The sequence below is a fragment of the Apodemus sylvaticus genome, chromosome X (assembly GCF_947179515.1).
Source record: "Apodemus sylvaticus chromosome X, mApoSyl1.1, whole genome shotgun sequence".
NCBI classification, from domain to species: domain Eukaryota; kingdom Metazoa; phylum Chordata; class Mammalia; order Rodentia; family Muridae; genus Apodemus; species Apodemus sylvaticus.
Genome location: NC_067495.1, coordinates 91,424,274 through 91,568,452, shown reverse-complemented (window position 1 = coordinate 91,568,452; position 144,179 = coordinate 91,424,274). Strand labels below are relative to the sequence as shown.

Here is a 144,179-nt window from a genome sequence, read left to right as displayed (position 1 = left end):
GAGTAAAATCCTGAGTTCTTATTTTTACGCACATGGTCTTCTGTTCTAATGTCTCTGCTCTTCCTGTTGCTTCATTCTCTATAGGTCTCCTCGCTGTTCCTCAGCACATATCCCTGAACCCCTGCATTAAGGGCTGGAATTTCTGCCTAGTGTGCTCGCTCAGCTATCCATGGGTCCTTCTTTCACTGCCTTTGGAGCGCTATAAACTGCCTCCTTCTCAATGAGAGCTCTGCAGTATCTCTTCCCACTAGCCACAGGTGTTCCATTTTCATGTCACATCGCCTTTGGAGCTCTGTAAAACTGTCACCCTCTCAGTGAGACCTCTGCAATGTCTCTTTCCTTTAAGTCTAGTTCCCCCCCCCCCCCAGGCATGCCTTCCCTGCTTTAATATTTTCCATAGCACTTGTCACAATTTCTCTTATACCTGGATACTTATTTGATTATGATCTGTTACCGCCACTAGAATATGAGCTTTCCAAATCTAAGGATATTTTTTCCTCCAGCATGGCTCCAATGCCCAGAAAAGTACCTGGCTCACAATTAATACTGTTGCACAAATATGCTTATTTAATTTAATTTTCAAAATCTAAAGAGCTAGAAATCCCCTCCTTTCTGGTGGGAAAGGTGAGGTTCAAAAGATAACACCAGTTTTTCAAATCTGCACAGCTCTTAGGCTGAGGCACAGTTGCTCTGAGCCTGGTATTCTCTGACTGAGGAGCTGCTCTTTTAAGCACCACATCACACAGCCTTTTCCTTATTACTTCTTGGATGCCAAGACATACTGGGCTCCCAACGGACCCCTAGCAGACCACAGTAGATTTTCTTGGAAAATGGCTGCAGTTCTGCTTCATGCAGTCTGGTTTAGATTCACATACTGGAGAGAAAGTGCTGTGACCCAGGCCCAAAGTCCCGGTGGGCATCCTGGAGCTGCTTAAGCCTTTCAGCGACTGACACCTATGGAAAGAACAGTGGGTTACTTCTAGCCACTTCCTGTTGAATCTTCAGTTGTCTTCAAGAATCTTTACGTGCTCTCCCATAAGGTAGCCTTTCTCCTATTCCAATATCATCTGTGGTTACCTAATTCCCACCCTCCGCCAGCACTAAGGATTGGAGAAAAGCATTCTTAGTTCCAAGCCATAGTAATTCTTCTCTGCAGTCTAATCAGTGTGTTTAAATCTAGACAAAGCCCTCTCATTCTAGTTCAGCCATTACTTGCAGCTTAGAAGTTGAGAAGCTTATTCTCTGACCATTCTTTCCCTGTGTAGCTTTCAGTTCCAAACCATTGATATTCATTGGGCCTGCATATATTCCCCTTCCTCCCTGCCCCACAAGCTTGGCCATACCAAGATGCCTCCCCGAAGCTCATTTCAGCATGCTCCTCTACCTGGAGCTGTTTCCACTGGATGTTGATCTGTTCCAGAGCCCTTGAATTCTCCATTGACAAGTGTACATCAGAGATGGCAAGCTGGTGGGCCAGATCATTCACTAACTTCACTCCATCTTTCACAGGAGAGAATTCTTCTTTGAATAACTAGAAAACCAGAACCCAAGTGCCACAGCAGACAGAGTAGGGAAGAGGACATGTTACTCAGTCACCTGAACTTTCCCCTTTCCATGTAACAGGGTTAGTTTCAACAACACTTAACTACTTGGCCATTTGTGCAATAAACAAAGACATGAGTGGTCACTGGTCTTATCCCTTGTATTCATTTCAGAAAAGCATAGAAAAAGCAGTAGGACAGAGAAGACTATAGACAAACCAGCCCCCAGTCCAACCCAGAACTAAAAGATGCTCAGCTGAGTCCCAGACCAGTAATTAAGTCTCAGAAAGAACACTGTGAAAGGACACCAGGTCTCAGTCAGGGAAGGAACCCTACATACCTTGATGGCTTGGATATGCTCTGGGAGCGAATCAATAAAGAGATCCCCTATGGGCTCCCACGTGGCTCGAACTCCCTCTGCTTGGGTCAAAGTACTGCTCAGTTCCTCCATTGCCCCTTGGATCTCCAACAGATGTTCCAGAGTGTGCTCAATGTGGCGATGCTGATCCACACATCGGGCTGTCAGCTTCTCCCACAGTTCACTAGCCACTGTTGCCTGTTTCCATACAAAGCGACTAAGGTTTTGAATCCGCTGTCTGGGGGAGGTATCTGTGAGGGCAACCAGGAAGACAGGTCAAGCTGACTCAGCAGAGGCAACTCAGAGAAAGATCAAGGCATACTCATCCCCTTATCAAATGCTTGCTTATAAATGTGGATTTGGGGATACACTTGTGTGCTTGTTTGTATACAATAGATTCATACTTACATATGTATTTCCATAGTTGTGCTTCTTTTGCACACTCAGGGATTTAAAATTCAATTTATTTGTGTATTTATACACACACACACACACACACACACACACACACACACTCTTTCTTTCTGTGTATGTGTGTATCTGTCTGTCTGTCTGTCTGTCTCTCTCTGTTTGTGTGTGTGTGTGTGTGTGTGTGTGTGTGTGTATTCCACAGTGTTTGTGTGGAAGTCAAAAGACAGTGTGCTGGAGTTCGTCTTCTCTTTCTACAAAGCGACTCCCAGGGATTTAATTCATGTCAGAGTCTGAGGCACACACCTTTCCCAGCTGAGTCTGAGTCACATTCAGAGATTTTCTTTAAAAAAAACTATGTATTTTAAGATTATTATAGATTAGCTTTTCAATATAAATAATGATATCAATATTTCCTCTCCCTTTCCTAAAATGGTAATGTCTTGTAAACTGATAGTGTCTTATCCCAAGCAGGATTTTCGCATTGGCCTAATCTGTCAATTTTTTTCAGAGTTCCCTAGTTTTCCCTAAGAAAGGAAGCCCCAGCTCAGAAGTCTGGTAGAGTATCCCCAGCTTTTCCACTGCTCCTCATTTTTAGGTTTCCTCTTTGTCCCTCAGACAACCTGTTAAGAGAGCATTCCGAGGCTCTAGACCTGAGCTTCATGGAATCGCCCTGTTCTGTCTGGAGCGTGCCTGAGTCAGGGTTCACTGAGCAGCAATTTAGTCAGGGCCCACTGGCCCACTGAGAGAGCAGAAATAAACAGAGACCGTGAATGGAATCTACAAAGAACTCTGCCAATGAGGGCTTCTTTCTAGTCTATTTACTTCATGTGTCAGGGCTGAGGATTCTTTCCAGAAGGGGTTGCTAGACCACCACTCAGACTTAACTGCCATGGATGCCACGCTGGCAGTTTATTGGAATCGAAACAGAAAGTGGCCCTCCCTATGAAGTCAGGCCCAGACAGATGTCACCAGGAACAAAGGTGACAAACCATCAATTTTCTTCTCAAAAGTCACTACCGAACTTCTTAGCTTTTAAGATCTATCTATCTATCTATCTATCTATCTATCTATCTATCTATCTATCTATCTATCTATCTATTAGTTGTTGGCTGTCACCAGTATTGCCAATGTCTCTTCATGTTGGAATAATTATTTTCTAATGTTTTCGATTTACGCTACTTTTATTCATTAGTATCTTTACAAATAAACACGAAAACAAAGGTGCAGATCACATGAGTAGTAAGTATAGCCCTGGGTTGTCACTCAGGTCACAAACAACATTCTAAAAGGACAGCTGCTTTCATTTCCTGAGGTACTTCAATTCACTTGTATCCTTCTCTCTATCTCTGTTCCCCTGTGTCTCTGTCTCGCTTTCTCTCTCCCCTCTCTCTCTTTCTTTTCCTCCCTCCCTCCCTCCCTCCCTCCCTCCCTCCCTTCCTACCTTCCTTCCTTCCTCCCTTTCTCTCTCTCTCTCTCTCTCTCTCTCTCTCTCTCTCTCTCTCTCTCTCTCTCTTTCTTTCATAATACCTCATGACAAGGCCACATATGACACTCGGAAGAGTCACATATAGCTTCGGGCCACATGCTGGTGAGCCCTGCTTCAGGTTCTGTCCTTTTTCTTACAACTAACAGTGACGCTTGCCCCTGTCTGACTTTATTCGGAGTTATAGCTGAGACATGGAGACTTTGAAAGTCACAATGGTGTTTGTTCAGTAGTACCTACAGCTCAAAAGGAAGTGGAGGAGGACAGGAAGGTCACCTACCTTTGCTCTCAGAATGAGACTCCTCTAATTCCTCAAATGGGTGCTGGGACAGGAAAGCCTGAGCGGATTCCAGCACAGAGTAGATATAGGGACCCTTAGACTTGACTTCTTCCATGAAGGCCTGTGAAAGAGAGCAGCCAAGTTAGCTTTTCAATCACTTCAATTTTATTTCACAATCAATAATCTTTCTTCTCATGGTAGTTGGGTTCTGAGGCCTTATTAGATATCTCAGGCTTACCCAGACCCCTCCCTCACAAAATCAGCCTTCCCTATAGGCAGAGAATAACTCTAATGCTGGAAAGTCTATTTAGTGTGCAATGAGTCCAGCTATGCCACAGAGTAAAAGAAATGTGAAGTAGACTTAGTGTGAGACCAGCTTGGGTTTTACAGGTAACTCAAGGCTAGCCTGAGCTATATAGGAAGTCTGAGTCAAACCAGGTCTATGCAGTAAAAACTTGTCTCTGAAACAAACAAACAAACAAACAAACAAACAAAAACAGTAGAAACCTAACCTAGATATAGCAGTCGTTTTCTGATTATACAGATGATGCCATGGAAATATTTCAAAGTTCAGAAAACTGTAAAACACAATATTAAAGAGAATTCCAGTTTTCTCACCCAGAGTTAAAACACTGTTCATGTCTTGTGGGATTTCCCTCCTGTGGCATCACTGTATGTATGTACACATCTGTCTACGGTTTTATGTAACTGAAATCCAGAGTTTTATTTTGCATTTTCAACATTATATTATTTCCATTTGTCCATGCTCTCCTCACAAATCAAGGCAGTTCTAAATTGGAGGACAAGCCTACACTCTGTGAAGTGCAAGCCCCAGACTAGGACTGCATACCATCACCTATTGCTTTAGGTGTCTGAGCAGAACTGAGGGCCTGTCTGTCAGAGTCTTCTGAAACAGTATTTCCTGCCGAGATGCTCCACACCACACTTCCGGGAGTCTAACATACCGCATGTGTCTCCTTCTCCTGCTGTACCAGGGCCACATCCCCTTGCAAGGGTAGCTGAGCTGACAATTCCTCATCCTTTTGGCTGAGCCAGTCAATAATCTCTTGGAGTGGGAGCTGAAGTTTTCCACTGTGGTCCGAGAAGGCCTCTAGGCGAGCGCTGCATGTAACAGTAAGACCAGTGATTCAAGTAGCAAAATCTATTTTCCCTTACATTCTATGCTTATATGATGCTTTGATTCAAAGGAACTGCTCTAGCTGAAGTGCTGGGAGGTCCAGGAGGCCTTCCTTCCTGTATCTCCTGATGAATGTTGCCGAGGTCCCACTGCATGGAGTACAGTATTACAAACAGAGGTTGGGAGCTATCCTGTATTAAAATGGTTTAAACATCACTTTGTGGATCTTAGTCACTTCAGCTGCATGCCCAGCATCAGGCCATGAAGGGTAAGAAACTGAACAAGTGAATTAGGGGTGAGAGTCATCTGGCTCCCTTCTTGCCCAGGCAGAATCCAAATCACATCCATTTGCTCAGCCACACAGGATGCCCTGTGCACTAGAGAATGCAGTGGGTGGAAAGGGCAGGGTAAATGGTTGAATATGACCATGAACATTTACAAGGATGTACACACATCTCAGCAGCCCAAAGGGATTCAATCAATGACAGAAACATCAGCCACAGTTTGGGAATAGAGAAGAAATCATTAGTATTCTATAATCATATGTCTACTTGTTCCCAATTCCCAAATAAAATATGAGCTAAGGTGTAATAGTAGGAAGTTGGAGGCTGGTCAAACATGGCTTGGTACAGCTACTAAGTCCATTCTTCTTAGTCAGCACTAACAACTACCTTTCTCTATTGCTTCCCTATACCTGCTGGGGGAACCCTTTTTCAAAATCACTGTGTCAACTAATTCTTACAACAATCTTATGGGGTGTGCATGACTATTGTTCAAGGATGCTCATAACCACAGACTTAAGGGACTGACATGTCTATGATTTGAAATCTGGGTTATCTGACTCTACAACCTGCTTTGTCTATGCTTTTCTTTGCTGCCTCACCTCATCATCCCCTCACCCCCCACCCCCACAGAAGCCATGGGTTTCGGCTTTGATGGTAGGAAATGGAGATCTTAAAAGAATGAGGTACACACAGAAATGCAGAAAGAAAATGATATGTAGAAATTCTCTTACTAAGTTGTACCTACCCAAGCTGATGAGCCACGGATGGGAGGGGTGGATATAAAAAACATGCGAGTGGGCTGGAGATACAGCTCAGTTGGTTGGGTACTTGCCTAGCATGCATGAAGTTTGGTTCCTATGACCAAAGAAATTGCTTTATGCCTGTAATCTGACTACGTGGGAGATAGAAACTAGAGGAGCAGAAGTTCTAGGCCCTTGGCTACATGGTGACTTAGCAGACCCTCTAAATAAATAAATAAATAAATAAATAAATAAATAAATAAATAAATAGTACAAAATACAGCAGAGGGATGAGATTATACAGATAACCCCTCCCCAAAGGCTGGGCAGTTTGTGAGGGAGAGGAGGGGACAATCACTTCATTTTTATCTACATATCAATACATTTAGGTTTAGAACACATTTTCACGTGTTATATGAATGTACAATGCAATACTGTGAAGTAGGGAGGGTGGGTATTACTTATTCCTCCACTTAATTCTTTTTCTTAAAAAAAAATAATCAAAACAACAAAGCCAGGCATAGTGGTGCTTGCCTATAAGCCTAGCACTGAAAAGGCAAAGGAAGATGATTCCAAGGTTCAAGGCCAGCCTGTACTCTACAGAGAATGTCAAGCCAGACTGCACTGAAATCTCAGAATAACACAAAACCGAGTGGAAGCTAAAATTTTGAGAACTCGAGCAACTTATTCAAGATGACATACCTACTTAAAACAGGTTAACAGAGAAACACCCTGACTTCTAATCCAGATTTCTTCTTCTTGTGTCACAGAAAGATGGGAAGAGGTAGAGGATGGAGCTGGAGGGAGGGAATGCACAAAGGGCAACAACAAAAGGAGCCCAATACTGTCCCTGCCAGTTCCTAAAGCAACTGTTTCTAGGGGTTAGTACTTACCGGAGGTTGTGAGACTTCTTTTTTATTTCATTCCAACACAGATTCATCGCTGATGGTTCCAGGGGGCCAATGGCTCCAACAGACCCGTTCAAGAGCTTTGGACTTAGGCAGGGATCCCCTGCACCATCCCAAGGTGGTGTAGGGATGGTGACCGCAGCTCTAACCTGGACAGAAACACAAATACTTTGTGGTTCCTGGAGTTTCCCATACCCTGTTCTATGCTGAGCTAAGCGCGGGACATGAGTGAAAGCCTGGTCCCAGGGTCCTGAAATCCCATCCTGTTTTGTGCAGGTGTATATTCAAGGGAGTGAGGTGCAGAAGGACTCTACAGCTCACGCACGGATGTGTCTTCTCTTGGGACAGGACTCAGACGTAGGACTGCAGAGTACTGTTATTGTTATTTACGTCCTGTTTGCCAGGATGACCGTGCAAATGGGCTCCTGCATCGAAAATCCAGCTGAGGGGCTGCCCCACAAAGATTCAGAGAAGAAGCAGATAAGCCCAAGGAAGTGAGCAGTTCTCTGTACCCTACTTTCCAAATGTATCTAGGCCTTTGGGGTCACCCCTCCCCCAGTTTTATTCCACACTTCAAACCTCAGTCAAGAAGTCCTGAAATCTTCCCTAAGGGCACTCACCGGTCATGAAGGTGAACATGGACCGAGAAAGAGCTAAAGGAACATTCTGGATTTTGCACTAAAAATACCCTGACAAATGTCAGCAGTCAAGGGGTCCAGTCTTGAAGTTTGCCCAAGTGTAACTTGGGTTCTTAGCCTCATTTTCTACTCTCTAGGTCTTGGCTACTGGTAAGACCCAGTATGAGTACTACTGGGTCTAGGGTCTAGTTGATCAAATCACCCATCATGAGCACAGTGCTGGGAATACCAGCCAGGGGGCAGTAGAGGGTGGAAGGAGGAGAACTGAAGGAAGAAATCTCTTTCTGAGCTGGTCCACCCTACCCAAGGTGACTTCCATGCCTGCCCACAGGTCTACCTGCTGCTTGTCTACCTAGCAGGCCCCTCTAGCGGCGGGGAATCCTCAGTTCTCCTCATCTTCTTACAAGAGTCTCCAGGCAATCAGGACACCAACCATCCCTGTAAAACTGCAGCTCACGATCACAAGGTAAGAGAGGGGTCTGCCAAGTTCCGGGGGACAAGCTGAGAATTCAGCCCCTCCTTGCAGCCTGTGCTCTGACCATACCTGTGCTGCCAGAGGAGTCCATGGCGGGATCAGGGCGGTCCATGGTTTTCCCTCTGCAGGAATCTGGACCTCGCGTCTGGTGAGTGCGGATCGGCAGAATCTTGAGGAGCTCTGAGCAAGCCCGCTCTGGCAGACAGGCAGAGCTGAGCCAGGCCAGGAGGCAGGGGCTGCTACCGTGTTTGTTTACTGACCCCCCAGGAATCTGGAGGGGGCGGCCATGTCGAAGCCTACCCAGTGAATCAGAGCTTTGTTGCTGGGAATTCCAGCTAGCTCCCAGGCTGGCAAGGCCGGGCAGGAGTGGGTCTGGGCATTCTATGGTGCTGAGGAGGGGTGTGGAGAGGGCAGAGCCTGTTGACTAACTTTCCCTTTCTATGGAAGACACAAAGTACTCACCGCCTCCAGACTCAGCCCAGCTCCGAAGTAGACAAAAAGATAAGACGACTTCAGCAAATAAAATTTTGAAGGCAATTTTTACAAAGCCTGATGGGAAGCTTGGGAAATAGGTCTTACTCTCAACTAAGTGTGCCTCCTCAGAGGCAGGGAGGAAGGTGTGTGGCACACCGGGGAACAGGGTGATGGAATGCTGCATAGGAAAGCTGGAGCAGCAGAATCCCTCTGCTGTTTGCTTTGGAGGCCACTGTGAAAACAAGGGAGTGCTTCTTCCCCCTGCCTTCGAGAGCTAGAGAGCAAGGGCCATGACCTGTTGACCTCTCTACCCTAAGGACAGAGTGCCCTGCTCCGGGGGGGGGGGGGCATGCTTTATATGCTCCTCTATAGTGAGGATGAGAGGACAACCAATAGCGGCTCCAAGCAAAGAGCCAGGGATGGAGACACTCCTGTCACCTTGTGTTATACTGGCTGTGATGGAGGGAAACCCTTTCCACTAAGCCACTGAGCCTCTCCTGGAAACGGACCACAGCATTCTCTCTTCAGTAGACTTGACTGAAAAAAGGTTAGCATTCCTCAGCTCAGCCCCCACCCATGAGCACTTTTGGAAAACAGCATGTTTATACCAAAAAGGATTCTGTTGCTATCCTTATTTATCTCCCACAGTCTTCAGGGCTTTCCACAGTTCCACATTGTTTCCATGCTGAGGTCCGCCTACAGGAATAGCTGCAACAGCTGCCTGAACCTTTCTAGAGGGCCAAGTGGAGCCAACTGGAGGATGGTAGGAGATGCCGAGCCAAGAGTGGGGAGCAGATCCTAGCTACAGGCATTATTTGTGTTAGGAATATTGGGCTAAAGCCAGTGTCACAAAGTCCTTTGGACCGGGGAATGCCCCAGAGCTGGAAACAACACTTTGTGACCCAGCCATGGCCAGGCTGTCCTGGCTGTGCTCTGGGGGAAGAACACACGATGAGCTGGGCGCCATGGGTGTTACCCTTTCATCTTCTCCAGCACTCTTTCTTCTTCCTAACCCCCCTCCAGCTCCAGCACTCTCCTCTAGAGCCCCATTCTCCCGCATTTCCTCTCCAATATTTTCTAGGCAAATCATGAAGAGTAATTGTTTTCCTTCCCATCAGTTGCATTCTCTTTCTAAGATGTTTGCTGCTCATGCCCTATCCACAGAACTCTCTACCTGTACTTCAGATCCTTGAGACAGTAATCCTACAGGAAGACAACCTACAGGAAAACAGAAGAGAGGGACTGTGCCATGTACCATGTCATACACAACAGCACACTGAGGGCCCTGTGCATTCTGCACATCCAGGGAAGAGTTGTTGGGTTAGGGAGGCGGTGGGCAGAGGAAGTCTTTCAGATAGATTCAGGATTCTCAATCCTGACACTGAGAGCCACACTCCAAGAAAGAGGCAGAGTACCTGGAGATTCTAAATTGATCGTGCATTTGAGAATATATTAGAGGCTGCAACTTCTCTCAGGCTAAATGCAATAAAAAAAAAAAAAGGAAAAGAAAAGAAAAGACAGAAAAGGCTAAGAAAGACCTGACCTCAACCAGCCTTTTCTGACTCTTGACTTTTCCTTATTTAGCTTCCCCCAAATGATTCCCATAGCACTTGTATTTCCTGTCTACTGCTTGTGTGCTTCCATTCTTCCTATCTATTCACCTGCTGTCTGTGCCCCTAGAAATGACTCAGCTCTGCAGTTCATCTGTGACTCTCTAGGACACACAACACTTCTCTATGCCAACACACTCTCTAGACCCAAAAGCATTGCAGGAAAACCTAAAGAATGCCTATGTCCTCCTCTAGACCTCTTTTTTTTTTTGGTCAGGAAAGGCAGTTTCTTTCTCTCTCTAGATTACTACCTCTTACTCATCGCGCGTGTGCGCGCACGCGCACATGAGCACATACACACACACACACACACACACACACACACTGCTGTACTGGCTGGTTTTGTGTGTCACTTCAACACAGCTGGAGTTATCACAGGGAAAGGAGCCTCCCTTGAGGAAACGCCTCCAGGAGATCCAGCTGTAAGGCATTTTCTCAGTTAGTGCGTGGAGGGCCCCTTGTGGGTGGTTCCACCTTTGGGCTGGTGCTCTTGGGTTCTATAAGAGAGCAGGCTGAGCAAGCCAGGGGAAGCAAGCCAGTAAGGAACATCCCTCCATGGCCTCTGCATCAGTTCCTGCTTCCTGACCTGCTTGAGTTCCAGTCCTGACTTCCTTTAGTGATGAACTGCAACATGGAAGTGTAAGCTGAATAAATCCTTTCCTCCCCAACTTGCTTCTTGGTCATGATGTGTGTGCAGAAATAGAAACCCTGAGTAAAACACACACACATACATACTCCACTACCACTACCACCACCACGTCACCCTACTCCTAAAGAAGATGAAAGAGGCAGATACGATCCAGGAGCTCCAAGAAAGACTAGGAACTGGAGAGGAAGGAGAGAGAAAGAGAAAGAGAAAGAGAAAGAGAGAGAGGGAGAGGGAGAGGGAGAGGGAGAGGGAGAGGGAGAGGGAGAGGGAGAGGGAGAGGGAGAGGGAGAGGGAGAGGGAGAGGGAGAGGGAGAGGGAGAGGGAGAGGGAGAGGGAGAGGGAGAGGGAGAGGGAGAGGGAGAGGGAGAGGGAGAGGGAGAGGGAGAGGGAGAGGGAGAACAGGGCTAGGCCATGCCTTAAAGAATCATATTCTTTTGTGACCTCCTGGGACCTATAACCCTCAGAATGTTAACATTGGATTGACCCCCATTAGACATAATGAGCCCTTGGGTTGCCCAATCCTACATCTTTTTTTATTATATGTCTCTCATATACTCAGTATCTACCTCATGGATAATAAGGGATGTGCTGCTGGAGGCTCCATACTATCCAAGAGTTTTCATATACACACCAGTTTCCTTGCACCTTAGGAAGTCTTTTTACACAGCCCTGCCCCCCTTTTTTTTAAACTAATGGACACTTACCTGAGGCTGTGGACAGGTGTTTCGGAGGCTGCTGCTGTGATGAAACCGGTCAGCAGCATGCCACTCATGACATCGTGGGAAGGTGTAAGGGCATCCCTGCATGACCAAAGGTTGCATCAGAACCAAGGCTCATGGAGGGTGAGGATTGGCAGTAGACCAACTGTAGAGCATCAAACACCTGGAAGAGTAATAAGCAGAGATTTTGAGTTAAGACTAGAGAAAGCCATTGGAGTCAGCACCTCCTAACAGCTGCATGAATCAGCTAGCCATGAAATAATTAGCTGTAGCTAACTGACCAATAGGTCAGTTATTGTATATTGTGTACCCTAAATGATTGATTATTAGCCAAGGAAGTATTTGTTGTTATGTATTATGCTTTGTGCTAAAGACACACATAGGACTGGACAGGCAGCCAGGTAAACTAACAATTATAATAAATTACTCTCATGCCAAATACTATAATTAAGGCCAGCCTAGGTTCTGAGGGCACAACGTATGTCTAAAACCAACCAGATTTAGAAAGATTTCATTTGAGGGACTCTGGAGATAGATCAGTCAATTAAGGGCTTGTGACATAAGCACAAGAGGACTTTGATTTGATCCCCACAACACATAATTTTTAGAAAGGTTTGCATGATAACATGTGCTTTTAATCCCAACACCGGGGAAGGGGAGACAGGTAGATTCCTGGGGCACCTCAGCTAGCCAGCCTAGCATACTTGGGGAGTGCCACACTAATGAGAAACTGTCTCAGTTAAAAAAAGGGAGGCTCCTCAGGGTGAACTCTGGCTTCCATTGAAATGCATGCACACACACACACACACACACACACACACACACCTGCATGCATGCACACACATACACATACCTGCACACACATATACACACACCTGCACACACACACACCTGCACACACATACACAGCCCTGCACACACACATTTAGCCACCTGCACACACATACACACCTGCATATACATATATACACCCACCTGCACACACACACACACACACACACACACATACACACACACACACACCTGCACACACACATATACACCTACCGGCACACATACATACACACCTGCATACACAGACACATACACCCACCTGCACACACACACACACACACACACACACACCCCTTCTCACACACACACACACACACACACACACACACACACCTTCTCTCACACACCTGCACACACACATATACACCTACCGGCACACATACATACACACCTGCATACACAGACACATACACCCACCCGCGCGCGCGCGCGCGCGCGCGCGCACACACACACCTTCTCACACACACACACCTGCACAGACACATATACACCTACCGGCACACATACATACACACCTGCATACACAGACACATACACCCACCTGCACACACACACACACACACACACACACACACACACTATAAAGAGACTGCTGTTAGGATGAGGCAGAATAGTTCTCTATTTAGAAACGGACAGAAAGGAAGAAGGGCATGAATTGTTGACCCATCTATTTAAGGCTGATGCCACAAAAAGGCAAAGCGTATTCAGGCAGTGGTGAGTTCAGTATAGTTTAGGAGACACAGAGAGGGAAAAGGCATAGTGCCTGCTCCAAGGAGTTCACACATAGAGAAAACAAACGGGGAGAATAAAGACTGTAAATCGTTACATGCATTAATAATAAAAAGAGTGATGGATGGAGTGAAGAAAGAGACGAGGACGAGGTGAAATCTACCCAGTCACGTCAAGAAAATTTCCCTAGAGGAAATGTACGTTAGATGACTCATGAAAGAAGTAGGATTGCATTATGTAGAAAAGATAAAAAAGAATGTTCCAAGCTGCAAATAAAAAAAATGTGTAACATGAGCAAAAAACAAGATAGGCGCTATGCTGGGCCATGTCCTGAATGACAAACAAAACATTCTAGCTTTTATCTTGTAGACAATAGGGAGGCACTGAAGATTTTAAGCAGGAAAGTGACTTGGCCAGATTTTCCTCTGCTTGCCTGGTATGGTGATTCTCCCAGGGGAAGAGCAGGCTGAGAAGGTAGTGGGTATAATAAATAGGTAGCCAGGGTGCATGCGCAGATAGCAAGCTTTGAGGTAACATGTTTGGGACTCAGCAGACAATTGGATGTGAAAGGTAAGGGAGGTGAAGGAGTCAAAATTTCTAATTTGGGAGCTAGATAGGTAACATTGCCAACAGCAAGAGCAGGAATACAGGGGAAAGAGGACATTTAGTGTTGTGAGGGTGAGGACAAAGTTACACAATCAGCTATACTGGAGACATTTAGCTATACGTATCAGGAATGTTGAGATTTGAAAAGGAGATGGATGAACAAAAAATCAGATGCACAAACCAAATGGTGACTTAATAACTGTACACAAGGAGATAATACTTGGAAATAATAAAGGTAATCTGTTTCAATGTGTGGCCAAAATAGTCTGTCTTCCAAAAAGGAAGAAGCAATAGCCTTTGATTCCTGGTGAGGTGATAAAATGGCGACCATTTTTAGACTCTATTCCACTAGTTCCCAACATTTTATATATAAAGGTCCCTTCCTAAGATTTAAAATGTCTCACTTCACCCACTCACACCCACTATAGTAGCTGTACTTTTAGAACTACCAGAATGAGAAAACCACTTAAAACATTTAGACATCTGTAGACTTCATGCATCAAGGACCCTTCTGTCTTCGTCAAGGGTCCATGGCCCCAATATGGAGGACTATTACAGAGTCTGAGGTTTATAGCGTGAAGGATACTTTGTCATAGTTTAAAATCCCTGTCAATTACACAACCACACAGCTTTCGATCCACAAAGAGAGTCCCGAACGGATAGCTGAAAAAAATTATTCCCTCAATCAGATACCAACAGGAAAAGATCACTCAGACGAGATATAACATATTAAAATGGATGTGATGGTACAGCCTTTAATTCCAGAACTCAGGAGGTAGAGGCAGGTAGATCTCTGAAGAGTTCAAAGATAGCCAGTCTAAAACGCTTTTAGTTTTGTTTTTTTTGGGGGGGGCTTTGGAGATATTGTTATTGAATGGCTTTCTTTTGAGGGCTCAGTTCCCTAGGTCAATGCAGAGAGGGTAAAACAAAGGATTTGGGATGGGAATTCCCTTTATCAGCAAAGCACATAGCAGAAGCTTGTTCAGTTTAGAGTACCACTAGTTGGCGCCTTTCTCTCCTTAGGTAAATTTCAAGGATTAAGGAGTCAAGATGATCAGTGATTGACTTCAAAGAGGCTACAAATAAACACATGACTCTAACCAGAGACCTAAGCATGAAGGAAGTAACATGGAAGAAAATTTCAGCAGGGAAATTGGGATTTGGAAAACAGGGAAATGTAAAATAGAAACGATAGAAATGGGGTCAATGAGACAGTTTAGAAGGTTAAGGTGCTTGCCAGCAAGTCTGACAGCCTGAGTTTGAAATACTCCGTAGGTTGAAATATCAACCCTCAATAAATTGCTCCCCCACAACAAATAAACAAACAAACAAATAAATAAATGTAATAATGAAATGTTGGAAATGAAAAATCAATAAATCAAAACTTTACAAATAGTTAAAAACATCACCAACAGACTCGACATAGCAGAAGAAAGAATATCAGCAATGGAAGACAAGGTTAATAAAACACTACAGTTAGTTACAAACAAACCAATAAGAAAAAAAGTGCACAGTGCTCTGGAGGCAGAGGCAGAGAGATTTCTGTGAGTTCAAAGCCAGCCTGGTCTACATAGTAAGTTCCAGGGCATGTAAAGAGATCTTATCCCAAAAACACTAAGAAAAAAAGAAAAAAAAATGAGCATAATCGTAAGTTCCAAGAATTCTGGGTCAGAACACCAAAGCATAGGATAGGAGTTGAGACAAAAAACAGAGCACACCGAGAATCTATTTAATAAGATAACCACACAACAATCCCCAATCTAGAGAGATAAATGCAAATTCCAGAGACATTTGGAACTGAAAACAGCATGACAAAGTATGATCCTCCGTGGCATACTGAAGTCAAGAAGTTAAAAATACAAACCAAAGAAACAATTTTAAAAGCTTTTAGGAACACTAACACTTAGTACAAAAGCAAACATATCAGAAATCATCCTGTCTCTTATCAGCAACCCTAAAACTAACCAATGGAGGGAAAGAAGATACTTTAAGGTCTGAATGTAAGTAACTGATGGAGACCTAATCAAAACAAGATTTCTAATAACTGCAGAGAGTGCTGTGGTTGAGGTTATTGGTTCTGGCATCCGGAGTGAAATCTACACTCTTTAATTACCAACAATATGGCCTGGAATATCTTTACCTCTTGGAGCATCAGTACTCTCCTCTGTAAAATGGGTATAAGAATGATACTAACCTTGTGGAATTGTTCTCATTATTAAAGTCAATCATGAATATACACATAAATATACTGCCAGGAGGGCAGTAGGGCATGGCTGAGTACTAGCTATAACCATCTTCGTATACTATCTCACTGAATTGATAGACCATAATTCATTTTAATTAAGAGTTGGTCATACATTTACTGTTCTTTTGCTTTAGAAGTCAAATTGCAGTGAACAGCCGTATGCATAATTATGATCCTCAATATATTTTCTGAAATGGGAAAAACAAAAGCCCCCCAAAATCCTTGGTGCTTCACATGAATATTTAAAGCATCCTAGAAAAAAAGTTACGTTGCTGTATACCACCACAAGCAATGCATGTGTGTGCCAGCTTCCTAGTGTACTTGCCAACAGTATGTATCCCTATTTTTTGTCAACTTTGTGATTACTTTTCCTTTCCTTTATGATTTGCAGTGTGGACTCTCCACACCCATTTAGTATCACTTGCTTTTCTTCTTGTGTGAACTATCTTGAGAGTGGCTTCCTAAAAAATGTAGTGTGCTGACCCTTGCCTGCAATCCCAGCATTGCAGAGGCAAAGGAAGAGACATTGTCACCAGTTCAAGGCCAATTCTTTCTACACAGCAAGTGCCCAGCCAAATAGGGAGGGCTATAGTGCAAAATCCTGGCTCCAATAAAAGATAACAACAAAACAGAATTCTTTGAAAAACATAATGCGTTCCTTCTCATTTTTCTGCTAACCTGCCACCACAAAAAATTAAAATAAACTGAGGAAAAAAATTCATACCTCTTGAGTCATGATGGTGCACCTCTTTAATTTCACTGGTCTGGGGACAAAGGCAGGTGGATATCAGTGAGTTCAAGGCCAATCATGGTCTACAAAGCAAGTTCCGGGACAGCCAGGGCTTTATAAGAAAGAGACCCTCTCTTAACTTCCTTCACCAAAAAATGAATTCAGAGCTTCCAATCATAACACGGACAAAAAAAGAATTAACCTCTTCCTGTCCCAGCATCAGGATCCTCTGTTTTCAGCCTTTTGTTCTATGACCTTATTTACTGGACCATGGACAACTAACCATTGACTACACCACTGAAGAAAATGACCCCTCCCCTAAGCAACCATTAACAGGCAATAACTCCTCAAGGGGGGGTGGAGCCTCCCCAGCTCCTCTTCCATTCCTTATTGAATGTAGAAGAGCTCCATCTTGTGCAGGCTGTGTGTAGGTAACCACAGGCTTTATGCTCATGAACACAATGGCTTAAGACTGATTTTGCTATTGTGTCAAATGTAAGTGTTTAAGATTGGCAGGCATCAAAACACTATTATCCCCACTTTGTACAGCGTGAGCTTGAAGCCTGCTAAACTGTCTTTCAAGCTCTTTTACACATAAGCCAGGCACTGTGGTCAGCACTTAGGAGGAGGAAAGAGGAGGATGGGGATTTCAAAGTCATTCTTGAATACATAGCAGTTTGATGCCAGACTGAGAGGAGTGAGACTCTGCCTCCAACAAAGAAATAAACAAAAGGAAGCAAGGGAGCAAGCAAGCAAACAGAAAAGAAAAAAGATTTTTAGCATAATCTGGCAAGGCTGTCCCAGAAAGAACTATAATTTCTTTTTCAGATGAACATGATGAGATATAACTGAACCTGTCCACGTCCCTTGATTTTTGCTTTGTTCTGTGGTATGTGTGTGTGTGTGTGTGTGTGTGTGTGTGTGTGTGAGAGAGAGAGAGAGAGAGAGAGAGAGAGAGAGAGAGAGAGAGAATTATACAGTAAGATGACTCAGCATATACAGACAATGGTGCTCAAGCCTGACAATTTTTGAGTTCCATCCTTGGACTCCCACTGTAGAACTGAGAGAACCACTCCTTCAAATTGCTTTCTGACTTCCACACATACCCACACATACACCATGCATGTACAGGCATGTGTAATTAATTAACTAATGTAAACAAGTTAAACAAGTTAAATACACCTGGTATGGGTTCATGCAAGTGCAAGTGTGTGTGTGTGTGTGTGTGTATGTGTGTGTGTGTGTGTGTGTAAAACTTGAGATTGAGTTTCATGCATGTTAAGCTACTGCTCTATCACTGAGTCACATCCCTAGACATTTTCCTTTTGGAGACAGAGTTAATACTGTTTATCAGACTGGCCTTGAAACTGAGATCTTTCTGCTTCAGCCTCCTAAGTAGCTGAAATCATAGACATGTACCACTGCACATAGTTAAAATATATTTTTATAAAGTAAAAAACAAGAAATAAGCCAACATGTTTACTCTTTATTTGCTCTCCAAAATGAAAATATGCCATTCCATGTGCAATAAAACATCTTTTGGACCTATATGTTACCATTGGAGAAGGAAATGAATGGCTATTGCAGAGAAATTCTGCAATTCTGCACTCCTTTGGGATTTTTTTCCCTTAAACAAAATCAGTATGCTTATAAAAAAAGTATATTGGACATATATGTAAAATATATTAAATTATTATAAGTACATCCCAATATAATCACAGACATGGTTGAAAAATAAAATTGTAATCCATACCATAAAAATATCATGTCACCAACAGGAAATATCAATTTATAGATTTTATTTATTTATTTATTTGTGTAAGAGTGTCTGCCTGCATATATGTATGTGCACCACGTGTGTGCCTAACAACACCCATGGAGGTCAAAAGAGGGCATCAGATCCCCTGGAACTGGAGTGACAGACTTATATGAGCTCCATGTGGGTGCTGGGAACTGAACCCAGGTGCTCTGAAAGACCAGTAAGTGCTTTTAACTGATGAGCCACCTCTCCAGCTTAGAAATATAGGCTTTAAGCCTATATTTAAGTTCCTTTACACTTTTTGAATTTTAACAATGCAAATGTATTACAGAGCAGTGACTTTCTCCACACTTACCTCCAAGATGCCACGGGAGCCTGTAAAGGTTGGTGTGAACTGTCAACTTGGCAGAAGCTAGAATCACCTGGCAGGTGGTGAGGAATTATCTAGATTAAGAGTAGGCCCTGAGAATGTAAGTGATTGCCTTCATTGTGTCAATCCATGTTAAATAAAAAAAAAAAACAAAAGACTCCTTTTAACCAGGGGAGAGTCCATTCCCTGTGTGGAGAACCTTGCAATGAGTAAAGTGAACAAAGGGAGCTGAGCATGTGCTCACCCTTCTGTTTGCTGACTACTGATGTGATGTGACAAGCACCTTCAAGCCCCTGTAGCCTTGACTTACCTGCTGCCTTAGGGTCTCTATTGCTGTGATAAAGCACCATGCCCAGAAGCAGTATGGGAAGGAACGGGCTCATTTAGCTTACATATCTGCTGAGGGAAGCCACAGCTGGAGCCCAGGCAGAGGCCATGGATGGGGGCTGTTTTCTGCCTTGCTCCCTATGGCTTGCTCCACCTACTTTCTTATAGAACCCGGGACCACCACCCCAGGGGTGGCACCACCTACCATGAGTTGGGCCTTCTGACATCAAATTACTAATTGAGGAAATGCCCTACAGACCTTCTATAGGAAGGCAATTTGATGAAGGAAATTTCTCACTTAAGATTCTTTCTTTCCACATACATCTAGGTTTGTGTCCAGTTGACAAAAATACCTGAACTGTGAGCTAAAACAAACCATTTCTCTTTCAGTTACTTTCCCCCAAGTGTTAGAAGATTCATTTTTTCATTATGTGTATGTGTCTGTCTGTATGTAGGCATGTGCCAGTGCTTGTGGGGGCCAAAGGCATTGGATTCCATGGAGCTGGAGTTACAGGTAGTTGTGAGCTACTTGGTGTGGATGCTGGGAATTGAACTAGGACCTTTAGAAGAGGTGAAAGTGTTCTTAACCACTGAGCCATCTCTCTGGCCTCTACCCAACTTATTTTATCACACCAACAGAAAAAGAACTAAGACACGGTCTTCAATTGTTTTGTGGAAAGAATGATGCGGTAACTTTTCTAGACCCAAATGAACAACAGTAGTTAAACTCTTCTAACCAGGCATGGTAATGCATACCTGTAAAACACAGGAGTCTGCAACAGGAGGATTATGGGTCTAAGGGCATCCTAGGTGACACAGAGAGACAAAACTACCAAATTCATATCCAGATGTATATGCATATGTATAAGCATATACATATAATCATTCTAAAGAGTTATCTAAATGTTAATATATAATATAAAATCTCACAACAGTCCTATAAAAGAGTTGTTATTGTCTTCAACATGCAATGAAAAATAAATCACAGTGAGAAAGTAGCTTGTTTGGTCATACTGAAAACCACGTGGCAAAGAGCTGAAGCCATTCTGTCCCAGAATGCAAGTTCATCATCATTGCATGATGTTGGTTCTGTAAATGCTAGAATCCAAACTGTGAGGCACCATTGTCACTGGTCCCCTAGCAAGCAGAGTAGGGAGCTTGTTGGGAAGATGAGGGGCATTAGAGGAAGAAGGTGGGGAACAAAAGAGAATACATATGTGGCAGTGTGTGTGTGTGTGTGTGTGTGTGTGTGTCTGTCTGTGTGTGTGTTTGAGGTTCAAGCACATTATATATATATATGAAAATGCCATGAATCAAACACAGACACACATGTAATAATAATAAAGAAAATGAGGCTATCTACTTGAGAGGGGGAGTACGGTGGGTTGCAGGGAGAGTAGCTAGGAGCGGCTAGAGAGGAAGGAAAGGGAAGAGGGAAAATGATATAATTCTATTTCAATTAAAAACATTATTTAGGCTGGGGGTGACCCTGCATGACTTTAATCCCAGACCTCAAGAGGCAGAGGCAGGCTCTGTGAGTTTGAGGCCAGCCTGGTCTATAGAGTTCCAGGACAGCCAGGGCTACACAGAGAAATTCCATCTTAAAAAAAAAAAACTAAAAACAAAACCATTATGTGAAATACTTTTAAATTTTATTTAGCTCATAGTCTTAGACACTATGCAGTGAAACAGGCTGCATCACGACCCTGCTCCAGGCTGCATCACATCATGGTGGGGCCCTTGCTTCTCTCTGTGTGTTTATACCTTCCTCACCCTCCTCGTCCTTCCCTCCTCCTAATAAGGCCAGTGGGCTTCAGTCATCACGGCTCCACCCTATTGATCTAAACTAATCACTTTCCGAAGGGGTGGCATTGCTTTTTAATGTTTTATTAGCGTATACTTCTTTTACATAGTGTGTAAATGCGTACGAACAGATATATAAATGCAACCTGCTGAGTCTGCTTTTGTTGTTAATGTGACTATGGTTTCAGAGCTGACCACTCTGTGCTGGACAACCAATAAAGGCGCTCATCCTGGGAGATGCTAATTTTCCTTGCCCTGGAAGCCATTATTTGCCAGTAGTACTTTGTCTAAGGGTGGTATCTACATTTATTTGTGAGTGTAAGGATGATTTTTGAATGTAGTAAGGAATTATGCTGGTCTAGAAAAAATGGCAGTGGGGGATTCTTTTTCTAAGGTCCATGACTTCACCGGCCCCAGGAAGCTGGCTAGTTTTCTAGTATATGACATGATTTCCTTCCCATTGAGTACGCTTTGTCACAGAAGCATCTCTTCACAGCATCATAGGAAACCACAATTGGCAGACAAATAAACACATACACACACACACACACACACACACACACACACACAAGCAAAGGCAGAATGCAGTGATTCTGTCTAAAGCAGTACCAGGTTGACAAACCCAGAAAAGCACTTAAATGCCCTTTGCAGGACATCTGAGAAATAAATTTCTGTACTGACAAGCTTCTCAGTTTGAGTTCAGAGCTTCCTCAGCATCTGGAGCTCAGTCAATACTTTAAAATGAACAAATAAACTCTTGCCACCTAACACAGCAGTTAGAAACTGACACCACAGAGAGAGTTATAGAAATGGACAAGGATGTCCACTGCAGTGTAGCTCAAAAGCAAAAATGTGCAATTGACTTAGATGTCCATCACCAGGGGACTGGTCAGGGGACTGGGCCAGAGAGGAGGCACAGCATGATGGTTGAGGGCGTAGGCCCAGAGCCACAGCATTTGCCTCTGCATCCGGCTCTGCCACTCTCTAGCAAAGATCTGCACAAGCTCTCTAACCTTACTGTACTTCAGCTGCTGTATCTATAAAATGGGGCTCACAAAAAAACTTAGCGTGTGTGCCTCTTCTTTCACTGCGACACTGTCAGTTGGGAGAGGGAATGTGGTCACGCAGTCGCACCTTGGACTGAGGAGAGGAAGATGTCCGTAGTCATGGAAAACCGCCTCATTCATTGTCTTGTTGCCAGCAGCTAATTCATGCTTTCTGCTGTTTTGCAAGCACTCAAAGGTTATTTATTGAGGCCACTCATACGTGATTGTTATGTAGTTGTTAAAAGGATGTAGCTTTATGCACACTGACTTATCAGACGCTGTCTTGATTTGCTTTCTGCTGCCATAGTAAACACCAGAACCAAAAGAACCTACAGGTCAGGGCAGGGACTCAAAGGAACCTGGAGGCAGGAACTGAAGCAGAAGCCATGGAGAAATGCTGCTTTTTGGCTTGTTCTTCTTAGCTTCCTAATCTTGCCCTCTTACACAGAACCCTCTACCCAGGAGTGCACTGCCCACAGTGGGCTGGGCCCTCTGTGCCCAAAACGCCCCCATGGCCGTGTTTAAGACGAATTTTGCCAAGGTGCTTTTCCCAGCAAAGGTTTCCTCCTCCAAGGTAACTCTAGTTTGCATCAAGCTAACAAAAAGCTAACCACTGCAGATGCCAAACACATGTATTTTAGTTAAAGAAAGCAGCTGTTAAAATAGTATGCTTGATAAAAGTCAAATTTTGTAAGTGCCTTTGCAGATCTATGTGTGAATACGTGCAGAAAGAAAGCCTAGAGAAATACATTCCAAACTGTTTATTGACACTTCTGAGGAGCTGCATATATAGAATTCTCTCTTCCTTTTTTGTTTGTTTTTTTGTTAGCACTGTTTTGTGTTTTTGACAAACCATTTATTGTTCTCCAGAGGTGGGGAAATACCATTGAGTTTTAAGGTAGACATGTGTAAGAAAGAACCAGACAACAGGAAGTCTTCCTGCAGCTACAGACTCCCCGCCTCAGTTCAAGGTGAGACTGTGTGACTACCTTCCCACTCATGATGTGGCTCTTCTACCAGACAGCATGGTAGTAAGAAAGGAGGCACACACTCTATATGTCTTCCTAAAATAATCTCCTGAGGTATATAGCCAAAGCCAAGTTTCTACTTCAGATATACTTCAATTAATAAATCAGAGAAACTCCAACTGCCAAACTGGAAGAGACCTGTGAGATTAAAGCAACCTCTTCATTGGCAAATGGAAACAAGAAAATGAGTTCCTGAGGTAAGACCTGTAAAGCATTTTTGAGAAACAAAATTTATTTCCCACTCAAAAGCCTAAAGATACATCCCTATGGGTGATAATTTTATTCAAAGAGACAAATAACTCAATAAAACTGGAACTTTCCTACACTACTAGTTAGAATGTAAGTTGGTAAGCCCTTTTGGAGAGGGAATTGATAAGGTCTCTTGACAATGCTGCTGCTCATATTTTGTGAGTGAACAATCCCACTGCAAGTAATCTTCCTGACAGAAGCGTTCACCCAAACTCAAGTACCTAAGAAAGAACACAGAAGCCCTAATGGTCAGAGCTGGAAGCTGGAGATTTAAACACCAGTACAGAGTGGATGAATAAATTGTGCTTATGCTCATAAATACATTATTGAAAAAAGGAGTGAATTACAGCCACATATTTCAACATGGATGTATTTCACAAGTATAATATTATTAAAACAAGTTGCAGCATAATACATTGAACACCATTGGTATAAACTTTTAAAATATATGAAGCACCAGCATATGTTCTTTAAACACACACACACACACACACACACACACACACACACACACACACACGGTAAAGATTAAAGCATGAATAAATGAAAGAGAATAGCAAACACTACATCCAGGACGCTGTAGAGTGGAGAAGCTTTAATTATGGAAAAATAGATTCTATTGGTAATGGCTTTTTGAACCTGAACATCATATTATGTCCAGATCATATTATCTTTCTCTTATGTGCTTTATGCTGCTTTGAATGCGCAAAACATTTCATAGCACAGTGGTTTTTTTGAAAATGCAACAAATCCCATGCGAAATGGAAAGCTGACCATTTTTTGGACATAATGACACTAAATGCAATTTAATAATTACCGATGTTGCACTCAAAATTTAAAAGATTGTTCCTCAGATCATCTTCATTTTCCCAGGACTACTTCCACAGGAGGGGACCTACTAGAGATCTAGCAGTTGGGTGCAGTCAGCCAGGAATCAGGAGAAAGTCTTTCAGCCAGTTACTAACTATAGGAAGGAGAGCAATTTTATTAGTCTCTTGGGTTTGCGCATTTAAAAATACAATGATGGAGCAGATTGTCTTAGAGATGTTTGTTTTCAGATGACTGTTTGTTTGTCTCATTTGTTAAGTGGTTAGTTAGCAGCAACTGCTAAACCCAGGCCTGTAAAATGCTCAAGCCTTTCCCCATGTCAAAGCACCATTCCGATTTATGCTCCTGGAGCCCTTAGTGTGCTTTGTGTACACTGTCACTCTCTACGAGGACAGTTCAGCCCAAAAGCATTTTCAATTCCCCCACCCCACACACATGCACACGCTCTAAACAGAATCTATTAACCTTCTCCTAAAATTATTGCCCTAGAAAGATTTCCTTACTATTTTAGCTGCCGGTGTTTGGAATCCTTCGGACGGACTGGCAAGATGGCCCAGTGAGGAAAGATACCCATTGCCAAGCCTAAGGGTCGGAGTTTGATTCCTGGGACCCACCTGGTGGAAGGCCTAGAATTGTCCTCTCACCCCCACGTGAGAGTCATGACACATGCTTCCCTCTCTCACACATGCACATGAAATAAATTAAACTGGCATAAAGGGAATAGCCTCCTTTGGAAGGGAGGACTGTGGTTCCATTCTATAACATCCACGGAGTGGGCTTTCTCTCAGGGAGTGCCTTCTCAGTTTGTAAGACTCTCTTCTCACCTTTGTTAATGACATTTAACCTCACCTCACAGGCATTATGGCAGATCGAAGCGGACACTTGTGAGCATGTGTGATAGGAAGGCTGTGCCCTAGATAGCTTCTTTACATCTACATTTTGGGCCTATCCTAAGTTGGCTGCTTCGAGCCAAGCTCCCATCCTTTAGGTGACTGCAGAGCTGAAAACTGTTACTGGTGAGAGCTCAGAGCCACACAGCTAGGACCTAATCTAGTCTCTTCCTTCATGCCTTTATCCCATACCAAGAGTTGGCAGGAAGCAGCACTTTGAGGCAGGGGAGGAGCAGCTCCATCTTCTCTCAGAGACAGGACATTTACTTCAACTTGTAACCCTGAGATTCCTGGGGACCATCTCCCCTTGCCCACCCCTCACCCCCCAGAAATCTCAGAAGAATCTGCTGAGGTTTGTAACCTCCTCTGGACTTTTTTGGCAGGTGATTTACTTGGGAGTCTTTAATTTAAAAATAAAGATTCCTTTGGGAAAGTCTATAGGTGGAGATGTTTAATGCCTTTGTTCTTTTAAACAATGGAAAGGAAAGCAGCAAGGCATGCTCTTTTCTTGACAGTATGTGTCCCTCTTGATAAAAGAGAACACTAGATCTCCTTTGCTAAGAGCTCTTCTCCCCACTCCCAGCCATCTCACCTGCTTGGAACCATGAGGTCTGTCCTCATCTACGGACCATATTTACCCTTCCAGTCCCAGGCTCATGTTCCAGGTTGGGGCACTTAGCCTGAGGCTGGGAGAGGCAGGGGTTGTGGAAGGAAATGGGGTGTTGGACTCCAGAGAAGTAAGCTCTATTTCAAATCACTCCAAACTATGCTCTGGAGAGGTAAAAGGTGCCTCCCAGGTATGGGAGGCAGAAAGGCAACTGGAAGACAGAACAGACAATGGAGAAAGTGCCTCAGGGAAAATGAAGAGGGTCCGGAAGTCAGTGCAGGCTTGTCAGGAGCCCTTCACCCGGGGCTCTGAGGCCTCAGCCCAGTTTACTTCAGGGAAGAACTCCTGTGTCCTGTCTCCTGGCCAGAACACTCATTTATTTGCTCAGGAAATTAGAGGTCCACTGTTGCCTCTCTTCTCTTTCCAGCAAATGCTTTCCACACACACCCCTTCCCTCTCACCAGTAAATCTATCCTTGGACAAAAAGCCTGTCATTGAAAAATCTAAAATAAATAAACACCCCATTTCTATCAGAGAAACAAACCTCTTTCCTCTTATTCATCCTTTAGATCACAATTACTCAAATTGTCTTGAGTTACTATTCTCGGGTATCTTTTTCCTTCTTTATGAATCCAATCAGTAACTACTTCATTAGAAGCATTTTAAATGCAAGTTTCCCCCACCCCAAAGACACATGCAGGCAGAGCAGAACAGGCATACAGACAACCCCCCTAGACAGTACCCTTGAAGCTTCCCCTATTTCAGCCAGCTGAACGAGGGCAAGGCTTGGAAATAATTTCTCTGTGGCCTACCTTCTGATTCCGTCAGGTCAGGTCTGCGAGGCAGGCGATAGCTGGAATCTGGGAGGCCCAGGCTAGGCTGCCTCTGTGAATCAGCAAAGAAGTCCCTCAGACAGGGATGCCGACAGCTGCTGTGTGCACACTCTCCCTGTCTCTCCCACCTCCCCGTCCTCCTCCTCCTCCTTCTCCTCCTCCTCCCCTCTCCGAGCTGCTCTGTGTTGCTATGCAATCATCACCAGGACTAACAGCACCGTTCCGACCTCAGGCAAAAAGATACCCTTGACTGAACGAATGCAGAGAGAGCAAGGACAGTTTTATAAAAGTACCAGAGCCATGGTGCCTCACGGAGATTTCAATTCATTAGAAGCAGAAGAGCGAAGCGGAAGAGCTTGAAAAGCAGAGGGAGAGAGGGGGAGAAGGAGGAGAGGCTTCCACTGGGAGGAGGAGACAAAAGAACCCTGGAGATCAATACAAGCTGCTAAGCTGAGCGAAGTGTCTGGCCCCCAACTTCCACATACCCAGCCCAGAGCCAAAACCAACTTTGGAGCCAGCAGCTGGCAGGGACCCCTCAGTAGCCCGTCCAGGATTCAATTTCTGTGCCAGGAGCTGAAACACACTGCTCTAACAATTGTCATTGGTACCCAAGGTACAGTGTTGGTTGGGCACAGTGCAGTCTGTCAGTGACCTGTGAGCTCTGGTAGTCCCCCCCTCCTAGACCTTCAGTCTGTGGAACTCCACAAGTAAAAGAAAGAAAAGGGACTTGGAATGATTCGCGAAAATTAAGCTCCTTCCTGGCTCCCCTCAGTGATCACCCTACTCACTGTCACTTCGTCCACACCAGCTCTCACTCTTTCAACTGTTAAAGGTTTAAGTTCTAAAGCATCCCAACAGGACACAGGATATGAAATCCCTTTCCTGAGGGCTCAGCACACCGCAGGTCACTTAACAGACACACAGACTGAATGAAGAAGGAATGGGTGGATGGGTGGTGGGGCAAAGGCAGTCAGAAAGCCCTCACTGCTATCCTCCTACCCAAAGGAGACTAAAGCTTGAAGCCCTAGAGCTCCAGATCTTGGCAAAGGGCTCATTCTTTCTTCTCCTGCTTCTGGGAATCACGTATGTATGGGAGTCAGGGGCTGCTTTGGGGGTGTCATTGAACTCCTCTGAGGATGGGAACTCCATATGCTCTGAGGACATTAGAACTTAAAACAGAAAATGCTTCTGGATTTGTGGCATCTGGGGCTGGTATTAGTATGTCTAAAGTACTCAGAATTATTTCAAAGACTATTATTATTAATTACTATTGTTAAAGACTATTATTATTACTATTTTAGGGTTGTACTTCCTTTATTTTGTGATTTATTAAATGACAAAATTTTTAACTTGTTTGTTTGTTTGTTTGAGATAGGATATTATGTATCCCAGGTTGACCACAAACTTGGCATACAGTTAAGAGTTCCCTTGAATTTGTGAGCTGCTTTACCTCCTGGTGCTGGCATTATAGGTGTGCAGCACTGTGATGGTTTATGTCATGCTAGGGGACAAATCCTGGGCCCAGGCTTTGCTAGGCAAGCACACCACTCTATTGCAAGCCCTGAGAAAAATATTTTTTAAATAATTTTAATTGAAAAACAGTAATTGTTAATGTTCAGTGAGGGTGTATATTTAGGTTGCAGAGTCACTTCTGCTAACTAATATAGTACCATGTTACCAACCTACCATCTTTTCCTGGTAAAAGTGCTATAGCCTTTTATCAGTTTGGAAAGAAGCACAATAATCAGTACTCATATGGTACAATATTATCATTATTAACATCTTCAATATGATCATTATTTAAAGTCTCTGTTAAGAAAAGGTGGTGTGTGTGTGTGTGTGTGTGTGTGTGTGTTTCAGGATGAGACTTAAAATCTGAAGTTGCACCAGTTATGGGGACATGGTTATAAGGTCAGCCTGGTCTACAAAATGAATTCCAGGACAGCCAGGACTACACAGAAAAATAAACCTGTCTCCAAACAACAACAACAACAACTAACACACTAACAACCCCCTAATCCCTTGCAAAGAAAAACCCTGAAAGTTACTGGCTTCAAAATATGGCTAGAAATAAAAAGCCCTGATCTTTTCAAAGCAAACAAAATGGGAGCTAACTGTCCTTCCCCGAAGCTATTTATTTATTTATTTATTTATTTATTATCCTGTGTGAGAGAGAAGTTTGTCTACATATATGTATATGTACTACATGTATGTCTGGTGTCAGTGGAGTTCAGAGGAAGGTGTCAGATTCCCTAGAAGTGGAGTTAGGAATGGTCATTAGCTATCTTGTGGGTTCTGGGAACGGAATCTAGTTCTCTGCAAGAGTGGTAAATGGCCTTAACCATAGAGACATAAGGCCTCTGCTAGGAACAAGAAAGGTCACTAGTTTCTGGCTGGGGAGATGCCTTGGTAGGTAAAGTGCTTGCTACGAGTACGAGGACCACGTAAAACAGACCCAGGTTAGCTATGATCTGACTGCCTCTGCCACCCATCTTGCCATGGCTTTGCTAACATGCAGAGGTTACACAAACCTCACATAACACTGTGCAGAGTAGGTTTGGGTTTTTTTTTTTTTTGGTTCTTATTGGTTTGTTTATCACCTTGGTACAAGTTAGAGTCATCTGAGAAAAGGAATAGCAGTCAATAAAGGAACTGCCTCCATTACACTGGCCTATAAGGGAATCTATAGGACATTTTCTTAATTAATGATTGATGTGGGAGGGCCCAGCTACAGTGGGCAGTGCCATCTCTAAGAGGGTGAAGCTGGAGCCGGGCAGTGGTGGCACAAGCCTGTAATCCCAGCACTCTGGGAGGCAGAGGCAGGTGGATTTCTGAGTTCGAGGCCAGCCTGGTCTACAGAGTGAGATCCAGGACAGCCAGGGCTACACAGAGAAACCCTGTCTCAAAGAAAGAAAGAAAGAAAGAAAGAAAGAAAGAAAGAAAGAAAGAAAGAAAGAAAGAAAGAAAGAAGGAAGGAAGGAAGGAAGGAAGGAAGGAAGGAAGGAAGGAAGGAAGGAAGGAAAGAAAGAAAGAAAGAAAGAAAGAAAGAAAGAAAGAAAGAAAGAAAGAAAGAAAGAAAGAAAGAAAGGTGAAGCTGGGTTAGATTTGAACAGCAAGCCATGTTAAACCACAGAGAACAAGTCAGTAAGCAGCATTTGTTCAGAGTCTCCACTTTAGTTCCTGCTTCCAGGTTCCAGCCTTGACTTCTTTGACAAAGGATTGTAACTTGAAGTCAGATAAACCCTTCCCTTCTCAAGTTGCCTTAGGTCTTGATCTTTTACCACAGCAATAGAATGCAAACCAGAACAAACACCACCACCAACAAAAAAGGAGTGGCTCATTCCTAGGGGAGCTCTTAAGAACCTGTCCAACTTGAGCAAGGATACTTGTCAATGAAACTTTGACTAACTAGCCAGCACCACCCAGCCCTGATTGTGCACTTGCTCATGGTTTTACCACGACCTCTGGACCAGGTCCCTCGGGTCCTTTACAGTGGACTGGGAGTGACTATGAAGAAGTGACACCCAGAAAGAAGAGCAGAGGGGGATGTTCTGAGACTGTGTTTGGGCTGCCATGGTTATAAAATACAAACGCAGAAACACGATAAGGAAGCCCGACTCACTTCTAACCCTCAGCACCACCTCACTAGCACACCCCAGAACCAGAGCCAAGGTCTAGGAGGAGGAAGATGGTGGAGTCTGATGGGGTACATGATCTTTACTTTGAGGGAGCTTGGACTTAGGCAGGTCACAAGAAGCACTTGTAATAATCTTTTACATTTCTCTTTTCTGTTTCTAGAGCAAGTATTCAGACTGCAGATGCAAAAATACAGTGCCAGGTTCAGTGAAAATAAACCCATAGAGTTTATCCTGTGGGTGCAAGAAAATGCTTCTCCAAGTTTCTTTCTCACAGACTAGTATAGCGGAAGGGATCTTTCTTCCTCGATTTTACATTAAGGCTTCTGAGGGTTCCTTTGAGAAAGAAAGCATTAAATAGCCAATGGCTGGTGTCTTTTTCTTAGTGCTGTGATAGAACTTTTAACAAAAGCAATTTAAGGAAAGAAGGGGCCTAGGAGATGGTTCAGCAAGTGAAGGTGCTTGTAGCCAAGTTTAGCAAACAAGTTCAGTTTGGAGACCCTGTTGTGTAACAGTTTCCTCTGAGATTAAACCATTCCAGCTTGCAGTGAAACTCTTTAAATAGGAAGATAACTCAAAATAGCTTCAGGAAGTCCCTGAAACTGAACAGAGTGACTAGAACCCTCCCTGCCAGAGTAGCCAGAGTAGCCAGAGTAGCCAGAGCCAAGTTGCAAAAAAAAAAGGACTCTCAGATCAGCTGAGCTTCAAAGAAGACTCTGAGACCAGACCACCTGCCTGAAAGAAGCAGAAACCAGCTGAGCTTCTGAGGAAGAGGTTTAGACCTCTGAGGTCCCTGGAAATGATATTCCCTAACCTGTTGAGCTGCCTGCAGGCTGTGCAATGTGCTGCCAGGTTCCCACATTTGTGAGTTGTCACCCATGCTGGGCTCTGGTGATGCAGCTGCCTTTCAGTCATTTCTGCTCCTGTAAGTAAGCCCGCCCGGAGTCCTTTAAGTAACCCCAGTAAAATTTCTTGGTTCACCAAGATAGATTTTGGCGATATCTGTACTTTGGTCTGTTGTAGATTCCCTATCTGAGGTGAGTAGATGTGTGTGTGTTGCGTCTCCTCAGAGAAAGGTTTGTCACACAACAGACCCACATGATGTGAAGGGAAAACTGACTCCGTCAAATTGTCCTCTTACCTCCACGTGTGTGCTGTAGCTTGTGTGTACTCCTTTACACACTAAATAAGTAAATAAATAAATAAAACAAAGGAAACCTTAATTTTGGCTTCCAGTTTGCCATTCTGGCAAGGACTGCATGGGCAGCAGGACTGTGAAACAGTTGCTCCTCTTGTGTGCACTGTCAGGAAACCGAGAGCAATGAGCACTGATACTCAACCCACTTTCTCCTCTATTCAGTCCTGGAATCCAGTCCATGAAATGGCACCATCTCCATTTAAGGTTGACCCTCCCACTTCAGGTGAGCCCATTTAGAACGTCTCTCACGTACATATCCAGATGTTTGTCTCCTAGGTGATTTTCACATCTAAATATCACTCTCAGAATTCCGTAGTCCTTCTCCCTGTTCCTTTCTTTGTCTCCATCTTCTTTAAGTACTTTCAATCCCTTCACTGCCTCTAACTCTGTTCTTATTGCCTAAACACATGAGAGGGTCAGCAGTTTTCTGACTCTTGTGATCTGGGAAGTAGAAATCATATCTGTCCACTAGAGGAAGTGCCCCCAACACATCCCATGTACTTCACACACAGCCATGTTAATACTATGTCCCTTACAAGCTGTAAAATATTTGGAGGGAAGAAACATCATCAGAGAAGAGAAGTCCCAGGTTTCAGGTAAGGCTGAAAAGTGAGAAGCAGGACAGAAAAAAACCTGGAGAGGACAAAAATAATTGCAAATTGTCATTTATTATCTGTGCAGTGCCTCTTGACATATTATTCCATTTGCATAGAAGAAGGTATTTCCAAGGAATGGAAATTGCATGCAGTCAAAATGAGACAGAGGGAAAATACCTTGGGACAGTCATCAACATTAATAGGGATTGAAATGGGACAAGGATGGAGACCCGCAGGAAGGAGAGATTTCCATCAAGTGTGCATGACATACATGAAGAAAGCAACAAGATGGGAGATCGGTTGTAATTTTAGAAAGATAAGGTTACAAGGCTGAAGAAGCTGGCTTTTGTCACTAAAGTTAAGGAATAATGTAAAGCTGTAATTCACCAAGAGCTGAAGAATTAATGTTCCAGTCAGTACTCCGAGCACTCTGTTGAAGTTTGCTGAACATCTCAAGATGCAGAATTCGTTTTACACACTTGACTACCTCCCACCCCCTTCTCCTGTTCTTCAAGCTTCTGCTAAACCAGACCCAGCAGCTGTGATGTTACATAACCAAATAGTATGTTCTATTTATGTTCTCAAATATATTCCATTTAGACCCAAACCACTCAATCTGCAGTTGAAGTGGTAGAGAGAACACTGAATTAGGAGTCAAAGGACAAAGGTTCTAACCCCAATTTCATTACAAAATTACTGTTAATCTTTCTGAGCCTTGGACATTTTTTCGATCCTTCACCAAAAAGTAGGTAATAGCTTTCCTGTTTAGCTCATTTTATTGGATGGACAAACCAATAGAAAAGTCGGTGTGAATACACAGCAGATATATTGAAATTGTAAAGTGCTCTCTAAATGTAAGAGGTTATTATTTCCATTGCTTCAAGGTCCTAGTGGTTTCCATCTCTTAAAGAGGACACAAAGACCTACAGGAGATTACTGCAGCTGAGAAAGCATGCTAGGGATGTATTTAGCTCCCTGTTTCTACCACGTACCAGATACTATAGTCCTTTAGCTAGATGGACTAACCATTCAGTTTCAGATCATCCTTCATAATATCCACCTTCTGGCCTAGACCTTTAGACATATTCACACTCCCCAGCAACCTTTCCCATGTGAGCTTCCAGGATAAGGTATGAAACTTAATAAGACCTATGGGCTTTCTGGGCTAGAAAAAACCTGCTATTGATTTGTACTTTCATTGGGTTCAGGTTGATGAGGAGAGGCAGGCACCTGCATTGAGAGAGGAAGGGGATACACGTGTTAGAGGATTGCATCTTGTGCCAAATGCAGCATAGAGCACTTGATATCTGTCACCTGTTGCCTTTGCTTACTCCAGCTTACTCTGCTTACTCCAGCAAGGTAAGGATTGTTATCCACAATTTTACACAGACGGCAACTTCAATTCCAAGAGCTTAAGCGACACATTCACGTTCATAAAGCTAATATGAAACGCAAGCTTGGATTCCATCCCAAATTCACCTAGCTCCAAGCTGATGCTCTTTCCACTTCTCTCCTATTTCCAGATACACTCACAGTGTTACAAAGGTCAGGCAGGACATATCCTAAAACTTAACCTTCTTCATTTCTTGCACACTTGATTGCACAGATTGCTATGACATCTGGCAAATACCTCAGCCACCAACTGCTAAAGGACCCTTTTCCAGGGTGCCTTTAAAATCTGGCATTGCCTTGAACTTTTATAGCGCAAGCCTGGGCCTAAAAGACTAGAGTTGTCTGACTTTCACATCTAGTAGCGAAGTCTAAATGCAGAAACCTGATAGTTTCAAAGACAATCAGTAATAAAGAGATGCCTCACACATTCCTGCCTTGCCAATAGCCAACCAAACTCAGAGCTATCACATTGATCCCAGCTTAAACTGGACCTTAGAGTTCTGTTATGGGGGTGGGCTGTCAGTAGTATAATTTGAGGAAGGCTGACTCATCAAAATTGCTTCCCCTCTGGTCCTGCCACAGTGCCTGCAGTTCCCAATTAATCACCTCTTTCCAGTTAGGGCACCTGTCAAAATGTAAGTGCTACTTTAAGTCATTATACATTACACACATTAGTTTGTCACTTTCTTAGTTTGTCACCAGACTTGAGACACAGAGCAAAAGATTTCCAAAGGGGACCATCCAATGTGTTTCTATCCAGTGCATAGATAGAGTGGAGCAGGTTCAGGTGAAGACACTTAGAAATCCCAAGCACCGGTGAGATAATGGTGCAAAGCCTATACACCCAAGTAGTGTTCAATCCAAAAGAATCCCAGCCTGGAAACAAGCCTACAAGAGTTCAACAAAACCTCATTAGTTACGTGATTAACACCGCACTGCTTTCTTGTTGCCGTACAGTTTGCTAGTTTTCAGTGGGTTTAGGGTTATGTAACCATTACTACAATCAAACGTTTTGTTTAGCATCTTTAAATGAAACTTTAAGTCCAATGGACACACAAAAATTGTGTGGATACAAACGTCTTTAAAGATTAGTAACTGTTAATAAGCGGGGAAAGGTGTCCAGGTCTCTCTCTCTCTCTCTCTCTCTCTCTCTCTCTCTCTCTCTGTCTCCCTCCCTCTTGCCATCTTGCTCACTTTTTTGAGATAAGGGTCTCACTCTGTAGTCCACAGAAGCCTGTAGACCACATTGGAGCAATCCCCCTGGATGAGCCTCTAGCGTGCATCTCCCTGGCTCGGCAGTCTTTCTGTAAGAGGTCATGTGACATATAACACAGCAAAAAAGACAATTATAATGAAGTATACTTCATACAAATGAGTAATGGTACTGAATCTAAGAATAAAGTAAAATTTCTCTTAAAACACATTTGGTACTTTTTTTAAAAAAACAAGTGTGAGGAAAATTTTATTTTAAGTCAGTACTCTGTCTTTATATATTACAGTAGATTCTGCATCTCACTGAGAAAGAAACACCTCTTTTGCTCTAGTTTGAAGGATTTTAATATATTTCATCCATGGCCGGCTCCAAAACTTCCAAACCTAGTATCCAGCATTTCTCATTTCCTCCACAGCCCTTGGAGCTCTGGGCAAGCACTAACTCAATTTATGTCTCAATAGATAATACTGTTACAGACATTTCACACACATGCAATCATACACATTGTGATCCTTTCTGTATCCAGACTCACTTAGCATAATTTTATCAACACTTTGCTGTGTTGTGCCGGGTTTCAGTATTTCCTTCCTTCTAAGTCTGGATTCCCTTGTATGGGCACACCATGGTTCTTTCTTTCTTTTATTCTTTGATCTGCACTGAGCTTTGATCCTTTTCCTTTCCCATCACTTTGCCCTTATTCCATGGAACCTTCCTTCTTCCCAACCACCCACCCCCTGCTTTCACATCTTTTTTCCCCCATGTAACCCACTAAGTTTAAAGAGGGTTGTCTGCATGAGCCTGATGGGAAGTTATTTACAGGAGCATAGACAATGTACCAGTAGCTACACCACTCGAGAAAGTGACAGCCTTTACCCCAGACACCATTAATTGCCAATAATCTTAATGAGCTCTTCCTCCTTCCTTAATGCATGTTGACTAACCCAATCTTGTTCATGTAACCAGAGCTGTAGTACTTTCTTGAGTTCATTGGCCATGCCACTTCTAGAAGACACTATTTTGTATCAGTCTGCCCCAGTCTCTGGGTCCTACATTCTTTCTGTCCCCTCTTCTTTGATGTTCTTCGAACCTTGGATGGAAGAATTATTTAAATATAAGTGTGGGGGGGGGTTAAGATGACCCAGCAGGTAAAGGCACTGCTGCCAAGCCTGACGATGGGAGTTTGAGCCACATGGTGGAAGGAACTGCTTGCCCCAAGTTGTCCCCTGACTTCTACACAAATGCTGTGGTGTGCTCCCTGTCCCTGAAGTAATAAAAGTAAAAATTTTAAAAGATAATTACGAAGCAGTTTGATACCACGTCTACTTAGCAACACAGCAGTAGTAAGTTCTCACCTAGGGTCTAACCTTCTACACCTTGAGTTCTTGGCCAGATTTGCCATACCAAACACAGGTTCCCTACTGTGGAGCAAGCTTAAAATACAACCAGAAAGCTGTTGATTGACCCTACATTTGTGGAACTATTATATCCAGGAGCATAGCTTGCCAGGCTGGTTGTTGTTATAGTTCACAGGGGATAAAGCTTTTGGTTATTTTCCTCCCCGTGCATCCTACTGTACCTTACAGTATGAAAACTAGGCATCAGGGAGGAAGCCTCCGGGTCACTATGGCTTGATCTCTCCATGTCTTGTAACCAAAACTGAAAGCTGTCTTCAGCAACAGGATCTCACCATTACTTTCTAGTGGGCAACCAACACCAATAGCTCAAGTAGACAACACTTTATTCATCCATTATAGACGCTTGGGCTACTTCTCTTCTTCCATTACTATAAATATGACAAACATCCATGTACACGTTTTCATGTGGAAACATTTCCACTTTTGTTTTTAAACAGGGTTTTGCTCTATAAATTAGGTTGGCCTTGAACTCACCATTTTCCTGCTTCAATCTTCTGAGCGCTGAGAACATAGATTTGGGTCATTAAACTCAACCTCTCCTCATTTCTTTCAAGCATATGCATTTTTAAAAAAGCATTTCAAAATGATGAGTTAGCTGAGTGTGGTGGTGCACACCATTATTAACTCCAGCAGGGCAGGCAGATGGGACTCTGTGAGTTCGAAGCCAGTCTATGCAGCCAGTTCCAGACTAGCCAAAGCTACACAGTAAGACCCTGCCTTTAAAAAGTAAATAAGAAGACCAGATGAGGGCTTAATGGTAGAACATTTGCCTATCATGTGAGGCTCTGGGTTCCATCATCAGCCCTTAATAAAGGAAATGGGAAAAAAAGCAAGACAAGAATTTCTGTGTTATATGGTAGTAACTCTTTATTCAACATATTGAGAATCACTAGGCTATTTAACAAAGTGTTTGTACCATTTTAAATGCTCACCAGCAAGTACAATGATTGTAGTTGCCTATCTTTTACAGTACAGCTAACTCCTTCCATTTGAGGTATCAAATAGCAATTCTCTCTCTCTCTCTCTCTCTCTCTCTCTCTCTCTCTCTCTCTCTCTCCTCTCTCCTCTCTCCTCTCTCCTCTTTCCTCTCTCCTCTCTCTGTCTGAAGGGGTAATCTTTAGCTATAGTATATAGATGGATTCCTGGATGTATGCCTACTAGACTATCCAGGGCCTGAACTAGTAGTTTGATTGCATTACTGGGCTGGACAGCACACCAGAAAGGGCACATTTGTGTAAAACATTGCCAACAGCCAGCAAGCCAAAGTTTATTTTATTTATTATGAGTATGGGTATTTTGCCTCAATGTATGTCTGTGTGCCATATGTACATGTAGTGACAGTGGACATCTGATTCTATAAAACTGGAATTATAGACAGTTGTACATGCTGGGATTTGAACCATGGTCAAATACAGCCCCCAAATTTAAAGGTAGATAATACAGTTTTTGACAAACAGGGAACGGAGAACCTATTCAAACAACTACAGCACAAAGGAGAATGCAAAATCTCCTCTAGCAAGGTCATGGCAGAACCAAGGAGTGTTGGGGTAAACCAGACACAACTCAACAGTGCCCTTCAAAGCAGCCCCTAAAAGGCCATAAAACAGCTCAGATTTTTGTGATTTCTACCCAGCTCTCCTAGGAAACCAAGGTCTTCTGGATAATAGCTGGAAGAGCAGGAAATGAGGCACTTAGAAAAATAGTGTACGGGGCTACAAGGCTTATTTGTCATTTTCTCATTTCAATGACTATCCATACTTTCTACTCACTTTCCAGCCTGGTCTCATTACTTTTAGTCCATGTCAATTTGTACAGCTACACTGAAAATTGGCTATAAAGTGCCTTGTAATTTTAAAGTACATTATAACTAATAAACCCTCAATGTAGCCTTTTTACCAAAAAGCAAGCAAATCTTACTTCAGCGGATCCTCAATGGCCCCTCTCTAATCTATTTTACCTGACTCATTCCCATTACACCTCTTTGCAATCGATATACCCTAACAGTCAGAGACAACGCTGATGATATCATGTGCCTTCAGAGACCCTTCACAGTCTTAGAACCACTTTGCTTCAGTATTTTGCTTTAAAAATAAAAAGCAGATCAGGGAGGTTGCTTCTGTGCTAGTCAGCTTTACATTACTATAACAAATTGCTTGAGCTCATTAACTTATAAAGAGAAAAAAGTTATTTGGACTCATAGATTTTAATGTTTACGGTAGAATACATTAGTTATACATAATATCATGTTTCATTATGACATTTTCATTTATGTATAGGATGCATTTCGATCACATCCACACACCTCTGTTACCCCTTGTCCTTCTTCCACTTTGGCCAATCCCTTTTCTCTTTCCAACTAGCTCCCCTTCTCCATCCATGTCCTTTTGGTGTGTCTGTGTGACCCAGTGGGTTTCATCAAGGTTGCTCACAGTAACACGGGTGAGGGCATGTTTACAAAAGCAAAGGATTTCTTTCCTCCCCATCAGCCACTGGCTGCCTCAGATAGGTGGGGCTCCATGAGAGCCACACTCCATGTGACAGGATGATAAGCAGCCTAGGCTAGTACAGATCTCATGCAGGCAACCACAGCTGCTGTGAGTTCAATACTCCAACAGTCATGAGCAGGAGCAGTGATCCCGACCAGCTTCCTCTGGCTCTTACGTTCTTTCGGCTTTCTTCCACCATGTTTCCTGAGCCTCAGCAAGGGCGGGAAAGCTAACAATAAATGTCCAGTGTGCCTGGGCATGCGACAGTCAGTTGCTCTCAACACTTGGGCTAGTTATAAGTCTCTGTAGTTACTGATTATCACTTCAGACAGGACCCTCTAATCAAAACTGAGCATAGCACCATTCTATAGGCATGCATACAGTTAATTAGAAGTCACCTTGATGGGCACACCCTGGGATTTGCAGTTTTGGGGGGGGGGTTCAGGCCATGATCAATTGTCCTACTTTCTTTGGACTTTTGGTGAGGTAGCAAAGTGTGGTGGGAGCTTATTGTAGAGCTAATCCCTCATCTTATGGACAGAAAGTTAAGAAGCAGAGAAAGACACTCGGATCTCATAGTTACTTTCAAGGGCATGTCTCCAGTGAATAAGGGCCTCCCACTAGGACTTCCTTTCAAGCTTGCCAGCACCTCCAAGTACACTACTCTAGATGCTTTCTGGCAGGGGTAGATTGAAGTTTTTATTAATTATTTTATTTATTTACATTTCAAATACTGTCCCACTTCCCAGTTCCCCCTCCATGAGTACCCCACCCAATACCCTTCCCTTTTGCCTCTCACAGGGTGTTTCCCAACCGACTCACCCACTCCCTCCTCACCTCACGAGCACCCCCCTTTCTCTGGGAGATCAAGCCTTCACAGGATCAAGTGCTTCCCCTTCCACTGGGCCAGATAAGGCAGTCCTAGGTGTTTTTTAACACATGAAATTGTGAAAGATTGTCAAGCTCCTAATGCAGGACACCCAAACTCTAGAAGATCCGTTCTATAAACAGAGACACTGAGGAACATACACATTGATGATTAAATAATTTAAAGGAAACCACTGCCAGAAGAAATTTCTATGTGTCCTTCCTCTCTTATTCCTACCCAGAAGAAGTTATTACAGTTATGTTTTTAAGCTGGGTGTGGTGACACACACCTATAATTCTAGCAAGCAAGAGGCTGAGGCAGGAGAATCACAAATTTGAGGCCAACCGAGCTGTATTGTGGGAGTCAATCTCAACAAAACAACAAATAAAAGGCCTGGGGTGTAGCTGATTGATAGAGTGCTTGCCTAGAACATGATGGTCCTCCATAGGTTTGGCCCTCAGCACTCTAAAAAGGAAGAAGAGTAAATATAAATAAATATAAACTATAGACTTAGGGCACTTATTCCTCACTCCTCAGCCTTTCTTCAAGCAGCCCAGCAGAGCACAGCTAACTCATATTCAACAGGCTGGAGAAGGTAATTCCAGTTTTGAACTCTCTACTTTCCCCAAGTGGGGCTCAATTATTCTTGAAAAACATCAAGTACAACCTAACTGCCCTCAACCACCTATCCAAAGTCTCCTCCAAGCAGTGGGACCCAACTGTGTGGTTCTCCTAGACAGAGCCTTGAGGAAGCCTTTGGAATTCAGAGACATCTTACTCAAATATTCATTGAGCTCTTGCTAACTTTCATCCTTCAGAGTGGGACTAGCTTCATCATTATCAGCACAGGATCTGAAAGCCTTCTTGGAAAAATTAGAAGACTAAAGTGATTCACTGAAGAATGGAGGTCGGGGGATGAAATGACATCCACATGTAACACATTGAGCACACTGAATGATAAACATTCAATGGACGTTATCTGCTAATGTAATTTGGGCTGAATTGGAGCAAATCTGTCATGGACCACTAGGCAATGAGCAGCAGTTGGTGGAATACAATTTCAGCAGGTCTTTATGGAGCTTCTTGGACCCATTCACTGCTCAGTGTGCTCTGGGAAAGAGTCATGTGCTGAGCAGAGTGCTGGCAAAGGTGTCATGACTGGTGACAATTAAGGAGAAGTATCCTTTAAATGGCAGAGAATGATTTGTTGAGCTACTTAAGTTTCAGAAGGACATCAGCACCACAGAGAACCATTATTAAACACCCATACACTCTTCCCAAGCTAACCGATTGCTGTCAACACAGCCAAGGTCCTAGCATCTCTGCATTCTATCATAGGACAAAGAGTGCAATGCATTTTTATCTTTTTTTCCTTTTTTCCCAATTTTCTGAAATTAAAATATAATCATGTCTGTTCCCCGATTCACTTTCCTCCCTCAGACCACTCTCATGTGGTCAAATTCATGGCCTCTTTTTCTTTGTTATTGTTTACACACACACACACACACACACACACACACACACACACACACACACAGATACGAGCTGCATGGGGTCTGTTTAGTGTTACCCCTTTATATATGGCTTCAGGGCTGAGCACTTGGTATTGAATAACCAATTAGGGGAATCATCTTTAGGGGAGACTATTTTTGCTACTCCCAGCCCTACTTAGTTACTTTTGTTTGGGGGCAGGGCCTCATGAGCAATTCCCCTTCCATGTTAGCATGTCTATTGATGTCATTGCTCAGGTTTTATTAAGCAACCACATAGCTGAGACTTCATGACTGAAGTATTCCTGTCATTGCTAGGAGGCACAGTCTCTGCAGATTTCCTGTGTCCTCTGGCTTTTACAACCTTTCACCTTCTCTTCTGAGATGTTCCCTGATTGGGCTTAAGACTCATTCAACGGGAAAAAAAAAACATGCCTGGTACTGGAATCCTACCCAACTTCCTGAGGTTAGTGAGGATCTTTTTTTTTTATTCCATATATTTTTTATTTTCCCTTTCCTGGCTCCGCACTCCCCAAAAGTCCCATAAGCCCTCTTCCTTCCCCCTGTTCTCCCACCCACCCCTTCCCACTTCCATGTTCTGGTTTTGCCCTATACTGCTGCACTGAGTCTTTCCAGAACCAGGGCCACTCCTCCGTTCTTCTTGGACATCATTTGATGTGTGGATTATGACTCGGGTAATCCAAGTTTCTAAGCTAATATCCACTTATCAGTGAGGATCTTAAAAAGCATTCTTCCAAAACTTTATCAAACAGATATATTGTCTGCATTCTAAATTCACGTCTTCATACCCACAGGTAAATGCAGCTCTTACCCTTCTAAGAATTTTCTCTCTGCAACAGGCAAAGACCATCACAGAAAACTTAGAGTTCAAAATGCAGTGAACTACTGATCTTGGGGTAACAAGTCCCAATAGATACATCTACAACACCATGCCTTTCAAAGGCAGTGGTTCATGAATGCAAAGCCCAGAACTTAACATATGAGGCCAATTTTTCCAAGCAACATTTTGTGTGGAATCATACCAACACCAAAAATAGGTAAACAAGTAGCAGGGAGAAAAGCCAGTTGATTAGCTTACTGGGAAGACCGGTTTAGGACTAGATCCATTTTACTGGAATACACAGTTCAAAATAAATATAGGTGGGGGAGGCAGAATTTTGTTTTGATTGTACTTGTGGCAGCCATGCAGGAATCTTTAACCTCATTTCTGGCTTTTCTGCATATGAGTGCCTCCTCTGTGCATAGTACTGGCAAGTGTTGCAAGGGGTACGAAACAAGCAACAAAAGCAACAAATGAGCTTCCCATCTCCCAACTGTGATTAAATTGAAGTGGGAAAAATATTCTGTATTTTGTGCCCATAACTTAATTCCAGATTGGAGAATACAATGGCAACAGCTGCACTAATTGCTTTTATTTTGCATACAGTGCTTGGAGTTGGGGGGCCTCTTGAACTCAATTCACAAACTGACATAAAACCATGTGTGGGCACTTCTGTTTGCTATAGGATTGCAGCCAGAACTGAATAAAATTCTATGTTTATGCTCTCTACTGCGCCAGTCCTTCATTGAGCTGGCAATCCATGGTCTGCAAGCAGTAACCAATGGGTTAGCATCACAGAACACTAGGACAGCTCTGCTCTTCCTTTTAAGTTACTTTATCATCTCAAGACTCTGTTCCTGTTTTCCAGCTCCCACAGGTTACTCTTCAGAAGCAGGAGGCCGGGTTGGGGACAGCCCTTTGTGAGCAATCTAATTGTGCAGGAGCCAGGGCAATGGCAGACTTAGCAGAATGACCAGGGAGCTAGCAACTCACTCATCACTACAGTCTTGCTTATTCCACCAGATTCCTTGGTAAGAGTTACTTGTACCTCTCACTTAGGGTAAGAAGACTCATGGAGATGGGGAGGTAGGCAGAGGGAAGCAATTTACTAAAATTATTTTTGCCCTTTGCAAGACACTCTAAATAGTCTCCATCACTACTCTTGGGTGGGTCAGGTGCCGTTCTACCTGAAAGCAAAGAAATAGCCCCGTGCAAGCATGTGCATCTATAGTTATATGTACATCCCAATTCCATCCAGGATGAGCCAGGTTTACACCTACGCTGTCTGGTCTTCAATCTGTTTCAATTTAGCAGGGTCCAAACTTGACAGAAGATCTCTGATTGTTAAAAGCTTGGAGCTACCACTATAACTATTGCATTTTGACACCTCCCTTGCTTTGGAGGTAGTTCTGCCTGATGTCACATGGACAGAGAAATGTATTGTAACCTTAAAGAGAGAGAGCATCTATGCAAGTTCTAAGAGGAGTTGATAATTAGTCACCTGGCTGAGAAGAGCATTCCTGGAGAACAAGTAGCAAGCAAGGAAGCAGAGGAAGTATCCAAGGGTGTTGTTCACAGATTCTAAGTGAGGATAGCTTCTGGAGCAAGGAATAAAATAAGATGTGGCAGATTCTGAAGGACATTGAATGCCATGTTGAGGTGCCAAAGGTGCATCTCTAAGGCACGGAGCCTTCTAAACAGGTGAAACCCAATCTAATGAACATTTACTCAGAGAACTCTAGCAGGGATAGGAAGGCTTGGTTGGCAGAAGTAAAGAAAACATTTAGGAGATTCTAGCAAGTGTTTAGATTTTAAAAAACCTTCATCAACAGCAAAATGAAGGGCTGGCCAGTGAGACAGCTTTGCAGACAACTGTCATTACCAGCTTGGTGACCTGAGTGTCTGTTCCCAGGACCTACATGATGGAATGAGAGAACTGACCCCTGGAAGTTGTTCTCTGACCTCTGCACATGCTTCATTGAGCATATGCACCACACACACACACACACACACACACACACACACACACACACAAATATATATATACATACATACATACCTGAAGTGTTGGGCATACCACCTTGAGTTTGATCCCCAGCACTGCATAGTCCAGCCATGGTGGCAGACACCTCTAATCCCAACACTTGGAAAGTTGAGTCAGGAAGGATCAGGATTTCAAGGCCAACTTTGGCTACATAGTGAGACCAGACTAGGATCCAGAGCCATTGTTGGAAGGAAGGCAGGCGCAGGGAGGAACACATCTATGGCCATAGTAACAAAAACTGAAAAATAGATTAGAAAAAGAAGAAACAGTGCTGTGCTGATGAATAACTGGCTCCCTAGAGAACAATAAGACTCTAGAGTGCTGATCTCCATGGTATCAATACTTGAATCCATGGGTGATTCAAGCTACCAATTGGATATTCCTTGAGGTAGAGCTAGGAAGATATGCTCATCCAGCTTTCTCAATCCACTCTGAGCAAGCCGCAGCACGGCACCATGACATGGCAATTAGATGTGGAGAGAAACATGGTATGTTTAATTTGGAAGACTGATTAGATGTTAAGTTAATGGTAAGAGGGTAGCAGGGGGAATCATGACCTTGATTTTGGACATACCAGGTCAATAGTGCTAACTTTAGAACTTCCAGTGCTCCTTGTAACAACTAGTTAATGGACTGCTTGTGTTAGGCTAAGTGCATTTTGCATATTTATAACTTGCAGCTTTGCAATCCCATTGGTTGAGCAGATAACTGACCTAAAGAGAGTGTTCAACAAATATCTATTAATGAATGGCTTTAAAGGACATAATATAATAAGTAGCAATACTTGTTTTCTTTGTTTTTATAAATAAGAGAAATGGGCCAAATCCTGGACAAAGTCACAGGATTGTGGTTCAAACTGAAGCCAGTGTGACTCCAAAATCACCATTTTGTACAATAAATGCTGTTCAGACAAAACATGGCAGGAACCTTGCCTCTTCCTCCTCCTCTTCCTCTTTTTTTTCTTTTCTCCATTAATTATTTTTTTTTACTTTACATCCCTATTACAGCTTTCCCTCCCTCCTCTCCTCCCAGTCTCTCCCTCTTACCTAGCCTCCAGCCATCCCCCTATCCTTTTCCCTTCAGAGAAGGGGAGGCCTCCAATGGATAGCAACCAATGTCAAGTTGCAGTAAGACAAGTTGAATTTTCTCCTATCAAGGCTAGATACGGAAGCCCAGTTAGGAAAAAGGGATCCAAAGGCAGGCAGCAGAGTCAGAGACAGCCCTGCTCCTGCTGCTAGGAGACCCACATGAAGAGCAAGCTGCTTATCTGTTACATATATGCAGGGGCCTAGGTCTGTCCCACGAGTGCTCTCTGGTTGGCGGTTCAGACTCTGTGAGGTCCTGCAGATTTTCCTGTGGTCTCCTTGACATCTCTGGCTCCTTCAATCTTTCCTCCCCCTCTTCCACAAGATCCCATGAACTCCATCTCATGTTTGGCGTGGCCTCTGTATCTGTTTCCAACAGCTGCTAGCTGAAGCTTATCAGAGGACAGTTACATTAGGTTCCTGTCTGCAAGTATAGCAGAATATCACTAATAGTGTCAGGGGTGGGCTCTCTCTCATGGCCGGGTCTCAAGTTGGGCCAGTCTTTGGTTGGCTATCCCTCAATTTATGCTCCGTCTTTATCCTTTAACATATTGTAGGCAGAAAAAAAATATGGGTTTAAGGTTTTATGGCTGTGTTGGCTCCCCCATCCCTCCATTGGAAGTCTTGCCCGGTTACAGGAAGTGACTGTTTCAGGTTCCATATCCCCTATTGCTAGGAGTCTTAGCTAGGGTCACCCTCATAAATTCCTGGGGATTTCCATTGTCTTACATTTCTAGCTCATCGCAGAGATGCACCCCATCCCCATTCCAGTTTCTTTTTATCTGTCTAACCCCACTGGATCATAATACTACTCCCAGTGGTATGCTGAAGGTCTTACATTCACTGTGACTGTATGTGAAGAAAGGGCCTTTATCAAGCCATTAGAGCCAGGTTGAGGTCATAAGAGGCAGTCCTGTAATCTGATGGGAGTCATACATTTGTGAGAAAAAGCTATCAAAGTACTCTATTTCCAATTACACAGAGGGAAAAAAAATATACCCATGATGTCACAGTGAAGCAGCCGTGAGTAAGGCAGGAAAAGAGGCCTCCCCAGGGCACAGACATCTTGTGGATTGTAAGACATAAAGGATAAACAGGGATAAAAGGAAAGACCTCTATTAGAGGACTTTTCTATGGGGCAGTGACACTGGGGGTTTTCCAGCTAGGGGTTATAGCAATATCACTAGCCAACCTTCCAAAATAACTTTTCCTGTGGAGAACATTCAGCTTTTCCGTTACTGATTTACCTATGAAATTTCACTGTATTAAGAGAGTTAGAAAACTACTAATACAACAGGTATGTACTGTTACAACAGGTAGCTGATCTGCTACCCCACCCAGTAGCTTATTTATGTTGTGTGTGACATGCTCATGCGTACATGTTTGTGTGTGTAGACCTGTGGACTCTTTCTCATCATTCGCCACCTTATTTTCTTGAGGGATCTCAGTGAACCTAGAGCTTCCTGATTCTGCTAAACTGATTGGCTTCTCCACCCCTGCCCCCCAGGGATTCTCTTGTCTCCATCTTGGAGATGTGATCTCAGGTCCATATGTTTGTGCAGCAAGCACTTCTGCAAAGGAGCCATCTCCCCATCTCTCTCTCTCTCTCTCTCTCTCTCTCTCTCTCTCTCTCTCTCTCTCTCTCTCTCTCTTATATATATATATATAAATTTTTACCACAATCCTAGTTTTATTATTTCTGTTATTTCCTTTTTAAAATCAATTTGAGAATACCCATCTTTTTATTTGTGTGAGATAAGGTCTGCAGCATCCCAGGCTGGCCTTAGGTAAACAAGGAGAGCACTGAACTCTTTATCCTACTGCCTGTTCTACCTGGGTGCTGGGAATATAATTATTGCCAACCAGCCCATTATATGTGGATTTAGGACATGCTAGGTAAACTGCCTACAAATTGAATTACATTCCTAGCTCCAAGAGGCTGTTCATCTTGTAGGTGATATTACAAATTTAAATGTTTGTGTTTTATAAATACAGGGGTGGATGCTCTCGGCCAACCACTGGACTGAGCACAGGGTCCCCAATAGAGGAGCTAGAGAAAGGACCCAAGGACCTGAAGGAGCTTGCAGTGCCATAGGAGGAACAATAATATGAACCAACCAGTACTCCCAGAGCTCCCAGGAACTAAACCACAAACCAAAGAGTACACATGGCTCCAGCTGCATATGTAGCAGAGGATGGCCTTGTTGGACATCAATGAGAGGAGAAACACTTGGTCTTCTGGAGGTTCATTGCCCCAGTGTAGGAGAATGCTAGGACAGGGAAGAGGAAGTAGGTGGGTTGGTGAGCAGGGGGAGGGGAGGGATGGTATAGGGGGTATTCAGAGGGGAAACAAGGAAAGGAAATAAGATTTGAAATGTAAAGAAAGAAAATATCTAATAAAAAAGAAAGAAAAATATTTTCATTATTAAAAATGTCTCTTTTAAATGATACATATGAAAAAAAGATAAAATAAAATAAAAATGTCGCTTATACCCCTACCAACCAGCAGTGAGCTTCCTTTGCTCAGCGGATCATTTCTCTGTGCTGGTATTGACTTATTTCCACATGAGACTATCAGGCTGAGTATTTTATACAATTGTTCTTTTCTCATTCTCATCACAGCCCTAGTCATCTAGTGTATTTTCCAGCATGTAGTATTCACTATGTTTAAAAGAATGACTTTTAGTAACTACCATTTACTATTCAATAGGTCCACATCCATTCTAAACTCATTTCATGCATTAACTAATTTATTTCCACAAGACAAGACAGTGACTCTTATAATATAGTTTTATCATAACTTTACTTTAAATATATTTGAATTTTGTGTTTTAAATTTCATACGTGCTATATATACAATGACATATGATCATATCTACATCTCATCTCCCACAACTTCCACATAACCCCTCCAACACACCCATTCCTAACTCCATATCTATTTCTATAAGTCACTAAGGCAAGGTAGTGATGCCCATATATCTGTATGTGCGCAGATATAGGGCAATCCACTGATGCGTGGGCATGCCACCAATGGCCATGTCCTCAATAAAGAATGATTTTTCTCATTCTAGCAACGATTCACTATGTAGAGGGCCTGGGCGTGTGATGGGGCCTAGAGATGATCTGCCCCATCTAGAGTGGGACTTTGGCTGGCTTGATCTTCTGTAGGTATCCTTCAGGTAAAATTTCTTCCTAAGGTCAAATCTGTGGGTGTTTTAGAGGCACCTCAAACTGAACATGCTTAAAATTGGGTTCCTGAAATCCTGCACATCCTTTGCCAGGATCTAGTCAGGTGAGTCCTTCGCATCCTTCCCCTCCACATATCCTTTTCAATCGCCCAAATCGAGCATGAGTCCACATTCAGTGACCCAGTCTCATCTGGCCACCCTTGTCTGCAACATAATAAAACTCTAGGCTTCGACTAGGACCTGTGCTACCTGCCCCTGACCTTCCACATTACTTTCAGCCTCTTCACCCAGCCTACACATCCTTCATCAAAGCCTAGGAAGGTGAATTGGTCTTGAATTTGATCTTCATTTCTATATACAACCAAACTCCAAGCCTGGAGCAGGGCACACATCCTGCATACTAGGTGTCCACTGTCGGGAGCCGTTTTGCCACTTCTCTGAAGCAGAGGAAAAAGAGAGGAAAAAGTCTGCGTGGCAGGCAGAGTCAAGGCAGGTCAGGGTCTGTTGGCAGATTTCCCAGCCTGCTGAGGCACAGAACCATAAGAGGAGGTGCACTTGAGGCTCAAGGCTAAGAGCTGAAGATTCTATTGACCTTGGTGGAAGGTACAGGGCAGTTTCTGGGATAGGAACAAACGTCTTGTATACAATTTAGCAAAATTGTTTCTGCTAGCTTGTGGCTTTGCTTCCTTCCTACGGTACTATAATATAAGAAGGCTATGAGAAATACACTTTCTGCTGGCTTGTATTCACCAAGAAGCCCTCCCATACCTGTCTCTGGCATCTTTCTCCTATCTCTCCTATAATCAGCCTCGCTCCTCCCCACCCCCGCCCCCACTCAGAGGATTGTTCGACTTCTTACTGGCCGGACCCATACAGTCCACCAGACTTCATTCTACCTAAGCCCTACCCTACCTCTATCTACACCCCCTCTCTTCTGCCCCAACCTGCTCTGTCCATATCAGACACAAATTTAGCATAAGAAGTCCACTGGTGGTCTGTTCCTAGCCTTTCGCAATTATGGTAGCTCTCTCTCATTTCAGGCATGGCATATTTAATGTCCTTTCAATAAATTTCACATAGGTCAGGCTCATTTAGAGTCGTTTTAACTGCTTGCAGCCAATGGACTCTAACTAATTAAATCAAACTCAGTAATGGTACCATTTTCTTTACCAGCAACTTAGGTTAAACAGTGAACCTACATGCTTCTATATGAAGTCAGAAAGTTCAGCGTGAGTTCAACTTGCTCAATCTTTTTACACTGTCTCCCTATTTTTGTTGTTGCTGTCTTGACTTGGACCCTTATCTCGGCCTCATTATAGCAAAAAATACCTACATTTATCTCATTATCCCTAGTGTAATCCCTTCCAACATACATGTGATACCTTTCAGTGGCTCCTCCTACCAATTAAATTTAGCACAGATGGGAATTTATGGTGAAATTTCTACCTGCCATTCTCTTCTTTGACATTAAATGCAAAATAAAAGTCCAATATACCGGAACTTGCCTGTGAAGCCAGTACTCAGGTGGAGTACTGCTCAGCTGTTAGAAACAGTGGCATCATGTAATTTGCAGGCAAGTGGATGGAAGCAAGGTATTTTTCTTCAAATATACTTTTATTTTCATTTCATAGAGATGGGTGGGGTGGGTGAAAGCGAGTGGAAATGGATGCCTGCAGAAGGCAGAAGAGCATTTCAGTTTCTGACACCTGAAGTTACCACCTGAAGGTGGTTGTAAGCAACTTAACATGCATGCAAGAAACCAAACTAGGGTTCTCTGGAAGAACACCAAGAGCTCTTAACTGCTGAGCCAGCTCTCAAACTCACCTTTACAAATATTTTCAATTAGCTTACAGAATAGGTTTCCATATGCCTTACATCTTTAGTTTGGGTTAGCCTTTCTTCTTCCCTATCCCCCATCCACTTCCCTGGTTAAGCCTTACCACCCCAGTATTCTTCCCATCTACTGTCATTTTACATGAGTTCTAAGACACCCTCTTGAGGGCTCCTGTCTAGCTTCATGGTCTAAATACAAAATGCAAGCTAAATACAAAAACAGACAAACAAACAAAAAAAAAAACAAATTGAAGCTATGATCCACATGAAGATGAGGTATTTTTCTTTTGGGGGCTGTTATCATATTTAGTATAACCTTTTCCAGTTCCTTCTATTTTCCTTCAAACTCCATAATTTCATTTTTCTTCAATGCTAAATAGCATCCATTGTGTACATGTGCTATAATTTTTCACTATCTCTTTTGGTTTTTGACCTTGAATTTGCTATGTACCCCTTGCAGGCCCCCGAACTTGCCATTCTCTTGTCTCAGCCTCCTGAAAGTTAGGATTACAGGTATGTACCATCAAACCAAAACTAAACATTATATTCTAAAAGCAGAAGCTGGTAATTTACCCATTGTCCCTCGTCTCTGCCTTCCACCTTCTATTCTTTGATGTGTAGATTTCCTGGGCTACCTTGGTGACTGCACTTCCTGTTATGGTCTGCCAATAAGAAGTACTGTCAGGAGATCAGAAGGCAAGAGAGGCCTGCAGGGTCCACCGGAGTTGCAGCCAGCAGAGGAGAACAGCATGCTGCTCCCTGAGATCCACTGTCAGGCCTCCAGGCCCACGGCACCCCAAGGAGTCCTGCTGGCATCAGGAACATCCAGCCAATGTGAGGGACAACTAGATGTCTGAAGGACATAAGAAGAGAATCAGCAAGAGCCAGGGCAATATGGCACCACCAGAGCCCTATGACAGCAAACCCTGGATATTCTAATGAAACCGAAGCACAAGAAAAGGATCTTTAATTCAGTCTTATAAAGATGATAGAGGCCTTTAAAGAGGAAATGAATAAATCCCTTAAAGAAATACAGGAAAATACAATTGAACAGGTGAAGGAAAGGAATAAAAATGCTCAAGACCTGAAAATAGAAATAGAAGCAATAAAGAAATCACAAAGCCGGGCGGTGGTGGCACACTCCTTTAATCCCAGCACTTGGAAGGCAGAGGCAGGCAGATTTCTGAGTTCGAAGCCAGACTGGTCTACAGAGTGAGTTCCAGGACAGCCAGGGCTACACAGAGAAACCCTGTCTCGAAAAAACCAAATAAAAACAAAACAAAACAAAACAAAACAAAAAATCCCTAGAATAATTACCATTCAGTTTTCCAACTAGTGTCTACTTAGGTGGCATGATTTTTAAAAATATTTTAAAAGATCATTTTATATGTACGGATATTTTCTCTACATATATGTATGTGCCTACATGCATGCAGTGCCTGCAGAGGCCAAAAGATGATATCAGATCCTTCGGTGCTAGAGTTACAGATGGCTGTGAGCCAAGATGCTGGGAATTGAACTCAGGTCCTCAGCAAAAGCATCAAGCATTCTTAACTGCTTGAGACATTGGTCTCTAGCCACTAGATAGCCCAATTTTTAAGAAATAAAGTTCTGAAATTTTTACTACTAAAATTCTTGACAATTAAAGACAAAAGAAGATTTTTACCTCTGGTGAATTTTGAGTTAATTTTATGAATAATAAACAAATGTAAAAATGTATACTGATAGATTTTAGATCCTTGGATCAAATTTTTGTTATGAAATGCCTTTTCTAGTTTTAAACCTCTTTGAGAGCAATGCCAGAGGCTTTCCTTTATAAGCCTGCCAACACACCAAAGAGCTTGCATGTGGTAATTGCAGAGATGATTGATAATCAAGATTGGCTTTGCTAAAATTTCTAAGCACATTGAAGAAAAAGGCATGGAGTCTCATATTATCCCAGTCTCATATCGCCCACAGTAAATGGTGGGATTAAGAAGGTCGACTAGAGCTCCAAATTCTATCTTAACATTTTGGTAAGAAGTTTGCAATGTATAAGGATTTCAATTATATGTTTCTCGATTTGCTATTAAATATAGTACAATGAATGATAGATACATTGTGATTCTGTGGGAGGTAGAGTCAGAAGTAACAGTAACACACTATTAAAGAAAAATATCCCATTTAACAAAAAATAGTTGGTTAGAATTGTTTGAGACTAGAGGAAATGAAGATAGTATAGAGTTTTTAATATTCTTTTTACAGCTGTAGGAAAAAAATGTTGATGCATTTTTAAAAAATCTAAACAAATAGATGAATAGGTGCATTGGCTAGAAAATTCATGTAATGGGTCAATTTTATCCAAACTGATATATAAATTCACCACAATTTCAATTAAAATGACAGATCTGTTGTGGAAATCAAGATAATTTGCTTATTTTAATCATCCTACATCTCATACACATTATCAAATATTAGCTTATATCTTATAAACATCATGTTTTCCCAATGGAAAAAATAGTTTTAAATGCACACAAAGATGCAAAGATTCTAGAATCAAAGCAATTCTGAAGCAACAATAAAGCCAGAGGGCTTGAACCATCAAAAACTTGCTCGAACACTACAGCAGTTGTGGTGGTGTGGTACTTGTGCCAGGAGGATTGTCCAAAAGAACAATGGAACAGGAAGAGAGCACAGAAACAGAGGGACCTCTATCAGGTGACAATAGGGGACCATAAAACTTAATGAGAAAGGTCAGCCTTACAATAAATACAGAGTGCCCACTAGGCATCTGTGTAGAAGAAAAAGCAAACTATCTCAACACACACAAAATTAATTTGAAATGGATCACAAATCCTTAATGTAGTAGAGTGATCTGCATTTTTGTGTGTGTCAAGGGCCAGATAGTAAATACTTTAGGCTTTGTGAGCCATAATATCTCTTCCATAACACACTGGTGATAGTATGAAAGCAGCCATAGATAATATGGAAATGAAGAGACATAAATACATTTCAACCAAACATTATGTAGGCCAGGTGTGGCTTTCAGATTGCAATGCATGACTCTTGTTCTGCAGACTTACATAGGAGAACACCTTCTTATTCTTAGGAACAGGAAAAGAATTCTCCATGTAGGAAAGCAAGGTTATTAACATGATCAAATGGATGAAATAAACATCATTATAATGAAGAACGCCCTGCCAGGTTTGATAGTTCATGCCAATACTTAGGAGACACAAAGAGGACAATGTGTGTGAAGCCAGAGTAACATGATGTCTCCAAAACTCAAAATACAACAATAATTTACAACTTCTAATCAAAGTTCCTATTTAAAATATAAAAACAACATGGTCATTCATGCCTTTAATCTAAGCACTCAGGAGGCAGAGATAGATGGTTCTCCGTGAGTTCAAAGCCAGCCTTGTCAGTGAGTTCCAAAAAGAAAAGAAAAGAAAAAAAAAGAAAAGAAAAGAAGAGAGAGAGGGGGAGAGAGAGAGAGAGAGAGAGAGAGAGAGAGAGAGAGAGAGAGAGAAGAAGAAGAAGAAGGAAGGAAGGAAGGAAGGAAAAAAGAAAGAAGAAAGGAAGGAGGGAAGGAAGGAAGAAAGGAGGGAGGGAGGGAGGAAAGAAAAAAGAGAAAGAAGAAAAAGGTGAAGTCTGAGGAAGACACAAGACATGACAGATTTCTTTCTTCCACTTGCATGCATAAACACACACACACAGAGAGAGGGGGGGGCGAGGGAGGGAGGGAAAGAAAGTGAGAGGCATGCATGTACACTTCTTACACAAACATGTGCACACAGAGACTCTTAAAGCTTTGTTTTTTTATTGTACATTTTATTTATTTACATTTGAAATGTTATCCCCTTTCCTGGTTTCCCCTCTGGAAACCCCCTAACTCATCCCTGCTCCTCCTGCCTCTATGAGGGTGCTCCCCCCCCACTCGTCTTCCCCCCTGGCATTCCCCTACACTGTGGCATGGAGCCTTCTCAGGACCAACGGGCTCTCCTCCCATTGATGTCCAACAAGGCCATCCTCTGCTACCTATGCGGCTGGAGCCATGGATCCCTCCATGTGTACTCTTTGGCAAATTATCAGTGTGAAGTATGTTTCACCCTCACCGTTGTCTAGTTTCATACTCACCTAGGGCTGTTCATACCCAGTGTGTCTTTGAGCAGCCCATCTAATCATAATAACTGGAGGGAACCTGGGAGTCAGCTCAAGACACCCCAAGAGCAAGTTTCCGGCATAAAGGAGAATTATTTGCCCCAGAGGGACAGAGGACAGGGATAATGGAGAAATATAGGAAACAGAGGGAGAAGGGGAACAAAGGAAAGAGGGGAAAGGGGGCAAGGAAGAGGGGGAAGGGACTTGTCCTAGAGGAGAAAGGACTGCTTCTGGATAGAGAGGCGACAGACCGTGGCACATAGGAAAATGGCTGTTTATAAAGGTAAATGGGGAAACCCCATGCTAGGATGAGGTGTTTAATTTTGATTTGATGGATTAAGCGGGGCAGCCACAAGTCAGGGTTTTAGTTGCTGGGCTTCAATACTTTGATAGCTAGACCTTGGCAGTCAGGCTCAGGAGGAGGAAGTGACTAAATAAGAAAACAGACCTAGGGGGCTGGCTTTAGGAAGGTAATCTAAAGATTTTTCAGCAAGAGAGAAGGAATAAGGGAGAAGGGCAAGACCTGCCAGAGCCAAGCCATGTTTGTCACGCTTGGGCTGGCCACAGTCCCTTCAATTACTAATAGGCAGCTCAAAGGAACCAATGTCCTTTTTTTGTTTTGTTTTGTTTTGTTTTGTTTTGTTTTGTTTTGTTTTGTTTTGTTTTGTTTTCTTTCTTTCTTTCTTTCTTTCTTTCTTTCTTTTTTTTTTTTTTTTTTTTTTTTTTTTTTTGCCAGGCTGGTCTATACAGTGAGTTCTGGGCCACCCAAGGCTACATAGTAAGAGCCTGTTTCAACCCCAGGAAGACATTATAATCCTAATATCTTCCCTTTATTCATTAGCAGTACTTGGCCTTTATGTTTTTCCTGGAGCATGTATTCAATCAGAGGCAAGAGAAGCGCACAGTGCCTAAAGTATCTGTATCAAAAGTGGTCATTTTCTGCTTCCATAAGTGTTTAATGTGTGTGGCTATTGAGGGCAGAGGGAAACCATCATCTTTAGGAACACCATCTATCTCTTTTGAGATAGAGTCTTTCGTAGGCCTAGAGTTCATCAGCACGCTAGGGCTCTTCTTGTCCCCTCTACCCCAGGCCTGAGATTGCAACTGTTAGTCATCACTTCTGGCACTTTTACATAGGTCCTTGTGCTTGTAGTAATTGTTCTACTAAAGCCATGCCTCTCGGCCTAGGAATGGGGGATCCCTGCAGGCTTTCCAGCTTGCCAGGGAAATGATCCAGGAGCCCCATACATTTTTTTTTCCTATCCAGAGTTTTCAAATATATTTTTCTTTGAAGGAAGTTTTGCTGTGTTTTGATTGTTTGCCACCAGGATTTAGCATGGGGCTACAATTCAAAATGTTTGAATTATGTAAAGCACTTAGTTTTCATTCTCCATGTGAGAGAGTGGTAACCGGGGATGGCATTAACTTAGTAACGTTGAAGTGTTAAATAGAAAAGAAATCCAATTTCTTTATACTTGTATGATTTATTATGGCACGGCTCATCCTTACAATATATATCCCCCTATTACAGGATTAGCTTTTTATGATACTACTAGTCTTTGAAAGAAAGTATTTTTCTGAAAAAAAAATGCATGGCGTAGTTTGCAATGTCATACGATTGTATTCTGAACAAGGTATAATAAAGAGTGGAGAATCTGTGTCAATAGATGTGAAAAGGCTAGACTTGACTCCATTATGAACGACTGTGAGAATTGCTGCGTCTTTCAAAGCTCACCATTTCTTCACCTGTAAAATGAGACTATTAGCATAATGGCTGCCATACTGAAGAAATGAAATCAGCCATATAATATCTTAAACTATGAAATGGATATGACACTATTCTTTAAATTACAGTAAAATTAGAGGTTACAAAGATTTAGATTCTGGTTTCAAAAAATGCTGTAGTCAAAAGCTCATTATAAAAATTTTCATAATGATGGTAATAAAAAATGTGTACTTTAATGGGAAAAGGGTATTTTTCAAGTTCCATGGAAGAAAGTACTTTATTACTGTGAAGCTGAGTATGAGTGAGTTTTGGAAGAACAAATTCAGAGAAATGAGAGATAATCATTACACCTTTAGGCTCTATGCCATTTGTAAAAGCCTAAGATGGGAACCAAATGATATTCTTCTACTATAAAGAAAATGAGAAGAAAATGACATCAACCGTGAAATACTCTTGCCATAAGGTTCAATTGCCTTTAATTAAGACTGAAAGGGGGCGGCAGAATATGTTAAACAATACCATGGAAACTGAATCAGAAAATCTAGACTGCGGGAAACTCAAGAGGAGAAACAACCAGTTTCTTCAGCAAATGAATTGTAGACTAAAAAGGGGGGGGGGGGAAGGGGGTACTTTGCATGAACCTCAGTTAACGGGTGTTTGTCTAAAATGCATGAAGCCCTAGGTTTCATCTGAAATACCACAGGAACCAGTGTGGTATTGCATGACTGGGATGGCGATATTTGGGAGGTAGAGGTAGCATGGTCAGAAGTCCCAGGTCATTTCTAGATACATAATTAAAACACATGGTATATACACATGAAAATGTCAAAATAAAATAATGACACTTTAGTGCCATTTTAGCTTATTCTACTTGCATTTTCTACTCTCCAGCTCTTCGAAAGTCTTTTTAAAAATTTACAGGTCACGTTTATGAAGGAAAGCATCAGTGTGGTAAATGCATGAGGAGGAAGAATGGAGTTGGTACTCTTCTAAGCCTCAATCCCAGACAACTGCTACTGTTGCAAATGTCTCAATGGTTCCCTGGCAGACATTACTTAAAAGGCAGGATGTACCTGAGTGATTCAGGCCTAATGCAGTATAAAATCCATCCTCTAGGGAGAGTATTTGTCAAAACCAGATACAGGCAACTGCTTCAGCTTTTTAGCTGAGGCAAAAGAAGCCTTAAGATACATATCAGATTTTAAAGGGGGTGGGGAGGAGTGGGGAAGAGAAGAAAAATTGAAGTGATATATACTAATTTTTAAAAGGTCCTGAAACTGGACATGTACAGTACTTGAGAAGAGAGGCAGGCAGGTCTCTGGTGTTTTAAGTCTGCATGGTCTGAGGTTCCAGGCCAGCCAGAGCTACACAGTGACATCCTGTCTCAAAAACAATAATAACAACAGATTCTCACATTTTCCAGGGAATCCTGAAGGACATATACATGCAGATGACTTTGGGTCTACGCAGGTCAATAGCAGGGCTAGGGACCAAAAATGCATCTTAATACTTCTCCACCCACAGCAGGTTTATTTAAGTAACATTGTTCAGGAGACCATTGTCCTAGCTGCCTGGAAGCCAGTCTTCTGCTACCAGCCTTCAGATGAAGATGTAGAACTCTCAGCTCCTCCTGCACCATGCCTGCCTGGATGCTGCCCTGCTCCCACCTTGATGATAATGGCCGGAACCTCTGAACCTGTAAGCCAGCACCAACTAAATGTTATCCTTATAAGAGTTGCTTGGTCATGGTGTCTGTTCACAGCAGTAAAACCCTAAGTAAGGCAGAATTTGGTACCAGGGATTGGGGTATTGCTGTGATGGGCATGGCCATGTTTTTGTTTGAAGGAACTTGGATTTGGGGACCTTGTATTTGGAAAGCAGTGGAATATTTTGAGGTTTATTGGACCACCCTAGTAGGAATATGGAAGACATTGGTGCTGAGGATTATTTGAACTGCACAGACCCGGCCCAAGAGATTTTAGTGGTGAAGAATGTTAGTATGACCTAGAGACTGTTTTTGGGATATTTTGGTGAAGAATATGGCCACTTTCCCCATTGTCCAAAAGAGTCTCCTAGAAGCTAAAGTGAATAGATTTAAATCAGTTGTTTTGACAAAGGAAGTCTCAAAACAGCTTGGTATAAATTCTGCTGTGTGGTTACTAAGGTCCACTCGCATGAAGAGCATTTTGATGAAAGGGAGCACGCTTCAAAAAGAAAAGTACAAAATACATGGTTTAAAGAATAAAGGAGCACCAGGAAGTAGAATGGAGCTAAATCCTACATTCAAGGAGATAAACAGATTAAGGGAGTGGTGACCTCAAAGCAAGATTCCCACCCTGCTAAAGTTATTGTTTATGCTTCTGCAGTTGAACCAGGGTCTTGGCTACTGTTCTCATTTGGACTTTCAATCTGAAATGAACTACAATCCAGAAATGGAGAGCACAACTCTGATCCAGATCTTGAGACGGGAAGACACAGGCTTTGGAGCTGGATCTTGAGGAACAGTGGCTGTGAAACGCTTAGACCTAGGCATGGTGATATAACCTTTGATCCCAGGAGACAGAGACAAGCCAATCCTTGAGTTCAAGGCCAGCCTAGAACAGTCAGTTCCAAGTAGAGAAAAGCTTAGGTCTAGACATGGTGATACAAGCCTTTAATCTCAGAATTCTGGACACAGACCCATGCAGATATCTGAGCTCAAGGTCAAGCTACAAAGCAAGTTCCAGGACCGCCAAGCTTAGGAGATGAAGGAGTTGAAAAACAGTAAGCTAGTGAAAATGTAATAGAACAAGGGGGCATGTTCCAGCTCCAGCAAGCAGCAGAACTGGGAGCTTTGGCCACATGGCTCTACTTTAGAGTCAAGAGTAGGAGACTAGACTACTGGGATAATTGAGATGCTGGTTAGCTGGCTGAGAAATTAGCTGTGATTAAGAAGATCCCAGTCTCACTGAGGTAAAAATCTTCTGGGAAGTGTTTTCTGAGAATACAAAGAAGCTGTGCCCCAGAGATTATACCCTGTGCTACTCCTGGACTTGTGATGTGTAAGAATCACATGGTACTGGTTTTGAAGGCATGAAGGGGTCATGAAGAGCAGCTGAAGCTCTTGGTACTGTGAGAGGCCAGGGAAGGCCATTGGTGAACGTGCAGCCTCAGTTGCAATTGATGACACAGGACTTGAAAGGGTCATGCATAGGAGCAGAGACTTGTCACCATGAAGAGAGCCTATGAGAGGATATTGGTGGAGCCTAGATGCAAAGAGAAACCCCAGCATTTCAGAGATGCTAGTACCATGGGGTGACCACCAGGAATAGCAGCAGCAGTAGAGTGGAGTCAACCAGACCCTGGAGGGCTACAGAGGGGAGGGCTGGAGATATGACTCCAGACCTTTGGAGGAGCCAAAAGATCATGTGTGGATCCCAGACATTGGAACAAGAGATATAATCATGAAGTTGCCTTGGATACCCCCAAGATGATGGAGATGCCAGAACTGTGGGATACCTGCTGAGAAAAGCTGCTAGCATGGAGTAGAGCCAGCCCAAGAGAAACAAGTATGTTGCAGTCAACAAAGTCGAAAGGAGTTGGATATCCAAAGAGCACTTTGACATCAGATATTTTAGATAGCTAAAAAGGATGTGGATGTAGGTAGGGAAGTGGAGGATGAGGAGGCATTGGGGGAGAGAAACCATAATCAGAATATACTTATGAAAAATCTCTTTTTCAATAAAAAGGCAAGTGAAATTCATATAAGATCCTACTGCCAATAAAGCTATTATTTTTACATTAGAACACGAAAGCAATTTTAAAAGCAATTGAAAAATCAATTAAATATAGACTTCTAGTCTTTATTAACTTAAGATTAACTTTCCAAGAATGGAAGTGATTCAGTAAACATCAATGCATTTTAACCCTGTAAACATTATCCTGCAAAATAATGGTCTATAGTAATACAAGCACTTTAGATTGACATTTATATTCAATGAAAATAAAATATCTGAAATAAAATTCAAGGAGTACTAAAAGTTCCTCAATTTATCACCATATACTTATAAAACAGAATTACTCCAATTTATTTGCATAAACGCTTTAGTTGTGAATTTCAGGAATCATAAGCTTAAATGCAAAAGGTCATGACTTTCTTTACCCCTGGGTAAAGTTCATGTCCCTGGGGTATTGCTTTTCATCCAGCACCCTAACCTAGGCAGACTCCCACTCTCATCTATTCTTTTTCCCTATTTTGTATCACAAATAGAAGAACATGAGGAAATGCTTGACATCATTTGTCATTAAACAAACACAAATGAAGACCACAAAGCAATAGCACCTTCTGCCTACTAACTCTTAAATTTTATCTACTATGTAGAAGCTAAGGAGGTACTATGTAGAAGCTAAGAGAAAGGGCTCTAAAACCCCTCAGAGACCAAATTAATTCTCTTCATAGTGCTAAGAACTCCTCCTCAAGGCCAAACCCATAAAACCCTGGAATCTTTGTGGAAGACTTGGCAAGAAGCGCTGGAAGAACAGTAAAACAGCCCAACTGTGAAAATCAGCCACACATCATTAAAATGCTTAAGGATAAGGGGAGTTCTGCTACATGTCAGTCTAAGGAGAAGTTTGGGGACCAAAAGGATTCCCCTAACGTTTCCCCAGAAATTTGGAGGGGGGAGGGGAGGAGGAAAAGGCAGCCAGAGGAGTTGGAAAACTTGCTCTGCCAAAAAACTCAAACCAACTTAATGTTCATGGGTGGCAAGGAAACTGCCTCCATTTGTAGGCAAGGGGCTGGAGATGGCGCTCACTGGTAAACAGCTTGTCAGGATGCCAGGCTATCCAAGGACACACAGAAACTGTGCTTGGTGCACATCTGTAATCCTAGCTCTTTGTAGATGGGGGCAGGAGAATTAGATGTTTAGTGTCATCCTCAGCTACATAGCTGGAAGACCAGCCTGGGATACAGGCTATCCTCTCTAAAGAAATGATACCATCATCATTACCCAATAAGGCTTTTCTGATACAAAGTGACTTACAGCTTTGTCATTACTGTGACAAAATACCTTAGGAAAGATCTCAAGTGGAGCACTTGAGTACGATTCTGATTTCTTGCTTCTCACAAATTCAGACTAATTTCCTCATCGTTGGAAATAATTCGTGATAACAGGGCTTAAGAATCCTTGGTCTGTAGCTTAGGTTAAGGGTAAGGTGGTTCTATGAATTGAGCATGAAATGCCTGACCCCCTCCAGCTCTTGCACTGAATATTTGGTGCTCAGTTGAGTACTCTTACCTTAAGATAATGGAAACTTTAGGCTGCAGAGCCACAGTTGGAGGGAGTTGGTGACTGTGACCACACCATTGAGAGTTATAGCTTCTGTCCCCTTCTCCTCCTTGCTTCCCATCCACCATAAGGTGAGTAGCTTTTGCTTTATATTCCCACCTCCAAGTTCTGCCTCACCATGTGTGCAGAATCAAAGGAGCCTAGGACTAAAGACCGAAACTCTAAAACCCTGAGTGAAAACCAACCTTCTCAAACTCTGTTTACTCACACCCTTCTTGGAAATGGCTTTTCAGATTTTCATTCTATGTTGCATGTTTTTAAATTACTGAGCTGTGATAGTTCTTAAATATATTCTAAATACAAGATTATCAAGAGATTTCCAAGCATTTTACACTGTATGTTCATTCCACAGCAGTTTGTGTGTGTGTGTGTGTGTGTGTGTGTGTGTGTGTGTTGTTTTTAGACATGGTCTTGCTATTAAGTCCAGGCCTAACTTAATTTCACTATCATAATGATGTTATAAAAAGATGGAAATTCTTTTTTGTTGTTTTTTCAAGACAGGGTTTCTCCATGTAGCCCTGGCTGTCCTGGAACTCTCTCTATAGGTCAGGCTGGCCTCAAACTCAGAGATCCTCTTGCTTCTGCCTTCTGAGTGCTAGGATTAAAGGCATGCACCATTGTACCCATCCTGAAGCATGGACATTCTTAAATTTTTAATGTTTTATCAAAAGAAACTTTATTTTTTGTGCATTTCACATTTTGCACCCCAATCCCACTCCTCCCTGTCCCTCCATTTCTGCCCTCTGCCCTTGCAACATCTCTCCGAAAAAATAAAAAATAATCTCATCATGGAAGCTGTGATATGTTACACAGTATGTAAACCCTTTTGCTCAAGCAGTTTTACTTGCAAATATTTATTGCAGTGAATCACTGGTCTAGTTTGAGGCCTCTGGCTTCTGCTACACGATCGATACTGGATCCTCGCTAGGACTCCTCCTGGATATCCTGTTGTCACCCTGTGTCATGGAGACCCTGCAGCTTTGGTTCTGCAAGCTGGCCCTTTACAAGCTCCAGCAGTTCATAGATGGTTTAGCTGTTGGGGTGTACCAACTCAAAACCCTGGATCTGGGCCCACATGGTACTTGAGCTGGTCAGCCTGCCAGCTCTCCTGTGCCACTAGGTCCAGCTATCCCACTTTACCCAGGTGAAGGGAATTGCCAACTCTACCCAGCCCTCAGACATTAACATGGCCCCTGTTGGCAGCCCAGACCAGGGACATCCACATAGCCTTTGGTGGTGACATGAGCCACAGATCCCTGCTGCTGCAGGGCCATAGACCTAGACAGGACCCCCAGTGTTACTACCGGCTGAGACTTCACCATGGTGTCAGGCTGACCCTCACTCCCCTCACGTCTTCAGTTCTATCTCTTCAAATTGCACAAACCATTCAGCCTCTCTCATCTCTCCACCACACAGTTGCTCATCGCAGTGATGCTCAGTCATCTGCATGGCGTGGCAGAAGGGTTGCGGGTTCTGGATATCTTCTAGGAAATTCTTAATTTTGATATTTGTTTTTCATTTATTCTATGTACTTGGTTCTGAAGCTAAGAAAAATCACCACCTATTGTAAGATCATAAAGATTTACTACGGTTTTGTCTAGGAATCTAATAGTTTAAGTTCTTACATTAAAAAAAAATAACATCTGTATGTCCCCCTCCCACAAAAAAGATCTTACATTCAGGTTTATTTTGTGCATTTTTTGCATATGGCATGGTATAGAAATCAAGTCAGAGTCTTTTGAATTCGGATATGCAGTTATTCCAGCACCATTTATTGAGAAGATTATGACTTAACCCCAACTCACCAAGAATTCTTGTCAACCATGCCTCAAGTCACATTATCCTAAAGGTATGTATTTATTTTGGAATTATCACTTCTACTTCATTAATCTGTATTCATTTTTTGTTGTTTGCTTATGTGTGTATGCATATGCACATTGAAATGACGGTAGGGGTCAGAAGAGGGTGTCAGATACTCTGGAGTTGGAGTTACAAGCAGTTGTGAGACACTTGATATGGGTGCTGGGAACCAACCCCAGGTACTCTGTAAGAGCAAGTTGTTATTAACTGCTAAGCCATTTCTCCATCCCTAATCACCATGCTGTGATTTTATTTATTTATTTTAATTTATATTTTATTGAATATCGTCTTCATTTACATTGCTAATGGTAAACCTTTCCCGATATGCCCCCTCCCCTCAGACCCACAACCCCTCCCCTTCCTCCTTCCCCCTGCCTCCATATATATGCCTCTCCACCCAACACACTCCCTCCTCCTCCCCCGCCCCTGGTTTCCCTTTGTTTGGGCCTCTGTTGAGTCTTTACATGACCAAGGACCATTCCTCCCACTGATGCCCAACAAGGCCTTCTTCCTCTGCCACATTTTTGGCTGGAACCATGTGTGCCCCTTGGTTGATGGTTCAGTCCCTGGGAGTCTTGGGGCATCTGTGTGGCCGAAATCATTGTTCTTCCCATGGGGCTGTAAACCCCTTCAGCTCCTCTGGACCACCCTCCAGCTCCTCCATTGGGGATCCCATGCCCAGTCCAATAGTTGGTTGCTAGCATCTGCCTCTGTATTTGTAAGGCTCTGGCAGGGCCTCTCCGGAGACAACCATGGCATGCTCCTTTTGGTGCTCCTTTTGGTATACACTTCCTCTCATCCATAGTATTGTCAGGGTTTCTTGACTGTTTATAGGATGAATCCCCAGGTAGGGCAGTCTCTGGGTGGCCTTTACTTCAGTCTCTGTTCCACACATTGTCTCCCTTATTGCTCCTGTGACTATTTTGTTCCCTTTCTTAGAGGAACCGAAGCACCCTCACTTAAGTCCTCCTTCTTCTTGAGCTTGGTGAATTGTAACTTGTTTATTTTGAGCTTTTGGGCTAACGTCTGCTTATTAGTAAGTGCATACCATGTGTGTTATTTTGTGATTGAATTGCCTCGCTCAGGATGACACTTTCTAGTTCCATCCATTTGCCTAAGAATTTCATGAATTCATTGTTTTTAATAGCTGAATAGTACTCCATTGTGTACTGGTATGCAGAGAGGCATCAATGGAATATCAATGGAATAGACTTGAAGACCCAGAAATGAACCCATACATGTACAGTCACTTGATATTTGACAAAAGAGCTAAAAACATCCAGTGAAAAAAAGATAGCATTTTTAACAAATGGTGCTGGATCAACTGGAAATCTGCATGCAGAAAAATGCAAATCTACCCATTCTTATCTCCTTGTACAAAGCTCAAGTCCAAGTGGATCAAGGATCTACACATAAAACCACACACACTGAAGCTTATAGAGGAGAAAGTGGGGATGAATCTTGAACACATGGGCACAGGGGAAAAATTCCTGAACAGAACACCAATGGCTTATGCTCTAAGAACAAGAATTGACAAATGGGACCTCATAAAACTGTAAAGCTTCTGTAAAGCAAAGGACACAGTCAATAGGACAAAATGGCAACCAACAAATTGGGAAAAGATCTTTACCAACCCTACATCCGATAGAGGGCTAATATCTAATGTATACAAAGAACTCAAGAAGTTGGACTCTACAGACTCAAATAACCCTATTAAAAATGGGGTACAGAGCAAAACAGGGAATTTTCAACTGAGGAAACTCAAATGGCTTTAAAACACCTAAAGAAATGTTCAGCATCCTTAGTTATCAGGGAAATGCAAATCAAAACAACACTGAGATTCCACCTTACACCGGTCAGAATGGCTAAGATGAAAAACTCAGGGGACAGCAGATGCTGGAGAGGATGTGGGGAAAAAGGAACACTTCTCCATTGTTGGTGGGATTGCAAGCTGGTAAAACCACTCTGGAAATCAGTTTGGTGGTTCCTCAGAATATTAGACATAGTACTACCTGTGGACCCAGCTATTCTACTCCTGTGCATATACCCAGAAGATGCTCCTACATGTAATAAAGACACATGCTCCACTATGTTCATAGCTGCCTTATTTATAATAGCCAGAAGCTGGAAAGAACCCAGATGTCCCTCAACAGAGGAATGGATACAGAAATTATGGCACACACACACACACACACACACACACCCCATGCTGTGATTTTAATAGACTCCCAGATCTTAACCCAACTGATTCAATAAAGGAAGTACCATTCAGGCTGTAAAACTCAGCACGTGGAATACATTTTTTCAAACAGATCTTTACTTTTCTCCAGCTTCTTCCCTTGTCCCTCTTACATGCCCCAACCTGCTCTGACAAGAATTCTTTCTACACTCACTTTACCTGTGACCTCTTGTCCCCCTACCCCAACCCTTCTTGTTCCCTTTATTTGGTCTCCTAGTTTAACTTTAAAACCAATTTGTTGGTTTCTGTGCCAGCTGGGATTAAAAAAGAAGATATTAAACTGTATAAAAGCATGGTGAATATTGCCTTAACTATATTCAGTCGTTTAGATGAATATGGAATGTCTCTGCATTTATTAGATTGTCTTTACTTTTGAAAAGAACATTTTGACTTGACATATTAACTGATTTTGCAATGTTAAATTAACCTGGCATCCCTGGAGTGAATCAATTTGTCATGGAATAGAATTAATTCTTTTTTGTACAGTATACTACTAAATTTGATTTGCTAATATTTCTTGAGTTTCTTGGATACAGATTTGCAACAAGCTAGGGCACTGCTCTAATTTAAAATGTTTTCTTCTTTCCTTTTCTGTCCTCTTTAAAATATATATTTATTTTTATTTGGGTGAATGTTGCCTGCATGCATGCATGTGTACCTCATGCATACTCAGTGACCAAGGTGTACAGAAGAGGACATCGGATATCCTGTAACTGGAGTTGCAGATGATCTTGATCCTGTGTGGGTCCTGGGAACTGAACTTGATGTATGTGGTGGCTACTCCTAATTGTCAACTTGATTACTGCTGGAATTAACTAAAAACCCAGGAGCTAGACACACCTAGGTGTGATTTTTAGCTAGTCAGATCATCTGAGCTAGGAAGACCCACCTCAACTATGCACCATACCTTCTCATGGAAGCCAATAGGAAGGACAAGGAAGAAAACATTTTGCTCTTTGCTTGCCCTCACTCTCACTGGCAAGTTCATTCCTTCACCAGTATTAGAGCCTACTTCTTCAGAATTCTGGTATATACCAAAGACTTGTTGAGACATCCAGCCTTGTGGATTGAACTCCTGGATCCATGACCTGTAAACCACTCTAATAAACTCCAAACAGATTCATCCTATCAGGTCTGTTTTTCCAGACAACCCTAACTAATACAGTACATTAAGTGTAATTGTAATATCCTCTTGATGGATTTTTTCCTTTAATGGTTAGTTAGTATACTTCTGTACCTCTTCTGATTACTTTGGCTTGAAGTCTGTTTTGTCAAACATTAAAATAGCTATGCCTGCTTGCTTCTTGGATTCATTTGCTTGAAGTACCTTTTTTCCCCATTCTAATGCTAAGGTGATATCTGGCCTTGGTGGTTAGGTTTATTTCTTGAATTCAGCAGAAAGATGAATCCTGTTTTTTAATCCAGTCTCTAAATCATGTTCGGGGCCATTAATATTGAGTTATTAATGAGTAGTACTTATTTTTTTCTTTTTTTTAATTCGATATATTTTTTATTTACATTTCAAATGATTTCCCCTTTTCTAGCCCCCCACTCCCCGAAAGTCCCGTAAGCCCCCTTCTCTTCCCCTGTCCTCCCACCCACCCCTTCCCACTTCCCTGTTCTGGTTTTGTCGAATACTGCTTCACTGAGTCTTTCCAAGTACTTATTAATTTCCCTTGTTTTTGTTGTTGTGGTATGGGAACTGCACACCCACCCATTTTGACTACTGCTTTAGGAGTATTTATTCCTTGTGCCCTTTCAAGTGTATGCTTCTCTTCAGGAAGGATTGCTTCTAGTGCCATCTGTAGCGCTGGATTGGTGACCAGGAATTGCTTAAATTTACTTTATTGTGAAATGGTTTTCTCTCTTTAGAGATTGGGATCTTAGTTTTGCTGGGTATAGTAGTTTATGCTGGCATCTGTGGTCTCTGGAAGCTTATAGAACATCTGTTCAGTCCCTTCTGGCTTTCAGTCTCTATTGAAAAATCAGGTATTATTCCCAATGTAGATGTATTAAATAGAATTTATTCAGTAGTAGAATTTGAATGGCTGAGAAGCACCTTAAGAAATGTTCAACATCATCAGTCATTAAGGAAATGCAAATCAAAACAACCCTGAGATTTCACCTCACACCCATCAGAATGGCTAAGATTAAAAACTCAGGAGATAGCAGGTGTTGGTGAGGATGTGGAGAAAGAGGAACACTCCTCCACTGCTGGTGGAATTGCAAGCTGGTACAACCACTCTGGAAATCAGTCTGTAGGTTCCTCAGAAAACTGGACATGACATTTCAGGAGGACCCTGCTATACCACTCCTGGGCATATACCCAGAGAATTCCCCAGCTTGCAATAAGGACACATGCTCCACTATGTTCATAGCAGCCTTATTTGTAATAGCCAGAAGCTGGAAAGAACCCAGATGTCCCTCAATGGAGGAATGGATAAAGAAAATGTATATTTTCACAACGGAGTACTACTCAGCAATTAAAAACAACAAATTCATGAAATTCTTAGGCAAATGTTTGGAACTGGAAAATATCATCCTAAGTGAGGTAACGCATTCACAAAAGAACACACATGGAATGCAGTCACTGATAAGTGGATATTAGCCCAGAAGCTCTGAATACCCAAGGCACAATTCACATATCAAATCATTCCCAAGAAGAAGGAAGGAGAGGGCCCTGGTCCTGGAAAGGCTTGATGCATCATTATAGAGGATTACCAGGACAGAGAAGGGGGAGGGGTTTGACTGGGGAACTGGTGGACGGAAGAGGGCTTATGGGACTTATGGGGAGGGGTGAACCAGGAAAGGGAAAATCATATGGAATGTAAACAAAGAATATAGAAAATAGAAAAAAAAGAATAAAAAATGAAAAAAAGAATTTGTTCAGTAGTGATGAAATAAATTTTACAAATCTTTTCAGCAAAATATGGATTTTCCCTGGTATGGATTTAAAAAAAAAATTCAGAATTACTATGCCTCAGGAGGTAAAGATGAAGATAGTTTATTTAAGCCTGGCAATTTAAAACTTGAATATATACATAAATACATACATACAATATACATTCAAATATAATGCTTTCAGTAACTCAAACCAATAAAACAAAATTTCTTCATCTTTTTCCCTCCCTTCCCTCATACAATTACTGCCAATGCAGGCCCAGGTATAGTCATCAGCTTCTTGGGACTGTTAAGAGTCACACCTGTTGCATCCCATTATTAGTATCTTATAAAAGCAAAATATCCCCAGAATTTCGTTGATTGCAGAGCACTCTGCATAAGTATGTCTGAGGAGTAACTTAATTTATATTTCTTGTTCTTTTCCACTAACATAGCAGATGAAAACACAAAGCAAATTTCCTACTAGAAAACAGATGTGACTCTTCATGTGTAATTCAGTAAAGGCAGAATTGAATGATGAAGTGGTTATTTTTCATTAGTAACCTTAAAATCTGAATGCTAAAATTAAGTTATTCAACACTAAGGCTCTCCTGAGTCACGGACAGAAGGCCAGTGTCAGGGTTCCTTAAAGACGGCAGTCAACTTGGGAAATGGGTATGGAAACTCAGGCTGAGCTTTTCAGCCTCTCTAGCAGAGGGAGATTTAGTCCAGCATGGCTTTTGTTGATGTCATTGTTCATCATGTGTTTTTCTCTGTTTTGGAACGATGGATACTACTTTTTATGAAAAGTTGTATGCCTTGAAAACCCTCTGAATATAAATAGTCCAAATACCAGTTCCATTTCTTCCCCTGCAGGTACAAAAAAGGGACAATTACTTATTGAACATGGATACTTGTTCCCCACTTCCTTTTCTTTCCCCAGAAAAGTTTACAACATCCTAGATGCATATTGAAAACAGCTTAGAAGAGCTCGGTTCATAATTAGAACTACATCACTAATCAAAGCGCTAAATATTGCTTTAATTATATTGATGAAACATTCATCAGAGCAAAGTACAATGAAATGGAAAAGCTCCACTATTGTCAAACTCTAGAAATTCAGTATTTAAAATAAAGGGCACAAAAGATATCATGTCACTCACTGTCTATGCTGTGTAATATCTGTGTAAAATAGGAAGATTTTCTAGGATAATGAAAACACTGTACACAGTATAGTTATATCAGGTTCATTTTGGATACATGCAACTGTACTATTTATTACATGAGACAATGAATGATCGGAATAGCAAGAGTCAAACTAGGAAGAGTTATATCCTAGACAAAATGAAGGTCTATGCCGATAAATCTGGATAAAAGTTATTTAACTGCATTATGAAGGCAAACATTTCATTTTCACTCTTTGGAGGCAGTAGGAGTAAGACCAGGAAAACAGAAAAGGCATACAAATCTCTTGTTTAAGCTACGTGAAAGGCCCTCTGTGAGGAAAGTAAGTTTACTTACCCGAATAGAGCTCAGTTGTACTGTCGTTTCTTCTGGGCTCTCCTTTAAAAAAAAAAAAAGGAAATGAGGAATCATAGAGATGAACACAGTAGGTTAGCAAAAGTCATCAGATAATAATCATGGTTCTTCCTACTCTGAATCATCTCCCTACGTTCTAGTCCTACCATCTTGCCTGGGACTCCTCATAAACCCTCACTACGACCCCCTGCATTTCCTTTTCCCTAAAAGCACAACGAAGAACAATAAAGGCATAGTGGATAACTGAGCTTCTAAATTTAGCTAATCTATGATGTTCTTTTATTTTTGTACACAATTATTAAAGTACTATTGGGTGTTAAAGAAGACTTTGTCCCTGTGAAATGTGGTATTTGAATTTCACCTTAAGACACAAAAATACCACATTTTCAGTTTTCCATATTGCTCAGTCATCTCCATGCTCCCTGGATTTTACTAGAGTACAATGTAACAAAGTGAGGCTCTTCTCTAAGTTATTGATTTATTTATTTTTAGTTAGTTTGGTTAGGCCTTTGCCAATTTTGTTTATCAATTCAGAGAATCAGCATTTTGTTACATTGATTTTCTATATTGTTCTTTTAGTTTCTATTTATTTTTGTCGTAATCTTTATTATCTCTTGCCATTTACTATGTTTCTAGAAACTTGCACATCATTAGTTTGAGATCACTGTTTTTAAAATGTTGTTGAGGATTTTTTTTTAAATATATATGAGTGTTTTGCCTGAATGTATATATGTGCACCAAATGTGTCTGGTGTTCACACTCAGAGATTAGAAGAAGGTGTTGGATCTCCTGGAACTAGATTTACAGATGGAGGTAACCCACCACATTGCTGCTGGGAACACAAGCTGAGTCCTCTACAATAACAGTAAGTGCTCTTAACTACTGAATCATCTCTCCAGACCCTACTATGATTTATTTAAAGTAAGCACCTATAGCTATAAGCTTTCCCTCTAGAAATGCTTAGCTATATCTCAGAGGTTCTGGTAGGTTGCTGTTATGATTTCATTTGGTTCTAGGAATTTTAAAATTCTTAGATGAATTCCTAATATCCATACATTCGAAAGTGTATTCTTTAGTCTCTGGGTATCTGTGTAGTTTTTTTTTTACTGTTGATTCCTAGTCTTATTTCAATATGCTGGAAGGGATTACTTGAAATTTTGGTGTTTATCACAGCTGCCTTGAAAAATGCATTTACATGTGCAAAAGAATGATATTAGAGTGGTATCTTTCACCTTCCTCAAAAATAAATCTAAAATGAACCAAAGACCTCAATATAAGACCTGAAATTCTACAACTGCTAGAGAGAAAATACTTTAGAATATAAGCATGGGCAAAAACTTTCTGGAAAGGATTCTGATAGTACAGAAAACAATCCCAAGAACTGACAAGTAGGCTTACATAAACTTAAAAGGCATTTGCACAGCAATGGAGACTACCAGCAGATAATCCATAGATCAGACAAAATTTCTGCCAGCTAAATTGCAGACAGTGAGCTAGTATCTAAAGGACCATAAAAGTAAACATCACAAAAACAAAGTATCCAATCAATAATGTAAAAAACTAAACAAGAAATTCTCAAAAGAAGAAATACAAATGGCTAATAAATGTGTTACAAAGTGTTTGACATGCTTAGCTATCAGGAAAATAAAGATTAAAACTGCCCAGATATCCCATTTCACCCAAGTCAGAATGGCCTGTCAGAAAACATGGGGCTAGAGATGGCTCAACACTTAAGAGCACTTGCTGCTGCTCTTGCACAGGATTCAGTTCACACCCATCTGGTGGTTTATAATCCTTTGTAATTCTAGGTGCAGGGAAACTGACCTTTTATAACCCCTGGGGCACCAAACACACCTATGGCATACATACACACACACATACATAAATCATCCATACACATACAATAAAAATAAATCACAATAAAAAAGAGATAACAAATGCTAAAGAGGCTCCTTTATTAACTGCTTGTTGGATGGTAAATGGTGTAGTTACTATGGACACCAGTATGAAATACTTGAATGTATATATGTCTGTTACTGTACTATTCTTAACAGTCAGAAAAGAGACACCCTTTATATCCATCCATAGATTAATGCATAAAGAAAATGTGGTACATTCATGCAACTGAATTCATTTAGCTATAGAGAAAACTGAAATCATGACATGTGCAGGAAGATGGGTGGGAATTTGAATTAATACCTTAAACAGAATAATTCAGACTCAGAAAGAGAAATACTGTATGTCTTCTCTCCCATGTGGACCCTAGATTCTCTGTATATTTGTGTGCATATGTTCATGTGTACATATGTAATGATCAGAAGGGAGTCTGGTATGGATCCTCAAGCACCTTGCTTTTGAGACAGCATCCCTGTAGTGACATCACTGATGCTTGTCGGTTAGAGTCCAGCCCCAGAAATCCACCTGCCTCTCCAGCACTGAATTTTCAAGTACATGCCTGGCTTTTTTTTTTTTTTAATGTGGGTTCTTAGGATCAAACTCAGGTTATAATGTTGCCCTGCAATCACTTTACTGACTGGGCCATCTCCCTAACCCCAAATCCAAAATTTAATTTCTGTCCATGCATGTGTGTGTATAGGCGAGTGTAAAACTAGAAAGGAGAGCATGAGGAAATGAGGTGTTAAGGAAGGAGAGAGGGAAGGAAAAGAGTAGTGGAAATGGTGTGAGATGAAGTGGATGGGAGCTCTCAGGGAGGATGGAAGAGATGGGAAGGAGCAGGGGGGTTGAAAAAGTACAGGAGAAAGGTCATCAAAAGATGTAGGAAAATACAATGACAAAGCTCGACAGTTTGAAAGCTAAGTTAAAAAAAAAAGTAAAAAATGAGCACTAAAAAGAAATCTAACGAGGTAAGCAGTATTACAGTTGATTCTGTGAGACTAAACCTTTATACTAGGCTTTAACCATTACTGTATTATTGGACATGATGCTTTTTAATATCACTACTAGAAAATCCTCCATATTAATCCTGCATATTAATGCAATGAGTTTGCAAGATAGCTTTTGAAGTACTGGAGATCAAATCTAGGGCTCTGTACATGCTAGGTAGGTGCTCTGCCCCGGACTACATCTTCACTTCAATGATGCTTTTTTATAGTTAGAATTTTTATTTTGTAATTCTGAATGAACTGTTTCAGGTATCAGCATGTCCTTAATATTTTATAATAAGTATTTGCAAATTGACAAAAGTGTGTGCACACACGCATGCGCACACACAAATTCACACACACAAATTCTCACACACACACACACACACACACACACACACACACACACACACACACACCAAAGTGCTGGTAATGAAGCATTTCTTAAAAGATCTAAAGGCAACTGGTGACAGCATCCCAAATGTGTAAAGATGATGATTGCTGACCCTTCATAGCTACATAGTCCACATGTATGGATAATCAACCTAGAATAAAAATTATTGGGGGAAAATACTATAGGATCTCCCTCCAGTCCAAACTTGAATCTGCTATGTGTTGAGCAGTATACTGAGTCCACATAAGCGGACTGATGTGCTGGTATGCCTGCTGTAGCTCCCCACAGCACTCCCAGTTTCGGCACTGTTCACCTAGCATCTGTGTACTGTTTCAAGGCACAATGATACTATCTGTTTTGAACACACACAGACTGTTTTTTTTTTTTACCATTATTCCATAAACAATCTGTTATAATAACTCTTTACACAGAATTTACTTTCTACTGGCTACTTAATGAGTAATTAAGGAATAGTTAGTTAAGTAATTACAATAAATACTGTATTGCATACACATTTCAGAGATGACTTAAAGATAGTTTCCAACTTATTGATGGTTCAATTTAAGATATTTATTTGCAACCCCATAGGAAGAACAACAATGTGAACCAACCAGCACCCCCAGAGCTCCCAGGGACTAAACCACCAACCAAAGAGTACACATGGAGGGACCCATGGCTCCAGATGCATATATAGCAGAGGATGGCCTGGTTGGACACCAAAGGGAGGAGAGGCCCTTGGTTCTGAGAAGGCTTGATGTCCCAGTGTAGGGGAATGCCAGGACAGGGAAGTGGGAGGTGGGAGTGGGTGGGTAGGTGGGGGGAGCACTCTCATAGAAGCAGGGGGAGGGAGGATGGGATAGGGAGTTTCTGGAGGGAAAATTGGGAAAGGGGATAACATCTGAAATGCAAATGAATAAAATATCCAATAAAAATATTATAAAAATATATTTATTTGAACTTTATTATGAACCCAGCAGAAGAAAACTCTCACCCCAAGTCAAGGAGCATCTGTATACAAGAGGTGGTGCATAGGTTATATGCAAATACTACATCACTTGAGGAGAGTTCAGTATCTATGGACCTTGTCACCTGCAGGTTCCCTAGAGCCTACCAATATCAAGGAGCAAACAGAATTTTGGCTCCTGCTTCAGGCAAATTTGGAATGTGTATGTTTTTTTCTGTTTCCCGTCTTCTCCATTTTGTTTCTGGAGAATTAAAACAGAAATTTTTTGCCAAGCTACTCGCAATTCAGCAAGTCTGAAGGCAACCTGTGTCTGCACTCTCAAACAGCAAAGAACAAAAAATTTGTGGTTAGTACCTGGCTGCAAATGGTCACAAGCCATATCCTGGTTTCTGACACACACGACACTGACCAAATATGATTTAGGAAAGGCTGAGATACAGAGCATGCTGACTAACTCTATATGCTGTTTATTTCTCTAACCTACAACCTTTCTTCTTCTGCTCCAAGCCACTATTTCAAAGCATCTTCTTAACATTTTGGTCCTGAGTGTCTATAGTCACGCAAAACTTAAATAGGTCAAAACACAGGTTAAACTTGCCCCCCTTCTTAAACAAAGTAATACCTCCAGTTCTTTCATTAGAATTCCCCTTACTAATAATCGGAATCAGACCAGCTTAAACAGAAGTCTTTTTCTCATTCCTACCTTCAAATATCATCAACCAACAGTATCAGCAGCAGTCCTGAGTGCACTAAGAACACATCAAAGCAGTCCATTTCTATTAGTCTCCACTGGAACTACCTGTACCAAAAATATCCTCCTCAGGATCTCAAGAAGATTCCAGCAACGCTCGGGTCCCCGTTCCTACTGCCACTCAGCCCTCCTCTTATAAAAACTATCCTCCATAAAGAAAGCACACATCACTAGTGGATGCTGACTTACTGGGCTATGACCCTGCTGGAAAATACCCCCCCCCATCTCCAAAACAGGATTAAAAAAAAAGAATTCTTTTATGTAGGTTCTATACACATTTAAAATATATCCAAGAAGGCCAGCAAGATGCCCAGATGAGTAAAAGTGCTTCCTGCTAAGCCTGATGACCTCTGTTCAATTCCTAGAACCCACGGGATGAAAGGAGACAACTGACTACTATAACTTGTTCTTTTTCTGCCACAAGTGTCATATGTATGTGAGCCCCACTTCACCCCACCCCAACACACATGAATAAATGTAAGTTTCTAAAATAAAAAAAATACTTCCAAGGGCTAAGTTTATTAATACTGAGAATCTCACTGATTTGAAATTTTTACAACTTAACACATCAATAAAGCAAAATTTTAGAATTAAATCATACATTATTGTATCAGATATTATAAGCAACACCTGAACCATTCAGTATTTAGATAGTTGTCAGTTGGTGACTGGGTCTCAAGACACTCTTCAAAAAAGACAGATAAATGTCATATATGGTGGTTCATACCTATAAACCTAGATTGAGAGGCTGAGGTAAGAGGATTGCCTCAAGTTCCTCACCAGCCTAGGCTACAAAGTGAAACCTTTTCTTTAAAAGGCAAGGTGAGGTTATGAATTTTTAACTTTTGTTTGTGAGACAGTATCTTACTTTATAGCTCAGATTGTTCTTATCCTTATAATGTAGTTCAGGCTGCCCTTAAATCCAGTCTTATCTCAGCCTCTAAGTGTCAGGGTATACAAGCTCATTGTATTACTTTTAAAACCATGTTGGCCAAACTATATAGAAACAATATCAAGAACCAACAAAAATGGTGGCTTCATGTTTTGCCAAATGCACTCTGTATGCTGCTGAACATTTTACCTTTCAGGATTAACCTTCACTAGGCATTTTGAAAATCATTTTCTGACTTAAAGCAATATGAATTCCTAACCCTTTAAATTTGTTTACTTGTGTTCAAGTTCATAATATTCACTACTCTGCAGACTGAACAGTCCTAGTATCTCATTCATGCTCTGTCTCTCAAGGAAAAACTTTATTTTACCTGATTCAGTACACAGTTTTCCAATTAAGACTTAGAGAAGCTGCAGTTACATTGACAATATGGAGAGCTGAGTATCCCTTCACTGTTAGCAGAAATATAAGACAATATGACTTCTTTTTTTTAATTGTTTTTTTGTAATATTTTTATTTTCTATATTCTTTGTTTATATTCCAAATGATTTCCCCTTTCCCGGATCCCCCCTCCCCATATGTCCCATAAACCTTCTTCTCTCCATCCCTTCTCCAATCACCTCCCTCCTTTTTCTCTGTCCTGGTACTCCCTTCCAATGCTAGATCAATCCTCTCCAGGATCAGGACCCTCTCCATACTTCTTCAAGGGAGTCATTTGTTATGCAATTTGTGCCTTGGGTATTCAGGGCTTCTGGGCTAATTAATATCCACTTATCAGAGATTGCAGTCCATGTGTATTCTTTTGTGATTGGGTTACCTCACTTAGGATGATATTTTCCAGATCTAACCATTTGCCTAAAAATTTTGTGAATTCATTGTTTCTAATTGCTGAGTAGTATTCCGACAATATGACTTCTTAAAAGCAAGTTAACAATGCCCACAAATCTCTTAGAAAAAATGTACCTTTGAGAGCAATTCCACTTGTAGTGGCTTTATCCAACAAAATACTTGTATATATGTGAAGTGTTGTATATAAGAGTTTATCTTAATAAAATTATAAGCAAATCATTAAGAATAAAACAGCCTTTCGCTGTAATCCCAGCACTCTGGGAGGCAAAGGCAGGTGGATTTCTGAGTTCTAGGCCAGCCTGGTCTAAAGAGTGAGTTCCAGGACAGCCAGGGCTATACAGAGAAACCCTGTGTCGAAATAGAAACAAAAATAAAAAACAGCCTTTCATACACTAATGGTAAACAAAAGCCATGTTGGAGACAGATCATATATTAAAACATTTTAAAATAGGGACCAGAAAATTGTCTTGAGAGAATATCCTGTATACCAAGCTATTTAACAGCATTGCTGGTCCTAGCCACTAGATGTCAGCATGCCTACTCTCCAATTGGTGAAAACCAAAATCACCCCCAGACATCGTAAACCCTGTTGAGGAGGGAGTTATCCTTGGCCTTGAACTATTTATTGCTTTCAAATATTGAACAATGACTACTAATGAAAAATTCTCAAAAATATTCTTGAATTATGATGTGAATTAATCAATTAATAATAACTACCACTATCCAAGCAATAACTCTATGCCAAGCATACTGAGATCCACATACATCAGGAAATATACTGTTTACAATACAATTAAGTATATACTACCATTCCTATTTAGCAGATAAGGGGAACTGTGTATGACAGTATTCCATAATTCTAGAACTCAGGAGACTAATGGAGGAGGTTTAGAGTTTAAGACTAGACCAGGCTATTCAAGGAAACTAACCCTATCCCAAACACAAAACAAAATCTCAACAAGGTAATTGAAGGCCAAAACCTTTTTAAAAAGCTTGTCTAAGATCAAAGTTATTAAGCAAAGGCACAGAATTTGATCTATGAAGTGATAGCCAATGTTTTGGATTATTTGTTTGTTTTGAGATATCTCAACATTTATTCTGATGTGTCTTCCTCAAAAACAATCAGACAAATAAACAAAGAAGGTAAAAACTAACAAAAAAACTAACCAAACAATTTCTTTTTTTCTTTTTTGTTTCGTTTTGTTTTCTTTTTTGAGACAGGGATTCTCTGTGTAGCCCTGGCTGTCCTAGAACTCACTCTGTAGACCAGGCTGGCCTCGAACTCAGAAATCTGCCTGCCTCTGCCTCCCAAGTGCTGGGATTAAAGGCGTGTGCCACCACTGCCCTCCCAACCAAAGAATTCCTATTAAATTTCAATTAGACCAACAAATGTCTGAGACACTGAACCCATCACCTGCTCCTTCTTAGAGACTATGTCTAAAGGTTCAAGGCTCTTTCTCCAAGACATCATGCAAAACAAAAAGGCTACATTCCAGCTGCAACCAACCACCCAAGAATACCAGAATGTTCATCTTTGTCCCAGCAGGTTCATTAGGCAGAGTCCACGATGGCTGGGGTATACCAAAGACTAGAAGCTTCTACCTTACATCATGTCTAATACAGTGGCTCCGGGACTCTTCTAGGGAAGGAAGCAGTTAAGGAGACCTACATATATACTAGGTTTACTCATCCATAAAAAATGAAATTATATAATTTGTAACAAAATGGATGGAATTAGAGATCATCATATTAAACAAAACAAGCCAGCCAGAGTTACATAAGACTCATCTCTCTCTCTCTCTCTCTCTCTCTCTCTCTCTCTCTCTCTCTCTCTCTCTCTCTCACACACACACACACACACACACACACACACACACACACACACACGAACAAAAAGTCTGAATAGTTTTTACAAAGGAAATAAAGAAGTGGTCAATGAGTATGAAAAATGCAGTTATATTGGCAATAGAAATCAATATCACAATTCAGTATTATTCATACCCTTAATAAAAAAATACCAGTATTTTTCATACCCTTAATAAAAAATAAAAATATAGATAATAAACATTGGGAAATATGTAAAAATATGGAATCTTCACATTGTATTTTTACACTTCTTTGTATTTAATTTTCCTTCCTTCTTTTTTCCTTCCTTTCGTCCTCCCTTCCTTTTTTTTTCATTTCTGAGACATCTCACTGTGTGCCCCAGGCTATTTTTGAACTTAAACTCTTCTTACCCCATGTAAACTTAAACTCTTCTTACTCTCAGTCTCCCATGAGCACTATCGAGCCTGTCTTTGTGTTTGCTTTTGTTTGGGCTTTTGCTTTTGAGTCAAACCAGCTTAAAACTCTTGATCTTCCTGCCTCAGAGATCCTCATTTATGCTGAGTTGTTTATTGACAGCCTCCCCAACTCCACACTGAACTCTGACATCTAGTCAATGACCATTGCCCTAACTCTGTGCTGTTTTCATTGTTAGGGTTCTTAATGTTCTATCTGGTTAAGAAACTTGTAAATCCAATTCTTTTAGCATATTTGTAATAGTATTGTATCATGGATGCATTTAATATATATACCTTACGAATAATCCCCAAGTCACTAATAAGTTTGAAAATGGTAATCTTGTCAATTATGTAAGAAGACACACATCCCTACCACATCCAATTATTTTCACTACATTCAATCAACAGGCTTTCAGGAAGAATAGAAAAGCATGGCCTAGCTTACACCTTCAGCCTTAGGAGGGCTCCACAGGAGCTTTTATTCTATGAAGGCCTTCCTCGCCTGCAGCACAACTGAAGTAGAACTGAACTATTCATGGGACTCTATGTCAGCCCTACCCTCACTTCACTGCATCATGTTATAATATATCAGTCTGTCTCAGTAACAAGGTCAAGCTTGCTTACAGAATAGATATTTAAGTTCCTTAAAACCTAGCATCATTACCAAAATTTTGTTAGCACTAAAAAATCTGAACATCCCTTGCAGCTCAGATATGACATTTCCTCTTTTCACAGTCAATGGTACCACATGAAATCTAAAGACCCTTTAAATACACTTACCTGTTGCAAAAAGGAAGCTGCATAGCTCAATAGAGAAGGATGGTGGACAAAATTTAAGGTGTTTTTATACTCTGTTCCTTCAGTATTTTCTATGATTTGGGGATTAATGTACACTCCTGTTTCAAATGGTCTGGACGTCCATAGGCAAGAAACCATAGCTGTCAAATAGTAATTATATTCTTTACAGATCTTGCTGCTGAGACTGAACTCTGATTTTGCCTAATGGGAAAGAGATAAAAATAGTCATTAACATCTATTCTTCTTGCCCACTTTATTCTTAACGAGTCCCACATATCTATACTTGGTTATTTGCAAAAATGGTGATTTAACACAGGTTTATCCTTCATACCTTCTTTTTCTTGGCAGCTGTCAAATTATCATGATACCTAATAATAAAAGCAAACATAATAGCACATTTAAAATGCTGTTGTTGGATGTAGTACTTCTAAATGTATAATAAATTCTTTGGTAAGATAAATTCTTTGGTTCCATTGGTAAAATACCCATCATAGAAGCACAAGTACCTGAGTTTAGCTCTCTAACACCCTCATAAAAACCAGATTTGGTAGCACATATCCCTAACCCTAGCACTGTAGATCTCTGAAGCTCACCATTTAGCTGGTACAGGGAGTCAGTGAGCTTCTGGTTCAGTTAGAGATAAGAGATAAAGTGCAAAGCAATAGTGGATGGTACCCGACAGTCACCTTTGACCTCTATATGAAACAATCATGCACACACACACACACACACACACACACACACACACACACACACACAAGTATATTGTAAACAAATGCAACTATGAACAAACACAAATATCTAGTAGTCTAGTTAAACATTTTACACTTTTGTGGTACATTTTCTATAAAGAATTTTTAAAGTAGGATTTACAAGTGGAATTCAGCATTAGATCATTTGTGTGGTATGTATCAGTTCAGCCTTGAGTACTGCAAAAAATAAAAATAAAGGAAGATACTTGAGGATCTAAATTGAGGATCAAAATTGAGTTGGAGGATGACAAGACAGCTGCCTCTCCAGTACTATGTCTGCCTGCCTGAGGACTGCCATGCTTGCTGATACTGGTCTAAGCCTCTGAAATTTTAAACCAGCCCTAATGAAAGGTTTTCCTTTATAAGCAATAAATAAATAAATAATTCTTTAAAAAAAGAAACTCATCCTTTGACCTCCACACGTATTATTACACACACACACACACACAAACAAACAAATGTCAAAAAGTTAGTTTAAAGGTATAGCAGAGCAGATGATAAAATTCAGAAACATAATCTTTTTCTTATCTGAGAACTGCTATCTAATTCATTTGTACATATTTTAACATTGACCGAGCTCTACAAAGTGCATAAGACATAAAGAAAGCTTGCAGGGTCACACAGCCAATAGGTCCTCCTGCTTCCCAGAAAATGTTCTTTTTACCAGAAAAATTCATACACTTCAACAGTTATCAACAAATGATTAATTTTTCTTTAACGTGAAAATTTTAATTAACAAAGCTGAGTGCAACAGTGCCATTACGAAACAAAGCAATCCATAACAAAGACTTTAATTCCATATGCCCTACAGGGGAAACTGAAAGATAGCACAGCTACAGTTTTAGTGTCTTAAGATACCTCCATAACACACCTTGAAATCACTTACAAAGTTAAATATGGCAGTCAGTCACAAAGAAAAATACTATGTTTCCTCTCATTTGTAGATCTAATAATTTACATAGAGAGAAAATATCATTTCTATATACATATGATAAGAAAACAGAAGCAATACTGGAGAATGGGAGTAGACTAGCAAGAAAGGGTCAAACAGAAAAGGCTTGCAGGAGCAAATGCAGCCAAGGAATGTGATGCTTTGCAATGGACATGTTGAGAAAAACCAGCACTGTGCACAATGAGATACTTCAGTAAAATGTTAAATAACAAAAATAGTAACAGAACTATTATAGCCTGATATTACAAAGTCATATTCCCCCAAAACCATGTTTCTTATTTCCAATGACCCTATCAGAAAATTGATAGGAATTTTATTTTATTATAATTAAATGATGGAGAGAGAATTATGGAGTACTAATTCCTAAAATCATTTAAAGGGAGATGGGGGATGTACCTGTACATAATGTAACAGAGTTGGTTCAAGATAGTGGCATCCAGGCTTAGAAGTGCAGAATGGAAGATCACAGGAGGAAACAATACCACTAATGGAAGGTCATAATTTATATATATGTCACACACCTTTTGGAAAGAATGTTAATATAACATTGATTACTGGCCATTAATCAATAAAGCTTATGCAAAGAATCATCAATATAAGATAAACAATAGTATATCATTACATTTGAACCGATCTTAATTCCTAAATAAAAAGGGTTGCTATTGCTGTGTTTAAAATACAACTCATCAAATACCAACCTTTACTCAAAATTATTTCTAAGACCATTATTAAGATATTTCATTTATATATTGGATAAAAAAGTTATTTTAAAAAATGGGGTACAGAGCTAAACAAAAAAAATTTAAAATGATAAGTATGAATTTAAAAAAAAAAAAGAACAAGCCTCTGAAAGATCAGAATCCCCCCCACACACACACGTCTCTAAAATGAAGGTCCCATTTGGATAGAGGCCAGTACGTCACCCTCAGGTCAAGGTTTTCTCATATCAGAGGCAAATTGCAAACACGGGTCACTATCAAAACTGGTGCTTGAACCAGACTGCTTCACCCAAAGTTCTCTGGAAAATCTCAGACTCATATGGAACTGGAGATTGCTCTTGGAGCTATTCCAAGTCTGGAGGACTAATCTCTCCACATTTACCCTGTTACACACTCGTTCTAATTTAGGATGAGTTTGTTGACTAAAATGCTATATAACTAGACTGGGGTAAATGACCAGTGATGGGATCTTTCGCTTACTTATTTTTTCCTAACACAGGGTCTCACTACGTAGCTTCAGCTCTTCTGGAATGCCATTTGTGACCCAAGTAGACCATGACTTGAACTCATTGTAAATCTCCTGCCTCAGGAACTAGAATTCTGGGGCCACAGGCATATCCTATCACCACTGTTTTGATAACTACCATTTATTTCTATACAGAAAAGCTTATTGAGAACCTTTAGCCTTCTCAACCTTTAAAAACACTTCTAGCCAATAAACTAACATACACAGTTAATGGGATATGAACATTCATGCGTGTCTTCTTACTTTATTGTAGCTCATTCTCTTTCCTCACTTCTTCTCCCCCACCTCCTGCTCTACTTAGGCTGATTACTCCACATCTACCCTGCTTTTGATTTTATGTCACATATATTTCGTTACCTACCTTGTCCCCTTTTATAACTCCGTTTTTCTAGTTTAATAGGCTCCACACAACTCTACCTTGTTATATATCTATATTATATACACATTATATGTAATTTAAAATCTGGGGTACCCATATAATAGGAATTGTGGAATGTTTGTTTTTGATCTGTCTTTTTAAGAATGAATATAATGTCTTCATGCTGACTATTATTCTGTTGTGTGTATATAACAATTTTTTTGCATTCATCTTTTGGTGACCATCTGGGCTTATCCTACTTTCTGGTTATTGTGAATAGCGCAGCTATGGTTGTGCAAATGTCTGTGTTGAACACTGAATCCTTTACTATGTACTCAGATGTGGCATATGACTGGATTGTGCAGCACTTCTGTTTTACTGGGGGATCCCCTTTAGATGGAGGGCAGTAAGTCACCATCAATTCAATGCTTTCTTGTATCAAACTTGCAAACATGGGTTATAATCAAACTATAAAGAAGTTCTGCACCGTTTTCCATTGTCAGCCTTTTAAAAATTATTTCATCAAGTGGATTTACAAATAACATAAATAGTAATTAACAAGAGAAAAATTTTACTGAATATTTCAAAATGAAGAGAATCACATTCTAAATTGTATTGGTAGGAATAAATGCACACCTGATTATTATTAAATTGACAGAGTATGTTTGAGCTAACAGATAAAGCTCCCATTGTAAAAAGTTACATAAGGCAAAAGAATTTCTTTTATATTCACTTACTTTATTATTATGTGTATTAAGGTTTGCTTGCACTTATGTATGTGTACAATGTGGATGGTATGTAGTGCCTGCAAAAGTTCTGAAGAAGGGACAGAATTCTCTAGAACTGAAGTTAAGGATGATTGTGACCAACCATCTGGGTCCTGGGAGGCAAACTTGGGTCATCTGCAAGAAGAGCAAATACTCTTGACCTTGGAGTCATCTCTCCAGCCCCAATGCAAAAGATTTTAAGATGGTAACTCATCTGTATGTAAAACTTATGCCATGACTATTTTCTTAGCACACACAGACATGTGGCTATAAAGGACATACCAACTGAAATAATAACCCCATTGTTACCGAACCTGAATCTCCAGAGGGATGTTCATGTCTGCTGTATGGTTTATTTATTTTTAAATATAAGGCATTTTGACCTGCTGCCAGTTAGTGAATTTTGCACAAGATCTTTGGGGGTATTAGCTGAAGTTCCTGAAGGCTTCTATTCTTGCAAGTTTCTAGCTCTATTGTGATTACAGTCTGTATTGCCACTACCAACCAACTTGGGTGACCATAGTGGTTTTTCAGTCATCCCGAAGGGGTCATGTGTGCTTTGCTAAACACAATGAATATTGAGCACTTAAAATAGATGAGTTTAAATATATTAAAAAGAAGATATTTCATTTAGGTAGGCCAAGTGGTGCACTTAATCCCAGCACTTAGGAAGCAGAGGCAGGTAATTCTCTATGAGTTAAAGACCAGTCAAGGTTTTACAGTGAGTTCCTGCCTCAAAAAGTATTATTTTTACTACAGGACTGGGGAGATGATTCAGAGGTTAAGAGCACTGCCTGGTCATCCACATGATGGCTCACAACCATCTATAATTCCAGTTCCAGGGGATCTGATGCCCTCTTCTTGCCTCTGTGGCAGCAAGTATTCATATAATGTACAGATAGATGTTAGTGCAGGTAAAATAACCATACAAATAAAATAAAAACACATTTTAAAATTCATCATAGCACTGGAAAAATGTGTTAGAATAAGGAAGCATTTCTCTCCAAGTTTCTCCAATATTTATTTGCCATAATCAGTTAACTGGCAACCTGAAAAACAAAGGAACACATTTTTGTAAGCGAATATATAATAATGGCTGGAGATACATGTCAATAGGCAGAATGTTTGCCTAGCACAAGCAAGGCCCTGGTTTCAATCCACATCACCATATAAACTAGGAATGGCGATGCAAGACTTTAATCCCAGTGCACCAGGTGAGAGGATCGCTTTACATCAATATGATAGAGGCTAGAGGCATTTGGGAATAGTGAACCTCAAATGGGTAAAAAGTGCCACCAAAGTGGCAACCCTGTGGAGCATGCTCCTGATCATTGTGGGAGGGCCCAGCTCCCTGTGGGTGGTGACATAGTGGTCTTGGATGCTGTACAAAAGCAGGCTGAGCAAGTCCTGAGGAGCAAGGCAGTAAGCGCTGATCCCCATGGCCTCTGCTTTGAGTTTCCTGCCCAGCATTACCTTCATGGTGGGCTGTAATTACGACACGTAAACTGAAGTAAGCCCGTGCTCCTCAAGTTGTTTTTGGTTGTGGTGTTTTATTATAGCAATAGAAACCCTAACACATTTGGTTATACATCAAATTCGTGGCCACCCTAGGCTACTTTGAGACCTACCTCAAAAAGAAAGAAAAACCAACTAGTTGTTAGTGAATGAAAATAGAAAACTGGGGAGAAAGGAAAACTATACTGGAGACTTTGTGGTGGGTGAGAGTTTGTCCATATTAAATTCTATAAAACAACAAAATGAGTAAAATTATAAAATTACTAGGTACCAGAAAAAAACAAAAACAAAAACAAGCAGTTCAACGTGAGGAGTATAAATCTGAAGAAACAAGATAACATTTTCCTTTATTATGCTAGGGGACAGTAATGAACATAGATGAACAAAAACATGATGCGAGACACAGACTTTTACCCAGGACCAGCTTGTTTATAAGGTCAATATATAGTAATGTGGCATGTGAACTAAACGCAACCAGATTTTCTTCTATACCTGTTCTATCAAAGTCAATTGTTCAGATGAAACAACCCTTGCTCTATTAAAGTCAGTTACTCAGGTAAAAATAAACCATTCATTTCAAAATATGGTTATTTTAACTACTTGGTAAGATCGTAACATACCTTAATGATTATACATGAGATATGAATCAGACTAATAAGGTAACTAGCTGTTATAAATATATGATTTGTGTACTACCTTCTCATAGAAGTCCAGAATAAAGTGCAGCAATAATGTACTGCTGCTCTCCAAGCGCAGTGCAACCATGGACAGCCAGCCTATATACTCTATCAGTTGAGACACAGAATTCATGGATCCACCCAAAGTTGTCTCCCTGCAATAAGAAATCATAATACTTAGATAGACACCAGTAAAAGTGCTCAGCTTGCAAGTTAAAGGTAGGCACAATAAAGCAATAGATGGGTAGGGAATTCAAAAACTGTAAGTTCTTCAATGTACAATTTACTTTATTAAAAAAATAAAAGTACAGTGATTAACCATAGTACTACTCTTGGAGGTAGTTGTTTTCATCTTCCTCTTCTTCTTCCTTCTCTTCTTCTTTTCTGAGATATGGCCTCACTACATAGCTCTGGCTGTCCTGGAACTCACTACTACAATGCAGAACTCAACAGATCTTCCTGCTTCTGCCTCCCAAAAGTTGGGATTAAAGGCATGCACCATCAGGGCCCAGCACTCTTATCTTCTAAGGGACCATTTAGAGCAACTCACTTTTAGCACTTGGAAGGCACTTAAGGAAGGTCAAGTGTTCAAATGCTATGTTTGAGGGTCACTACAGATACATGCACCCTGCCTCAGAAACAGAAATCAAATGAAAATGATCTATGTGGGACTGAAGAGATGGCTAGGAGGGTAAAGCATCTGCCATGTAAGCCTGACAACATGAGTTCCATCTGCAGAAGCCATGGACAGCACTGTCCTCTGACCTCCCACTCAGCACGGCACCTTGTGTATCTGGAACATGGATAAACACACTGCCAGACTAATAATAAGCTCTACAAAATTTTAGAAAGTGTTAACTTTGTATATCATAATGGTACTATTTTAACAGCTGTGATGGGATCTAGGTTTCCTAAGAATTATTCCTAGGAATAATCCAAGGAGAAAAGTAAACCCTGAAGAGCAGTTTGGGGCTAGAGAGGTGGTTCAACAGTTGAGAGAATGCTGCTCTTCCAGGGATTCTAAGTTCCGATTCCAATGGTTAGCTCACAATCATCAGCAAACTTTAGCTCCTGGGGACCCAACAGCTCCTTCAGCCTCCAAGGGCACCTGCACTCACCGGGACACATTATACATATACACTTATCAAAAAGTAATTAAAATAGGACCCAGTCACTGAGCCACCACCGAGGACTCAGCTGCTCTCCCCCTCGAGCTCCCTAGCTTCCTGAGGCTCCGTCGGATCCCCTGCCACCCTCCCTCCCGCCCGCTCGCCTTCTCCTGCAGCCACCTTCCGCAGGCCGCAGCCACCTTCCGCAGGCCGCAGCCACCTTCCGCAGGCCATTTCTACTGAGGAAAAGGAATCGTATCGCTATGTCCTCTATCCAGAACCTCCACTCTTTCGACCCCTTTGCTGATGCAAGTAAGGGTGATGACCTGCTTCCTGCTGGCACCGAGGATTATATCCATATAAGAATTCAACAGAGAAACGGCAGGAAGACCCTTACAACTGTCCAAGGGATCGCTGATGATTACGATAAAAAGAAACTAGTGAAAGCATTTAAGAAGAAATTTGCCTGCAATGGTACTGTGATTGAGCATCCAGAATATGGAGAAGTAATTCAGCTCCAGGGTGACCAGCGCAAGAACATATGCCAGTTCCTGCTAGAGATTGGACTGGCTAAGGACGATCAGCTGAAGGTTCATGGGTTTTAAGTGCTTATGGCTCTCTGAAGTATAAGTGAGGATTTCCTTGCAATGAGTATTTCCCTTCTGTCCCTTGTCATAAGTTTACAAACCTCACAACTTGTATAATGTAATCATTTGGGGTCCGCTTTTAACTTGAACTAATGTAACTCCTTCATGCAATAAACTAAAAAGAGCAAAAAAAAAACTAATAAAAGTTCTTTTTGTTTTGTTTTTGTTTTTTTCGAGACAGGGTTTCTTTGTGTGGCCCTGGCTGTCCTGGAACTCACTCTGTAGACCAGGCTGGCCTCGAACTCAGAAATCTGCCTGCCTCTGCCTCCCAAGTGCTGGGATTAAAGAAATGCGCCACCACTGCCCGGCAAAATAAAGTTCTTAAAAAGAAAAGCCATTGAGTCAATAACTATTGAAACTAGATGACAAATATGTAAGTGTAGTGGATAATCTCAGTTCTTAACTTGATAGGATATAGAATCAGCATGGAACCCAACCTATAGTCATTTCTGTGAGAGATCAGTAAGATTAGGTTAACTGAAGTGTGGGACCACTCACATGAAATGTAGTTGGTACTATTCCATGGGTTGGGGTCCCGAGCACAAGCATGACTTGTTCTGTTTCCTGAATGTTAATAGAATGTGAAGAGCTGCCTCATGGTCCTGCAACCATCCGTTCCCCACCAGAATGAACCATATGCTCTCAACTGTGAGCCAAAGTAAACCCTTCCTTCCAAGTACTTTTGTTGTTGCAACAAAAATGTAATATACTAGGATACTAGGGGTTGGTAACCTGTACTCCGTTTCCCTGTGTGTGTGTGTTTCTATCTTTAGAATTACTTTCATTGTCTATTCATAATTTTAAAAGTATTTTTTAAAGATTTATTTATTTATTTTATGTATATAAGTACATCGTAGCTGTACAAATGGTTGTGAGCTGTCATGGGATTGCTGGGAATTAAACTTAGGACCTCTGCTTGCTCCAGGCATCAGAACTCATTGTGGATGGTTGCGAGCCACCATGTGGTTGCTGGGATTCAAACTCAGGACCTTTGGAAGAGCAGTCAGTGTTCTTAACCACTGAGCCATCTCTCCAGCCCCTTAAAAGTATTTTTTTAATTCCATGGGAATTTCATACAATATATTTTGATCATATTCACTCCAACTCCTCCCTTTAACTCCTCCTACCTTCCTATGCCCCCTCAACTTCATGTTCCTTTTTTTCCATTTTAATAAGCCATCAAGTCCAAATTTTGTGCTATCCATGTATTTCTGAGGCTTATCCACTGAAGGATGGTCAGCCTTCTCAGGGGTGGAGTCTTCTGGTCTGCCAGCATGTTGACCAGCTTGCTCTTGTGCAGGTCTTATGCAGTGCATGAGTTCAGGGTTCCTGTGATATCCAGCCTACCCAGACCTCAAGTGGAAACCTAAGGGTTCTTTGGAAAGTTGGTTGGATGGTGTTTTCCTGGGGCAAACACGTGAAGGAATGTTTTGTTAAAGTAGACACAGGTAAAAGACTAAGGCACACTCAAGAAGGAACATTTCACTGAAACAGACACAGGAAAGAGGATGTTTTGCTACAAACACATGAAAGGACATGTGATGAAGGACTCTTTACTAACAACACACATTACATTGTGTACTTGAGCTACATTTGTCGGGACTCCATAGAGAGAACACATGAAAAAATTCTGGTGGTGTACTACAGTTTCTTGCTGCTTCCACAGACTTGGACTGATTGGCAGACTGATGTCAACTAAAACAGATGCACAGTACTAAGACAAGACATATGCTATCACAAGACATGTACTAAGGTAAGACACATGCTGAGACAAGACCTGTGAAGACACATGATGTTTAGAGAGTATAAATAGGACTCAACAGACACTGATGGAGACTGAGCTAAGCTTGCTTATAGAGCTAGCTATACAACATTTGTGAGTCTCACATCTTCTCTGATCTTTGCTTCCTTCTCTGCTGAGAGAGACACAGCAGAAAAATTTTCCTGGTGTCCCTCAGGGTCTGGTCCCCCCTGGTGACTCATGCTAAGGCTGAAGCCTGGCTGTCTCTGCTAGTAGTGCCACCACTACTGATTTGTGTTTCCTATCCAGACTTTACCAAACTAGACTGCTGGAATATCTGTTAAGTGCGAGTGGATTGAGCAGCCTCTGTTACTAACCTATAAACCAAAATGCCAATTTCCAGACAACACACAAGGGAACTGCTCCAAAGACCCTTTCTAAACAGGTCCATTTCCCCATATCCTTTCTTCTTCACTAACTTTAGTGGTTGGTGGGCTAAAAGGGAGGTTAAAGTGTTTAAAAACACATCATTAAAAAAAGGGTTAAGGGGCTGGAAAGATGGCTCAGAGGTTAAGAGCACTGACTGCTCTTTCAAAGGTCCTGAGTTCAAATCCCAGCAACCACATGATGGCTCACAACCATCCATAATGAGATCTGATGCCCTCTTCTGGAATGTCTCAAGACAGTTACAGTGTGCTTACATATAACAAATAAGTCTTTAAAAAAAAACTCAACGGTTAAAAAGTTAAAGTTACACAGACCTCTAGCTTTTACAATCTTTCCACCTCTTTTCGGGGATGGTTACTCTTATCTCTACCTTTGATTATGCTTACCATTTTTTATAATTTGAAATTTTAAAGCACTAATGAATGCTGTGGCTGGCAGAATATAAGAGAATACAAATAGGCAAAAAGAATCAAATAACTTGATTATGCAATTCCTTGAAAGCATACATTTAATGGAAATTGAAATTCATTTTTAACTCCAAAGCCACAATAAATTAATGTGTGTAACCAAAATACACCTCAGAAATAAAAACCACCGTTAAAATTGAGTCAATATATAAAAATGCATTATATAAAGTAAATAGAAGTCAAAGCTGCAGTATAGGTTCAATATTCCTTTTTTTTACTATATTACCTAGTAACTCAAAAGGGTTGGCTTTCTGGTTTATCTAAACCGTTACTTGGAAAATTTACTTTTCTTTCAGGATTATGGGAATGAAATATGAAGAATAACTAAAACATTTCCAGAAAATTTCTAAGTGTTTACATAAAATAATTAAATTGCATGCCATAATATTAGATTCCATATGCAAACATTTTTATATAGAACATTTCTGTGGCCGGCCACAGGATTCACTCACAGAGGACTGTCTGTCTTGGGTTGCTCATGGGCATCCGTAGTGAGCCAGAATAGCCAATTCTGCAGTAATTCTTTCAGACTCTGAAGAGCACTACACTGAAGAGGGAAGCCAAAACAAAACAAAATCATCCAAAGCAAGTAGTAGTTAGACCTAAGAGAGACTAGAAACAGACTGGACCGTGAAGTTGGCGGTGCCACACTTAGAATTCAAACAACTGCTCCTCCAACATGTTTAGTCTCCAAAGCATAGATGAATGCAAGTGCATGCTTATGGTACCAATTTTTTTTCTAGGACATACCTCAACAAGACTTCTAGCTTAGCCTAGGAACAGAGCTTTCTGTTAACCACACTTCTTTATAACATCCTTTAGATCATCAAATAAACCATCATTCTTGGCCATGCATGGTGGCATAAATCTATAATGGCAGCCCTCAGGAGGCAGAGTTGAGATAAAAGAGTAGTACATAGCAAGTTTGATGCCAGCCTGGGCAGCAGAAGACTACCTCAAAGACAAATTCATCCCTACTGACCTCTCAGAGATCATCTCAAGTTGCTACCAGTAAGAGGTTTCTACCTTTTTTCTCTGTGGAAGAAGTACAAGCTACTTCCTTTTTTGCTGGTTATAACGATTCATTTTCTGTAACTCTGGAAAAGAAACATTTCTAATCTCTGAGTTCTCAGACATTTTACTCTGCCTTCCCAGGGCCTCATTTACAATTCCTTAACTATTTTCACTGAGTCTCATTTGGGGCCTGAAAATTAAAAACTGCTCTTGATTCTTGACTCATTTTCTGTTTCCTTTCCTCCTTCCCTCCTTCCTCCACTCTCAGTAACAAGTAGATATATGGACAAATGATTGGGTAATGCATAGTAGGTTGAATCAAAAACAACTGCTAACTATCAACCACCCCAATCTACACAAATAACAAGCACCTCCAGTTCTCCTGGATGTCCACAGATAAGCAGCTCTGTAAACTGCTGGCATGGGTGAAAATTTTGAAAAAAAACTCAACTAGAAGTTTAGGAGAAAATTGCAAAAGAATTTTTTTGTTCAAAATAGAGTCGCTGAAAATTTAATAGCTGGGATTTTCATTTGAATAATAGGCAATAAAGTGATATGCAATGAATTATGAGAAATACTAACCAGAACAACCTATTTTTCCTGTAAATGTAGCCAACAGTGAGTCATGTAAGAAGCAAAACATTTATAAAAGAAGTATTCTCTCATCACTGCTTTCAAAGAAAAACAGGGATTCAAAAGGAAAGTGGCTCAAGGAATTTTGTTGGCTTTGGTCACTATTACACTCCCATGGTTGTGAAAAGTAGCTCGCATCCCTAATCCTAGTGCCTGGAAAACTAAGGCAAGAAGACAGTTTCAGGTTAAAGATTATCCTGAGTTCCAGGGAAACCTGGGCTACATAGTTGGACCCTGTTTCAACCCCACAAGCTGAACTCCCAAAAACTCTCAAAAAGTGGTAATTAGTATATTTATGAAATATGCTAATATAAGCATTATGTTCAAAACTCTGGCAATGCATTATGATAAAACCATCTTTACATTCTAAGAGACTAGAACTTTGACTGGATTTCACAGCTAGAGTTAATACTATAGCTTGAGGTCTCTTAAGACTGCTAGCCACTGTGTATGCGGCCTGTGTGTTTAACCAGCCTTTATGAGAACAATGTAACAACTGACTCTGCTTCCCTTGGAGTTTCCATGGAATCAGCTTTTCAAACCTAAGCTAGCACATAGCTGTCATATTAAATTATGTATTTTTACATGCCCCTGACCCAGAATAATGCATGTGTATTATTTGTTTAAAACAGCAAATATGCAAGTTGAAAACAACCTTCTAAAATGAACATCCACCATAAATATTGAACACAACACTTATGGATATCAGTTCACATAAATAATAATATTTGTAGTTCTGTTTTATTTTCTGGGTCAATTAGGGTCAGTTGGAATCAGTGGCTTAACCCCTTCTAAAATTCTGTTAAAAGTTTCGGAAAGTAGCACATCCTTGCCAGTAGTTAAATGACTCCAGAAGGAAGGGCTGCTACTTCTTTAATGTGATACTGATGCATTATTGGTGATGGGGAGTTAATAATAGTGCATTTAATCCAGGCACAAAAGCATAAACATAAAACTCCAAGTATAGTTGAGTATATACCAGTGGGTTTGCTCATTGTTCATATGCATTTGACATGTTTTCTTATGATATCATTTGCTGCTTACTAGCATAAAAAGTTCAGGAAAAAATGTGTGATCAAGCTTTCAAACCAGAAAGTTTTATGCATTTTAAATTCCATAATACAGTATAATTACAAAGTCAAAGCACTGGCTAGGTAAGGTAAGACATACCTGTACTATCAACGCCAGAAAAGTGAGGGCCAAAAGGACTGCTGCTACTCCAGCCTTGTCTATGGAACGAGTCCTAGGGAAGTCTATGCTATAATACCTAGCAAACCCTTGTGAAAGGGAGGAAGAGGAGGAGGAATAGGAAAGGAAGGAAGGAAAGGAGGGCAGATAAAATTCCATACCATGACATGCATTATGGTGCATGTGAACAAATGGGTGCACGCGCACGCACACACACACACACACACACACACACACACACATACACACACAACTTGTTACAAAATTACAAATGAGAAGAAAATAGAAATCACTGCCAGAATTCCAATTTGGAATTATGTAACATGATTTAAACAGTTAACAGAAGTATGTTTTTTCCTGAGTATGAGTCAGATATGTTTTGTTTTGTTTTTTACCTTGAAATAAATGGTTGATGTAAAGAAGAGAGGTGCTAGATGATCAAAAAGAAGGGGCTTCACCTCTAGGAAATAGAAAATAAAAGTATTGAAAAATCTTTAATCTTCTATTACATTGACTCAAATAAGTTCAAATTGTGGTGGTTTCAATAAAAATGTCCCCCATAAGCTGATGCTTGAACGCTTGGTCCCCAAATGGTGGCACTATTCAAGTAGGTTTAGAAATCTTCGCCTTGCTGAAGTAAGTATAACAGTGAAGGTGGGCTTTAAGGCTTCAGAGCCTAGTGCCATTATTAATGCACTCTCTGATGCCTTACAATGCAAGCCCTTAGATGCGTGCCTACTGTTGTGGATTCTACTGCTCTGGAACTGTGAAACAACATCAACTCTAAGCTGTCTCAGTCATGGTGTTAAATCACAGCAGAAGAAAAGTAACTGAGAAGTTTTCATGGTACATACCAGAGAAGCTACAGAATGGAATCCAGGCCAGAAGCTGAAGGAACTGTGGCCGACAAGAAAAGCCATCCCAGAGAGGCAGACTTTTATACAGGAATGCCTCACAGGAGTAAAATCCCTCCTGAAATACACGATGATCATAAAACCTTGTATAGAATCACAAAGTCTCTAACAACCATTTTATTTTGTGCTACAGTTGTTTCAGATGCATGAGGGCATCTAGACAATGTTATCCAGCTTCAAACACAACTCAGACATATCCAGGACAAAAAAAAATATACCTGCTAGGACATATGTCAGCCTCCGAACCATTTGTAGCTATTAAGAACATAAAGTCATGGGCTGGAGCTGCTCAGTCAGGGTGCTTACCTCACATCCAGAATCACCTGAACTGGATGTGGTCATGCACACCTGTAATCCCAGCATTCAAGGTGTGGGGCTAGGAGGATCAGATTAGGTATTCAGACTCATTCTCGGCTACTTACTAACTTCAAGGCCAGTCTGGGCTAATAAGGCCCTGAAAAGGATTAATTAATTATAATTAATTAACCCAAAAGAGCACAAGCTAGGAGCTGAGGATATGGAGCAGTGGAAGAATATGGGCTCACCTAGCATGCACAGGCCCTTGGGTGGATTGCCAGCACTTGTCCCAACCTCCCCAAAAAGAACACAAGTAGTAACCCTATAAAATTTGTAGTCCTGGATAATTCAATTAATTTAATGCATCAAATCATTTCTTTTCTTACAACTATAGAACTTTCCATTGTATTTAAAAATTTAAACTTATTCCTTCTTTAAATATAAACATCAGTCCAACTTGGCTCTCTAAATTTCAATTTGGGCAAACACTATTTTTAAAACATGTCAAGAATAAGGAAAATTAGTAAATAAAAATAAAAATTGATGACACCTGGTATCAGAGCTTAGGGTATGGAGAAGTTGGAAGACTGCGTACTTAGTATGCACAAGGCCCTTGGTTTGATCCCCAACACTGCAAAATATCAGGTGGATGTGTGTGATGCATAAGACCATATCTCCAAAAAAAAGAAGAATGTCAGATACTTAAGAAAATACTGCAATCAACACCCAAATAAATCTTAAGAATGATGGAATCACTAGAAACAAAATAGAATCTTACTTGTAAGAAGCACTGCACCCTGACGACCAGGTCCAGAAAGTTTACAAATTCATTTTTTTGTTCATAATTATTCATATTATACCACATACATTCTAGAGAAGAAAACATAAATATAAGCATCTGGTCAGACAATAATAACAATGATACAGAATATATGTATTACTACTCTGAGGTGACCAAAAAAATGACAAATTGAAAAGTTGTAAGATTCGAATAACTCGGCTAAGTGAGACTGTAGATTTCAACAGAGATTTCGAAGTGATAATCAGCAAACATGGTAACACGGGAAAGCTTACGGGAAAAACACTGGAAAAGTTCACTTACAATGAATAATATTAGTTTCATGTCACAGAAATCCAAGTGACAATAAATACATGGTTGAAAATGGATAGGGGTAGTTGAATATAAGCTACAAAAAGTGGGAACTTAGAAATTAAAAATTTACTAGGGTACACATGAAAGCTTCTCTACTGTCACTTCCTTTAAAAAAAACATTGCTAATAACAAATGTGTTATTAAAGGCAGGACTTGATCTGGTCCACACGACCATGCTGGTCACCACAAAGAATCAAGTCTATTATACAATAAAAAGGTGATAGTCTTGTCAACTGACTTTCTCTCAGTTGGCTTAACATTAATCTAATCATTCTTGCCAGTTTCTAAGAATACAAAGAAGAATTCTGAGATTAAGACCAATCATCTGGTAAATTTTGATGCTCATGTAGCAGTGTTTACTTAATACCACTCCTTTTTTATTGTCTTAAAATGATAACACGAAATTCTAGAATTTGTAATTTAGAATAAGAAATCTGTTTACTCTCTTCTTTGACTCTAATTTACCTAATGCTTTAGAGCGTCAGTTCTTACCTTCTTGTAATGTTTGACTCAACCAATAAGATAGCCTCAGTAAGATTGATTCATCTTTGACACAATTAATATAGTGAAGTAGCAGAGAACTATTCAGCACTGAGCTCATCTGAGAAGGTAGCTGTACAGACGGAACAAGTTACCAGTTAGTATAGGAAATGTACGTACGTTTCAGCAAGAAGTATACAGTATATAGGAAAGATACAACCAAAATAAAGGGTATGGGGCCTGAGATAAGGCTCAGTGTGGAGTAGTTTCCTATCATGTGTAAGGCTAAGTTCAGCCCAAGTACTGAGAAAAAGAGGCTCTCCAGATCAAACAGAAAACCCAACTTAGCACCTGCTCCAGTCACATACCTCTAAGCAATGAATGTTCTCTAAAAGTTGAGGAAAATTTTGAAGCTGTTCTAGTGGAAGTGATTTATCACTGCTGAGAAAATCTAACAGGCTCATCTTCTTTTCTCCATATTCTTTGTTAGCAGAATTTAGCGCTGGTATAACTGAGTGAGAATTCCATTTCTAAAGGAGAAAAGATAATACAATAATTTGTCAATGCACCAAAAAGACAAATCTAAAAAGGGTAAAAGTGAGTCAGAAATGGCGGTACACTCTTTTGTCCCAACAGTCAGAAATGGTGGTACACTCTTAATCCCAACATCCAAGAGGCAGAAGCCAAGCCTAGTCAACATAGCAAGTTTCAGGCCATCCAGGCTGTATTTTAGAAAAATACAATCTCAAAAATAAATAGATAAGAAGTAAATAGATATGTAAAATCAGTTGTTAAGATGTTACACCTAATGAGATATGTGGTTTGCATAGAATACTAGATTATCAAAATATAATATGTGGTTTGCATAGAATACTAGATTATCAAAATCTGAATGGTTACTATTTGGCACTAATGGTACGCAAGTCCTTTGGTACTTTAGATTACTTACTCTTTTTAGAGAGCGGCCCATAGTTGGACCTAATGGAAGCTTTACAGGTTCTGGAAAAGCTCCTTGGTTCCTTAGCTTCACAGCAAGGAGAGCTGAAGTCCACAGATTTTTTGAATTATTGAAAAAGATCTATAAATTTTGGTAAAGAAAAGAGGATTAGATACTCATGAATCAGAGCAATTGAGTCCAAAATTATTGTCTGAATGCATATTGATTATGAAATATTTATATTCTTATGAATCCATTTAATGTTTTAAATCAAATCTTTATCTTCATGAAAAACCGTGCATTTTGCCAAGGTTGTGGTCCCAGAATCTGGGAAGCCAAGGAAGGAAGATGAGTTAGAGGCTGGCCTGAGCTACCAGACTGCATCCCTTTCCCAAAGCAAACAAAATAAACAAAAATGTCTTCCATCTTTCTAGGACTGGCTTCCCCCTCAGCAATCCCTTACCTTTTTCCTTACAGGCAAAGATACAGAAATCAAAGTGGGAGCAAAGAATTTATACAGCTCCAACAAAGCCTGGAGGTGGGGCTGCATTCCCTGAAATAAAGGAAGAATTTTTCATTTTTCAATTCAGTATCAAAATGGAAAGTAAGAGCTAATTTTAAACAAAAGGTAATAATAATAATCCAAGTCTAAACCTTTAGACTCTTATTTTACAATGTGAGAGAACTATAAAAAGAAGTTATAGAAGGTATGAAAATGGGCAGCCATCCAGGCAGAGTGGCAAACACCTCCCAACAATCCTCCCAACAGCCAGGAAACAGAAGTAGAAATAAGTGGGAACTCTGAGTTCAGAACCAGCCTGGTCTACACAGACAGCACTAGGCCAGGCAGGGCCAAATAGAGAGAAACTATCTGTGCTGGCTAGTTTTCATACCAGCATGACACAAGGGAGAGTCATCTGGGAAGAAAGAATGTTTACTGAGAGCTGACTCAATAGGATTTTCCTGTAGGCCAATCTGGAGGGCATTTTGTTGACTGATATTCCAGGGCCTAGGCCAATTGTGAGTGGGGCCACCCCTGGGTAGGTGATCCCGTGGTACATGAGAAAGTAGGCTGTGCAAACCATGAGGAGCCGGGAGCCTCTATGGCTTGTGCATCAGCTCTGGAGTTCCCTGACTACACATTGTAATATAAAATAAACCCTTTCCTCCCAAGTATGCTTTAGTAACAGCAATAAAAACCCTAACGGAGACACTGTATCAGAAGAAAGAAGGAAGGAAGGAAGGAAGGAAGGAAGGAAGGAAGGAAGGAAGGAAGGAAGGAAGGAAGGAAGGAAGGAAGGAAATGAGTAACCAGATAATTTATATCAACAATCTTAAAAGAATCTTCTCCACTGGATAAACTTGTTGGTAAGTATTTCCTTATTCACTTGTTCCATGTATTTTCTCAATTTTTCTACCTGTATTTTAGTCTTACAACTCATACTTGCTAGCACAGCATGGCTTATTCAGAACCATACAACAAGATACTGCCACGAAACATGAAGGTGTGTAGGTGTGTGTGTGTGTGTGTGTGTGTGTGTACAAATACAGACACTCATGTAGCCCAGACTGGCTTCAAACCTGCTATGCAGCTGAAAATGACCTTAAACTGCTGATCCACTGTCTCCACTTCCCAAATGCTAGATTTACAGGTATTTGTCATAATGTCCAATTTTAAGGGGTTCTGGGATTTGAACTCAGAGCTTTGTGCATACTAAGTAAGAACTGTACCAACTAAGCTACACCCCCTGCCCAAAATTTCTTAAATTTTTATTTTTAACCTTTTATTTTTATTAACATTATATATATATGTATATATATATATATATATAATATTAACTGGATTTAATGTCATCGTTCAATGCAACAGCTTAACACAGCTTGCATTTTTCACTGCATTGTTGATTATTGCAATAGTTCTACTTCCCTGTATTCCCCTAATATATTCTTTCAATTGATATTAATACTCCATATCAACACAGACAATTTTTTAACAACTACATGTGATATTAGTCTTTGTGTCTGGCTCCTTTTATTCATCCTTAATGTCTTCTAGTTCCATCCAATTTGCTGCAATAAGACTTCATTCTTCTTTATACTGAACATATTCCATTTTACATATTTAAAATGTCCTTTTTATGCGGTCATTTATAGACAAGTACCTCAGCTGATCCTACCTTACCAAATGTACACTCTAAGTGCCACAGTAAGGAAAGGAATACAAGGAGCACTTTGCTCTGTTGACCTCATTTGCTTTCCATGTGAACCCAGAACACTACATCATATGGTAGCTCTATTTTTAGGTTTTTTTCGGGGGGAGGGAGTGGAGGATTCTATATGCTCTTCATAATGGCTGTACTAATTTAAATTCCCATCAATAATAAAGAGTTCCTTTTTTTGCCTTTTAAAAATAGATCTGACTCCGTGCCATAGATACCACTCATGGGTATATACTTGAAGGAAGTTAAATCAGGTATCAGAGACATACTTGTACATACATGTTTATTGCTGCACTATTCACAATAGCAAAAATATGTAACTAAGGGGCTATAGAGACACCCAGGGGCTACCCATATGGAAGTTAACAGCTGTTTGTTAACTCCAATTCTAGGGATCTTCTGCCCTCTTCTGGCCTCTGCAGGCACTGCATGCATGTGGTATATACACATATGTAGGAAAACACATACATAAAATAAATTTTACATATTTTAAAATATGGAACCAAGATATCAATCAAAGTCAATTGATAAAGAAAATGTGGCAAATATGCACAATGGAGTTTTACTCACCCATAAAGAAGAAAAATTATATCATTTGAAAATGGATGAATTAGCAATCATGATGAATGGAATAAGTCAGAATAAGAGAACTGCCTTGTTTTTGCTTCTATGAGGAATCTAGAATTAAATATAAATATATTGGCCAGCCACAATAGCATATGCCTGTAATCCAGACACTGGAGAGGCAGAGGCAGGAAAATTGGCAAAAGTTTAAGGCCAGCTAGGTCTACAGAGCACATTTCAAGAGAACTAAGGCTTCATGGAAAGACCCAGGCACAAAGATATAGGTATGGTGTAGTGTGGTGTGGTGTGTGATGTGTATGTACATATATACACGCATATTAGATGTCATTTATATGTATGAAATGAAATTAAAATGAAGCTTATGAAGGGGACAAAGGTGTGAAATCAGAGGAAAAGAGAGTTAATTTGAGGAAGAAGGCAAAATATTCTGTTTCTCTAATATGTCGAATTTGGGTAGAACTCTCTACATGCACATATATGCATGTGGATGTGACATGAAATCACCAGTGATGGAGAAAATAAAAATAAGAGAGCAATGGTACAGTGATATAGTAAGACCATAACCAAAGGCCTTATTTTGTATAACTATAAAAGGTTAATTGTAAAAATTCCAAAAGGGTTGGCAAGAGGACATATAAAGTATTTCCTGCAAAGCCTGAAAACCTGAGTTTACACCTCAGATCCACATGATGGAAGGAGAGAACTGAGAGAACTTACTCCTCTAACTGTCCTCTGACCTCCACATGTGAGCTATGGCATGTAATGCCCACATGTATACATTCACACCTCATACAAATAAATAGATAGATAGATAGATGGATAGATAGATTGTTAAAGACTTTCAAACAAATGAGCAAAACTAGTCCCCATTAGTCACACTAGCAATTGATTTGTGGGTGGGAAGGGTTGATAATAGCCATTCCAACTTTGATGAGACAGTATCTTTTAGTAGTGATATGTATTTCCCTATGGCTAATGATACTGGACATTTTTTCATATATTTGTTGATTATTTATAACTAAAATTAAACTGTTTAGAAAACAAAAATGTTCCAGTTTAGTCAATGCTGAAAACATCTTGACACCTGTAAACTAATTACAGTGTTTGAGCTGGGCCTGTTTTATTTTTAGATAGAAGCTCATTATATAGTCCAAGTAATCCTTCTGCCTCTGCTTCCTACATGTTGGGAAAACAGGCACAGAATATTTTGCCAGAAAATATATTTATGGAATTAGACAAAAGCTCAATATAGGGATTGCTTTACAAGCATAAATGACCTGAGTTCAATCTCAGAATTCACATTAAAAATCCGAGGATGGAGGCATATGCTTGAAATTACCATGGTGAGGAAGGAGAGACAGGTAGATACCTGTGACTCTGACCAACCAGCCTATCCTATGTGGTAAATATTAGGAAAATGAGACCCTGTCTCAAAAAATGCAGGCAGCATTTGAAAAATGATACATTATGTTGTCTTCTGTCCTGTACATACACCACTACCCTCAATGCACATACACAAACACACAGTCCTTCCAGCCTGCGCCTTCTGCCAGGGCAGATCATCAGCTTGTTTGTCCCTCTGAACACCCAACAGTCTGAAGGTCTCCCAGGAGATATACTGCACCCAGGGCAACAGATCAACAGTGTGTATGCCCATCTGATGATCCCACAGTCTGAAGGCCTCCCAGGAGATCCGCTGCAGCCAGGACCACAGGTCTCCCAGGAGACCTGCAGCAACCCTGGTACACAGGAGGCAGGCTAGAGAGACACCCAGGCCAGTTAACACCAGAAATAACCAGATGTTGAGAGGCATGCACAGACTATAAGCAACAGAAACCAATAAACTTTGGCATCATCAAAACCCAGTTCTCCCACTACAGTAAGCCCTGGATACACCAACACACTTGAAAATCAGAAAGCTGACTTGAAACCCTATCTCATGAAGATAAAAGAGTCCTTTAAGGAGCATATAAATAACTCAAAAAATTCAAGAAAACTCAAAGAAATTCAAGAAAACACGGGTAAACAGGTAGAAAGCCCTTAAAGAGGAAACAAACAAATCCCTTAAATAAATACAAGAAAATACAATCAAACAGGGAAGGAATTGAACAAAGCAGTCTAAGACCTAAAAGTGGAAGTAGAAACAAGAAAGAAAACACAAATGGAATCAACACTGGAGATAGAAAACCTAGGAAAGAGATCAGGACTCAGAGATGCAAGCATCACCCACAGAATACAAGAGACAGAAGAGAGAATCTCGGGTGTAGAAGATACCTTAGAAAACATTGACACAACAGTCAAAGAAAATGCAAACTGCAAAAAGCTCCTAACCCAAACCATCCAGGAAATCCAGGATACAATGAGAAGACGACACCTAAGGATAATAGGCATTGATGAGAGTGAAGATTCCCAACTTAAAGGGCCAGTTAATATCTTCAACAAAATTATAAAAGAAAACGTCCCTAGCCCATGAACATACAAGAAGCCTACAGAACTCTAAACAGACTGGACCAGAACAGAAATACCTCCTGTCACATAATAATCAAAACACCAAATACACTAAACAAAGAAAGAATATTAAAAGCAGTAAAGGAAAAAGATTAAGTAACATATAAAGGCAGACCTATCAGAATTATACCAGACTTCTCACCAGAGACTATGAAAGTTAGAAGATCTGGGGCAGATGTCATACAGACCCTAAGAGAACACAGATGCCAGTCCAGACTAGTATACCCAGCAAAACTATCAATCACCATAGATGGAGAAACCAAGATATTCCATGATGAAATCAAATTTATACAATATCTATTTACCAATCCAGCCCTACAGAGGATTTGAGAAGGAAAACTCAAACAGAAGGAGGGTACCTGCACCAAAGAAAAACAAGAAATTAATCATCTCACAACAAAGCCAAAAGGAGAGAATCACATACACACAATGCCACCTACAAAAACAAACATGACGGGAATTAACAGTCATTTGTCTTTAATATCTCTCAATATCAATGGACTCGATTCCCCAATAAAAAGACAAAAGCTAACAGACTGGATACACAAACAGGATCCAGCATTTTGCTGCATATAAGAAACACACCTTGGGGCTGGAGAGATGACTCCATGGTTAAGAGCACTGACTGCTCTCCCAAACAGAAAGAAGCAACAGAAACTGTGGAAATTCAAAAAATCATCAGATCCTACCACAAAAGCTTATACTAAACAAAACCGGAAAAATCTAGATGAAATGGATGATTTTCTAGGCAGATACCGTGTACCAAAGTTAAATCAAAAGCAGGCAAACTAAATAGTCTTGTTTGCACTACGGAAATAGAAGAAGTCATTAAAAACTTCCCAAAAAACCCAGGGTCAGATGGCTTTAGTACAGAATTCTACCAGACCTTCAAAGAAGAGTTAATACCAACACTCCTCAAACTATTCCATAAAATGGAAACAGAAGGAACACTACCTAATTCATTCTATGAAGCTAAAATTACTCTGATACTTAAACCACACAAAGATCCAACAAAGAAAGAAAACTTCAGACCAGTTGCGCTTATGAATATCAATGCAAAATACTCAATGTAATTCTCGCAAATTGAATGCAAGAACACATCAAAATCATCATTTACCATGATCATGTAGGCTTCATCCCAGGGATGATAACATAATCTACTATATAAAAAAAACTCAAAGAAAAAAAAAATCACATGATCATCTCATTAGATGCTGAGAAAGCATCTGACAAAATACAACACCCCTTCACATTAAAAGTATTGGAGAGATCAGGAATTCAAGACCCATACCTAAACATAATAAAAGCAATATGCAGCAAACCGACAGCCAATATAAAATTAAATGGAGAGAAACAAGAAGCATTCCCACTAAAATCAGGGGCTAGACAAGGCTGCTTTCTCTCTCCCTGTCTAATACAGTACTTTCGAGTTCCACCTAGAGCAATAATATATAACAAAAGGAGATCAAGAGGATACAAATTGGCAAAGAAGAAGTCAAGGTATCACTATTTGCAGATGATATGATAGTATACATAAGCAACTGCAAAAATTCTACCAGAGAACTTCTACAGCTGATAAACAACTTCAGCAAAGTGGCTAGATAAAATATTAACTCAAACAAATCAGTAGCCTTCCTTTATACAAATGATAAATGGGCTGGAAAAGAAAATAGGCAAATAACATCCTCCACAATAGTCACAAATAATATAAAATATCTTGTTGTGACTCTAACCAAACAAGTGAAAGATCTGTATTACAAGAACTTGAAGTTTCTCAAGAAAGAAACTGAAGAAGATCTCAGAAAATGTAGAGATCTCCCATGTTCATGGATTGGAAAGATTAACATAGTAACAATGGCCATCCTAACCAAAAACAATCTACAGATTTATCATAATCCACATCAAAATTCCAACACAAATCTTCACAGACATGGAAAGAGAAATTCTCAATTTCACATAGAAAAACAAAAAGCCCAGGATAGTTCAAATAATCTTTAACAATAAAAGAACTTCTGGAGGAATAACCATCCCTGACCTCAAGCTGTACTACAGAGCAATAGTGTATGGTATTGGTACAGAAACAGGCAGGTAGATCAATGGAATAGAATTGAAGACCCAGAAATAAACCCCCACACACCTATGGTCTTTGACAAAAGAGTTAAAACCATCCAGTGGAAAAAAGCATTTTCCACAAATGGTACTGAGTCAATTGGCAGTTTCTATGTAGAAAAATGAAAATAGATCCATATTTGACACCTTGAACAAAGCTCAAGTCCAAGTAGATCAAGGACCTCAAAACCAGATATAACAAGTGAGCACAAAGGGGGTAGTTTGGGTGGTGGCGGAAAGTTCCTAAACAGAACTCCAATGGCTCATGCTCTAAGATCAAGAATTGATAAATGGGACCTCATGAAGCTGAAAAGCTTTTGTAAGGCAAAGGACATAGTCAATAGGACAAACTGGTAACCTACAGATTGGGAAAAGATCTTCACATAGCCCACATCTGATAGATATTATCCAAAATGTATAAAGAACTTAAGAAACAAACCTCCCAAAACCTAAACAACTCAATCAAGAACTGGGGCACACATACCTAAACATAGTAAAAGCAATATACAGCAAACCGGTAGCCAGCATCAAACTAAATGGAGAGAAACTTGAAGCAATCCCACTAAAATCAGGGACTAGACAGGGCTGCCCCCTCTCTCCTTATCTTTTTAATATTGTACTTGAGGTACTAGCTCGGGCAATTCGACAACATAAGGAGGTCAAAGGGATACAAATTGGAAAGGAAGAAGTCAAACTATCATTATTTGCAGATGACATGATAGTCTACCTAAGTGACCCAAAGAACTCCACTAGAGAGCTCCTACAGCTGATAAACAACTTCAGCAAAGTGGCAGGTTATAAAATCAACTCAAGCAAATCAGTGGCCTTCCTATACTCAAAGGATAAGCAGGCTGAGAAAGAAATTAGGGAAATGACCCCCTTCACAATAGCCACAAACAGTATAAAGTATCTTGGGGTGACTCTTACCAAACATGTGAAAGATCTTTACGACAAGAACTTCAAGACTCTGAAGAAGGAAATGGAAGAAGACCTCAAAAAATGGGAAAACCTCCCATGCTCATGGATCGCCAGAATCAATATAGTTAAAATGGCCATTTTGCCAAAAGCAATCTACAGATTCAATGCAATACCCATCAAAATCCCAACTCAATTCTTCACAGAGTTAGAAAAAGCAATTAACAAATTCATCTGGAACAACAAAAAACCCAGGATAGCTAAAACTATTCTCAGCAACAAAAGAAATTCTGGGGGAATCAGTATCCCTGACCTCAAGCAATACTACAGAGCAATAGTGTTAAAAACTGCATGGTATTGGTACAGTGACAGGCGGGCAGATCAATGGAACAGGATTGAAGATCCAGAAATGAACCCACACACCTATGGCCACTTGATCCTCGACAAAGGGGCTGAAAACATCCAATGGAAAAAAGATAGCCTTTTCAACAAATGGTGCTGGTTCAACTGGAGGTCAGTATGTAGAAGAATGCGAATTGATTCATCCTTGTCTCCTTGTACTAAGCTCAAATCCAAATGGATCAAGGACCTCCACATAAAGCCAGACATTCTGACGCTAATAGAAAAGAAACTGGGGAAGACCCTTGAGGACATCGGTACAGGGAGAAAATTTCTGAACAGAACACCAATAGCGTATGCTCTAAGATCAAGAATTGACAAATGGGACCTCATAAAATTACAAAGTTTCTGTAAGGCAAAGGACACCATCAAAAGGACAAATCGGCAACCAACAAATTGGGAAAAGATCTTCACCAATCCTACATCAGATAGAGGGCTAATATCCAATATATATAAAGAACTTAAGAAGTTAGACTCCAGAAAACCGAACAACCCTATTAAAAAATGGGGTACAGAGTTAAACAGGGAATTCTCACCTGAAGAACTTCGGATGGCGGAGAAGCATCTTAAAAAATGCTCAACTTCATTAGTCATTAGGGAAATGCAAATCAAAACAACCCTGAGATTTCACCTTACACCAGTCAGAATGGCTAAGATTAAAAATTCAGGAGACAGCAGGTGTTGGAGAGGATGTGGAGAAAGAGGAACACTCCTCCACTGCTGGTGGGGTTGCAAATTGGTACAACCACTCTGGAAATCAGTCTGGCGGTTCCTCCGAAAACTGGGCACCTCACTTCCAGAAGATCCTGCTATACCACTCCTGGGCATATACCCAGAGGATTCCCCACCATGTAATAAGGATACATGCTCTACTATGTTCATAGCAGCCCTATTTATAATTGCCAGATGCTGGAAAGAACCCAGGTATCCCTCAACAGAAGAGTGGATGCAAAAAATGTGGTATATCTACACAATGGAGTACTATTCAGCCATTAGAAACAATGAATTCATGAAATTCTTAGGCAAATGGATGGAGCTAGAAAACATCATACTAAGTGAGGTAACCCAGACTCAAAAGGTGACTCATGGTATGCACTCACTAATAAGTGGATATTAACCTAGAAAACTGGAATACCCCAAACATAATCCATACATCAAATGAGGTACAAGAAGAAAGGAGGAGTGGCCCCTTGTTCTAGAAAGACTCAGTGAAGAAGTATAGGGCAAAACCAGAACGGGGAAGTGGGAAGGGGTGGGTGGGAGGACAGGGGGAGAAAAGAGGGCTTATGGGACTTTCGGGGAGTGGGGGGCTAGAAAAGGGGAAATCATTTGAAATGTAAATAAAAAATATATCGAATAAAAAAAAAAGAAAAAAAAAGAAAGCAAGCTGAGGGCTGGAGAGATGGCTCAGTGGTTAGGAGCACTGACTGCTCTTCCAGAGGTCCTGAGTTCAAATCCCAGCAACCACATGGTGGCTCATAGCCATCTGTAATGGGACCCTATACTCTCTTCTGGGTGTCTGAACACAGTGACAGTGTACAGTGTACTTATATATATATAATAAATCTTTAAAAAAGTTAAAAAAAAAAGAACTGGGGCACAGAGCTAAACAGAAAATTCACAACAGAGGAATTTTGAATAGATGAGAAGCAATTAAAGAAATATAAAAAAGTCCTTAGTCATCAAGGAAATGCAAATCAAAACAACCCTGAGATACCTACTATGTTACACCAGTCAGAATGGCTAAGATCAAAATCTCCGGAGACAGCAGTTGCTGGAGAGAATGCGGAGAAAGAGGAACACTCCTCCACTGCTAGTGGGGTTACAAGCTGGTAAAACCACTCTGGAAACAAGTCTGGAGGTTCCTAGAAAACTAGAAATAGATCTACCTAGAGACCCAGATATACCACTCCTGGGCACATGCCCAAAAGATGTCCCTCCATACCACAAGGACATGTGCTCCAAAATGTTCATAGCGGCCTTATCTGTGATAGACAGAAGCTTGAAAAAACCCAGATGTCCCACAATGTAAGAATGGATACAGAAAATGTGGTTCAGTTACACAATGGAATACTACTCAGCTATTAAAAACGAGGACATCATAAGTTTTACAGGCAATTGGGTGGAACTAGAAAATATCGAGTGAGGTAACTCAGACCCCAAAGGACATGCATGGTATATACTCACTAATAAGTGGATATAGCCAAAAACATACAGAATACCCAGGATACGGTTGCCAGAACTCAAGAAGGTCACCAAGCTGAAGGGCCTAATTGAGGATGTTTCAATCCCACTTGGGAGGGAGAAGAAAGCAATTGGGGGGGGGGAGTGGGAACACAAGCCCTGAGGGCCAGCAGAATGAATGGAAATATGCAACCTAGAGGGGTGGGAGTTGGGGGACCCTCTAGAATGTGCCAGAGACCTGGGAGGTGAGAGACTCTCAGGACCATAGATGAAACTCCCATCAGTGGTGAGAGGGAAATCACAGAGTATACCTCCAGTAGAAAGACAGGTTTTGTTGATTCTTTGTTGCCATTCCACAGTCAAAAATTATGACCTAGAATTGTTCTTGTCTAAAAGAACTTCAGGAACAAAAATGGAGAAGAGACTGAAGGAAAAGAGGTCCAATGACTGGCCCAACTTGGGATCCAGCTCAAGGGGAGGTTCCAAGATCTGACGTTATTACTGATGCTATGGTGTGCTTACAGACAGGAGCCTAGCATGGCTGCCTTCCAAGAGGCCCAACAAGCAGATGAAAGAGTCAGATGCAGATACTTACACCCAACCAACGGACAGAAGCTGCTGACCCCTGTGGTTGAATTAGGGAAAGACTGGAAGAAGCTGAGGAGAAGGGTGACTCCATAGGAAGACCAGCAGTCTCAACTAACCCGGACCCCTGAGATCTCTCAGATACTGAGGCACCACCCAGGCAGCATATAGGAGCTGGTCTGAGGCCAGACATATACAGCAGAGGTCTTGGCCTCAGTGGGAGAAGAATCACCTTGAGGCCCCAGGGAGTGGTGAGGCCTGGCAGGGGGTGGGTAGGGGAAACTCCTCTTGAAGACAGTGGGGAGGAGGAAGCAGATGAGGAACTATGGGAGGGCAGACCAAGAAGGGGGCAACGACTGGACTGTAAAGAAATAAAAATAATAAAAAAATCCTAACATACACCCATACATACAGACGTAATAATATGCACAAACACATTTTTTTTTTAAAGAGCATATATTGCAGACACGTTTCGGACTTATCGTAAGGCTAACTGAACTCATCTTTTTGGTAGAAATTAACATACTGTACTGGAGGCTGAGCCAAGGCCTCATGCACAGTAGGGCAAGAACTCCAAACACTTACCTTTTTTTTTCCTAAACACTGATCCTTACTCTCAGCTTTGATTATATTTTTCATTTTGTTGACTGAGCTCTCCAGGAAGTGAGTTCCTTCAAGGTAATGACTCACTGGCTTTGTGCCTCCAAAGCTTAACTCAAAACCTAGCTCAAAGTGCAAACAGATTCTCCAGGGTATTTTCTACACTCACCATTTTGGCCTGGAGATCAAGCAATTTTCTCGCACGAAATGGTTTGACTAGAAAACAGAGAGAAAAGTGGTTCTCAGTATTTGCTTCAGCAAAAGAAGTCAGTCATACTTAATCATCATGTGAGTCATATAATTTCTCACAACACATTCAAAATATAAATACCTCTTCAGTCAAGCCACTGTACAGATACTCTTAGATAAAAGTACTAAAAAACCAATTTTCAGAAAAGGAGTGTTGCCACGCAACTAGTGTTAGTAGTTATTTAAGTTTATAACGGATGAAACAAATGCTGGTCTGTGGAGCGGAAGTAATTTAACTGGGGTGAGAACACTTACCATTCTCTTTTTTGGTCAGCAAATATAACAAGTGGCAAACATAAGGGCACTGTTAAAATACAGAAAAAAAAGAAAATTGACAATGTTATTTTGAATAAAATAACACACCATATCCTCTTCAAATGTCAATCATATGCTAAGTAAAAGAATTCCAGGCCTGCACTGAACAATAATTTCCCTATTAAAAATGCTCGATAACAGTGATTACATGAACTGAGATATTTCCAGGCACTTAATGAAATAGCTGAAGGATGGTACCTAAGTCTAAACACAAAATTCTCTGGTGAGTTATCTATCCTGTTTACAGATAGCTTAAAAGTAAGTTTCCACAATGATTTCAATGAGTCTGTGTCTGAAGATGGCATGTTGCATGAAACAAGACATTTTCCACTTTTTATCTTCATGAGTTATATGCACACATACATGTATAAATGCATGAATCCTTTTTGGTTTTTTGTTTGTTTTTTCTCGAGACAGGGTTTCTCTGTGTAGCCCTGGCTGTCCTGGAACTCACTCTGTAGACCAGGCTGGCCTTGAACTCAGAAATCTGCCTACCTCTGCCTCCCAAGTGCTGGGATTACAGGCGTGCGCCACCACCGCCCAGCTGAATACATGAATCCTTGCATTCCATACTTGGAGATCAGATTATATTGTTGAATGCTTTCAATTTCAGATTTCTGACTAGGTGTGCTCAAACCTGTATGTGTCAGTGATTTTTTTTTTTGAGAAAACTGCTTCAATTGGTGACAAGATGAGTGAGAATTATTGGTTTGCCTTTTATGTATGAGTACTTGCCTATATATGTGTATGTACACCACATGTCCACCTGGTGTCAATGAAGGCCAAAAGAGAACATTGGATCCTCTGGAACTGGAATTACAGATAGCTGCGAGCCATCCTGTGGGTACTGGGAACTAAACCAGATGTGCAGCTTGGCCTTCATGTGGGTCTCTGAAACACCTGGAATAGGTGCTGTTCCAAAAGCTGTTTCCTAACCATAGGATATGTTCTTCTAGCTGGGTTGCCTTGTCTGGACTCAGTGGGAGAGGATGCCTAGCAGAGACTTGAAGTGCCAAGGTTGGGGGCTACCCAGGGGGCTTCATCCACTCAGAGGAGAAGGAGAGGGGGATGAAGGGAAAGATTATGGGAAGGGATGACTGGAAGGGGGCAGTGAGTGGGATATAAAGTGAATAGGTAAAGCAATAACAAAATAAAATGAAAGTTATATATAAGAAACAAAGAGTATTCTGGTAATTGAAAACAAAATTACATGTAAAAGTACATTAAAATATTGTAATGTTGCTTCAAAAATAGAGAAATTCAGGTAATAGTGTAGAAAAAATACTAAGGAATTATATAGCCATGTAAATTGTTGTTTAAATATATAAAATGCTATGAAAAAAAAGAGTTGCCTTAGTCATGGTGTCTCGTCACACAATGGAAATCCTAACTAAGACACTAAGATACACGATTAAACTTTTATCCTTGGGGCTAAGCTCATAGGCTAAGAGCACTTGTTCTTCCAGAGGATGCCAATTTGATTTCCAGCACACAAAAAAGCAGCTCAAAATCATCTGTAACTCTAGTTCCAAGGGACCTAATTCCCACTCTGACTTCCTTGGGTTAAGTAGAAGTTGTCTTTGAGTTCTAACGCCACCCACTTATACCATAATTTAAGCAACAACTTGTCTATAGTTTGGCAAATAGTATCCACTCAATACAATTTTTATTAAGTTGCTGGATGACTGATCTTCATTTTAAGTGTCCATCTGCTGAAAGCATAATTCACTTGATAGAGGGTTTACCCAGCATTCATAAAGCCTTCGGTTTACATATAGGTCTGCTGGTTCAGACGTATAATCCTGGCACTCTTGTGGTAGAAATAAGATCAGAAGTTTAAGAAGTTTACTCAGCTACATAGCTAGTAGGAAGCCAGCCTGAGATACTTGAGACCCTGTCACAGACGGATGGATGGATGGATGGATGGATGGGCAGGCTGGCAAGCAGGCAGGGGGTAGATGCAACTCCCACTCAGTCCTGCACTGCCAATAGCTAGTTTGAAATTTATACCTATTGTAACTAAAATAATATGACCCTCACATGTAAACATATTTACTTCTGGACCTTTAAGTTTGTCAGTACTTGCTGTCAATGACCAAACGTGAAAAAGTCAATTATAGGTTAGCATGGTGGTTCAGAGCTTTAATCCCAGGACTTGGGAGGCAGAAACAGGCAGATCTCTGTGAGTTCAAGGCCACCCTGGTCTATGTATCAGGTTCCAGGATAGACAAAGCTTAACTCAAAAAAGAAAAAAAAAATAAAAGGTCAACTGTTTAGTGGAACCAGAAAAGAAGGCCCAGCAGATCAAAGCTCAGCTGTCTAAACCTGATTCCTGGACTAAACACTGGAAGGAACGAACCAACGACCAGAAGTTAGTTTCCTTGGTCTTTACATGCTTGCAGTAGTAAGTGCAGTCACACTCAAACGCATAAATCAGACCCACATGCGTGCACATGTACACACATATATACAAATAACAATACACTAGTTTTTCAAAAAAAACAACACAATGATAGTCTTTAAACAAATTTGCATATGAGGAGTCATCACCCTATGCTTTGAAGGATAGCATATTCTAAACTGCTTTTTCTGCACTTAGGAATGGATTCAGATAGAATCTAAACATAATTTTAAGAAGAAAGAATTTACATTTCGGTACAAATTCATTACCTCACACCCCTAGGATATGAGCCATTAGCAACAGTATTCATAATATTGAATACAAAAATGAATGCCATCCAATTGCTGGCCTGAGGCTCCAGCTGGTATTATGGGGAATCTGACATTCTCCTTTAATCACATCTAGAAAGGAAAAATCCATATGCATCTCATTTGTTGTAGTTGCCTTGTTGGCAAATATTTAACTGCCACATCTGAGTCACTGCAGTCAGAATCCTATTAAAGTCTATGAAAATCAATTTAAGAAATATGATGCTGATGGCCATGGTGACTGACTCACAACTACAGCCCCTACACTTTTGAGAAGGCAGGAAGATAGTGAATTCACGGTTACCCTAAACTATACAGGGCACTCTGTCTCAAACACACAAAGCAGAAACTAGCACAAGTGAGATGGCTCGGCAGGCACAAAGCATTTGCAGTATAAGTTTGATGACCTCTGGTTGATTCCTGGAACCCACAGTGGAAGGAGAGAACCAAGTCCTGAAAGTTGTTCTCTGATGTTCACAAGTTCACCATGGCAGACACATACCGAGACTCACATTCAGTCCACCATGGCAGACACACACACACGTCCACATACAGTCCACCATGGCACGCATGCGCGCACACACACACACACACACACACACACACACACACACACACACTCACATACAGTCCACCATGGCAGACACATACCGAGACTCACATTCAGTCCACCAAGGCAGACACATACACACATCCACATACAGTCCACCATGGCAGACACACACACATGTCCACATACAGTCCACCATAGCAGACACACACACACACACACACACACACACATGCTCACATACAGTCCACCACGGCAGACACATACCGAGACTCACATTCAGTCCACCATGGCAGACACATACACACGTCCACATACAGTCTACCATCACAGACACATACACATGTCCACATACAGTCCACCATGGCAGACACATACACATGTCCACATACAGTCCACCATGGCAGGCACACACACACACACACACACACACACACACACACATGCTCACATACAGTCCACCATGGCAGACACATACACACGCCCACACACAGTCCACCATGGTAGATACATACACACACTCACACACATTTGTTATGAACACTATTTTCTTCATATTCAAAAGAATAAAAAAAAAACCCTTAGAGTGTTTTTCCATTTGTTGAGCTAGGTAATATTTACACAAATATAGTCAGTTAGAAAATACTTAAGAGGGGCTGAAGAGTGGGCTCAGCGGTTAAGAATATTTACTGCTCTTACATAGGACCTGGATTCCGTTCCTACCACCAACATAGCAGCTCAAAACTGTTAACTCCAGGACCAGGGGAACTAAGGTCCTCTCCTGACCTCCAGGGGCATCAGGCATACACATAAGACATGTACATACGGACAGACAAAACATTCATACACATAAAATAATTAAATAAATCATGTTTTCTTTTTAAAAAAAAAACTTAGAAATATAGTTCTCATTTTAAAAAGCCAGTCATGATCAAGCAAAACAGCTCAGTAGGTAAAAAAAACAAAAAACAGTTACTTGCTGCCAAGCCTAATGTGCTAAGTTCAAGACAATGATGCAAATAGTGAAGCAAGTCCAGCAAGCTGTCCGCCCTCCTCACATATGGTGTGGAATGCACACCCACATATCCACACAAAATAGATAAAATGTAGGGGACAGCAAAATGGCTCAATGGGGGGGGGTCTGCTGCCAAGCCTGCCAAGAGGACTCCAAGTCCCAGGGAACACATGGTGGGAATAGTGGCCTAACTTCCTCAAGCTGTCCTCTGACCTCCACACATGTGCCTTGGCAAGTGTATGTGCACACACACTGAACAAAAATGTATTCTTTAAAGTATTAAGAAAAAAACACTTCACTTAAAAAGGAGGCTGAAGAAAGGGCTCTGTGGCTAAACGCACTCAATCCCTGCTCTCCTAGAAGTTCTAGTCTCCGCACCCACTTCAGGCAGCTCACACCATCTATAATTCCAGCTCCAAGAGATCCAATACTCTGTTCTGGCCTTTGAGGGTACCCACATACATATGGAATTCATTCACACAGACATATACATAAATAAAAATTATAAAATAAATCTTAACAAAATTAACAATAAAACAAACCACATAAAATAAAAGGCCACATTTTATATGGTACTATAATTTTTATAGTAAATTAGGTAATGATCATGTTCTAAAACTGACTATACTGATTAATACATTTATCTATGACCACACAAAAATCAAAGAGTTATATACATTATCTTGCAAGTTTTGAGAATTTTTGAAACATTGTTTTGCTGTCTGTCTTAATTATTTTCTGTATGTAGTGAGACCTTGTCTCAACATAAAACAATAAAGTTCAACTTCTAATAAAAAAAGAAAACCTCTATAATTTATTCCCAACCTACATGTCTCAGTCTTACCAACCACTATCACCCAATACCAAACTTCAACTAACTCAGGCTGGTCTATTTGTAGTCTCTTAAAACACAACTTCTACATCTCAGAGCTCTGCCTGAAATCTTTCCCTTATAACTAACACTATTTACTTGTCAAAGCCCTAAATCCCAGAACATAGTGGCACACCTGGACTTGGAAGGCAGAAGCAAGCAGACCTTTAAACCCAAGGGCAGCCTGATCTACATAAAAAGTTCCAAACTAGCCAGAGCTTCATAGTGAAACTGGCTTTTAAAGAAAATCTCAAGTTCAATTCACCCTTCCAAGGCCTGGCTCAATGCTTATATCTTTTATGTCTTTACTAATCACTGATTTATATGGTTTCATTTTCAAATATCATATAGTAATTACTATCTTCATGGTTTTATTTTGCCATCTTTTATAATTTAACTTTTAAAAAAGTGTGTAGGGTGCTTTGCATTATCTATCTACATACTACATGTGTGCAGTACCTGCAGAAGCCAGAAGAGGGCACCTGATTCCCCTGGAACTGAAGTTACAGAAGATCAAAACTAAAGATAGTTTTGATCCACCTTATAAGTGGTAGAATGGAACCCAGGCACTCTCTGAAAGAGCAGCAGCTGCTCTTAGCCACTGAGCCATCTCTCTTGAGTTGTTACCTTCATGGGATTTCTTTAATTCCCTTGCTACATTTTTATACTTCTGAACTACAAAAAGCTAAATCTTTTTAATTTTGAGAATAGAAAGATGGCTCAGTGGTTAAAAGCACTTACTGCTCTTGCAGGGGGCATGGGATCAATTCCCAGTACCCACTTGTCAGCTTACAACTGTTTATAATTCTAATTCCAGGAAATCCAACACATTCTTCTGAACCACATGGGAACTAAGCCTGCAGGCAGTTCACAAGGATACATGTAAGCAAAACACTCATAAACATAAATAAATCTTTAATAAAAAATAAACTTATGCCTGCCTAGTACAAGGAAAGAAACAGGATGGCAACATGAATTTTCACAAATAAAATGTATGAATTCCATTCCCAAAGCCAAGAGGAACTTGGTTACTTATGTGTCTTACATGATCTGCAAACTACGGATTGCCCTTGGAAATCTTCTAGGTGACCAGTAGATTGATTTCTTGCCATTATTAATATATTAATAGGAATAATTATCCTATTTAATAAAAATAGGTCTATTTGCAACTTGTGAAATATATTTTCCTTCCTACTGGTTTTGATGTAGTTTTTGCAGTGTGAAGAAAATTCAGACCAAGTCAGCTGAAGGATTCTGATGTGGTTTAAAAGGGGAAATGGCAGTCACTGGACTAAATCAACAAAACTCCATAACATTATTTTCTTAAAAGATATACAGCAAATAACACAGATTCAGTAATCTGTGAGACAGTGCAGCAAAGATGTCTGCTGTGTAATTCTTTATACCTTCTGTATTCTTAACATATCTTCAAGTATAGAGCACACATTAGGTAGCATGCCAACATGGACAAATATAGTATTTGACTGAAGCTCAATGCTGGTCGATATGTACTTACCAGAGTATCATCTTGCAATGAAGCAAAGAAGAAACCATAGAGTGAATTAATTTGCTTCTTATGATCAATAAAGTCAAACATCGCAACCAACCAACGATAAAAAAGTACCTGTTTGACAGAGAAAAAACACTGTCCTTAGAGAACTGTAACTCCCCCCTCAGTGTTATCTTAAAAGCTTCTAGCACCAAGTTGGATGACAGATTTTTATTTCATCATAAAAATTTTTTTTGAACAGAATCCTTTTATCAAGCTGTATTGTTCTGAAACCACAGGTTATGTACAAAAGGCCACTGCCATTGCTCCATAAGTGGCTCTTCTTTGCTAGCCCTTAAGTGGCTTTTGAAGGACTTATCATCAAAGTATCCAAAAAGATTACCTTGGTATTAGAAGAACACTTGTCAACACAGAGCCAGGATACTGCCTTAACCACAGAATCTTCTGATATGTGAGTTTCTGGAATCATGCACTTCAATATCCGTGAGTTTACAGCATTCCCTGGAAAACAGACCACTTCTAAATTAAACTGGATTTCAGTATCTCATTCGTTCCTTTGCTATTATTCGCTTTGGGTCGTAATTCTCTAAAACAAACTAAAAAGCAAATTATTTTGGGTGTGTACATGGTCATGTGCATGCATATGTGCGTGCATGTAAGCATGCATCAGTGTGGAGGACAAAGCTTGGTGTTAGGTATCTTCCTTAATTGTTCTCCACCTTGCCTTTCAAAAATTATTTCTATTGCATTATTTTATATGCATGGGTGTTTTGCCTATGTGTATGTTTGTGTACCATGTTCATGCACAGCCCACTAAGGTCAGAAGAGGAAACTGGATCCCCTGGAACTGGAGTTAGAGACAGCTGTAAGCTACTACTGGGTGCTGGAAATCAAAGCTGGGTCCTCTGGAAGAGCAGCAAGTGGTCTTAATCACTGAGCCATCTCTCTAGCCCCGTCCACCTTACTTTTTGAGACATGGTTTGTCAATTAAGCTGGAGCTCACAGACTCAGATAGACTGACTGCTCAGCAAGCTATATGGATCCTCTGGTCTCCATCTCCACAGTACTGGGATTACAGGTACATGCCACTGCCACCTGGCTTTCTTTCTTCATATGTATGGATATCTTGTTTGCATACACATATATGTGTCACATGTGCATCTGAGGCCAGATGAGTGTGTCAGATCCCTGTTACTAGAGTTCCAGAAGGGTGTGAGGCACCATGTAGGTGCTAGGAGTTAAACCCATGTCCCCTGGCAATGCAGCTAGTGCTCTTAACGACTGAGCCATCTGTCTAGCCCCTTGCCCTTGACTTTTAAGTGAGTGCTGGGCATCGAAACGGAGGTTCTCATTCTTGTTTAGTAAGCGCTTTGCCAACTGCGCCATCATCTGATTCCCTCTTCTGGTGTGTCTGAAGACAGCTATAGTATACTGTACTCATATACATAAAATAAATCTTTTTAAAAAAAAAGTTAGGAGGACATTAAGAGCTGACTATGGAGGCACAGGCCTGTAATCTTAGCACTCAGGAGGCTGAGACAAGAGGATAAGTTTGAAGCCAGCCTGAGCTACAAAGCATTAACTTATCTCAAAAAGAAGAAATGAGAAAAGCATTTCCTTTTGATTAAGATATTTAGCAATTTGATCATTTTGATGATTGCAGGACTCAGTGAATATGCAAAAGATTCGATGTGGATGTTTTTCAGTCCTAGGGCTTAACCTTAGGGCCTCATGCATGTTAGGCAAGTACTCTTGTCACTGTGCCATATCCTCATCCCAATACATTCAATTCTTAAAGCATCATAAATTTTAGTATTATATGAATTATATTTCAACAATAAAAAGCGTTTCAATCACAAGGAAATCTTAAAGTGTTTTCCCTTTAGTTTTTGCGATAACACAATAGATTATTATTAATGGGCTAAAGCTACTAGCAGGTATCTTTATGAGTTGTTGCATTTAAGATTTTTTTTAAAGGGCTGGGCATGATAACTCATACCACTATTCCTAGAACTTGAGAAACAGAGGCAGCTGGATCGTTAAGTTTCAGGCTAACCTGGTCTACAGCATGAGTACCAGGACAGCCAGGGCTGCAGAAAAACCTTTCTCTGTTATGCTGTCAGATCTTGGAGTTACAGATAGTTATGAGCTGCCATGTGGGTGCAGAGATTTGAACCTTAACTGCTGAGCCATCTCTCCAGGCCCTGAGAAACTCTGTCTTGAATTTTGAAAAAGGGGGGGGTGATGGAGAGATGGCTCAGGGGTTACAAGTGTATACTATTCTTGCAAAGGACCAGTGTTTGGTTTCTAGGGTCCATATGAGGGGCTCAAAACCACCTGCAACTGTAGGTTCAATGGCTATGATGCCTCTTAGCACTACAGGCACCAGAATCCATATGTTTGTACCCCACAGACACAAACACAACTAAAATTTAATCTTTTAAAAAAGAAACACAAAATAGGTGGGCAACCTCAACTTTCCCTAAAAGCTGGGAAAGTCTCAGAATGAAACACATTCCCTTGGGATTAGCTGGGGATGTGGCATTCTGTACTAGTCTGATCATTGCTTCTTGTTCTCTATCCTGCCCAGCACTTCCTTTCTATGTGCTTTATCAAGTTCTATTCATTACAGTTCTAAGTATTTACCAACAATGTCCACACCGTCATTCTGTAGAAAAGATGCAAAGCAATGATGATAGCATTAGAAAAAAAGCAAAACCAACAGCAACAACAACAAAAGGAAAAATAAAAAATCTTAACAAAAATGATTTTCCTGGCAATCCTAGGTTTTATTACCTCCCATTTGTATCCAGTAACCATTTAAAGTTTCAAACAGCCCTCCCACTACGTCCTTGCCAGATAAGAAATGCAAAGTGGGGATTCTACACTTACTCTAGTTTCCTCAGTAACTTCTAAAATGAGTGTACAGTCTAAAGCAGTGGTTCTCAAACTGTGGGTTGCAATCCCTTTGAGAGTCACATATCAGATATTTATGATTCACAACAGTGCCAGAATTAAAGTTATGAGGTAGCAATGAAAAAAAAAATTAGGGTTGGGGGAACACCACAACATGAGGAACTGCACTGAAGAGTCACAGCATTAGGAAGACTGAGAACCATGGATCTAAAGTCTCTATGCATGCCTGATGCCATTTCTAGCATACCTCTTCCCAAAAGGCTCATTTCAATATTCCCAGAGACAAATGTAATGGTCTAATATGGAGAACAATACAGAAATACCTAATAGAGAAAAAAGGAATTCCAAAGGTAACATCTGACCTCAGGAAATTTCAATTTAACATAAAAATGAAAAAGTAACAGCCAGATATGGTGGTGTATGCCTTTTTCTTAGCACTTAGGAGGCAGACCCAAGCAGATGTCTCTGAGTACAAGGCCAGCCCTGTCTATATAGCATCAAGCTACAATCTGAGACTCTGCCTCAAAAATAAATAAATAAATAAACAAACAAATAAAACAAAAGCCAGAGATCATTCTCTTTCCTTTTTGTTTTTTTTAAAGATAGTTTTATTATGTGGTCTACCCTGATCTTGAAGTCAAAGCAATCCTCGGCCTCAGTTTCTCTAGTGTTGAGATTTACCTATGCACACTACTACACTGACTTAGCTCAGAGATTACAAATTTCCAGAACCTGAAACATTTTACAACACCTCAATATCAGCCATACATTAGGAAAAGTTTCCTACCCTTAATTTATGGTTGGATATCAGATATTTACATATCAAAAGGGTAAAAAATTTAGAAGCCTTTCCATTCTACATAAACTTTTAAAGGGAGACACAAATGTAAAATTGATCTTAGCAGAAAGCAATGAATCACAAATTTCTGAAAAGGCATGAGAAAAAGTATCTGAAACCATGACCTTCAAGGACAGAAATCCATTATGTCTAGTTTAACTATCTAGAAACACATAGAACCAACCAGGAAAAGAACAGAAGTAAAATACTTGAAAGTATGTTATCTTTAAAGTGAAAGCACATATAACCACACTCACGTCCACTTCTGTAAACAGAATGGAAGGTTATACATTAATATGCAAAGACAAGAAAACAGTCTGTATTGAAGCGTAGGTGTGATAGCTGTACCATTAGTGAAAACTGTGGAATGTAGGCATAGACACTACAATGAGTCAGGAGATTCGATTTTCCTGATTCTAGCTTTAACATTGTCTCTTTAACCAGTCTGGGCCTGTTTTCACATCTTTATTTTATCTTCTACATTTATATTTGTGTGTGTGTGTGTGTCCCTATACTGTGTCATATTCATGGAGGTCAGAGGACTACTAGTGGAAGAGTGGGAACTGGTCCTCTCGGTCCACCACGTGGGTCCCAAGGACTGAACTCAAGTCTCAGGCTTGCACTGAGGCATGATGAGCCAGCTTGTTGGCCTATGCACACTAAAGTGAAGATGAGCTATCCTGAATGTGAGTCCAGGTGAGAGAGAGCTAAAAGTAAAAAGACACTGATCAGGCGGTATTTCTTAGTCTCTCTCCTACCTCTCACCTGACCAATGAACTTAGGACAAGAAACGGGGAAGAAAAGCATTTTGACTGCCAGGGTCAGAGATACTGAAATGAAGACAGTATAAATAGAACCTTGTCAGATAAATAGAAATCTAAAGCAATGAAACAGACTAAGGGATCTTTTAAAGACCCTTTTTGGGAAGACTATTTAACTTATGGTTCTGAAAAAAAATGCATTTTCCTTATAAAGAGGTGATAACTGGTCACTTTCAGCAATATGCACACAGATGCTCTTGGCCCACGAAGCAGTCTAAACACAGACAATCCCACATTGTCATCTTCCTAGACTGATCTTACAGAAAGAATAGGGCAACTGATTTCAACTTAATCCAAAATATCTTAAAGCCTTGGGGCTCAGAAGGAAAACTTGATACTCTAGCAGAGGATATTGGTTTGCTTCCTAAGACCCACATGGTGGCTCACAAGCACCAGCAGCAGCGCACTCCACACACTCTTCTGATGTCCAAAGACACCAGACACACACAAGGCTTACATACGTGTATGCAAACAAAAACACTTATACACATAAAACAAAATAAATAAATCTTTATAAAAAAGCCTAGCTGTGGTAGTGCACATCTGTATTCCCAGTACTTGGGAGGCAGAGGCAAAAGGATGAAAGCAAATCCAAGACCAGCCTAGTCTCCTTAGCAAACTCTAAGTGAACTACAGTTACCTCATTGTGTCTCCGCTTGTGTACATGCTTCTTGTGTGTTTTGTTGGCCTGTTTAGTTTGTTCTATTCTAGTTTGCTTATTTGCCTGTTTTCTTTTTTCTTTTTTTTTGTTTTTTTTTTGGGGGGGTGGTTTTTTCAAGAAAGGGTTTTTCTGTATAGCCCTGGCTGTCCTGGAACTCACTCTGTAGACCAGGCTGACCTCGAACTCAGAAATCCGCCTGCCTCTGCCTCTCAAGTGCTGGGATTAAAGGTGTGCGCCACCACTGCCCAGCTTATTTATTTTTTCTAAAGAGAGAGAAAAAACAAGCATGGAGTGGGATGGAACAAGAGGTGGGGATGATCTGGGAGAATCTGATAAAGGAGAAACCATGAGCATAATATATTTTGTAAAAAAGCCTACTGTCAGGAAAAAAAAATACAGTACATTTCCTTTCAAAAGGAAAAAACAAAACAAAACCAACAAAACACAAACTGTGAGGAAAGGCATTTTAACAAGAAACTGATGACAAATGGAACATACCAAACTTGCCACTGAGTGCCACATTCAATAAAACATCAATTGCCTCTGGAGCTAAGCCATTGTTCAAAGCCACCTCTTCCACGATGTTCAAGTGTTTTTCCAAGACCGCATCTTTACTCCATGATGCTTTCTTAGGACCTGGAAAAAGAAAAAAATATTAAACAGTAAGACTTTGAAAATTCTTTCAGTGCTCCATCCTCAACAATTACAACTTTGTTAAAGGAACAGATTTATGTAATAAATGTTTTCCAAAGGGGGGAAAAAAACCTTTAAAACTGGGCAGTGGTGGCGCACACCTTTAATCCCAGCGCTCTGGGAGGCAGAGGCAGGTGGATTTCTGAGTTCTAGGCCAACCTGGTCTACTGAGTGAGTTCCAGGACAGCCAGGGCTACACAGAGAAACCCTGTCTCAAAAAGCCAGAAGGAAAAAAAAGCCTTGAGAGCCTTTATTACTCAATACTTTCATCATGGACTGACATCTCTAATGTGTGTGTGTGCGCGCGCGTGTACGTGTGTGTGTGTGTGTGTTGGTATAGGTATGTATATATATATATATATATATATATATATATGAAAGAGAGATTAATTTAACTTAAAACCTCTTTCAAATTAGAACAATTCCCAAACTCTGCAGTGCAAAAAATTACCTAGAAATCTATATTTGTGTATATAGGTGTGCATGTACCCACTCTTGTGCGCATGAGTGTGTGTGTGTGTGTGTGTGTGTGTGTGTGGCGGGGAGACAATGGTGATGCTGCTAACTCTCCACCTTTTTTGAGAGAAGGCTTCTCAACTGGGAGCTCCTCAATTCATCTAGATTTCTGGCCAGTAAACTATAAGAAATCTCTCATCTCTGCTGCCCTAGTAATTCCAGTATAAGCATATACACCATGCCAAGACTTTTACATGCACAGTCATCAACTGGACCATCTCCCCAGCCTCCTAGAAACCTTTCAAAAATCACAGTGACAGGTTCCATCCCACAGCAACAAAATCAGATGGCTAAGAGTAGATGGTAAACATTAGTCTGTTTGGTAGATTCTCAGGCAACCACAGTGTCTGTCAAGTATGCTGGAAAAACAGATTGTTTTCTTTATATTATATAGTTTATTTATATTATTTACCATTATATAGTAAATTCTCTATAAATGACTATTACATAAAAATTTGAATAAATGAAAACATGTTTCCTTTAAGAGCATCTTACAAGTGGACATAATGGTGCCTTGAATCCTACCATTTAGGAGAAAGACGCAAGTGGATCTCTGTGAGTCTGAGGCCAGCTGGTCTACATAGTAAGTTTCAGGCCAGCGAGGGCTATACAGTGAGACCCTGTCTCAAAAACAAAAAAAAAAAAACAAAAAAACAAAAAAAAAGTCTTAGCCAGGCAGTAGTGCAGTGGTGGCACACGCCTTTAATCCCAGCACTTGGGAGGCAGAGGCAGGCAGATTTCTGAGTTCGAGGTCAGCCTGGTCTACAGAGTGAGTTCCAGGACAGCCAGGGCTACACAGAGAAACACTGTCTGGAAAAACTAAAAGGCAAGGAAAGGAAAAAGATGAGAATTATTTTCAGGCAGGTTTCCACTATATAGCCCAATGTAGCCTTAAGTTATATTCTTCTAACCTAAGCCAGCAATTTCAGTGTTTGGAATTATAGGTGTATCTGCCACTACATGCAGCAATTACAACTGAAATATTTTTTAGAGAAAAACGGGACTTTGGGGGCTGGGGTTGTAGCTGAGTTGCTAGAGTTCTGGGCTCTAGCATAAAGTAGACATAGTCAATGCACACCTGGAATCTCAGCCAGCAAGAGTGAGGAATAGGCAGATTGGGAGCTGCAGGCAACCCTCAGCTACAAAGTGAATTCAAAGCCAGCCTGGGGTACAGAGACTCAGCTGCAATTTAAAAAAGTAAATAAAAACAATACAAAACAAAACCCCTGCACGGTCACAAGCTGCCTTTACCTTTCTGGAAGTATCCTAGTGCAATCTGTAGAGCATCTTCAGTTTGATCATCAGCATGTTTGGAATCTTCTACTGAACTTTCTTTCAAGACATTCTTGGAATTGTCTGAATTGTCTTTTACCTTCCAGTCTAAGAGGCTGGTCTGACGACTATTACTGCTTTGAGAAAGTCTGTTTTGTAGCTGGGAGGATCTAGTAAGCCTTGGAGTTGTCATCACTGTCTTCACGTTCTAGACAGAAACAAGTGCCATGTTACTATTAATCAGCTAGAGACATGACCATATTTGCTGGAATTCCCATATGCAACAGGTATTCAGTGATGAAGAATTCAGGAGCCATAACCCGTAGGCTAGCTTTTGTTTTGTTTTGTTTTGTTTTGTTTTAGAAAGCCCTTGACCCAAACAGAAACAAATCTATTTACTTGCCACTGTAAAATATTATCAGCTAAACTTCGATTTTAAAATGGCTTTATCATATAAGTACAAAACCATTCTAGTTCATGATTGCTATATTTTTCGACACCTCCTCCTCCTTTTTCTCTCTACCCCTCCTTGATTTTGCCTTCACTCTTTATACTCCTTTTGTTTCAGTACTATGTTAAAATCACCACAGTTTAAAAAGCTAACTAGTACCAAGGGTAGCAATGTTATCCATTCATTATTTCAAACAGTTAATAAATTTAATTACTGTATATCATCTTTATGCCAAACACAAATCTAGTTACCAGGGCTACAAAAAAATAAAACATCATGGCACCCAAATTCATGAACACTCCACTGGAACATGAAGGTGATAAGCCAATGAATCAACCTGTGAAATGACAGAAACAGGGTAGAGTAGGTATTCAGATAAAGTCTCTTGTGGTGTTTGAATGAGCAAACCCCCATAGGCCCATATATTTGACTACTTGGTCCCCAATTAGTGGAACTATTTAGGAAGGATTAGGAGGTATGGCCTTGTTGGAAGAGGCCCATTTAGCTCTCTGCCTAGTGTATGTGGCTCAGATATACTAAGCTCTCAGCTACTGTTCCAGTGCCACGCCTACCTGCCCACCACCGATGGGTCATGGCCTCTACTACTCTCTGGAATAGTAAACCTCAAATCAAATGCTTTCTTTTATAAGTTGCCAATAGGAAAGTAAATAAAACACCTCTGTCAAGTGACATTTAAGCGAAATCTAAGTGCCATGGAGGAGTGTACCATATGAACACAGGGCAGAAGAGTATTTTATGACAAGGAAAAGGAAAGCTAAGATCATTCAGGCAAGAAAGAACTTTGTGTGTTAAAAAAAAACACATCAACACCGGTGTGGACAGAGTAGAGTGGAAGAAGGGGAAGCTAGAGATGAAGTCAGAGAGGTAGGCAGGGATGTCATATTGGGTCTTGTAAGCAAAGAGTAGTGACTCTGACTTTTCACTGTTACAGGAAGCCACAGGAGAGAGAAGACTTAAGACCCAGAACACTAGAGTCCAGAAGTGTCAAGAAAACTTACCAGGCTTTGGCAAAGAAAGCAGATGACCAGCCTACAGTAGGCCTAGGCTGTGTTAAAGTGTAAAAAAGATCCTCATTTAGAGGCAGACTTGATGCTTGATTCAGCAGTATATGCACTCGGGCAGCCTATTTGTTAAAAAGGGAAAACAAAACAACAACAACCAATTAGACATAGGAATGATGGAAACCAAGAATGACCAATAAGGAACCAACACTGACTTCTCAGGTTTTAGCTTCAAATGGAAAAAAAAAAATCTATGGGGACAGATGTAACGACATTAATCTCTTCATCCTAGAACAGCAAGAGAACAAGTAAATTCAAATGTGAGGGACAAGAGGTCCCAAGACAGAAGCGTCCTATAGAGGAGGGGCCAGGGAGCTGACTATAACCCCATTGGACGAACTGTTCGGGCATCTCTTGTGGGTCACTTCACAAATCTCCTCCCCTCCCCACCCAACCGTGAAAATGGCAAACCACTCCCGACTAGGCCAATTCCTGGGACCACAGACGAAAATCCGATCCCAGATAGCCTTTTCAGGTTTAGTCATACCCCCGCGAGTCACAGGATTCTAGATCTCTGAGCCTCCACCCGAACCCCAGCCGCTTGGCAACTCACCTAGAGAACCTCTGCGACCTGACAGCCTCGGAACTCAAAAGCCGCCTCCGAGATTCAAAGGCGCGGGCCCGGCCCCGCGCATGCGCCTTTAGGAGACCGCAGCGGCTTTGGAGTTAGTTCAGCCAAAAGCTAATTGGCCCAAGTGTCGCTCTAGGGCGGGAGGTGGCGCGCCCGCGCGCGGAAAGTGACGCGGCTCGATGACGCAGACGACTGGCCCCACCCACATAGGTCTGTGGCACGCCCCTGCCGGCAGTTGCTCCTGGAGTAACTTGGTCAGTGGTGGTCTGTATGTATTGAAAGGGCTTGCATGAGTGAAACAGTGCGAAATGGCTAGAGTTTAATGCGGGCAAGTGCCCTGTTCATTTTGTCCGCATGGAGCCCCCCCTCCAAATGTCGGGGCTTTGAATCTGCAGAAAAAAAATGTGAAACTGAAGATTTGACAATAAAGGTGCATTTTTCCCTATGCTGCGTGGCTTAAAAAGTGTCACTTTCCTGTAGAGTTGGGACAGTGGGGCAGAGGAAACCACAAGATCTGCCTGATTTTGACAGATGATTGGTACAAGTAACTTAAACTCACTAAAAACATATTCTGGGTGAGAGATTAATATACCTGGAAGGATGTCAGCATGTAAAAAAAAAAACTCCTAACTTTAAAGAACTAACTGGTCTTAAACTACAAAACCAGCAACAAGAACTTAGACCAGGGTCTAACTTTAGACCCTAATTTAATATATATTAAACTAGGAGTAAAACCCAGAGTGGTGTCTGGAGCCTGTTACCCCAGCACACAGGAGACATGAAGGAGAGGGATCACTGAGGGTTCCAGGACTTCCTAAAGACAGTGTGACCCTTGTCTTTAAAAGGAGAAAAATGCCTAAGAATAAGAGATTAAATTTAGTGCCTCTCAGCAACTTGAGAGCATAATATTATTATGAACCTTATGCAAAATTATAAAAGAAAAAAATTTGTCATGTCAGATAAGCATAATCAAGGATTCATTTGAAGTGTCTGAGACAGACTACAGCAGAAATGACTAACACTTCGAACATGGCTTTTAGGGTAGTTTGACAAACTCATTTACTCATGCATAAAAATTGAGACTGTCCTTTTTTTCCTGATAGCTGCTCTTTAGTAAAATTGAAATTTTTATTGAGCCATTTTTCATGCTTTTAATGATTTAATAGACTCAAAGAAGTGTAAACTGAACAGGATTGAAGGCTTCGCCCTCCTTTTCACAGAAGAAATGGTACCCTAAGTGACAAAATAGCTTACTTAGCATGACAAATTTGTGGCAGTACAACTTGTCACTTTACAGACACACTGTGGTAAGAGACAATGTTTCATATTTATTTAATGAACCCTTGGGGTTTTTTTCTGAAGTAATTTTTCATCTTTTCCTTTGACTCTCAATAAAATCCTTCCTGAACCTGGAGATGGTATTAGGCTCCTGACTGTAAGGCTTTCCCATGTTAACATCAAAAAAAAAAAAACACATGAAGGACCTTAAAAGGATGAGCAAGTTAGTAGCCTCATATGTATACTGAAATTAATACACCCCTGTTCTCTTCTTCATCTAGACGTTTGTTTGTTTGTAAGCCAGAAACTAGATGTGGCGACACATGCCTTTAATCCAGCAATAAGAAGGCAGAGGCAAGTGGATTTCTCCGAGTACCAAACTAGCTCATGAGACCTAGTTTCAGAGGGAGAAGGGGCAAGAGAATCTCTACTTTGAGGACAATTTAGGATACTGAGTAAGGCCCTGTCTTAAAACAAATAACAACACAAAACCTCAAGAACTTCACACAGATGGAAGAATCTGAGTCCCTTCATTACAGGAACCTTTCTTTCCAGCTTTGCAGTCCATATCCACACCATGTCCTCCAAATTTCAAAAATCTTTATTTTGAAAGAATGAGCAAAAGAAGACAAGTGTCAATTACCAAGAACAATGGCACTGAAGAAATACAGTAAGCACTCTCCCCACACACAAACCCTCCCCCTTCCCCATCCTAGGTACAACAATATTAACACCATCAAAGCACATTTAACAAAGAGAAACAGCAGTATGTAACTACAGAAGCAAATTTCCATATTGGTCAATCCTACTAACCCATGTCAAACGTCCTTCCCCCAGCTAAACTCCACTCTCTGGAATGCTGAAGGGATGTAAAGTAGACATTTCTAGGGGGTGCTTTGGACTTTGTTACTGTTAGCAAAGATTGGTGGGGAATCAATAGGAGTAGAGAACTCTTCCTACAGATAAACACTGGATATAGATTCTCCATCCAATTGCAGGTTTCGGAAAACTACTAGGGCTGGAGATTGAAACTTGTACCAGGACAAATCCCTGGTCCCTGCGTAGAAACAGAGGGAAAGCTTCAGATCCTGGGTGGCTACTGAGTATGGTAAAGTGGGGCAGTTTTGTACTTAAAACAAAAGTTGACAGTGTCTAGTAAAAGGTTACTAAGGAGCTCAGTAGCTTGGGCTCAGACAAAGGCAAGGTGACCACCCCCACCCCACTGCATTGCTTGAAGGATCAAACTAGGTCATTTGTTTTCCATCAGGAAACAACTCTCTTTATGGGACTGTTTTTCATTCTGTCTTCACTGGAATCAGTTTATAAAGGGAAGGATACTTGTGCAGGATTAGTTCAAGATCAGAGCCTCCTCTACAAGTACTTGTATACCCACACACATGGCAGTTAAATACATTGCCCCACACATAATCTCACAATCACATGCTTGCTGGAGTCCCTCTCACAGTTACACCTCAATAGTAGCCATATACATGTACATGCAGCAAGATGTGAGTGTTGCTCCAGAGAAATTACAGGTGGTGCACAAATGTCAATGTGGAGAGGTCATTTTAGGGTATAGATGTACACAATCAATTAACTTACAGATTGTATTTTTCTCTTTACTCCCAAGATAAACAAAGGAAAACACACACACATACACACACACACACTGATGTCATCTTGGGTGTCAAGGAAGCAACTTCCTAGAAGGTCCATTCTTTGTACTCCCAATTTTTATGACACCTTCACTTTGCCCTGTGGGGCCTTCTCATATAAGGATGGCTGCTCCTCTGCACTCTCAGGCAAGGCCTTCTTCTCAGAAGATCTGTCTTCAGGCTTTCGAGCAATCAACAGGCGGCAGGTGAGCAGGATTCCAAACACCAGAGCATGGGCGTAGCGTTTGAGAGGATCACCGACCAGCTGGTGGAAGAAAAGCACAGCCAACACCAGCAAGAGCAGGAAGAAGTTGGCCACATCTTTGGGACGACCGGGTACCAGGGTCATGACAATGCCACAGGCCACTTCAAGAGCACCAATGCTTTTCCGAAGGACAATGGAATTGATGCCCATTTTCTTCAGCAGAGGAAGGGCTCGAACATAGCTCTTGTAAGCACGTTTCTAGAGTAGGGATATCATAAGGAAATCAATGCATTAACCACATGTTCAACATTAGAGTAAAGAACATACCAGCAAGGGTCTTTTCCCTAGCATCATCTTTAGAAGAAACCAATCAAACCACAAAGGCCCTCAGCCGACCCAGACCTGCTAGCACCTTGACCTTGAATTGAGCCTCCTGACCTGTAAAAAATCAAATGTGTGTTGTTCACAAACTACTAATCTGTAACATTTTGTTATGGCAAATCTGAATGGACTAAGAGAGGCACCAAAAGTAATGATGCAGCAAATCTGCTTTTGTAGTACTTTATAAGTTGCTGCTTGAGGCGAGAGAGATGATGGCTCAGAGGTTAAGAGGTTAAGAGCACTGACTGCTCTTCTAGAGGTCCTGAGTTCAATTCCTAGCAACCACATGGTGGCTCACAGCCATCTGTAATGAGATCTGACGCCCTCTTCTGGAGTGTCTGAAGACAGCGACAGTGTACTCATAGTATATTATAAAATAAATAAAATATTTTTTAAAAAAAGTTGCTGCCTGTAAAGCACTAGAAATTAAAGGAAATCCACTGAACCGACTAAACTGTCCATGTAATCCATATCCACACTTTCTAGTTACTGCTTTTTCCAAATGACAAAGGCAAAAGACAAAGAATGGGAACACCTCACTATTTTGAACTCCCTTTATGGGAATGTAAGGTAGGTATTTTTAAAAGCAGAGTTGGAGTATATTTTTGTAGAATCTGCCGAACATTCTGATGTTTTTTTTTTTTTTTTAATTTGGGCTACAGTTGACAGCACTTGCCTAGCATGCATGATGCCTTGGGTTCAATCCTCAGGCTGCATACATCAGGCATGTTGGCACTTGCCTGTAAGCCCAGAGCATGTGAAAAAATGTTACTCATTGCTCTTTCTTCCTCTTCTCATCTTTGGTTAGAGCAGGAGAACCAGACATTGAAGGTCATCCTCAGATGTATAGAAAATTAGAGGCCAGCTTGCTCACTATACATGACAGTCTCGAAGAACAAACAGACCCTAGCTCTATTCAGTGATGCAGTATTTATTCTTTCTGTAGGCTAGACATTGTACTAAATATTCCAAATGCAAATATGAATCTGTCAAAGGGCCTTACCTTCTTGAAGCTGGAAGTTTAAAAGGGAAAGGGTATTACTGAACTGTGTGAATGGGATAAAGTGTTGAATGTTGCATAAAATAATGTAGCGGTTATAGCTGGGACACATCCTCAGATCTCAGATGGTGGCAGCGAGAGTGCAATCTTAAAAGAAAAGCTGGTGTTTACAAGAACAACAAGGGCTTGGCAAACAGAAGACACTGGAAGAGAGGAAAGGCCCCGAAGCAGAAAGCGCGTAAATGTATTGCAAACACTACTTCACTTTATCATGAAGAAGGAAGAAAAGACAAAATAGACGCAAAACATACACACTGCATCGTGGAAAATGTTATTGTGCTATTGAGCTTTGGACTTTGGCCTATATTCAGTGGAAGCAAAATAATTTGATTTTAAGGAATGTCTTATTGGAAACCATGGGGATGTATTGAACTTGCCAAGAAGGAGATCAGATGAGATGCCTAGACTAGCAATAACACACACACACACACACACACACACACACACACACACACGAACACACACACACAAACACACACAAACACACACACACACACACACACACACGAACACACACAAACATACACAAACACACACACACAAGAACACACACACAAACACACACAAACATACACAAACACACACACACAAACACACACACACACAAACACACACAAACATACACAAACTCCAAACAAATAAATATAAAATCAATTCTAGGGCTAGAGGTATAGCTCAGTTGGTAGAGTGCTATCCTAGTATGCAGGAGAATGAATTGAGAATGTTAAGTCATACCTGCAATCCTAGCTTGGAAGGAAGAAACAGGAGGATCTGAAGGTCAAAGTCATCTTCAACTACATAGTAAGTTTGAGGCCAGACTGGGATTCTGAGACTCTTTCGAGAAGGAGGAGGAGGAGGAGAAGGAGGACGAGGAAGAGGAAGAAGATTCTACACGTCACAAATAAGGGAAAATCGGTGAATCTGTCTTTATGTATCTGATTTATTTAACTTAATATGATCTCCAGTTGCATCCATTTTCCAGGAAATGACATAATGTCATTCTCCTTTATGGATCAATAAAACTCTGACTATAAGAAGAAACTAGCGGGGAATAGAGAGAAGGCTCAGCAGTTAAGAATATGTACTACTCTTTCAGAAGAAGTTCAATTGTCTTTCTCTTCCTCCCTCCCTCCCTCCTCTCTCTCTCTCTCTCTCTCTCCCTCCCTCCCTCCCTCCCTCCTTCCCTCTCTCTCCCTCTCTCTCTCTCTCACACACACACACACAGACACACACACACACACACACAGAGACACACACACACACACACTTTTTTTTTTTGAAACACGGTTTCTCTGTGTAGCCCTGGCTGTCCTGGAACTCACTCTATAGACCAGGCTGGCCTCAAACTCAGAAATCCACCTGCCTCTGCCTCACAAGTGCTGGGATTAAAGACGCGCACCACCACTGCCTGGCACCTGCCTGGCACACACAGAGTTATTAAAGACAACAGATGAACAACTACTAAACTCAATTCTCGATTTCTATAGATGAGGCATCAACCAGCTGCAGACTGAAGAAAGGTTATATCTCCTTCTCTATTAGAATTTTTCAGTATTCCTTACTACAGCATTTATGCTTGTTGGGTGCAGTAAGTAATCTAGATAGGAATATGTACATAAATAATGTAAATACTAGATCATTTTAAGGAAGACTTGGGCACCCAAAGATTTGAGTATCTCATGGAAATGGGAGGGCATATGTCCTGAAGCTATTCCCTATGAATACTGAGGCAAAGAATATAAAAACCAGGCAGAAAGCCAGTGTGATCTCTTAGCCGCCTCCAGCCCCTTAAGCAGTGTTCATACTCTCTAAGTTTAGGGGGAAATTTTGAGCTAATTCTCCTATTAGTGCACAGGTGAAGGCACCTCTATTTCATGGATTACTTACTTTGAGAAGTTCAAGTGTCCTCTATGGACACTTTAAAAAATTAATATCAGGTTTACTTTTTCAAATGCACAGGTTTAGAGTCAAATCTACTTGGCTTCAAACCCCAGCTCTGCTAGCTTTCCAATCTGATATCCATGAGAAAATTATTTGATCTCTCTAGATCTTATCTTCAGAAACAGGGTTGAGGACTAACTAAGCCAAAGAAAGTAAAACTGCTCACCATATGTACAAAATATAAGCGGATACTCAAAGCCCAGATCACAACAATATCCATGATGAACAAACTATCAAAGTTTAAAATATAGGCAGGCTTTAGCTCTCATTTGCACAGCCTGGCCACACCTAACTCTTTCTAGGCCTATGCCTATCAGAGACTGTATTTAAATTTAAATTTTCACTTCCATTCTTGGCCATACCCTGCTCCTGAGCATGTGAAAAAATGTTACTCATGGTTCTTTCTTCCTTGTCTCAAGTTAGGTTAGAGCAAGATTTTGGGGTTGTTTGTTTGTGTTTGTTTTGGTTTTTACAGTGAAATTGTGTGTGGGTGTGTGTGGGTGTGTGTGTGTCTGAGAGAAAGAGACAGAGAGAGGGGAAAGACAGAGGGAGGAAGGGAGAGAAGGAGGGAGGGAGGAAGAGAGGGAGGGAGAGAGAAAAAGAGAGGGAGGGAGGGAGAGAGAGGGAGAGGGAGGGATGGAAGAAGGGGAGAGAAAGGGAGGGAGGGAGACGGAGGGAGGGGGAGAGGGAGGTAGGGAGGGGGAAAGGGAAGTAGGGAGGGGAGAGGGTGGGAGGGAGGGGGAGAGGGTAGGAGGGAGGGGGAGAGGGAGAGAGAGAATTGGAGAATTGCCAGGCACACTAAACTCTAGGCTTAAGGAATCTAGAGCCACATAGGGCAGAATTTAGCTGCTGAAAAGCCTCTCCAGTCAACCTGCATGCACACCACCTTCCTCTTTATCCTGGTGATGGAAACAGGGATGTTAGGGAGGGACTTCTAGACCCAAGGTGGCTTCTTTAGCATTTATGAGGAACATGTTCTCTCCATTTCTTTTCTAGATGATTTCAGGTAGTCCCGAGCGACCATATGAGGCCTCAATATGTATCTAAGGATGGTCTTGTACTCCTGATCCTCCTGTCTTGGCATACAGAATCCTGAGGTTACAGGCTTGTGCTTGTATAAGAAAGACCTCTGTGTGTGTGTGTGTCTTTGTCTCTGTCTCTCTGGTTCCCTGTAACCAGGCTGGTCTCAATAAGTAGCTGAGGACGCCTTTGAACTCCCAAGCCTTGCACTTGTACCTCCTTAGAGCTAAGATTACTGAAGTGAGTCACAAAGCCCACCTTGTTCACTTTCAGAAGGACCATTTCTAATTTACATCACAAAGTTTTCCAAAGAAAAATTCCTAAATACTTAAGTTACCCCTTCTGAGGGATGTACAAAGGGAACAAAGTAAGTTTCTTGGAGATCCTACAGTCTCTTCAGGTCCCAGAACTTCCAGATACGCACTGGATAGCTTCTCCAGATTCCCCCACCCTCCCCAGTGTCAATCACTTAACATTCAAGAATAGGATCTTAGCAGGGCAGTGGTGGCGCACACCTTTAATCCAGCACTTGGGAGACAGAGGCAGTCAGATCTCTATAAATTCAAGGCCAGCCTACTCTCAATAAAATGAAACAAACAAAAAACAAAAGAATAGATTATCTATGATTTTGTGAAATCTGTCAGCAGGCATCCTCCTGTCCCCATAACCATACCCAGAAGAAACCTGATTTTCAGCACTGAGAAACCAACCCAAGGCCTCATACATGCAACTTGGTAAATGCTCCACCAGTGAACTCTTATTGTTTCTTTCTTTCTTTCTTTCTTTCTTTCTTTCTTTCTTTCTTTCTTTCTTTCTTTCTTTCTTTCTTTCTTTCTTTCTTTCTTTCTTCTTTCTCAAGAGAAATCTGAATGTGGGCAAGGCAATTCATCAAATCTTTAGTTCTAAGCTGAGCAGACACACATAGGAGTTATTGCCCAGGACTCCAATGGAAGACTGTATGATTTATTAGAGCTGGCATGAATACTGACATTATAGGGAGCCTTGCATTCTTTCTGTTGTGGTGAAGACAGACTTCAAAAGACTCCTACTATTGACAGCTCCTTTCTTACTGTGTGCTGCAGGCCACCTCATTTCTAACAAATGAATGGTCACATGTCTTGTATCTGTACTAACTGATCTCTAAAGACAATAATGGTAATAATGGCAGGTGTAAAGAAAGCTGCCTGACTCACTTTTCCCAAAAGCTATCACAATTCACTTTTTATGTCTGGTTATATTTTTCCTTCAAATGAAACAGATCCTGAAACCATAGTTTCCTTGAAGGGGCAAAGAAATAGGAAACAATATGTTTTGTCAAATGCTCCAAATCTCTTCAAAGGCCATCAGGCAGCAATGTCCTTGGACCTGTATTTGTTTTGTTACCTAGATAAAATGACAGGTAGTGTAATGCCTGTTTCCCCTTTTATAAATTAGATGACTATCTGTATCTGTAGAGAGTTATGACTCTCTGTAGAGAGCCTTTTTAGGGTGCCACATGGCAGGAATCTGACTTTGGCCAAGGACAAGGAAACAGGCTTCAGGCCATGACAGGGAAGTAAGTTCAGCCAAGACTCTAACTTTAGGCTATAATAGGGAATAGTGGGTTAAGGCAGGAATTGTAATTTTAGGGTAAAACAAAAGAAGTAGGCTTCTGGCAAGATTTTGGGCTTGGACAAGGAAGTGGGCTCAGGTATTTTGGTCATCCTGACACTCCCTTGGAAACAAAGGTAATCTCGCAGGACTTTGCTCTTGCCTTGACTATTTTTGTGTTTATTGTCTTGCTTGTTCCTCATTGTAAAAGTGATTTGGGAAAATTAAACCTGCCTTCAATACAAGAATTGACTGAGGCCATGCTGCAGTTTTGTCTAATTGTCTCTTTCTTTTCAGTCCTCGATCCAACACACACCATTGCTTTAAATGAAAGTAACACACACACACACACACACACACACACTTTATGCAAACCACACAATGAGAAATCTTTACTTTTGGAAGCCACAGAATCCAGTTTAATGTTATTGATGAGTCAAGCAGGTCCATTCTTTTGCTATGAAAACATATGATTCAGAAAAAGGAGTTAAAAAAAAAACCCACATCGGACTGTTCTTTACTCATCCCCCCTTTTCTCTTTTCACTTATTCTTCATAACACGCCAGGCCTATGATCTCACATTAGTGACATTAAACTTGAACAGCTAGCTCAAGAATGTCAAATAATAATCACAATAATAATCGACCTAAGTCAGCTAACAAGACAAAACAGGAATAGAGGGTAAGTAGTTTGATCCTCTTTAGTTCACGTATGCCAGCTAGTTGAAAGAAAAAAAAGAGCTAATAGTCTATATAATAGACATAAAGTAAAGAAAACAGATACAATTACTTTATATTGTTAGAAATCAGGACAATAAAATTGCCCTTGGGAGGGTAGTAACTGAGTGCTGGTTGTCAGCTAATGAGTACCTACTTACATGGGAATATTCTGAACTTTTCTGAGACTGTACAGTTATGCAGTGTGTGTGTGTGTGTGTGTGTGTGTGTGTGTGTTATACTCCAATACAATTTACAGGAGAATTACACAAATGTGGAAGAGTGTGTGTGTGTGTGTGTGTGTGTGTGTGTGTGTGTGTGTTATACTCCAATACAATTTACAGGAGAATTACACAAATGTGGAAGAGTGTACTGACAAAAATATATTTTGCCTAAAAGTCTCAGCCTAGTTACTATCTTAGACCACATAAAACCTACACAAGCTGCAAATTTGCTGACTCACATATGATTTTCATGAATTTTTGTAGGAAAAAAAGCCACCCGTGAATCATAGAGCATTATCTGAATGCAACAAAAAGCCCATCATGTTTAATTGCTAACTATTCACATGAATGATAAGTACCTTTTCAGTGATGCCACTTGCTATTGTCATTAATGTCTCCCTAAAGAGGACTCTAACAAACCTGATCCTATTAAGCAAAGGGGATCCTGTCTACAATAGCTTCTTAGAACAAGTGAATCTGTCCTTTACTGTTAAGTCAAAACCACTTAGAAACAAAGTCAGTTGTTGGCTGACTGAGAGTCTACAAGATCCCAGTCGCAGCTTCGATGTGATGTGTATGGTTCAGCTTGTGTGGCTGTGTGAACCAAACAAGTCACATCACATCTCAGGGTCTATTTTCTCTCTAAGGGAATAGATATACTGCACCACCTCCAAGAAGTCTAAGCATCAGTGAATTACTACCCTATTACCTAGTTGGAAAGCAATTAATGGCACTGATTGGAAGCATAAAAGATTGCCCATGGACATTAAATAAGCTGCACAGACATGTTGGGAATGTCTCACTAGGGTTGAACAAACAGGGGAGCATTTAACTAACTACAGATAACAAAATTAATAGAATCAACAAATCTTTTCTATGAGGGGATGGAAAGAATTAGAGACTTGCCCCATGGTCCCCCAAGGTCCAAGTCCTTTAGTTTCTTCATGACAGGATTTTGGTGTTTTCTTATTGATACATATGTGGTCTCCTGGATAGAACCACCACTACAGAAAGCTGAATACAAATTGCATGCAAGTTATTCATCCATATACTCCCAGCCGCTGCACAGGAAACTGCTTAGCAGCATCTGTAAACATTGTCTCCCAATTCAAGTGAACTAATGAGGCATTCAGTCAAGGGAGTCTCCGATCACACAGGAGTCACTTGGGATATAGAAGACTGTATAATAACACTTCCTTAATCTGGGGGAGGTATGAGACAACACATACCAAATGGGTTATTCAGAGATGCATATGCTAATTCTGTAGAAGAGTCACTGTGCATTACACAGCAGCAAGTGGATTCTTCAATATCTGATTGCATAAAGGTCTGCTCACAAGGGCACATGAAAGTACATTTTGTTCTCCACACTTGATTCTAGCCCCTTAAATGACTATTCAAATTAGTTTGAAAACCACTGCATAAAATAGAATCAATTATCACCATCATCTCACCCAACGCTTTCCTTGAACACCTACTGTAGCAAACACTGTAGCAGAAATTATAAAAATGCTGTCTCAGTTAATGTTTACAACCCTTTAAGGTAGAAATTCTTATTTCCGTGTTACAAATAAGGAAACTGAGATGCCAAGAGTGCCAGAATTCTAACTGTGGCTTGTATAAATTCAAACCCAGCACTCTTTCTACTAATACTTCCTGTATTTTCCAGTAGAGCCAGGAGAAAAATTCATAGTATTTTGTTTGGTTTTTAGCACTTTCTCTAGTTATTCTTCATAGAGGGAATCATATCTAAGATAACATAATAGCTCTATCTCTTATTTATTAATTGCGATGGGGTCTCTCTATGTCTTGGAACTTACTATGTAGCCCAAGCTGGCTTCACAGAGATTCACTTGCCTCTGCTTCTTAAATGCTGGGATTTAAGATGTGTACCACAGGTCTAACATATAATGGCTTTAAAATAGAGATAAAAATAGGCAAAAATGCAAAAATAAACATTTGAAAAATTGGCTCAAAAATAAATCCTCAAACTATAGGTTGGGGAATTGAACTCATGCAAAAGTAAAAGGAAGAAGAATGTGCCAGGTATTTCAAAGAGTTGCTTGTAGGTTCTACCAACCAAAACAATTCAATGTCCTTTTATGCACATGGTTTCCAATCTCTTGTCTAACAATAGCTTTTCCTATGATTTTGGATAATTCCTTAAACCCAATGTTCTCCAATTATCCATTAGTAAAATGGAAAGGTCTAATAAGATGAATCTACATCACAGATATGTTCTAAATAAGTAATCTTAGAACTACCACCTTGAAGTCTTATGAGAAATACCACTGCAGCCAATATATGACTAACTCCACTAATGCAGAGAAATCACTCCAAAATGGGAAATAGAAAAGTCTAGATAATCATTCCATCTGTCCTAAATTTGTTGTTCTGAAGGACTATTGACCCCCTCTCAGAAACAAGAGATGGTTCATGAATTGCATAATCAAGAATAAACCAGAGAAGACTAAAGGATGATGATGAGGCGATGCTACAAATGACTCATTTGAGTCATTCATTTCATTCACCCATCCATCCCACGTGTGTGTGTGTGTGTGTGTGTGTGTGTTCTTTTTGGCTAATAGATAGAATTTTGGAGACTATACATGTAGTCTCCAAAAGCATATATATTACCTCAGGCTATGTACCTCAAGCTAACCTGAAACTTCTAAGTCTCCAGCCTTAGCATGCTGAGTGGTGTCCACAATATATATTAAGCACATTTTGTTTAAGAACTGAATACTGCCTCCCTTTCCTGTGGGCTCCAGATTAAAGGTGGGACAAGCCTGGGCACTATGCAGTGGGCCCTGTGTCAGGAAGCCATCACCAGCCACAACCTGACACTCAGTGTAGGAGGAGAGCCTGGAAAAGAGCAGTCTGGAAATCCTCTATAAGGTTCAAATCACTGTGGCATCTACCTTCCAGTGACATAATATTTGCACCCTTCCAAAAGCCCCATAGACAGAAACACGGAAACACACACACACACACACACACACACACACACACACTTGCTCCCTACTGTTCTATTAGAGTATACCAATTTAAATCTTTTTCTCTTTCTGCCAGGAGATCTTCAGGCTTGTTTTCTCTTGCTTTCATTCGGCTGCAATAGACAGCTCCACTCCCTAGGAAGAAGATCACTCTAAACCCATTTGTGCCTAGTACTCCTCATGAGCTCCTGCCAAGCTGCTAGGAAGCTTCCCGGTGGTGACTCCATCTTAGTTGAATTGCCTGCAGAGCGGAATACTGTACTTAGGGTGCAGCTTGGGGGTTCTTTAAAGCAGCCAGGCAAGGTTCAGAGTGCAGGAAGCTGTGATCCTAAAGAAAGGGAAGGCTTAAAATACCTCTGGTGCACACGCACAGAAGTATAAATACACGTACATGTGAAAAGTAAGGCAAGAGCACATTCCTGTATTTAACACAGAGCACTTAAACTAGTCCATGCAAGACAAAAGCATAATGGCATTTCTTCACCACCCCTTCCCTGTACTTCAACCTTTTCGAGCCCTTGGGTGGCTTCTGCTACCTCACCCTACCCCCTTCCCCAACGCAGGCAGCCTTGGCTACTTATTTTGACCTGCTTTCAATTCCATCTGTTCTAACATACTGGGAGGAGGGGAGATGAGAAGGAGAAGCATATTAGGATTTGCCACTGGGGCTAGACCTAAGCCACCCTCCCCCACCCCCAGAGTAATCCCGTGCTAAAGAAGAAGCAGACCGCTCAAGCCAGAGCTGTGTGCAAGTATTTTCTGAACATCTACAATCTGCCAGACTTCATCCTTTTGCAGCTCATGTTGAGGGGCCCTGGGAGGCTCTTCAGTGGGCTCTCGGAGCGCAACGAATTCCTGTCAGTGTCTGAGGCTATTCCTTTCTGCCTCAGCCCTAAAGGAGAGACCCTCTAGCCTCTTTTCTCTCTTTCTTCTGTTCCTCCCCTAAGCTCATTTCCATCTTGACCTTGAGAGCACAGTTTTATGTGCTTGCTCCCATTACTGGCACCCTGGCAAAGGCTTCTTGAAGTAGGTTCCCTACAACCCCCTACAACCCGGGCGGGGAATGGGCAAAGTGACAGGGGCGGAGGTGAGAGACCGAAAGTGCTGGAAACATCTCTTGCTATCTCCTAGTACTCCACTACATAGGACTTCATCGCACCCAACTGGAGAAGGTAGCCCAGCCCCCAATTTGCAGAGCTGTTTTGGCCAGTCACCTTCGGGCATTCCAACTCTGCAGAGAGGAAACCTGCAGAGGGCCCGGCTCTGGGCAGCCACCGGAGGCATGGTAGACTTGATAGATTTTATAGATTAGCCCCCACACAAGATAAAATAAAACACCCAGTTCTCTCTCCAGGGAAGGGGCAGAAGCAGAAAATTCCCAGTGACCTTTATTTGGGGCAAGACTGCTTTATCTTCAAGATCCAGATCATACCCCGGTGTCTAAAGGAATACTGTCAGCTCTGCACATGGGATGGTGAAGAATACCTAGTCAGTCCCTACAAACTGCTAGCTTTAGGAACCCGTCTCCCCACCCCACCCCCAGCTCTTCCTCTCTTTCCCCTTTGTTCCTCCCTAAAATAGATAAACTCTGGCTCTCTAAACTCTTAGCTTAGAGGGAAGGACTCCGACTTGTACACTGGTTGTGCCTGGGACTTTGGGTGTGTGCAGGGAAGAAGGACAGGCTCGCTGGTGACAGGTGCTACGCAGATCTCAGCCTCCGGCTTGACTTGAAATTGGGGGTCTTCACTGGGCAGCCCCTCCCCCAACTGGCATGCAGTGGCACCAAAACAGTTGCTCCCAGCATAACCCACAAAGAAATCACTCTCGGTCCAGCTGTTCCTTCCAAGCTGCAAAGTTGTTAGGGAGGAGGGTCCGGGGTTGGGGGAGAGGTTAAGGGAAAGGTACCAGAGCGGAGAAAGAAAGGAGAGATTGTTACAATCCCACAGTGGAGCGCTCCTTATAGCTCCTTTACATCACTCACCATCTCACTGTAGGCATCCTTGCTGAGCCTGGGGGTCAACTTGATGGTCCCCATGAAAACAAAGAAGAGTCCCAGGGCCACTGAGAGGGCCACGATAGTTATGGTTCGTGGGGATGCCATGGGGTCACCAAGGCAGGTCCCAACTAATCCCTCTGCTTTGCGCAGCCCAGCTGTCAAGGCGCAGGCAGTTAGCACAGGGAGAGCTAGAGGCACGCTGCGGAGGCAGCAGAGAGAATGACAAAGGGAGAGGAGGGAGCTAGAGAGAAAAATTGAGAGATCGAGATTCAACGACTCTCACTACAACAATCGCTGGGTCCTAATGCCCTACGCTTGCACCTCCCTGCGTAAAGGACCACGCCAAAGTTAAAAGAAGCCCTGAACTGAGAAACTTCCAATTCCTAAGTGCAAAGAAGGCAATGCATGCCTCGAGTTGGGCCCCAGGAATGACGAGTGTAAAAAGATGTCTTTTCTACTATTCCCCAGGCGCACTTTTAATCCCTCTCACCCCTACCCTTCCGTTATTCACTCCCCGTTTCAAACCCCATCTTTTCAAACCACCAGTCTTCCCGAAGTCATTGGTGTCTATGCTCAGGGAGAAAACTGCAAAGAAACCTGGTGGCTCAAGCCTGGAATCTCATTATTCTGATGACCAGAGCAGGAGGATGTGAATCCTGGACTAGCCTGGGCTACATAGTTAATTCAAGGCCACCCTGGACTACTTTCTAAAAGCCCTTCAGGAAAAAAAAAATCACACACACACACACTGGAGACCTAGCTCAGTTCCTAGAGTTCCTGCTATATTAACCTCCCCTTCTTTTTTCATTTTGATCCTGTCTCTTGATCAAAGATTTATCTTTCGATAGGTCCCACTGCCAGGTGGCATCCATTACCTACCCACTCACTGCCCCATCCTACCAGAGCCTCCCCTCTCCCCATATTCCAGTAACTCCTTCTCCTTTTCCTTATTATTCATTGGCATTCAAGCTTGACATGAGGTCACCTCCCCCATAAAGCCTTTCCTGATAGATGACCAGTTGGATAATACTTTTTTTCATCCTTAATGTTCTATTACAAAAACCAATTTTTATTGAATGGTTCATAGGGTCAAGAAACTGCTCTTGTATTAATTCACTTAGCATGTATAGCAATACTGTGAGCTAGATATGAATTCCCATTTGTGGATGGGAACATTGAGGCCAGGATTCAAATGACCACACAGTTGTCTAGATGTCAGGCTCAATTGGTTTTGTTAAACACATGAAGTCTTTGTTTATTCTGGAAAGGGGTAAAATGAGCACCAGAACCTCTAATAAGATTTGTTGCTCTATTGCTCAAAAGTGTCTTCAGAGGTCTCATACATTATGTAGTACATGGCCAGTGTAGAACCCACACTGAAAATGAATGGGGAGATGACACAGCAGAATTGTGAAAAGCCTTACAGACTGCACAAGAATGGTAAGTGGTCACAGGGTGCTATGTCTCTTTGTTATAGCAGAAGGACATTGGGCAAGCTGGGTGGTAACCACTCCAGGTTGAACCACATCTCACTCCAGAGAGACAAGCAGGGCTCCAGTGGCACGGCTCAGGCAGTGAGGTGGAAATCTTGAGTCTTGTAGTTTGCTTTCAGTTACTATGCAAAACATTGAGACAAGTCAAAAGTGACTTGGGAAGGACAGAATTTATTTCAGTTTATAGCCTATCATTGAGGGATGGCAAGGACTAAGGTAGGAGCCTACAGCCAGGAACTGAAACAGGGATCTTAGAGGAAAGCTCATTGCTAGCTGACTCCCCTGGCTTACTTGGCTACCTACCTTCATTGTACAACTCAGCAGTGGGCTGGGTCCTTCTTGATCAATTTACAATCAAGAAAAGGTTCTACATATGGACCCACAGGACAGTCTCCCTGAGACAGTACTTTAACCAAGGTTCCTTCTTTCCAAATGTGTCAAGTTGACATCCAAGAGTAGCTTTCATAAGTCTCTACTCTCACTATGACTTAAAGGTCTCTTTCCATCCTCGTCACCAATCCTTAATACTCCTCCCACCTAACCAATCCCTGCTGGGGTTCCTGGTTCCTGTCTCTAACTCCAGCAATCATCAAGAAGTTGACTTAAGAGGATTTCTGTGTTCAAAGACATCTTAAGCTACATAGTACATTTCAGACCTGCCTGGGCTATAGTATAAGACTCTGCCTCAAAAACAGACAAAAATGGATTTTGAAGAAGAGGAGGAGGAAGAGGAAGGAAGGGAGGGAGGAAGGAAGGAAAAAGAAAAAAAGAAAGAGTGAACATTAAAGAATCAGTACAAATTCCTTTCAAGGCATGTTCCCTATTCCCTATATCATCCCAGACATTACTCCTTTCCATCCATAGACATAATGGTTCCCTTACTCATTACTGTGGTATAATACTGGAGAAAATCAACTTAAGGTACTTGGATAACTATGAAGTAGCTGGTCACATTATGTCTAGAGTGAAGAAACAGAGATTGATGATGATGATGATGATGATGATGCCTCCAATGCATGGAATAGTTTCACATACTTCAGTTGTGTCTCCTGTCTTCAGTTAAAGCTTTCTGGGGGCTGCGCAGATAGATAGCTCAGTGGGTAAAATACTTGCTGTACATGCATGAAGACCTGAGTTCAGTTCCTGGGCACATATACAAAAGCCAAGCATGACAACACACACTTGTGACCCTATCATGATGTGAGGAGCACAGGAGGATGACGGGATAAGAAAAGCCAGGCTATTTGGAGCCAGGTACATCCTGAAGGGATTGCTGGTTGTCTGCTTAGGCAAAATGGTGAGTTCCAGATGCAGTACAGTAAAGACTATTTCAAAATATAAGGCAGAAACAACCACTGGGAAAGATATTCTGACATCATCCTCAAGCCTCCAATGTACCCACACAGGCACACATACCCCACACACACACAAAGAGAGAGAGAGAGAGAGAGAGAGAGAGAGAGAGAGAGAGAGAGAGAGAGAGAGAGAGAGAGAGAAAGTGAAAAGAGAAGATTAGAAACAGCCTAATAGGCACACCTAGAGGTGTGTTTCTATGGCGTTTCTAATTCCATACAAGTTGGTGATGAAGGCTAACCGTCACAACAGATACACTGAGCCCTCTGAAATAGATGCCCCATACTGATCAGCATCGTTTATATTCCAAGCTTGTCACCATAATCAATTCCATCAAGGAAAATTGAGCCCTCTGCCCTTTATGATGAGGCTCTTGGTGACTTTCTCTTGGTGTCTAAAAGACAAAAATCACTTGTCTGAAATAATCCA

At 41.0% G+C, this 144,179-nt stretch overlaps 4 protein-coding genes across 6 annotated transcripts in view; 1 reads left to right on the top strand and 3 right to left on the bottom strand.

The window, feature by feature from the left end:
• The window catches only part of Drp2 (dystrophin related protein 2), a 28,883-nt gene extending 17,018 nt beyond the window's left edge, over nucleotides 1–11,865 (bottom strand). For both annotated transcript variants that reach the window (XM_052170804.1, XM_052170805.1), the window contains exons 1-7: nucleotides 11,694–11,865; nucleotides 7,129–7,292; nucleotides 5,039–5,195; nucleotides 4,074–4,194; nucleotides 1,882–2,150; nucleotides 1,385–1,531; nucleotides 876–954 (exon numbers count right to left, since the gene is read on the bottom strand). In XM_052170804.1, the coding sequence (XP_052026764.1) occupies nucleotides 876–954; nucleotides 1,385–1,531; nucleotides 1,882–2,150; nucleotides 4,074–4,194; nucleotides 5,039–5,195; nucleotides 7,129–7,292; nucleotides 11,694–11,810 (1,054 nt within the window). In that variant the 5' untranslated portion in view covers nucleotides 11,811–11,865. The remainder of the gene's footprint in view (nucleotides 1–875; nucleotides 955–1,384; nucleotides 1,532–1,881; nucleotides 2,151–4,073; nucleotides 4,195–5,038; nucleotides 5,196–7,128; nucleotides 7,293–11,693) is intronic.
• A 56,292-nt stretch (nucleotides 11,866–68,157) lies between these two features.
• On the bottom strand, nucleotides 68,158–125,916 carry Cenpi (centromere protein I). 2 transcript variants are annotated; one of them, XM_052170957.1, is made up of 23 exons: nucleotides 125,825–125,916; nucleotides 125,209–125,333; nucleotides 124,441–124,526; nucleotides 123,718–123,946; nucleotides 121,756–121,893; nucleotides 116,404–116,522; nucleotides 116,028–116,135; nucleotides 109,307–109,355; nucleotides 108,972–109,018; nucleotides 97,162–97,251; nucleotides 96,711–96,839; nucleotides 96,130–96,291; nucleotides 95,774–95,894; nucleotides 94,907–94,998; nucleotides 93,772–93,889; nucleotides 93,313–93,377; nucleotides 90,535–90,629; nucleotides 85,691–85,826; nucleotides 81,506–81,630; nucleotides 79,737–79,773; nucleotides 79,388–79,606; nucleotides 69,576–69,617; nucleotides 68,158–68,924 (listed from the first exon to the last, which is right to left on the bottom strand). In XM_052170957.1, exons 3-23 carry the CDS (start codon nucleotides 124,480–124,482, stop codon nucleotides 68,814–68,816), a joined length of 2,274 nt encoding a protein of 757 aa, XP_052026917.1. In that variant the 5' UTR covers nucleotides 124,483–124,526; nucleotides 125,209–125,333; nucleotides 125,825–125,916; the 3' UTR covers nucleotides 68,158–68,813. The 2 variants fall into 2 exon arrangements, with proteins under 2 accessions (XP_052026917.1, XP_052026919.1); XM_052170959.1 differs by lacking the exon at nucleotides 124,441–124,526.
• Nucleotides 87,025–87,436, top strand: LOC127675037 (eukaryotic translation initiation factor 1-like). The gene has a single exon (XM_052170960.1). It carries the CDS (start codon nucleotides 87,044–87,046, stop codon nucleotides 87,383–87,385), a length of 342 nt encoding a protein of 113 aa, XP_052026920.1. The 5' UTR covers nucleotides 87,025–87,043; the 3' UTR covers nucleotides 87,386–87,436.
• Nucleotides 125,917–128,787: 2,871 nt separating the features above from the next.
• On the bottom strand, nucleotides 128,788–141,009 carry Tmem35a (transmembrane protein 35A). The gene is made up of 2 exons (XM_052171834.1): nucleotides 140,890–141,009; nucleotides 128,788–129,238 (listed from the first exon to the last, which is right to left on the bottom strand). Exons 1-2 carry the CDS (start codon nucleotides 141,007–141,009, stop codon nucleotides 128,855–128,857), a joined length of 504 nt encoding a protein of 167 aa, XP_052027794.1. The 3' UTR covers nucleotides 128,788–128,854.
• Between the last annotated feature and the right edge of the window lie 3,170 nt (nucleotides 141,010–144,179).

Excerpts from the sequence above, each read along its gene's own strand:
- LOC127675037 (XM_052170960.1), top strand. The coding sequence starts at position 87,044 with ATGTCCTCTATCCAGAACCTCCACTCTTTCGACCCCTTTGCTGATGCA.
- Cenpi (XM_052170957.1), bottom strand. The coding sequence starts at position 124,482 with ATGAATTTGGGTGCCATGATGTTTTATTTTTTTGTAGCCCTG. Across the intron at positions 81,631-85,690 it reads TTCTGGACTTCTATGAGAAG|GTGTGTGACATATATATAAA; the intron begins GTAGTACACAAA and ends TCTTTCCAAAAG. Across the intron at positions 68,925-69,575 it reads TACAACTGAGCTCTATTCGG|GGGAAGAAATGGAACTGGTA; the intron begins GTAAGTAAACTT and ends TTGTACCTGCAG.
- Tmem35a (XM_052171834.1), bottom strand. The coding sequence starts at position 141,009 with ATGGCATCCCCACGAACCATAACTATCGTGGCCCTCTCAGTGGCCCTG. Across the intron at positions 129,239-140,889 it reads AGGATGCCTACAGTGAGATG|AAACGTGCTTACAAGAGCTA; the intron begins GTGAGTGATGTA and ends TCCCTACTCTAG.